General features: G+C 54.6%; 3 protein-coding genes and 2 non-coding genes across 11 annotated transcripts in view; 3 read left to right on the top strand and 2 right to left on the bottom strand.

Moving 5' to 3' along the window:
- The first annotated feature begins 27951 nt into the window (after window positions 1-27951).
- TRNAL-AAG (transfer RNA leucine (anticodon AAG)) lies at window positions 27952-28033 on the top strand. Its single transcript has one exon. It is a non-coding gene; the product is annotated as a tRNA-Leu (tRNA).
- Window positions 28034-68585: 40552 nt separating this feature from the next.
- TRNAL-AAG (transfer RNA leucine (anticodon AAG)) lies at window positions 68586-68667 on the top strand. The gene has a single exon. It is a non-coding gene; the product is annotated as a tRNA-Leu (tRNA).
- A 6851-nt stretch (window positions 68668-75518) lies between these two features.
- NDRG4 (NDRG family member 4) lies at window positions 75519-89957 on the bottom strand. Of its 5 annotated transcripts, none has more exons than XM_062586927.1 (17): window positions 89797-89957; window positions 87375-87466; window positions 86214-86258; window positions 82304-82409; window positions 81408-81528; window positions 81114-81176; window positions 80827-80887; window positions 80373-80459; window positions 80217-80273; window positions 79843-79946; window positions 79287-79343; window positions 79149-79200; window positions 78728-78775; window positions 78420-78455; window positions 78135-78186; window positions 77597-77635; window positions 75519-76988 (listed from the first exon to the last, which is right to left on the bottom strand). In XM_062586927.1, the coding sequence occupies exons 1-17, from the start codon at window positions 89831-89833 to the stop codon at window positions 76834-76836; spliced, it is 1212 nt and encodes a 403-aa protein (XP_062442911.1). In that variant the 5' UTR covers window positions 89834-89957; the 3' UTR covers window positions 75519-76833. The 5 variants fall into 5 exon arrangements, with proteins under 5 accessions (XP_062442911.1, XP_062442916.1, XP_062442912.1 ...); XM_062586932.1 differs by lacking the exon at window positions 89797-89957 and adding an exon at window positions 89107-89236; XM_062586928.1 differs by lacking the exon at window positions 77597-77635.
- A 20019-nt stretch (window positions 89958-109976) lies between these two features.
- Window positions 109977-115817, bottom strand: GINS3 (GINS complex subunit 3). The gene is made up of 3 exons (XM_062586760.1): window positions 115508-115817; window positions 114658-114891; window positions 109977-111965 (listed from the first exon to the last, which is right to left on the bottom strand). Exons 1-3 carry the CDS (start codon window positions 115685-115687, stop codon window positions 111735-111737), a joined length of 645 nt encoding a protein of 214 aa, XP_062442744.1. The 5' UTR covers window positions 115688-115817; the 3' UTR covers window positions 109977-111734.
- An 11928-nt stretch (window positions 115818-127745) lies between these two features.
- Window positions 127746-139632, top strand: part of LOC134146365 (diacylglycerol O-acyltransferase 1-like) — an 18113-nt gene continuing 6226 nt past the window's right edge. Inside the window, exons 1-7 of one of the 3 annotated variants that reach the window (XM_062586758.1) lie at window positions 127746-127861; window positions 129479-129559; window positions 131038-131141; window positions 132096-132134; window positions 133315-133356; window positions 133452-133496; window positions 137974-138086. In XM_062586758.1, coding sequence (XP_062442742.1) covers window positions 127753-127861; window positions 129479-129559; window positions 131038-131141; window positions 132096-132134; window positions 133315-133356; window positions 133452-133496; window positions 137974-138086 — 533 coding nt within the window. In that variant the 5' untranslated portion in view covers window positions 127746-127752. Of the gene's footprint in view, window positions 127862-129472; window positions 129560-131037; window positions 131142-132095; window positions 132135-133314; window positions 133357-133451; window positions 133497-137973; window positions 138087-139632 lie in introns of all 3 variants that reach the window. The other 2 variants (XM_062586757.1, XM_062586759.1) reach the window with 2 other exon arrangements.

Genomic DNA, 139632 nt, shown 5'->3' with positions numbered 1-139632 from the left:
AGGCTCTTCATGGTAACGTTGTCAAAAAATCTGTCTCAAAATAAAACCCGCGGGGGGTGGGGGTGGGGGGTCGCTCGAGGGTGTCCTTTAGTTGCACTTCGTGAGAGCGTGCGCAGTTACTGCAGCTGCGCTGTCTCCAGGCCTCTTGCTCAATCATCCAGCCATTGGTGACTCCAGACCACGATGATCCGGCGCCTTCCAGACCAAGATGACACCCCCCCCCCCCCACACACACACACCAGCCCCTCAGTTCCTCTTCAAGGACACAGCCATCGGTTTTGTACTGTCTGCTAACTTGCCTAGCTCCGAGCTCCTTTCCCTAACTGGCAGATTTTTTCTCGCAAAATACACTCTATCTCAACACTGTCAAGTATACAGAATGATCATAAAAAGGCAAAAATGGAATTTTCTCCAAGGCCTAGTGCATCAACTCCCCCCTTTTCTTGAGACTTCGGACTTAGAAATCCAAAGTTTCAAATTATTCTATACCTGACTTTTAAACACATTTGACTACAACAACTACAAAACTGAATCGTAATACAGGCTAAAATACAAACACAGACTGTAGTTACTACAATGACCGAAAGATTTCTTAACCAAGTCCAGTTGGGCAGCCATGAGCTAAGCTTTTTCCATATAGCACTGAATCCCCGGGAGGTGTCATCGTCTGCGACTTCATTTAAAACCTTAGTTTCTTCCCAAATTTTGTCTTTAAGTCTGTAGAAGTCCTTCTGCTTTGGGCCACATCTATGCAACAAGTTGTATTTATAACTGTGCAGACCCCTCCCTGCGAAGCTAATAGTAAGCGTAAGGCCATTTGCTTTTGTTAAACCACTTGTGATAGAGCAGATACTTTGGCCTGCAGGGCTGGCATTGCATCTGTGGTTTTGTTTTGAATACTCTCTATTGTTGCTGAGATGTTGACAGTTGTTTTTTCCAATTCACTTACTCCCAAGCATGGGAAGAACCATCTAACAAAACTATGGAATCCTGTGGGCTGTTCTGCAATGGCATTGGGAGCTCTTCCAGTCTTTTGAGGAGGGTCCTAAGCCATCCACTTTGTTGATGTAATCAGGCAAGTATGGTTATATTAGGGACCAAAACTCCTAGCACACGTGTCTCATCTTGGTGTAAGGGTAAGGCTTCCCAGGCCTTGTCACCACACAGCCAATGCCATCCTAAACCATGTGGAGTTAAAAGCCCTGTAACATTTCCAAGTTGACACATAACGGTCTCATTGAATTTTTCTACTATATGCGAATCATCATTACCATAGCCATAATCGGGGTCATAATAAGACCCAGCATTCACAGTTATACCTGCTCTATCATTCTCATCCCACAACAGCGGCAAAAGACTTAAATATGTGAGTGGACCGTAGGTGGGAGTCCAATTACTCTTATGAATCCACTCTGTTTCCTTTTTTTTCCATATGTGAGTCATTTAAAACTATTCCAATTAAGCTATTCCCTGTTGATTTCTGCTTTGGGGCATTTGGGTACATATCCAACAATCCTTGTGTAATATTTGAGTGATACCTTGAGATAGGATCAAATGTAAAGTTTGGTCCCAACGTAAGGTTTGCCAAACTTGAGTCACGGCAACCAATAGTAATGCAAGTAAACCCCAGAGGTCAGTCGTAGTTCCTTCTTATCTTAAATTTGAAAGGAGACTGTTCTGCTGCCCACAGGGAGAGAGCCTTCTTAACTCCAGAATAATGGACCCGTGGTCATTTGCCCCAAACCTTGGCAGTGGTGTAAGTTGTCAGGAGAGCTTGGAACGGTCCTTTCCACTTTTCGGTTGGTGGCTCTGAATGCCACGACTTAATACAGACCCAGTCCCCAGGCTGGAACGGATGTGTTGGTGCATCGAATTCCAGCGGTCTATCAGTTGCCACATATCTCCGAAGTTCCTGTAAGGTATTTCCCAGAGACATCAAAGAGCTGTTTGTATCCACTCCTCCTATAACATGGGGGTTTCCTGGTATACAACTCCTGTGGGCTCAAGTTGCCTCTTCTGCGAGGTTGGATCCTGATTCTTAATAATGCTAAAGGTAAGGCTTGTACCCAAGTCACTGCTGTTTCCTGGCAGGTCTTTCCAAGTTGTAGCTTAAGGGTATAATTCATTCATTCTACTTTCCCGCTTGACTGTGGTCTATAAGGGGTATGAAAATCCCGTGTTAGAGCTAATACCTTGCTTAATTGTCCCACAACCTTAGCAATAAAGTGAGACCCCTTATCTGACAGCATTCCCAGGGGAATACGGAACTGTGGAATAACTTCTTTTTGTAGTATCTTAATTACTTCTCTTGCTTTATTGCTACAACAGGGAAAAGCTTAAGCCACCCTGTAAATGTGTCAACTAGGACTACAGTATATCAGTATCCTTCTTGCCTGGGTAACTCAATATAAGTGTATTAGCCAATAATCTGGAGGAGAATTTCCCCCTTTGGTCACTCCAAAAATTCACTTGATATTCGGGCTCTTCTTACAAGAAGTCTCACATTTTTCTGCAGCTAATCTAATAGTTTCTGTCACTGCTCTACTCAGGATGGTTTTTTGTAGATGTTCCAATAAATTCTCCGCTCCCCATGTTATCTTCTCATGCTCTCTTTTAGCAATTTCTCTCATCAGTGAGGGTGAGATTACTACCTGTCCTATAGGTGTAGAAGCCCATCCGTTTACTCGTTCCGTAGCTTTCAAGGACTTTATTAACTGAAAATGTTTTCTATCATATTTTGGTGGGGTATCTGGTAAGATTATTTCTTTCTCGGGTTTTAGAGGTAGGATGCCTGTTTCTGCAGCCTCCTTTGCTGCTTTATCTGCTAATTGATTCCTTATTTCTGGAGTAGAGTTTCCAGTCTGATGTGCTTTGCAATGCATTATAGCTACCGCAGCCGTTTTCTGAATATTTTCAGGTAGCTGTTGAATTTGGGAGGCGTGTATAATCTCAGTCCCCTGGGCTGGTAGAAGCCCTCTTTCTTTCCAAATAGCCCCATGTGCTTGTACAGCTCTGAAAGCATATTTGGAATCCGTCCAGATGTTGACTCTTTTTTCCTTCACTCAAGTCCAGTGCCCACGTGAGGGCTATAAGCTCAGCTTTTTGAGCTGACACCCTTGAAGGTAATGCTCATGATTCCACAACCTCATAGATGGTTGTCACAGCAAACCCTGACATTCTTTTTCCACCTCGAACAAAGCTGCTACCGTCCGTATATAATTCCCAATCCAGGTTCTCCAGTGGGGTGTCTTTGAGGTCGGGGCGAGTAGAATAAATCACCTTGACTGTTTGTAAACAGTCATGCTCTGGAGCACTCTCCATGCGGTCAGTAGAGAGAAAAGTAGCGGCGTTAACGATTGAAGTCGTTTTGAGGTAAGTGTCTTCATGTTCTAACTGTACAGCTTGGTACTTCAGCATGCCACTGGGGGAGAGCCAATGCCCCCCTTTCGGTTCCAATACTGTAATTGCCATATGGGGTACATATGCAGCCATCTTCTGTCCTAGGGTTAACTTCCAGGCTTCTTGAATCAATAGTACAATAGCTGCTACAGCTCTAAGACAGCTCGGCCACCCTTGGCTTACGTTATCCAGTTGTTTGGAAAAATCTGGCACAGCCCGTCGCCCTTCCCCCCAAAGCTGTGCTGAGACGCCCAGAGCTATACCTTTGCTGTCGTAGGTGAAAAGCTCAAAGGGCTTTGTTAGATCTGGTAACCCAGGGGCTGGTGCCTTCATCAAGGCTTGTCTTAGTTGTTTAAAAGCAGCTCTACTGTTGCTGATCCAATCAATACCTCCTCTTTGGGAGTCCTTCAGGAATTCATGTAAAGGTATTACCAGTAGTCCGTGGTTTGCAACCCACAAGCGGCACCGTCCCACGATTCCTGGAAACGCCCGCAATTCTCTGGCTGTTTGGGGTTCAGGAAGGCAACAGATGGCTTCCTTCTGTTCAGTCCCTAGCTGTCTCTGTCCTTCCAGGATTCTGAACCCCAGCTAAGTGGGGGTTTCTTGGGCAATCTGTGCCTTTTCTTTGGCTACTGGATGTCCACTAACCGCCGCAAAGTTCAGAAGGCTTGTGGTCAAGGAGATGCATTGTTTTCCTGCAGTTTCTGTTGCAATTAAGATGTCATCCACGTACTGTAACATAAGTGCTTGTCCGTTTCCTCTCTTGCAGATCTCTTAACTCTTTTGCCAGCTGATGACCAAAACCAGTTGGACTGTTTTTTGAAGCCTTGGGGTAGGACAGTGCAAGCATGTTGTACCTTTCTTCTTGTTTCTGGGTTTTCCCATTTGAAAGCAAAAAGCTCTCTACTTTCAGCATGAAGGGGGCTGCGGGAAAAGGCGTCTTTCAGATCTAGAAGTGTAAAGCAACCTTGTTCCCCCGTAAGAGCAGTTAACAAGGTATATGGACTTGCCGCTACGGGGTGGATGCTCTGTCCTATGTGATTCGTTGCTCTAAGGTCTTGAGCTGGACGAAAGTCTTCCACCATTTGCTGCCTTAAGTGGTAAATTAGGAGTATTGTCTTTTGATTTGCATTCTATTAGGAAGTTGTATTTGAACAATTCTGGAGTTACAGGAACGAACCTTACGCTTGCTTCTAGTTTTAAAGGGTATTGCTTAATTCTTAGCGGCGATGATCCTGGTTTGAGATGGACTCTTCCTGGTTCTGCCCTTGGAGACCTTCCTGGGACCTCTGCAGCCCACCCAATAGGGATTACAGCATCCTCCACTTGTCGAGGAATTGTTTCTCCCATGGAACCTATCTCCTGCAACAAAAAGGCTGTTGGCTCAACGTAGTTAGGTTCTGGAACATGCATTTCAATCTCTCCTTGTCTAAATTTAATTTCTGCTTCCAGTTTTTCAAGTAAGTCTCTCCCTAGCAGGGGTTTTGGAGAATTCTGCAAGTACAAATCTTGGTGAGTGACCCATTGCTTCCCTAATCCTAATTTCAGGGCTGTGAAAACTGGCCGAGTCCCAGGAGACCCTGTTGCACCAATAACATAAATGTTTCTGTTATTTAATTCTCCCTCCAAAGTGTTCGACACAGAACAGGTATCCCCGTATCAACCAAAAACGCGCCTTCTCCATTTCCCAGCCCAGCTTTAACCAGAGGTTCCGCTGGGAGAGATTGCTCCGGTCTCCTTTGGTCCTCCCCGACTGAGAGTAAAGAATTTGGGAGAGTGTTTTGCTTTTGGAGGGGCCACTGAGCTTTTCAGTGTCCCACTCTGTTGCAAAGGGCGCATTGGTTTTCCCTCAAAGGAGGTCTGGAATTTTGCAACGGGGCAATTTTCCCCTGGCCCCCGACCCCTTGCTTGATACTGCCCTCTCCTTTGATTATCTGTAGCGCAAGTGTTCTCTTCTGATGCTGCTAGCAGCCCACTCTTTGTTGTTTCCTTCTGTCTCTGTACGTATATGCTGCCCAAGCCACACGGAGCAATTTGCCCAGATCCCTCGCATCACTTGTTGTAACCTCTGTAATTTCTGCCTTATATCATCCACGGATTGTCCTAAAGGTAACGGAGCCAACTGATTTCTGTCTTCTGTGGAATCAGGATCGATAGTTGTATATTTACGAGCAGTTAATTTGTTCATAAAATCCATAGGAGACTCCTTTTGATGCTGCTTTATTTTACACAATGCGGACGAGTCAGTTGCCTTAGCTACTGCATTTTGAACTCCAGACGAAACCCACTTTTGATGCTGGGTTAGGAGTTGTCTTGACCCATTGACATTCGGATCCCAGTTTGGAACTGCCGAAGGAAAATGGGTCTCTACCATCCCCTATAAAGCCCCTGAAGCGATGAAGCGATCTGCACTTCTACCTGTGTTCGAGCTGCCTTGCGAACCTTTTGTCTTTCGGTGGTGTCGCAAAGTCGCTTCAGTATCTTTCCAGTCTGGATCCTGGGTTTTAATCATCATCTCAAAAGCACCAGCCACCTGCTTTGGGTCATTCCTGTAACTTTGGGCTGCCGATTTCCAGTTATTAAGGTCAGTGATTGAAAAGGAGACCTTTACGGTTCCTGGTGCCTCGCGCCCCACTGCCTGGCATAGGGGAGCTTGTGTGATTTCTGCCTGTTCAGCTCTTGCTCGCCCTGCTCTTGGGCTAAAGCCTTCCGCCCGCAGCTCTTGTGCGTTGCCCTGGTGACTGTGCCCTCCGTCTTCCATTCCGGGCCCATCATGTCCCTGATCTTGGGGGCCCAGGCAGCGATTGGGAGCCACCGCTAAATCAGTATCATTCTCTTCCTCCCTCTGTTTGCAGGCTTTTGAGCACCTTTGTCCTGTACTACAAGTAGAACAACATCTTTCCAAAGTTTTGCTTTCCTCTTTTTCCAATGCTAGAACAAGGGGATCTCTAGGTGCCAAGTTGATACCACATTCCTGCCGTTGCCATAAAACAAGGCTCAAAATAACCCCCCCCCAAATGTAAAGCTTTAGAAAGCAGGCACGCTTTATTACAGTGCTGGACGCACAAGGGATCGTTCCTGCTGATGTGCGTCCAGCGCTGTAATAAAACAGGCCTGCTTCCTAAAACTTGAAATTAAGTTTCGGGCGGTTTTATTGTGAGCCTGGTTTTTACGGCAACAGAGGCAGATCCCAAAGCCCTTGTGTATCGTGTGCTATGGGAGGAGACACCGAAGGCACCGCAAGGGGGGGAGGTGGGAGCAGACGCAGGAGGGCAGCGAGAAGGGGCTGCGTGAGGAGCGGGGTTTGGAGGGGCGGTTTTGGAGAAACCAGACGGAAGTGGAGGTGACCCGTGCAAGGGCCCATGGTTGGGGCCCCGGCTGGAGACGCACTTTTGGGAAGAGGTGCTGCGTGGGCGAGGAGGCGTGCGTGCGCAGGGACCGTGTCCCCTGGGGCACCCGCATGGGGACAGGGACAGCAACAAGGGAAGGCAGCCAGTGCAGGACCCGTGGCGGCGCGGGCCGGGAGCTGGTGGCGAGCTGGAGCCCAGGAGGTGCGAGGAGAGGCTGAGGGTGCTGGTGCTGTCCAGGCAGGAGAGGAGAAGACGCCGGGGGACACAAAGCAACCGTGGGCCAAAAAGCTTCCCAAGCTTTTATTGGAAGCAGCAGCGGCTGTTGCCTGACGGGTGTCTGCGGGAGCAGGCCAGTGTGTGCGCCTCCGGTGCCAGGGTGGGCATCTGCGTCGCGCCCCGTGTTTGCGCTGTGTGTGCGCAGGATGAGCCCCGATCTCAGGGGCCCGGCGTGGCCCTTGCGTCCCTGCGCCATCCTTCTCGCTGTCCCGTGACACAGCTGCAGGAGAAGGCTCTGCGCAGAGCCCGAAGCGCTGTGCTGAGGAGCAAGGGCCATCGGCAGGGAGCCACAGGGCGCGGGCGAGCGGCGATGCCTGTGTGGGGAGGAGAGTGGTGGGCGAGGGCTTGTGCGGGTGCAGGGCGAGCAGCAGCCCCCGCCACTGCGGGCTTTGCCGAGAGGTCGGGCTCTGCGTGGCCAGCTCTCGTGGCCTTAGCCCTGCCGGCCTGAGGGCCGCTGGCTGGACGGGGCCAGGCCCGTCATGCCCAGACAGGCTGGGAACTGCGGTACGTACCTGGCTCAGCCTCCGCTGGGGCTCCGGAGGATGAGGATGAATTTGCATCGTCGTCTTGCTCAGATGCAACCTGCGTGGGGAGAGCAAACCGATCCCGCGAGGGCCATTAGCTCCGAGGCGACGAGTGCTGGTGGTGAATGGAGGCGGGGGACACGTGGCAGACGGAGGGCTGCCTGGCGGGGTGTGGGAGGTGGCTGCTGCTGGGGCCAGCACCTTCCCTCCTTGCTCTGCGTCCGCCCTCCCGACTCCCCGGCTTGAAGGCAGTGCAGGGCAGGGAGGGGGTGCCAGTCCGGGGGCCTGTGGCGGGCTGCACCGGAGAGCTCCGGGCATCTCCCCACCATGTACACGCCACACAGAGCTCCCACGTCCGGCTTCCTCGGAGGGTCAGTGCCGACCGTGGGCTCTTTGCTCACCTCATCCCAAGGGCCTCCAAGCACGGGCACGGCTGCAGGATCTTCTTCTTCAGGCCCTTGCGGGGCCTCCTCCCGAGGGGCTCCGGCCAAGGGCAGAGCTGCAGCCTCGGCTCCAGCAGGTGCTGCTAAGGGGAGAGGTGGGTGCAGCGCGTCGCCAGCTCCATCTATGCTGCCGGCTGAGCTGGACAGGTCCTCGAAGCTGGGTCTGACCCAGATGGTGCGGGTGGAGGCCTCCCGCTCGAGCTGTTGCTGTTCCAAATGTGTCTTTCAGCATCACCCTCCCCTTCTTCATCCTCACTGGAGCTCCCTTGAGCGTCCCACGGCGCTGGCAGGACTCTTGCGGCCACCTCCTGTTCTGCTGCTCGTCCCTTGTGCCCTGGCCCACTGGCAGCAACTGGGGAAGCTGGCACGCTGGCTGTTTTGGCAGCCCTCTTGCCCCCACGAGCGTGGACATCTGCTCCTTGCTGAGCTGCGAGGACAGCGCTTTTGGTGTGCTCCGACCTCGGCTGCCGCGCTGCCCTTGCTGGTGGTGGTGGGCTGATCGGGTGGGCCACCAGGTTCTGTGGGACAGCCACACTGATCTGCTCTGCATCTTCCTCCCCACCTGGATGCGCTGGCTGGTGGCTGGGGCTTGGTCTTGCATCATCTTCGTGGCTCCTGGTGGCAGCCATGAGCCCCTGCACCGCGTCCTCCTCAGCCGCGGCAGCTGATGGGGAGCCCGGCGGTGCTGTACCCTGGCTCTCGGGACTCCCTGCTGTTCCCACATTGCCGAGGTTGCTGGGCGCAGCGCTGTCCAGCTCAGGAGAGGAAGACGACACGGACAGCTCTGGCAGCGTTTCCCTCTCCTGTGTGGCCACGATGTCCTCTGTGAAGTCCGTGGGCAGCTCAGCGCAGGCAGGGCTGCGAGCTCGGCTCTCCCTGGTGGTGAGGGCAGCGTCCTCGGGAGAGCTTGTGGCCAGGGCAGCCGACTGCAGGGGAACGTCCGGGGCAGGAACTGCTCTTTCTGCCTGGGAAGCCTCTGCAGGGGGCACTTGCAGGCCCGGAAGCTGCCGGTCTTCCGTCTGGGACTCAGAGGAGTCCTGGCCGGGCACAAGCAGGTCCGAGGGGTGCACTTGGGTGCTGATGTCCCTCGTAGCAGGGAGCAGCCTGCTCGAGCGCTCCTGGGCTGCTCCCAGGACCTCTTCGCCAGCAGCAACCCCTGCGTGGAGCTGAGATGGCCTGGGCAGCATCAGTCAGGTTGGCCAAGGCTCGTCCCGCTCCCTGGACGCTGGCCTGCCTTGCACGGCCCCTTGGGCTCTGCTCGGGGCTCCCGGCTGACCAGAGGAATGCACAGAGAGCCGCGAGCTGATGGGGGGCAGAATGGTCCTGCTGCCGCGCTGCTGCGATGGCCCCGCTCATCCCGCCGCGGAGATGGCAGACGCCGGCCTGGTCGCAGGCACGGAGGACTTGCTGCAGTGGTCTGCAGAAAGAGGGCTCTCGCCCCAGCGACCGCGCGTGCTGCGCGCGTTGGCCAAGGCGCTTGCCCTGCCGCTGAGAGCGGATGTTGGCAGGGCAGGCAGGGTGATGTGGCTGGCACATGTGGGTGCTTTCCCTGCCCGTGCGCCCAGGGACACCTGCGCCTGCGTAGGTGCCTTCGTGGGCAGAGGGGGCAAGCATGGCCCATGCAGCGCATCCGCTGCTGCCATGCTGGTGCCGGGCAGAGGCTGCCCACGCTCCAGCCGGGCCGCCTGCAAGAGAAGCCCCCGAGAAAGGCCCAGTTACTGTGGTCCCTCCTCCGCGCCCCGTCCTGCCTGACACACCTGAGGGCTGTACTGCCATCCAGAGAAACCTGGCCAGGCTGGAGAGCTGGGCAGAGAGGAACCTGCTGAGGTTGAACAAGGGCAAGTGCAGAGTCCTGCACCTAGGGAGGAATTACACCATGCCCCAGTACAGGCTGGGGGCTGAGCTTGTGGAGAGCAGCTCTGCAGGGAAGGACCTGGGAGTTCTGGTGGATGACAAGGTTGACAATGAGGCTACCTCTCTCCTCAGCCCCGGGGAGGCCTCTTCTCGAGTACTGTGTCCGGTTCTGGGCTTCCCAGTCCAAGAGAGACATGGAGCTACTGGAGAGAGTCCAGCGCAGGGCTACGAGGATGATCAGAGGGCTGGAGCATCTGCCGTCTGAGGAACGTCTGCGAGAGCTGGGGCTGTTTAGCCTCAGGGAGAGAAGACTGAGGAGGCATCTTATCAATGTGTACAAGTACCTGAAGGGAGGGTGTCAAGGGGACGGGGACAAACTCTTTTCAGTTGTCCCACGCGAAAGGACTAAAGGCAACAGGCACAAACTGAACCACACGAACTTCTGCCTGAACGTGAGGAGGAATTTCCTCACTAAAGCAGGTGGCTGGTGCTTTTGAGATGATGATTAAAACCCAGGATCCAGACTGGAAAGATACTGAAGCGATTTTGCGACACCACCGAAAGACAAATGGTTCGCAAGGCAGCTCGAACACAGGTAGAAGTGCAGATCGCTTCATCGCTTCAGGGGCTTTATAGGGGATGGTAGAGACCCATTTTCCTTCGGCAGTTCCAAACTGGGATCCTAATGTCCATGGGTCAAGACAACTCCTAACCCAGCATCAAAAGTGGGTTTCGTCTGGAGTTCAAAATGCAGTAGCTAAGGCAACTGACTCGTCCGCATTGTGTAAAATAAAGCAGCATCAAAAGGAGTCTCCTACGGATTTTATGAACAAATTAACTGCTCGTAAATATACAACTATCGATCCTGATTCCACAGAAGACAGAAATCAGTTGGCTCCGTTACCTTTAGGACAATCCGTGGATGATATAAGGCAGAAATTACAGAGGTTACAACAAGTGATGCGAGGGATCTGGGCAAATTGCTCCGTGTGGCTTGGGCAGCATATACGTACAGAGACAGAAGGAAACAACAAAGAGTGGGCTGCTAGCAGCATCAGAAGAGAACACTTGCGCTACAGGTAATCAAAGGAGAGGGCAGTATCAAGCAAGGGGTCGGGGGCCAGGGGAAAATTGCCCCGTTGCAAAATTCCAGACCTCCTTTGAGGGAAAATTCCAGACCTCCTTTGTTTCCTACGTTGAGCCAACAGCCTTTTTGTTGCAGGAGATAGGTTCCATGGGAGAAAGAATTCCTCGACAAGTGGAGGATGCTGTAATCCCTATTGGGTGGGCTGCAGAGGTCCCAGGAAGGTCTCCAAGGGCAGAACCAGGAAGAGTCCATCTCAGACCAGGATCATCGCCGCTAAGAATTAAGCAATACCCTTTAAAACTAGAAGCAAGCGTAAGGTTCATTCCTGTAACTCCAGAATTGTTCAAATACAACTTCCTAATAGAATGCAAATCAAAAGACAATACTCCTAATTTACCACTTAAGGCAGCAAATGGTGGAAGACTTTCGTCCAGCTCAAGACCTTAGAGCAATGAATCACATAGGACAGGGCATCCACCCCGTAGCGGCAAGTCCATATACCTTGTTAACTGCTCTTACGGGGGAACAAGGTTGCTTTACACTTCTAGATCTGAAAGACGCCTTTTCCCGCAGCCCCCTTCATGCTGAAAGTAGAGAGCTTTTTGCTTTCAAATGGGAAAACCCAGAAACAAGAAGAAAGGTACAACATGCTTGCACTGTCCTACCCCAAGGCTTCAAAAAACAGTCCAACTGGTTTTGGTCATCAGCTGGCAAAAGAGTTAAGAGATCTGCAAGAGAGGAAACGGACAAGCACTTATGTTACAGTACGTGGATGACATCTTAATTGCAACAGAAACTGCAGGAAAACAATGCATCTCCTTGACCACAAGCCTTCTGAACTTTGCGGCGGTTAGTGGACATCCAGTAGCCAAAGAAAAGGCACAGATTGCCCAAGAAACCTCCACTTAGCTGGGGTTCAGAATCCTGGAAGGACAGAGACAGCTAGGGACTGAACGGAAGGAAGCCATCTGTTGCCTTGCTGAACCCCAAACAGCCAGAGAATTGCGGGCGTTTCTAGGAATCGTGGGATGGTGCCGCTTGTGGGTTGCAAACCACAGACTACTGGTAAAACCTTTACAAGAATTCCTGAAGGACTCCCAAAGAGGAGGTATTGATTGGATCAGCAACAGTAGAGCTGCTTTTAAACAACTAAGACAAGCCTTGATGAAGGCACCAGCCCCTGGGTTACCAGATCTAACAAAGCCCTTTGAGCTTTTCACCTACGACAGCAAAGGTATAGCTCTGGGCGTCTCAGCACAGCTTTGGGGGGAAGGGCGACGGGCTGTGCCAGATCTTTCCAAGCTGTCAACCTCTCAGCAAAAATAGAGAGCATTGAAAATAAAAACCATAGATGCAATGGCAGCCCTGCAGGCCAAAGTATCTGCTCTATCACAAGTGGTTTAACAAAAGCAAATGGCCTTACGCTTACTATTAGCTCCGCAAGGAGGGGTCTGCACAGTTATAAATACAACTTGTTGCACAGATGTGGCCCAAAGCAGAAGGATTTCTACAGACTTAAAATTTGGGAAGAAACTAAGGTTTTAAATGAAGTCGCAGATGATGACACCTCCCAGGGATTCAGTGCTATATGGAAAAAGCTTAGCTCATGGCTGCTCAGTTGGACTAGGGTAAGACTGTATTATGATTCAGTTTTCTAGTTATTGGAATGCAAAGCGTTTAAAGGTAGGTGTGAAATAATTTGAAACTTTGGATTTTTAAGTGTAAAGTCTCAAGAGAAGGGAGCGTTGATACATTAGGCTTTACAGAAGCTCCATTTTTGCCTTTCGCCATAGTTTTTGTGTACTCAACTCGACAGTGTATTTTGTGAAAGTTAGAAACAGGGAAGTTATCAGACAGCATCCAAACTGATGGCTGTGCCCTTGAAAACTGTATCTGAGGGGCAGATGGCGAAGCGGGGAGGCACCGCGGTCAGGAAGCACCAATGGCTGGATGATTGTGCAAGAGGCATGGACACAACAAAACCACAGTAACTACACATAGGCTCTTGCGAAAAGCAACTACAGGACACCCTCGAGCGACCCCCTGGTGAACCCAAAGACCACCGGAGACCCCCCCCCAGAAGATCCTGAAACACTCAAAGCGCATGCGCGATCACAATGTGAGTATTACAGTTAGTTCCACGAAATGGTTTGAATACGAAAAGCGATTCCGGGAAATCTAATGAACACGTTTAAGATGGAATTGTGAACGTTGTGCTTAGTGCAGCGTGCAGCACGCATGGTAGAAGGAACCATCCCCCGTCTATCCAGCACTCTAGTAAAAAATACCTTGCTGAACTTCAACTTTTAGAGTGTTTTGAGCCCATTTTGTAGCAGCATGGATCATCTCCACTTCCACCTGCTTTTCCCCAAGGCTGCCCCTCTGCACCCGTCTCCTCACGCAACCACTGCTGGCTGCCCTCCTGTGTCTGCCCCCCCCTCCACTTGGGGTGCCTTCGGGGTGTCCGATCGCATGGTACGCAAAGGCTTGGGGGCCTTCCGCCTCTTGCAGCTGCAGCACAGCCCTGGTGACAGGGCCAGCGCTTCCCACAGGACTTCAGCTGTCCTCCTGTCATTGCTCCCGCAATACTGCCTCAAAAGCTACCCATGTTCACGTTGCCACAGAAGCCACAGTCACATTTCCAAACTAACCCAATCCAAGGCCCGGGCCCCAAGCATGGAGTCACACAGGCTTTGCTCTGCCCTATCCATCTCAGGGGAACGAAGCACGAACAGGATGGCAATTGCTGAGCAGCAACTCAGATAGCACAGCAGCAGCACTCATTGACGAAGCACCCTCCGGGAGGCTGCGTGAGGCTGTTGAGCAGTTCTCCATCCACGCCACATTGGGTCAGAGCAGCAGCTCCACCCCACAACACCCTCCCTTATAACCCCACAGCTCAAACCTTCTCCCCCCTCCCCATGCCTTTTTTGGACTTCCTGGCAGGTTCCAGAAGCTTCTAACCAATCAGCGCTCAGGCTCGGGGCCCTTTCCTTTTATGGAAGGCTGCAGCCATTTCCCCCTTCCCGCCTCCAGGCCGGTTGGATCCGGTTTTCAGTGGCGGCCCTGGGCGAGGGAAGGAGCTGGAGGGGGAGGGACCAGTGCTGCCCGGCGCTGGGCGCAGCTGCCTTTGAGATCGCCACGTTTGAATAAGCCCTCGAGTGCATTCCGTTGGCTGCGTGTTTTCACAAACTGCCCCAAACCTTCAACTCCCATGAGGCTCTTCATGGTAACGTTGTCAAAAAATCTGTCTCAAAATAAAACCCGCGGGGGGTGGGGGTGGGGGGTCGCTCGAGGGTGTCCTTTAGTTGCACTTCGTGAGAGCGTGCGCAGTTACTGCAGCTGCGCTGTCTCCAGGCCTCTTGCTCAATCATCCAGCCATTGGTGACTCCAGACCACGATGATCCGGCGCCTTCCAGACCAAGATGACACCCCCCCCCCCCCCACACACACACCAGCCCCTCAGTTCCTCTTCAAGGACACAGCCATCGGTTTTGTACTGTCTGCTAACTTGCCTAGCTCCGAGCTCCTTTCCCTAACTGGCAGATTTTTTCTCGCAAAATACACTCTATCTCAACACTGTCAAGTATACAGAATGATCATAAAAAGGCAAAAATGGAATTTTCTCCAAGGCCTAGTGCATCAACTCCCCCCTTTTCTTGAGACTTCGGACTTAGAAATCCAAAGTTTCAAATTATTCTATACCTGACTTTTAAACACATTTGACTACAACAACTACAAAACTGAATCGTAATACAGGCTAAAATACAAACACAGACTGTAGTTACTACAATGACCGAAAGATTTCTTAACCAAGTCCAGTTGGGCAGCCATGAGCTAAGCTTTTTCCATATAGCACTGAATCCCCGGGAGGTGTCATCGTCTGCGACTTCATTTAAAACCTTAGTTTCTTCCCAAATTTTGTCTTTAAGTCTGTAGAAGTCCTTCTGCTTTGGGCCACATCTATGCAACAAGTTGTATTTATAACTGTGCAGACCCCTCCCTGCGAAGCTAATAGTAAGCGTAAGGCCATTTGCTTTTGTTAAACCACTTGTGATAGAGCAGATACTTTGGCCTGCAGGGCTGGCATTGCATCTGTGGTTTTGTTTTGAATACTCTCTATTGTTGCTGAGATGTTGACAGTTGTTTTTTCCAATTCACTTACTCCCAAGCATGGGAAGAACCATCTAACAAAACTATGGAATCCTGTGGGCTGTTCTGCAATGGCATTGGGAGCTCTTCCAGTCTTTTGAGGAGGGTCCTAAGCCATCCACTTTGTTGATGTAATCAGGCAAGTATGGTTATATTAGGGACCAAAACTCCTAGCACACGTGTCTCATCTTGGTGTAAGGGTAAGGCTTCCCAGGCCTTGTCACCACACAGCCAATGCCATCCTAAACCATGTGGAGTTAAAAGCCCTGTAACATTTCCAAGTTGACACATAACGGTCTCATTGAATTTTTCTACTATATGCGAATCATCATTACCATAGCCATAATCGGGGTCATAATAAGACCCAGCATTCACAGTTATACCTGCTCTATCATTCTCATCCCACAACAGCGGCAAAAGACTTAAATATGTGAGTGGACCGTAGGTGGGAGTCCAATTACTCTTATGAATCCACTCTGTTTCCTTTTTTTTCCATATGTGAGTCATTTAAAACTATTCCAATTAAGCTATTCCCTGTTGATTTCTGCTTTGGGGCATTTGGGTACATATCCAACAATCCTTGTGTAATATTTGAGTGATACCTTGAGATAGGATCAAATGTAAAGTTTGGTCCCAACGTAAGGTTTGCCAAACTTGAGTCACGGCAACCAATAGTAATGCAAGTAAACCCCAGAGGTCAGTCGTAGTTCCTTCTTATCTTAAATTTGAAAGGAGACTGTTCTGCTGCCCACAGGGAGAGAGCCTTCTTAACTCCAGAATAATGGACCCGTGGTCATTTGCCCCAAACCTTGGCAGTGGTGTAAGTTGTCAGGAGAGCTTGGAACGGTCCTTTCCACTTTTCGGTTGGTGGCTCTGAATGCCACGACTTAATACAGACCCAGTCCCCAGGCTGGAACGGATGTGTTGGTGCATCTAATTCCAGCGGTCTATCAGTTGCCGCATATCTCCGAAGTTCCTGTAAGGTATTTCCCAGAGACATCAAAGAGCTGTTTGTATCCACTCCTCCTATAACATGGGGGTTTCCTGGTATACAACTCCTGTGGGCTCAAGTTGCCTCTTCTGCGAGGTTGGATCCTGATTCTTAATAATGCTAAAGGTAAGGCTTGTACCCAAGTCACTGCTGTTTCCTGGCAGGTCTTTCCAAGTTGTAGCTTAAGGGTATAATTCATTCATTCTACTTTCCCGCTTGACTGTGGTCTATAAGGGGTATGAAAATCCCGTGTTAGAGCTAATACCTTGCTTAATTGTCCCACAACCTTAGCAATAAAGTGAGACCCCTTATCTGACAGCATTCCCAGGGGAATACGGAACTGTGGAATAACTTCTTTTTGTAGTATCTTAATTACTTCTCTTGCTTTATTGCTACAACAGGGAAAAGCTTAAGCCACCCTGTAAATGTGTCAACTAGGACTACAGTATATCAGTATCCTTCTTGCCTGGGTAACTCAATATAAGTGTATTAGCCAATAATCTGGAGGAGAATTTCCCCCTTTGGTCACTCCAAAAATTCACTTGATATTCGGGCTCTTCTTACAAGAAGTCTCACATTTTTCTGCAGCTAATCTAATAGTTTCTGTCACTGCTCTACTCAGGATGGTTTTTTGTAGATGTTCCAATAAATTCTCCGCTCCCCATGTTATCTTCTCATGCTCTCTTTTAGCAATTTCTCTCATCAGTGAGGGTGAGATTACTACCTGTCCTATAGGTGTAGAAGCCCATCCGTTTACTCGTTCCGTAGCTTTCAAGGACTTTATTAACTGAAAATGTTTTCTATCATATTTTGGTGGGGTATCTGGTAAGATTATTTCTTTCTCGGGTTTTAGAGGTAGGATGCCTGTTTCTGCAGCCTCCTTTGCTGCTTTATCTGCTAATTGATTCCTTATTTCTGGAGTAGAGTTTCCAGTCTGATGTGCTTTGCAATGCATTATAGCTACCGCAGCCGTTTTCTGAATATTTTCAGGTAGCTGTTGAATTTGGGAGGCGTGTATAATCTCAGTCCCCTGGGCTGGTAGAAGCCCTCTTTCTTTCCAAATAGCCCCATGTGCTTGTACAGCTCTGAAAGCATATTTGGAATCCGTCCAGATGTTGACTCTTTTTTCCTTCACTCAAGTCCAGTGCCCACGTGAGGGCTATAAGCTCAGCTTTTTGAGCTGACACCCTTGAAGGTAATGCTCATGATTCCACAACCTCATAGATGGTTGTCACAGCAAACCCTGACATTCTTTTTCCACCTCGAACAAAGCTGCTACCGTCCGTATATAATTCCCAATCCAGGTTCTCCAGTGGGGTGTCTTTGAGGTCGGGGCGAGTAGAATAAATCACCTTGACTGTTTGTAAACAGTCATGCTCTGGAGCACTCTCCATGCGGTCAGTAGAGAGAAAAGTAGCGGCGTTAACGATTGAAGTCGTTTTGAGGTAAGTGTCTTCATGTTCTAACTGTACAGCTTGGTACTTCAGCATGCCACTGGGGGAGAGCCAATGCCCCCCTTTCGGTTCCAATACTGTAATTGCCATATGGGGTACATATGCAGCCATCTTCTGTCCTAGGGTTAACTTCCAGGCTTCTTGAATCAATAGTACAATAGCTGCTACAGCTCTAAGACAGCTCGGCCACCCTTGGCTTACGTTATCCAGTTGTTTGGAAAAATCTGGCACAGCCCGTCGCCCTTCCCCCCAAAGCTGTGCTGAGACGCCCAGAGCTATACCTTTGCTGTCGTAGGTGAAAAGCTCAAAGGGCTTTGTTAGATCTGGTAACCCAGGGGCTGGTGCCTTCATCAAGGCTTGTCTTAGTTGTTTAAAAGCAGCTCTACTGTTGCTGATCCAATCAATACCTCCTCTTTGGGAGTCCTTCAGGAATTCTTGTAAAGGTTTTACGAGTAGTCTGTGGTTTGCAACCCACAAGCGGCACCGTCCCACCATTCCTAGAAACGCCCGCAATTCTCTGGCTGTTTGGGGTTCAGGAAGGTGACAGATGGCTTCCTTCCGTTCAGTCCCTAGCTGTCTCTGTCCTTCCAGGATTCTGAACCCCAGCTAAGTGGGGGTTTCTTGGGCAATCTGTGCCTTTTCTTTGGCTACTGGATGTCCACTAACCGCCGCAAAGTTCAGAAGGCTTGTGGTCAAGGAGATGCATTGTTTTCCTGCAGTTTCTGTTGCAATTAAGATGTCATCCACGTACTGTAACATAAGTGCTTGTCCGTTTCCTCTCTTGCAGATCTCTTAACTCTTTTGCCAGCTGATGACCAAAACCAGTTGGACTGTTTTTTGAAGCCTTGGGGTAGGACAGTGCAAAGCATGTTGTACCTTTCTTCTTGTTTCTGGGTTTTCCCATTTGAAAGCAAAAAGCTCTCTACTTTCAGCATGAAGGGGGCTGCGGGAAAAGGCGTCTTTCAGATCTAGAAGTGTAAAGCAACCTTGTTCCCCCGTAAGAGCAGTTAACAAGGTATATGGACTTGCCGCTACGGGGTGGATGCCCTGTCCTATGTGATTCATTGCTCTAAGGTCTTGAGCTGGACGAAAGTCTTCCACCATTTGCTGCCTTAAGTGGTAAATTAGGAGTATTGTCTTTTGATTTGCATTCTATTAGGAAGTTGTATTTGAACAATTCTGGAGTTACAGGAATGAACCTTACGCTTGCTTCTAGTTTTAAAGGGTATTGCTTAATTCTTAGCGGCGATGATCCTGGTTTGAGATGGACTCTTCCTGGTTCTGCCCTTGGAGACCTTCCTGGGACCTCTGCAGCCCACCCAATAGGGATTACAGCATTCTCCACTTGTCGAGGAATTGTTTCTCCCATGGAACCTATATCCTGCAACAAAAAGGCTGTTGGCTCAACGTAGTTAGGTTCTGGAACATGCATTTCAATCTCTCCTTGTCTAAATTTAATTTCTGCTTCCAGTTTTTCAAGTAAGTCTCTCCCTAGCAGGGGTTTTGGAGAATTCTGCAAGTACAAATCTTGGTGAGTGACCCATTGCTTCCCTAATCCTAATTGTAGGGCTGTGAAAACTGGCCGAGTCCCAGGAGACCCTGTTGCACCAATAACATAAATGTTTCTGTTATTTAATTCTCCCTCCAAAGTGTTCGACACAGAACAGGTATCCCCGTATCAACCAAAAATGCGCCTTCTCCATTTCCCAGCCCAGCTTTAACCAGAGGTTCCGCTGGGAGAGATTGCTCCGGTCTCCTTTGGTCCTCCCCGACTGAGAGTAAAGAATTTGGGAGAGTGTTTTGCTTTTGGAGGGGCCACTGAGCTTTTCAGTGTCCCACTCTGTTGCAAAGGGCGCATTGGTTTTCCCTCAAAGGAGGTCTGGAATTTTGCAACGGGGCAATTTTCCCCTGGCCCCCGACCCCTTGCTTGATACTGCCCTCTCCTTTGATTATCTGTAGCGCAAGTGTTCTCTTCTGATGCTGCTAGCAGCCCACTCTTTGTTGTTTCCTTCTGTCTCTATATGTATATGCTGCCCAAGCCACACGGAGCAATTTGCCCAGATCCCTCGCATCACTTGTTGTAACCTCTGTAATTTCTGCCTTATATCATCCACGGATTGTCCTAAAGGTAACGGAGCCAACTGATTTCTGTCTTCTGTGGAATCAGGATCGATAGTTGTATATTTACGAGCAGTTAATTTGTTCATAAAATCCGTAGGAGACTCCTTTTGATGCTGCTTTATTTTACACAATGCGGACGAGTCAGTTGCCTTAGCTACTGCATTTTGAACTCCAGACGAAACCCACTTTTGATGCTGGGTTAGGAGTTGTCTTGACCCATTGACATTCGGATCCCAGTTTGGAACTGCCGAAGGAAAATGGGTCTCTACCATCCCCTATAAAGCCCCTGAAGCGATGAAGCGATCTGCACTTCTACCTGTGTTCGAGCTGCCTTGCGATCCATTTGTCTTTCGGTGGTGTCGCAAAATCGCTTCAGTATCTTTCCAGTCTGGATCCTGGGTTTTAATCATCTCAAAAGCACCAGCCATCTGCTTTGGGTCATTCCTGTAACTTTGGGCTGCCGATTTCCAGTTATTAAGGTCAGTGATTGAAAAGGAGACCTTTACGGTTCCTGGTGCCTCGCTCCCCACTGCCTGGCATAGGGGAGCTTGTGTGATTTCTGCCTGTTCAGCTCTTGCTCGCCCTGCTCTTGGGCTAAAGCCTTCCGCCCGCAGCTCTTGTGCGTTGCCCTGGTGACTGTGCCCTCCGTCTTCCATTCCGGGCCCATCATGTCCCTGATCTTGGGGTCCCAGGCAGCGATTGGGAGCCACCGCTAAATCAGTATCATTCTCTTCCTCCCTCTGTTTGCAGGCTTTTGAGCACCTTTGTCCTGTACTACAAGTAGAACAACATCTTTCCAAAGTTTTGCTTTCCTCTTTTTCCAATGCTAGAACAAGGGGATCTCTAGGTGCCAAGTTGATACCACATTCCTGCCGTTGCCATAAAACAAGGCTCAAAATAACCCCCCCCCCCAAATGTAAAGCTTTAGAAAGCAGGCACGCTTCATTACAGCGCTGGACGCACAAGGGATCGTTCCTGCTGACGTGCGTCCAGCGCTGTAATAAAACAGGCCTGCTTCCTAAAACTTGAAATTAAGTTTCGGGCGGTTTTATTGTGAGCCTGGTTTTTACGGCAACAGAGGCAGATCCCAAAGCCCTTGTGTATCGTGTGCTATGGGAGGAGACACCAAAGGCACCGCAAGGGGGGGAGGTGGGAGCAGATGCAGGAGGGCAGCGAGAAGGGGCTGCGTGAGAAGCGGGGTTCGGAGGGGCGGTTTTGGAGAAACCAGACGGAAGTGGAGGTGACCCGTGCAAGGGCCCATGGTTGGGGCCCCGGCTGGAGACGCACTTTTGGGAAGAGGTGCTGCGTGGGCGAGGAGGCGTGCGTGCGCAGGGACCGTGTCCCCTGGGGCACCCGCATGGGGACAGGGACAGCAACAAGGGAGGGCAGCCAGAGCAGGACCCGTGGCGGCGCGGGCCGGGAGCTGGTGGCGAGCTGGAGCCCAGGAGGTGTGAGGAGAGGCTGAGGGTGCTGGTGCTGTCCAGGCAGGAGAGGAGAAGACGCCGAGGGACACAAAGCAACCGTGGGCCAAAAAGCTTCCCAAGCTTTTATTGGAAGCAGCAGCAGCTGTTGCCTGACGGGTGTCTGCGGGAGCAGGCCAGTGTGTGCGCCTCCGGTGCCAGGGTGGGCATCTGCGTCGCGCCCCGTGTTTGCGCTGTGTGTGCGCAGGATGAGCCCCGATCTCAGGGGCCCGGCGTGGCCCTTGCGTCCCTGCGCCATCCTTCTCGCTGTCCCGTGACACAGCTGCAGGAGAAGGCTCTGCGCAGAGCCCGAAGCGCTGTGCTGAGGAGCAAGGGCCATTGGCGGGGAGCCACAGGGCGCGGGCGAGCGGCGATGCCTGTGTGGGGAGGAGAGTGGTGGGCGAGGGCTTGTGCGGGTGCAGGACGAGCAGCAGCCCCCGCCACTGCGGGCTTTGCCGAGGGGTCGGGCTCTGCGTGGCCAGCTCTCGTGGCCTTAGCCCTGCCGGCCTGAGGGCCGCTGGCTGGACGGGGCCAGGCCCGTCATGCCCAGACAGGCTGGGGACTGCGGTACGTACCTGGCTCAGCCTCCGCTGGGGCTCCGGAGGATGAGGATGAATTTGCATCGTCGTCTTGCTCAGATGCAACCTGCGTGGGGAGAGCAAACCGATCCCGCGAGGGCCATCAGCTCCGAGGCTGCGAGTGCTGGTGGTGAATGGAGGTGGGGGGCACGTGGCAGACGGGGGGGCTGCCTGGCGGGGTGTGGGAGGTGGCTGCTGCTGGGGCCAGCACCTTCCCTCCTTGCTCTGCGTCCGCCCTCCCGACTCCCCGGCTTGAAGGCAGTGCAGGGCAGGGAGGGGGTGCCAGTCCGGGGGCCTGCGGCGGGCTGCACCGGAGAGCTCCGGGCATCTCCCCACCACGTACACGCCACACAGAGCTCCCACGTCCGGCTTCCTCGGAGGGTCAGTGCCGACCGTGGGCTCTTTGCTCACCTCATCCCAAGGGCCTCCAAGCACGGGCACGGCTGCAGGATCTTCTTCTTCAGGCCCTTGCGGGGCCTCCTCCCGAGGGGCTCCGGCCAAGGGCAGAGCTGCAGCCTCGGCTCCAGCAGGTGCTGCTAAGGGGAGAGGTGGGTGCAGCGCGTCGCCAGCTCCATCTATGCTGCCGGCTGAGCTGGACAGGTCCTCGAAGCTGGGTCTGACCCAGATGGTGCGGGTGGAGGCCTCCCGCTCGAGCTGTCGCTGTTCCAAGATGTGTCTTTCAGCATCACCCTCCCCTTCTTCATCCTCACTGGAGCTCCCTTGAGCGTCCCACGGCGCTGGCAGGACTCTTGCGGCCACCTCCTGTTCTGCTGCTCGTCCCTTGTGCCCTGGCCCACTGGCAGCAACTGGGGAAGCTGGCACGCTGGCCATTTTGGCAGCCCTCTTGCCCCCACGAGCGTGGACATCTGCTCCTTGCTGAGCTGCGAGGACAGCGCTTCTGGCGTGCTCTCTCCTCGGCTGCCGCGCTGCCCTTGCTGGTGGTGGTGGGCTGATCGGGTGGGCCACCAGGTTCTGTGGGACAGCCACACTGATCTGCTCTGCATCTTCCTCCCCACCTGGATGCGCTGGCTGGTGGCTGGGGCCTGGTCTTGCATCGTCTTCGTGGCTCCTGGTGGCAGCCATGAGCCCCTGCACCGCCTCCTCCTCAGCCGCGGCAGCTGATGGGGAGCCCGGCGGTGCTGTACCCTGGCTCTCGGGGCTCCCTGCTGTTCCCACATTGCCGAGGATGCTGGGCGCAGCGCTGTCCAGCTCAGGAGAGGAAGACGACACGGACAGCTCTGGCAGCGTTTCCCTCTCCTGTGTGGCCACGATGTCCTCTGTGAAGTCCGTGGGCAGCTCAGCGCAGGCAGGGCTGCGAGCTCGGCTCTCCCTGGTGGTGAGGTCAGCGTCCTCGGGAGAGCTTGTGGCCAGGGCAGCCGACTGCAGGGGAACGTCCGGGGCAGGAGCTGCTCTTTCTGCCTGGGACACCTCTGCAGGGGGCACTTGCAGGCCTGGAAGCTGCCGGTCTTCCGTCTGGGACTCCTGCAGCCTCTGCTGCCAGCCCTGATGGCAGCGCTCGCCCCGTGACACGGGGGCTTGGGCAGCCGCCCTGCTCGGTACCTCTGTGCCCCTGCTGTCGGTCTCCTGCGAGCTCGGTGGGCGGGGGAGCGGCGGCAGCCTGTCCCGTCGGCTGCTCTGAGCTGGGGACTGGCTGTGCTGCATTGCTGCGGGCTCCCGGTGGCCCAGCTGCGGGGAGAAGGAGGTGTGCGATGGGGCGGCTGCAATGGCACAAGCGGCCCCTGAAGCAGCCGCAAGCCCAGCGCGTTTCCCGGGGAAGCTGCTGGCTGAGGCCGGTTCTTGCAGGGCCCGGAGTAAATGCCCCAGGCGGCGGAGCTCAGGGCTGCCTGTCTCGGCCCAGCTCCCCGTCCCAGCCCCTCCCTGCTGGCCGTGCTGGTCCCATCCCCGCTGCTGCCTCTGCCTCCGGTCCCATCGCTCACCTCGCTGCGCTCCTGCGCCCCGGGGTGCCCGTCTGCGGGCTGGGAGCGGGCGTTTGCCCGCTGCTCTAATGGCATCTTAAAGATGCTGTGCCACCTGCAACGCTGGCACGCAGGAGAGCTGCTCGCTGCTGCTGCTGCAGCCGCTCGCTCTCCTGAGACCGAGGATCACGGGGCGTTGGGGCCTTTCACCACTGTGACGTACTGCTACAATGGCCTTGGTGGGATGATGCCACCGCCGTCACAGAGCCCTGGGTGTGACATAGGGAGCCCCCTGAGCACATCCTGTCCGTCCCCCATGAGGACCCCCATGACAGAGCCCTGGTGGTGGCCATGGGGACCACCTCGAGGATGTCGTGGCACTCACCCATGGGGCTGCTGATCACAGAGCCCTGGTGGTGGCCATGGGGACCGCCTCGAGCACATCGTGGCACTCACCCATGGGGTGCCCATCACAGAGCCCTGGTGGTGGCCTTGGGGACTGCCTCGAGCACGTCGTGGCACTCACCCATGGGGTGCCCATCACAGAGCCCTGGTGGTGGCCTTGGGGACCACCTCGAGCATGTTGTTGTGGGCACTCACCCAAACAAATGCTTCCATAGTGTAGGTCGTGCTACAAAAAAGATACCACACACAGCTCTGTTTCCCCAGGCGCTGAGCACATTCCCACTGTCCACAGCCACCCGTCACAGCCCTGCTCCCACCTCGCGCTGCAGCTCCAAAGCTGCTCGCATGGGCCCTGCCCTGCCAGCAGCAGGCCCGGGCACAGGCAGCCTTTGCCTTTGGTGGCACCAAGGTGGGGCCTGGCTGCGCTCCAGCCCTGGGTCTTCCTGCTGGCCCACTGCAGGCACAAGCACAGGTGCCCCCGAGGCAGCAGCCGCAGCTGCAGCAGCCCCTCCAGGGCCCATAACCTCAGCCACGGTCCCAACGGCATTTCACAGCCAGGCTCAGCTCAGCCCACAGCTCTTGTCGGCCTCTGAGCGCAGAGCTGCCTGGGGCCACGCAGGTTGTGGCACGTCCACTCTGTCAGCTCTACCCTACACTAAATCGAGGAATAAATCCCCCCTCAGCATCGCAGCTCAGCGGTTGCTCTTTCCCCACAACTCTCCGTCACCACCATCCTCACGCTCTCGCGGCAGGCCCCAGCTCCGCTGCCTGCCTCTGCCTCCACCCTCGCTGCTCTCCTAGCTGTGCTGCTGCGTGTCCGGTGCCATTCACGGGCTCCCTGCAGCCATTTACCTGCCACTGCTTGGGCATCGCCGGGACCCTGGGCCAGAGCCCTGCCGTGGGGGCCCCGAGGGGCGCTGCTCCCTCCTGCCGGCACCAGCCTGCTCTGGCCTTTCCTGGCCCGGCCCCACACACAGGCAACTCCTCCTCACCCCCTGCTTTCACTAACACAGCCAAATGGCTCCACGATGTCACCGCTGATGGCTGTAAACCGCCAAAGTGGAAATGAGGGGGCCTCAGAGGTGAGCGCCTCCGTCACGGCCAGAGGAAGGATGTCCTGCCTGGGCACGAGGCTCAGCGCACCCAGCGCCCAGCCGCTGTCTCCCCTCGCAGCACGGGATAACTGAGGAACCGAGAAGCACGCGTCCGCCCGAGCACGTTGTCTGTGAGCTGCGAAGTGCAGCACGTCCCTTGCACGGCCGCTGCACCGCGCCTGGGATGTCAGTCCGCCGGCAGGCGGCAACGGCCAGCCCCAGCCATGTCCCCCCCCCACGCACGAGCCGCACGCAGCTTCCAGCCCCGGCTCCGTGGCAATGTTAGCACCGACCACTCGCTCCTTGCTCACCTCATCCCCACGGACTCTGGCCAGGCGCAAGCCGCAGGGAAAGGGGCCGGGGGCCCTGGCCCACGCCACAAGGCACGCCAAGGCCCACGTGCCACGCTGGAAGGCACCTGGAGGTCCCTTCCCAGAGCTGCAGCAAGATGCACGCGGAAGCCCCTTGGCCTCCCCGAAAGCCATGGCCACGGGGAAAGACAGAGATCCTGAGCCCATGGCAGAAGCTACGGGCAGAGCCCTGATGCACCGAAAGGCACTCCTAGGCCCTGGCCTGCCCCACAAGGCACGCGGAGGCCCCATAGCCTTACCCAAAGGCATGGGGAGGCCCTAAGTGCACAGCGAACAGCACACGGAGGCACCGGGGGGGGGGTGGGGGGGGGGGCAAAAATGGCACGATGAGGCACCTGGCCTCGCACTGAGAGGCAGCCTGAGAGCTCTGGCCGCTACCAAAGGCACGACGAGCCACCAGGGCTGCCCTGAGGGACGCTGCAAGGGCTCCAGCCCCCGCCAAAAGGCACGCGCAGGCCCCGGCCGCACCAACGGCCCCCGGAGGCCCCAGGCCTGCACGGAGCAGCACGCAGACGCCCCCGGGCCCCAGCAGATGCACGTCCGGGCCCTGAGAGGCCTCGAAGGGCACACGCACTGTCGGCCCCCTCCATGGCGCTGCCTCACAGGCCCCCGCTGTGCTCCTCCAAAGGCCGAGCAGAGGCCCCAGCCCCACGCCCGAAGGTGCACGGGGCCCACGGACCCACCACAAGGGGCACACCGGGAATCCTGGGGCACCCGGAAAATCAGCCGGGGCTCTCTGACACCCCCTGGGATGGGAGCTCGCCGAGGACCCTCTCATGCGCCCAGCGGCACCCTGAACTGCCCGGAAAGAGCCGTGCAGGATCCCAGGGGGCAGCGGAAGGGACGCCGGGGCCAGGGGACACAAGCACGAGGGTGCCGCAGGAGTGGGGCTGCGGCAGAAGGCAGAGCATGGCAGGGGCCAGGGCGCCCCTCAAGGCCCATCCCCCCCAGCGGCTCGGCCGGCCCAGGCCCCCCGCGGCAGAGTGGCGGTGCTCTGCCCTCCCCAAGAGCTGCAATGGCAGCTCTCACGGCCTTGCCCCGGGAGCACCTCGACACCAGCACGCAGTGCACAGCCCAAGGATCGCCCAGGCAGGGACCAGCTCCTCCTGGAGACACGTTTCCTGCGGTGGCAGCAAACCAGCGGTGCCCCAGGGGCAGCGGCTCAGCACAGCCCTGCCGAGCACCCCGCCACCAGCACCAAGCGCAGCCCCTCCGCTTGGCAGCCCGTGCCCAGGCCAGCGGCAGAAACGTCACCCGGGCGGTGCTGCAGCTGCATGGGGCAGGAGACCCCACAGCCCACAGGTGACATGGGGGGACACGCCGAAGGCACCACAAGCGGGGAGGTGGGAGCAGACGCAGGAGGGCAGCGAGAAGGGGCTGCGTGAGGAGCGGGGTTCGGAGGGGCGGTTTTGGAGAAAAGCAGATGGAAGTGGAGGTGACCTGTGCAAGGGCCCGTGGTTGGGGCCCCGGCTGGAGACGCACTTTTGGGAAGAGGTGCTGCGTGGGCGAGGAGGCGTGCGTGTGCAGGGACCGTGTCCCCTGGGGCACCCGCATGGGGACAGGGACAGCAGCAAGGGAGAGTGGCCAGAGCAGGGCCCCACAGGAGCTGGGTTCACGCGTGGGGAGAGGCGCTGTCCCTGGGGGGGTTGCTCCTACCATGGGCAGCCGGCTTTCAAGGAGAGCATCCAGCCTTTGCCGTTGGGGTCGATGTTCATGAGGACCAGCCCTTCCGCCAGGTCGGGGAAGATGAGCTGCACCAAGCCAGGGCCGTGATGTGTGGTGGGATGGGGGGACGCGCCAGTGCAGTCCCCCCCCCGCCGCAGCGCTGTCCACCAGCAGCCGCACTAACAGAGCTGGAGGGGCCCCGGCTTTGCGGTGCTCTGGCACCCCCTGAGCCCCGGGGCTTTCGGCAGCGCCGCAGAGCACGTGCAGCCCTGTGCTGGCAGCGGCAGCGCGCGTGGCCCAGTTGCAGGGCACAGCACGGCCACGGCACCGCCGCCCCGGCGCTCCGGGTGCCTTCCCAGCAGCACAGCGTGCCAGTGGACGTCAGCTCCCGCTGCGTCCGCGGGTGGCTGCAGGCAACGGACAATTCCCGCCCCGTCCTCACACCGGACTCACTGCAAACTTGGCCAGCATTTAGGCTCCTGCCCCAATGCTGATGCTGATCACGTCCTTGAACCTGGAAGGCGGAGAGGCAAGTGCAGGGGGCCCGGCAGGCTCGGGCACCCTTCTGCCCACTGCGAGTCCTGCAGTGGAGCCCAAAAGGCAGGCAAGATACTAGCTTATGGGTACGATCCACCCCCCCACCCACATGCTCTCGCCTCCGGCCCCCCAGCTCCCTGGCCCGCAGCCTCGGCTGGCACCCAGGACCCAGGCAGTCGGCAGAGGCGGCAGCACTCTCCCAAAATGCTGCACCACGCTGGGCAGCATGGCAGCCAGCTGCTCCACGGATGAGTGCTGGAACACAAGACACCAAGGTAGTGTGGCCGAGCGGTCTAAGGCGCTGGATTAAGGCTCCAGTCTCTTCGGAGGCGTGGGTTCGAATCCCACCACTGCCATGTGCCTTTTCACTCTGGTATCTGCTGGAAGGACAACACAGCTAGGCACAAACAGCCCGGGAGGCTCCTGCAGTGCATTGATGGTAACTTATTGACGCAGGTGGTGGAGGAGCCTGTGAGGAAGGGTGTCCTGCTGGACCTTGTCCGAACCAACAAAGAACTGGTCAGAGATGGGAAGGCTGAGGGCAGCCTTGGCTGCAGTGACCACGAGATGGTGGAGTTCAGGATCCTGTGTGGAGAAAGCAAGGCAGGAAGTAGAACTGCAACCCTGGACCTCAGGAGAGCGGACTTTGGCCTCTTCGGAGACCTATTTGGAGGAATCTCATGGGTTAAGGCCCCAGAAGGAAAGGGGGTGCAGAGGAGCTGGCTAGTATTCATTCAAGCATCACTTCCTCCAAGCTCAAGAGCTGTGTATCCGAAGGAGAAGGAAGTCCAGCAAAGGGGGCCAAAGACCAGCACAGATGAACAAGGAGCTCCTGGCAAAACTCCAACAGAAGAGGAAAGTTCACAGAATGTGGAAGAGGGGCCAGGCTACTTGGGAGCATTATAAGAATGCTGCCAGAGTGTGGAGCGATGCGACGAGGAAGGCTAAGGGCCAGTTGGAATTGAGCCTGGCAAGGGATGTCAAGAACAACAAGAAGGGCTTCTTCAAGTACATGAGCAGCAAGAGGAAGACTGGGGAAAATGTGGGCCTGCTACTGAATGGGGCGGGGGCCCTGGTGGCGAAGGCTCCAGAGAAGGCAGAATTACGGAATGCCGCCTTTGCTTCCGTCTTCACTGCTAAGGGCAGCCCTCAAGAATCCCAGAGCATCCAGACAAGGGAGGGAGCGTGGCGAAAGGAAGCCTTTCCTTTGGTTGCTGAGGGTAGGATTAGAGAACTTCTGGGCAAACCTGACATCCACAAATCCATGGGCCCTGATGGGATGCACCCACGGGTGCTGAGGGAGCTGGCAGATGTTGTTGCCAGGCCGCTCTCCATCATCTTTGAAAGATCATGGAGAACTGGAGAGGTGCCTGAGGACTGGAAGAAAGCCAATGTCACTGCAGCCTTCCAAAAGGGCAAGAAGGAGGACCCAGGCAACTAGAGGCCGGTCAGCCTCCATCCCTGGAAAGGGGATGGAACAGCTCATTGTGGATGTCATCTCCAAGCATATGAGCATATGGAAGAAGAGAGGGTGATCAGGAGTATTCAGCATGGATTCACCAAGGGGAAATCCTGGTTAAGCCATCTGATAGCCTTCTCTGATGGAGTGACTGGCTGGGTAGATGAGGGGAGGGCAGTGGACATTGTGTCCCTTGACATGAGCAAGGCTTTCCACACTGTCTCCCGTAACATGCTCCTAGATGAGCTCAGGAAGTGTGGGTTAGATGAGTGGACAGTGGCTTGAGAGCTGGCTGAAAGGCAGAGCTCAGAGGGTTGTGCTTAGTGGCGTGGAGTCTAGGTGGAGGCCTGTGCCTAGTGGCGTCCCCCAGGGGTCAGTGCTGGGTCCCATCCTGTTCAGCTTCTTCATCAAGGACCTGGATGAGGGGACAGAGCGCCTCCTCAGCAAGTTTGCTGATGATCCCAAGCTGGGAGCAGTGGCTGACACACCTGAGGGCTGTGCTGCCATCCAGAGAGACCTGGCCAGGCTGGAGAGCTGGGCAGAGAGGACCCTCCTGATGTTGAGCAAGGGCAAGTGCAGAGTCCTGCACCTAGGGAGGAATTACACCATGCCCCAGTACAGGCTGGGGGCTGAGCTTGTGGAGAGCAGCTCTGCAGGGAAGGACCTGGGAGTGCTGGTGGATGACAAGCTGACCATGAGCCAGCAGTGTGCCTCTGTGACCAAGACGACCAATGGTCTCCTGGGGTGCATTAGGAAGAGAGTTGCCAGCAGGTAGAGGGAGGTGATCCTGCCCCTCTCCTCAGCCCTGGTGAGGCCTCTTCTCGAGTACTGTGTCCGGTTCTGGGCTCCCCAGGACAAGAGACATGGAGCTACTGGAGAGAGTCCAGCGCAGGGCTACGAGGATGATCAGAGGGCTGGAGCATCTGCCGTCTGAGGAACGTCTGCGAGAGCTGGGCCTGTTTAGCCTCGGGGAGAGAAGACTGAGGGCAGATTTAATCAATGTGTATAAGTACGTGAAGGGAGGGTGTCAAGGGGATGGGGACAAACTCTTTTCAGTTGTCCCATGCAAAAGGAGTAGAGGCAACGGGCACAAATTGAACCACAGGAAGTTCCACCTGAATATGAGGAGGAATTTCCTCACTGTGAGAGTGATGGAGCACTGGACCAGGTTGCCCAGCGAGGCTGTGGAGTCTCCTTCTCTGGAGATACTCAAAGCCTGTCTGAATGCAACCCTGTCTAAGATGCTCTAGGTGACCCTGCTTGAGCAGGAGGATTGGACTAGATCATCTCCAGAGGTCCTTTCTGATATTACCCATTCTGCGATGCTGTGATTCTGTGACACGGGGAGGCAGGAGACGGCAGTTACGGGGCCGGCGCAGGGCAGGACGCCCCCGGCAGCCGCACGCCGGCTGTATCGCCCCGGGCCGGGTTATGTTTGCAGCTCCTGCAATGTGCACAGAGCACGGGGGCCTCGGGAGCAAAGCGCAAACACAAAGCCAGAGCCCGGCAGGGACCCGTGGCACGTGGTCCAAGGCAACATCTCCGGCCCCTGCCCTCTGGGTCCTCCGTGCCCGCCTAACGCCGCATGCGGCCTCCACTGCCCTCTGCGCAGTGTGGCTGCGGGTCGTCTGGCTCTGCCCTCTCTCGTGGCCCCTGCTGCCTGGGGCAGCCGGGCGACCGTCGCCGGAATCCTCCTGCGCCCCCACCCCCAGGTGTCCCCGCTGTTGGGGGCTTCTTCTGCCCCCTCTAGGCAGCCCTGGGGAGGCCCCACCTGGAGTGCTCTGCCCAGGGCTGGGCTCCACAGCGCGGGGCAGACGTGGAGCTACTGGCAGAGGGGCAGCGAAGGGCTGCTGAGATAACGAAGGACCTGGAGCGTCTCTGCTGCGAGGAGAGGCTCGGCGAGCTGGGGCTGCTTCGGCCTGGAGGGGCCCAGCCGGCGGGGGCACCTTATCAACGTGTATAGACCCCTGAAGGGAAGGGGTCAAGAGCGTGGGGCCAGGCTCTTCTCAGTGGGGCCCAGCGACAGGACGAGAGGCAACGGGCACAAACTGAAACCGGGGAAGTTCTGCCTGAACGGAAGGGAAAACTGCCGTGCGGGGAGGGGCAGGGAGCAGTGGAGCAGGTTGCCCCGAGAGCTGTGGAGTCTCTGGGCTTGGAGCCGCTCAGAAGCCGCCTGCCCTCGGTCGTGGGCGACGTGTGCTGGGTGACCCTGCCTGAGCAGGGGCGTCGCGCTAGCTGATCTCCGGCGGTCCCTGCCGCCCTCAACCACCCTGCGGTTCTGGGCCCTTCCCCGCGGTCCCCGTGGCAGCCGGGTGCCCGGCGCCCGCTTCCCCTCGCCCCCCGCCCCGGGCGTCCCCGCTGCTGGGGCTTTCTGATGCGCTCAGAGATGTCACAGCACCGTGGCAGCGGTGACCTCGCCGGCCCAGCCCGGGACAGTGGTCACCGAGGGTTTGCGTGGGGAGGCCGGAGCAGCTCCCAAGGGCTGCGCCTGCTCCCGTGCCCTCGGCCCTGCCATGCTGCACGCCATGGGGCTGGCTCAGCACGGCTGGGTATCCTTAGTCCAGGGCTGCGGCCGCCTGCTCGGCCTCTGCCCCGGCGTCCTGCTGCTCCTGGTGCTCTGCACCGTCCTGCGCAGTGGCTCTGGCCAACGCCGCCAGGTAGGAGAGAGGCCCCGGGAGCAGCCCTTCTCCCGCCCGCAGCGGGGTCGGGGCTGGTGGGGACCCAGGAGCGCGGCGGGTGGGGGGCCGGGGCGCCGCGGGCTCGGCCCAGGCCACGCTCCCGGTGCCCCCCATGCTCTCGTGCCCGCAGGTCTCTCCCTGGAGCCGGCGCCGGGGGAGGCGCTGGGGCGCCCAGGACTCAGGTGAGACTGCGCTGCCCGGGCGCTGGCTCCCGCTGGGGACGGCGTGCCCGCCCTGCGGGGCTCACGGCCCCACGGGGCCCGTGGGAGCTGGGCTGACGCGTGGGGAGAGCCGCTGTCCCCGGGGGGTTGCTCTGGGACAAGCCTCGCCCCAGGGTGCTGGGCTATGGGGTGCCCCGTCCGCCTCTGCCCCACTGACCTGTGCGACCCTGCTGGGGGCTCCAAGCCCTGCCCAGTCGCGGGCTGTCCTGGATCCCCAGGGCCCCTGCTGCGTCCCTGATCCTCTGCCATGGGGCCGGCTGGCAGGAGGGTGTGGGAGGGGTTGTCCGTGGGGCCGGGCAGTTCCCGGCACGGGGCTCTGCTCTGCGCTCCCTGGCTCCCGGCCCCGGGAAGGGGAGGGCTGCCCTGCTCCTGCTCCCTCTCCCACACCAGGCCCCAGCCCAGCTCTGCTCTGCAGCGCCGAGCGCTGCCTCCGGCCCCGTGCCCAGCAAGGTCCTGTGCCCAGCCGGGAGGCGGCCGTGGGGCTGCGCGTGGGGCAGCACCCGCGGCCCTGCTCAGGGTGCCTCGGCCCCCCGCTGTGTTGTATTGCAGGCGATGAGCAGTGGGCGTCCGGCTGCAAGGGCCCGGGCGCCTTCCTGTGCTACGACCTCAGCTGCAGACCCTGCAGCGATGCCGCGCGGCGGCGGCAGTGGCGGCTGCGGGCAGCGGCGTGGCAGAGCCCCGGGGCCTCCAGCCGGCCGCCGTCGCCCTCCTCGGCGGGCTGCAGCCTCCGGAGGGGACACAGCCCCCGGGCCGGCTCGCCCGCCGTCCCGGGCGCGTGCCCGGCTCACGGGGCTGGCAGCCTGCTCGGGGGCGCCGATCCTCGCCCCGCGTCCGGGCTGCGGCTGGAAGAGCCTTTCAGGAGGAGGCTGCAGATGCACGTGACGAAGAAGTGCCTGGAGATCCGCCTGGGAAGCTTCCCCGCCGCGGCGCAGCGATCCCGCGAGGTGTCCGTCCGCAGCGCGGAGCCCCCCGCAGCCCCCCCGCCGCCGCGCTCCGCCGCGGCCCCCAAGTACTTCCACACCGCGGAGGCCCTGTTCCTGCCGGAGGAGGCCCGTGAGGCCCTGGAGCTCCACGTCCGGGCGAAGCGGCTGCAGCGCCAGTGGGGCTCGGCCGGGGAGGCGCTGGGAGCGCACGCGCCCCGGGCACCGCTCTCGGCCCCTGAACGGCCCCGTGCGGAGACCCGCGCTCGGCTCCCCGCTCTGCGTCCGCCCTGCCCTCCCCGGGCCACCCAGCCGCACGCAGAGCCGCGGCCCAAGCCGTCCCCTCCGGAGAAGGACGACGACAGCGGGCCGGAAGAAAAGCAGCAGCGAGGGTGGGACACGCGCGGCAGGCTGTGGCGCCTGAGCGATGCCAGGGGAGCGGTCATCTACATGGGCCAGCGGCTCTCCCCGAGCGTCGGCGCCGTGCGGCAGGCCATCCTGAAGGTCCTGGGGCTGCATTGCCTGAGCAAAGGCTCCTTCGATTAAACACAGAGCCCCCAGCAGCATCGGGGGAGCGAGGACGGGCGGGAGAAACCGCAGGGCCGAAGCTGGGGGAAGGAGCACGCGGAACCGGCCACTGCAGCAGAGACATTCGGCCGCCGGCCCCGAGGCGGGAGCCAGCAGGGCGGGTCGAGGACGGAAACTGCGCTCGCCCGAAGCGCTCTGGAAGTTGTCGGCAGCCCCCACCGAGATCAGCTCTGTCAGCAGGAAAATAAAATTTGTGCGGTTTTTCACCCTGCAGAGGCCTGCGTGCACAGGGTGTGCCAGGGCCGGCCGGGGGCGGGGGGGGGGGCAGGCGGAGGTGGCGAGGGCCCTGCGGCCACCCCCGCTTTGTGCCAGGAGGCCGAAACAGAGCCTCCGCGGCAGCCTGGGAGGCAGCTCGGACTTCCCTGCTGGCCCTAGGGCTGAGGGGACTCCGGGCGCGAGAACTGCCGCCACCGGCACCCCGGGCTCGGCGCTGTGGGGGCAGCTGTGGAGAGGGGCAGGCTGCCCGGCTGCCGCGCACGCCGCTGCCAAGGGCCAGGGCACCGAGAGCGGCGGGGTTCTGGCCTCGGCCCAGCTCTGCTCCGACGGGCAAGGCAGCAGCAGCGCGTCCCTGCGAGCAGCAGCTCTGCCTTCGCCCGGCCTGGCCCCTTGGCCATCCCCGCTACCCCTGCAGCGGCCGCAGTCCTGGGGCCCGGCAGAGGAGAGATGCTCGGCGCAGATTGCTCTAGGACCGCTCACCGCAGCCCCCTCCTTGCCCGATGAGGCTCACCAAGGCTGTGGGCACCCCAGAGAAGAGAGGGACCCCCAAAGGACCCCCCTCTGAGGCCAGAGGAGGGAGAACCCAGTGCTGAAAGGAGAAGGAGAGAAGGGGCAGGAGGGAGACCCCCCCCCCGCAAGTCGGAGAAAGGGGGGCAGCAACAGAGAAACCTAAAGGCGGAGGAAGGAGAGGGACCCAGAGAAGACCCCAAGGCAGGGGGACAAGCAGAATGCCCTCCCCTGCAAACCCACCAGCAGAGACTCCCGAGCTTCCTGTCCACGGCTCGGCCCAGCTCCGGGGGGGACACATGCCCCCTGCATGGGGACCTGGCCCTAAATGCAGGCAGGTGGCCAGGGCAAAGAGAACCCAGCTGTCTGCCGCCTTCCTCTTCCACATGTTCCCGAGAGCTCCCCCCAGTTGCCCTCCATGCACACCCTGGGGTGCCGTTTCCCCTCCCTGGGCACCCTCTGTCCCTTGGCTCCCTGCTCCGTCCCCTTCGTGCTCCTTGCTTCCAATCCATGTGCATCCCAGACCCAACTCCCAGCCAGGTTCCTGCAGGCTGGGCTGCTAAAGTCACGGACCTGCTCATGCCACCGGCAGCCAGCTTTCAAGGAGAGCCCAGCACGTTCTTACTGGCTTTATTAGCTTTTGCTTTGTTTTTTTTTTCTTGGTATTTTTTCTTTTCCAACACAGTAAATCCTCTCTACAGCAACGAGTTAGGTAAATCCGGTTTACAATTTGCCGTCTCGTGCGAGTACCACGGTGTGCTCAGACTGGAGGAAGAGGACGGGGGGAAAGAAAAACATTAAATTCCACCACGACCAGGAAATAAAAAAAACAAAAACAACCTTCAAAAAAAAAAAAAAAATGAACCACCAAGGAAAACTAAACTGACCCAACAAAACCTGGGAGAGAACCAAAGGCAAGCACGGCCAGAGCACCTCCGAGGGGAAACCACACGATACCGCTTGTACAAGAGCGCAAGGGAGAACGAACTCAGAAGGGCAGGGACTGGAAAACCATATATATATATATATATATATATATGTATATTATGTATAGGTATTTATATATATAATCTGGAAGGACACGCCGAGAAAACAAGAGATCACAGCGGCTTTCTACAGTAAAAAGGAGCTACTTAGCTTTCAGAGTCACACCGAGAAGGAAGCACACGGCAGAACGAAGAAGGGGGCAAATGGGGACAGTGGCCTTTTGGGGTGGCCAGTCGATGGCGGGGTGCGAGTGTGTGTGGGTGTACATGTGTGTGTCCTGTGTGTGTGTACAGCAGGTGACACCTGCTGTCCCTGCGGCCAGATGCTTTGCAGCTGCTTGGGTTTTGGGCCGGTTCTGCTCGACCCCCGTGGCAGCACCCGCAAGGACGTGGCTCCCCCCCGCGCACCCCGAGCGGGGGGCTCCTTGGCGGCAGGCGTGGGAGGAGCTGCGCTCGGTGGCCCGCGGGGCGGGCTGGGGCCGGTGGCAAAGGCCAGGCGGCCCGTGGAGGCGTTATGGGATGACACGGCTCTCCGTGCCGAGCGGGAGGCATCCGGAGCCGGTGGCTGGCTGCGGGGCCTGGGGCTCGGGGGAGCTGAGCCCTTGAGAGATGCCCCGCTCGGTGCGTGGGCGAGATGCTGGGGGCAGGGGGGAGCTGGGGGACACGGCGGGGAGCTGGCCCATGCCATGGCCACCTGCGGGCAAAGCCAGGCACTGTGGGGTCTCCACGCCCGCAGAACACCCGTGGGAGGCCTCCGGTGCCGGCAAGGAGGGGGAAAAGGCCGAGGGTGGCCGAGACGACGAATCCGCCCCGAGGGCACGACGGGCCCGGGTGGAGGGCGGCCGAGCCGGGGCAGGCGGGGGCTGGCGGGATGCTGACGGACGGGAGATGGCTCCGGAGGAGACGTGGGCGGCGGGCACGGGCCTCAGCACGACACCTCCATGGTGTGGTTGATCTGCCCCATGGCCTCAGTGCTCTCCGAGTGGGTGCAGGCACGCGGGCGGGCGCCGTCCACGGAGCTGGCGCTGGTGAGGGAGGCCGTGCGGGAGCGCGCCAGGCGGGTCATGCTGGCCGAGGGCACTGCGAGAGATGGCACCGGGGCGCTCAGCTCCCTCTGGAAAGCCAGAAGGACCCGAGCCGCTGCTGCCCCGCGCGAGCAAAGCCACTGCTGCCACCGCCAGGCCCCCGGACACAAGCTTGCAGCATGCGGTGCCACGAGCGGACGAGCAGCTCGAGGCCGGCGGCGAGCAGGCACGGGGTGCCCCGGGGCCGGCTGCGCCCCCGGCACAGCTCGGAAATCTCCTGGGCACCCGGCAGCAGGGACTCCCCCGGCCATGGTGCCCCAGGGCGAGCGGGGCTGGGGGCCCTGCTGGCCCTGCAGGGCGGGCACCTCCCTCCTCCTGCCGGGAGGCGGGAGGAGGGAGTGTATATTACACTACATTGTGTAAAATAAAGCAGCATCAAAAGGAGTCTCCTACGGATTTTATGAACAAATTAACTGCTCGTAAATATACAACTATCGATCCTGATTCCACAGAAGGCAGAAATCAGTTGGCTCCGTTATCTTTAGGACAATCCGTGGATGATATAAGGCAGAAATTACAGAGGTTACAACAAGTGATGCGAGGGATCTGGGCAAATTGCTCCGTGTGGCTTGGGCAGCATATACGTACAGAGACAGAAGGAAACAACAAAGAGTGGGCTGCTAGCAGCATCAGAAGAGAACACTTGCGCTACAGCTAATCAAAGGAGAGGGCAGTATCAAGCAAGGGGTCGGGGGCCAGGGGAAAATTGCCCCGTTGCAAAATTCCAGACCTCCTTTGAGGGAAAACCAATGCGCCCTTTGCAACAGAGTGGGACACTGGAAAGCTCAGTGGCCCCTCCAAAAGCAAAACACTCTCCCAAATTCTTTACTCTCAGTTGGGGAGGACCAAAGGAGACCAGAGCAATCTCTCCCAGCGGAACCTCTGGTTAAAGCTGGGCTGGGAAATGGAGAAGGCGCATTTTTGGTTGATACGGGGATACCTGTTCTGTGTCGAACACTTTGGAGGGAGAATTAAATAACAGAAACATTTATGTTATTGGTGCAACAGGGTCTCCTGGGACTCGGCCAGTTTTCACAGCCCTACAATTAGGATTAGGGAAGCAATGGGTCACTCACCAAGATTTGTACTTGCAGAATTCTCCAAAACCCCTGCTAGGGAGAGACTTACTTGAAAAACTGGAAGCAGAAATTAAATTTAGACAAGGAGAGATTGAAATGCATGTTCCAGAACCTAACTACGTTGAGCCAACAGCCTTTTTGTTGCAGGATATAGGTTCCATGGGAGAAACAATTCCTCGACAAGTGGAGGATGCTGTAATCCCTATTGGGTGGGCTGCAGAGGTCCCAGGAAGGTCTCCAAGGGCAGAACCAGGAAGAGTCCATCTCAAACCAGGATCATCGCCGCTAAGAATTAAGCAATACCCTTTAAAACTAGAAGCAAGCGTAAGGTTCATTCCTGTAACTCCAGAATTGTTCAAATACAACTTCCTAATAGAATGCAAATCAAAAGACAATACTCCTAATTTACCACTTAAGGCAGCAAATGGTGGAAGACTTTCGTCCAGCTCAAGACCTTAGAGCAATGAATCACATAGGACAGGGCATCCACCCCGTAGCGGCAAGTCCATATACCTTGTTAACTGCTCTTACGGGGGAACAAGGTTGCTTTACACTTCTAGATCTGAAAGACGCCTTTTCCCGCAGCCCCCTTCATGCTGAAAGTAGAGAGCTTTTTGCTTTCAAATGGGAAAACCCAGAAACAAGAAGAAAGGTACAACATGCTTTGCACTGTCCTACCCCAAGGCTTCAAAAAACAGTCCAACTGGTTTTGGTCATCAGCTGGCAAAAGAGTTAAGAGATCTGCAAGAGAGGAAACGGACAAGCACTTATGTTACAGTACGTGGATGACATCTTAATTGCAACAGAAACTGCAGGAAAACAATGCATCTCCTTGACCACAAGCCTTCTGAACTTTGCGGCGGTTAGTGGACATCCAGTAGCCAAAGAAAAGGCACAGATTGCCCAAGAAACCCCCACTTAGCTGGGGTTCAGAATCCTGGAAGGACAGAGACAGCTAAGGACTGAACGGAAGGAAGCCATCTGTCGCCTTCCTGAACCCCAAACAGCCAGAGAACTGCGGGCGTTTCTAGGAATGGTGGGACGGTGCCGCTTGTGGGTTGCAAACCACAGACTACTCGTAAAACCTTTACAAGAATTCCTGAAGGACTCCCAAAGAGGAGGTATTGATTGGATCAGCAACAGTAGAGCTGCTTTTAAACAACTAAGACAAGCCTTGATGAAGGCACCAGCCCCTGGGTTACCAGATCTAACAAAGCCCTTTGAGCTTTTCACCTACGACAGCAAAGGTATAGCTCTGGGCGTCTCAGTACAGCTTTGGGGGGAAGGGCGACAGGCTGTGCCAGATCTTTCCAAGCTGTCAACCTCTCAGCAAAAATAGAGAGCACTGAAAATAAAAACCATAGATGCAATGGCAGCCCTGCAGGCCAAAGTATCTGCTCTATCACAAGTGGTTTAACAAAAGCAAATGGCCTTACGCTTACTATTAGCTTCGCAAGGAGGGGTCTGCACAGTTATAAATACAACTTGTTGCACAGATGTGGCCCAAAGCAGAAGGATTTCTACAGACTTAAAATTTGGGAAGAAACTAAGGTTTTAAATGAAGTCGCAGACGATGACACCTCCCAGGGATTCAGTGCTGTATGGAAAAAGCTTACCTCATGGCTGCTCAGTTGGACTAGGGTAAGACTGTATTATGATTCAGTTTTCTAGTTATTGGAATGCAAAGCGTTTAAAGGTAGGTGTGAAATAATTTGAAACTTTGGATTTTTAAGTGTAAAGACTCAAAAGAAGGGAGCATTCATACATTAGGCTTTACAGAAGCTCCATTTTTGCCTTTCGCCATCGTTTTTGTGTACTCGACAGTGTATTTTGTGTAAGTTAGAAACAGGGAAGTTATCAGACAGCATCCAAACTGATGGCTGTGCCCTTGAAAACTGTATCTGAGGGGCAGATGGCGAAGCGGGGAGGCACCGCGGTCAGGAAGCACCAATGGCTGGATGATTGTGCAAGAGGCATGGACACAACAAAACCACAGTAACTACACATAGGCTCTTGCGAAAAGCAACTACAGGACACCCTCGAGCGACCCCCTGGTGAACCCAAAGACCACCGGAGACCCCCCCCCAGAAGATCCTGAAACACTCAAAGCGCATGTGTGATCACAATGTGAGTATTACAGTTATTTCCACGAAATGTTTTGAATACGAAAAGCGATTCCGGGAAATCTAATGAACACGTTTAAGATGGAATTGTGAACGTTGTGCTTAGTGCAGCGTGCAGCACGCATGGTAGAAGGAACCATCCCCCGTCTATCCAGCACTCTAGTAAAAAATACCTTGCTGAACTTCAACTTTTAGAGTGTTTTGAGCCCATTTTGTAGCAGCATGGATCATCTCCACTTCCACCTGCTTTTCCCCAAGGCTGCCCCTCTGCACCCGTCTCCTCACGCAACCACTGCTGGCTGCCCTCCTGTGTCTGCCCCCCCCTCCACTTGGGGTGCCTTCGGGGTGTCCGATCGCATGGTACGCAAAGGCTTGGGGGCCTTCCGCCTCTTGCAGCTGCAGCACAGCCCTGGTGACAGGGCCAGCGCTTCCCACAGGACTTCAGCTGTCCTCCTGTCATTGCTCCCGCAATACTGCCTCAAAAGCTACCCATGTTCACGTTGCCACAGAAGCCACAGTCGCATTTCCAAACTAACCCAATCCAAGGCCCGGGCCCCAAGCATGGAGTCACACAGGCTTTGCTCTGCCCTATCCATCTCAGGGGAACGAAGCACGAACAGGATGGCAATTGCTGAGCAGCAACTCAGATAGCACAGCAGCAGCACTCATTGACGAAGCACCCTCCGGGAGGCTGCGTGAGGCTGTTGAGCAGTTCTCCATCCACGCCACATTGGGTCAGAGCAGCAGCTCCACCCCACAACACCCTCCCTTATAACCCCACAGCTCAAACCTTCTCCCCCCTCCCCATGCCTTTTTTGGACTTCCTGGCAGGTTCCAGAAGCTTCTAACCAATCAGCGCTCAGGCTCGGGGCCCTTTCCTTTTATGGAAGGCTGCAGCCATTTCCCCCTTCCCGCCTCCAGGCCGGTTGGATCCGGTTTTCAGTGGCGGCCCTGGGCGAGGGAAGGAGCTGGAGGGGGAGGGACCAGTGCTGCCCGGCGCTGGGCGCAGCTGCCTTTGAGATCGCCACGTTTGAATAAGCCCTCGAGTGCATTCCGTCGGCTGCGTGTTTTCACAAACTGCCCCAAACCTTCAACTCCCATGAGGCTCTTCATGGTAACGTTGTCAAAAAATCTGTCTCAAAATAAAACCCGCGGGGGGTGGGGGTGGGGGGTCGCTCGAGGGTGTCCTTTAGTTGCACTTCGTGAGAGCGTGCGCAGTTACTGCAGCTGCGCTGTCTCCAGGCCTCTTGCTCAATCATCCAGCCATTGGTGACTCCAGACCACGATGATCCGGCGCCTTCCAGACCAAGATGACACCCCCCCCCCCACACACACACACCAGCCCCTCAGTTCCTCTTCAAGGACACAGCCATCGGTTTTGTACTGTCTGCTAACTTGCCTAGCTCCGAGCTCCTTTCCCTAACTGGCAGATTTTTTCTCGCAAAATACACTCTATCTCAACACTGTCAAGTATACAGAATGATCATAAAAAGGCAAAAATGGAATTTTCTCCAAGGCCTAGTGCATCAACTCCCCCCTTTTCTTGAGACTTCGGACTTAGAAATCCAAAGTTTCAAATTATTCTATACCTGACTTTTAAACACATTTGACTACAACAACTACAAAACTGAATCGTAATACAGGCTAAAATACAAACACAGACTGTAGTTACTACAATGACCGAAAGATTTCTTAACCAAGTCCAGTTGGGCAGCCATGAGCTAAGCTTTTTCCATATAGCACTGAATCCCCGGGAGGTGTCATCGTCTGCGACTTCATTTAAAACCTTAGTTTCTTCCCAAATTTTGTCTTTAAGTCTGTAGAAGTCCTTCTGCTTTGGGCCACATCTATGCAACAAGTTGTATTTATAACTGTGCAGACCCCTCCTTGCGGAGCTAATAGTAAGCGTAAGGCCATTTGCTTTTGTTAAACCACTTGTGATAGAGCAGATACTTTGGCCTGCAGGGCTGGCATTGCATCTGTGGTTTTGTTTTGAATACTCTCTATTGTTGCTGAGATGTTGACAGTTGTTTTTTCCAATTCACTTACTCCCAAGCATGGGAAGAACCATCTAACAAAACTATGGAATCCTGTGGGCTGTTCTGCAATGGCATTGGGAGCTCTTCCAGTCTTTTGAGGAGGGTCCTAAGCCATCCACTTTGTTGATGTAATCAGGCAAGTATGGTTATATTAGGGACCAAAACTCCTAGCACACGTGTCTCATCTTGGTGTAAGGGTAAGGCTTCCCAGGCCTTGTCACCACACAGCCAATGCCATCCTAAACCATGTGGAGTTAAAAGCCCTGTAACATTTCCAAGTTGACACATAACGGTCTCATTGAATTTTTCTACTATATGCGAATCATCATTACCATAGCCATAATCGGGGTCATAATAAGACCCAGCATTCACAGTTATACCTGCTCTATCATTCTCATCCCACAACAGCGGCAAAAGACTTAAATATGTGAGTGGACCGTAGGTGGGAGTCCAATTACTCTTATGAATCCACTCTGTTTCCTTTTTTTTCCATATGTGAGTCATTTAAAACTATTCCAATTAAGCTATTCCCTGTTGATTTCTGCTTTGGGGCATTTGGGTACATATCCAACAATCCTTGTGTAATATTTGAGTGATACCTTGAGATAGGATCAAATGTAAAGTTTGGTCCCAACGTAAGGTTTGCCAAACTTGAGTCACGGCAACCAATAGTAATGCAAGTAAACCCCAGAGGTCAGTCGTAGTTCCTTCTTATCTTAAGTTTGAAAGGAGACTGTTCTGCTGCCCACAGGGAGAGAGCCTTCTTAACTCCAGAATAATGGACCCGTGGTCATTTGCCCCAAACCTTGGCAGTGGTGTAAGTTGTCAGGAGAGCTTGGAACGGTCCTTTCCACTTTTCGGTTGGTGGCTCTGAATGCCACGACTTAATACAGACCCAGTCCCCAGGCTGGAACGGATGTGTTGGTGCGTCTAATTCCAGCGGTCTATCAGTTGCCGCATATCTCCGAAGTTCCTGTAAGGTATTTCCCAGAGACATCAAAGAGCTGTTTGTATCCACTCCTCCTATAACACGGGGGTTACCTGGTATACAACTCCTGTGGGCTCAAGTTGCCTCTTCTGTGAGGTTGGATCCTGATTCTTAATAATGCTAAAGGTAAGGCTTGTACCCAAGTCACTGCTGTTTCCTGGCAGGTCTTTCCAAGTTGTAGCTTAAGGGTATAATTCATTCATTCTACTTTCCCGCTTGACTGTGGTCTATAAGGGGTATGAAAATCCCGTGTTAGAGCTAATACCTTGCTTAATTGTCCCACAACTTTAGCAATAAAGTGAGACCCCTTATCTGACAGCATTCCCAGGGGAATACGGAACTGTGGAATAACTTCTTTTTGTAGTATCTTAATTACTTCTCTTGCTTTATTGCTACAACAGGGAAAAGCTTAAGCCACCCTGTAAATGTGTCAACTAGGACTACAGTATATCAGTATCCTTCTTGCCTGGGTAACTCAATATAAGTGTATTAGCCAATAATCTGGAGGAGAATTTCCCCCTTTGGTCACTCCAAAAATTCACTTGATATTCGGGCTCTTCTTACAAGAAGTCTCACATTTTTCTGCAGCTAATCTAATAGTTTCTGTCACTGCTCTACTCAGGATGGTTTTTTGTAGATGTTCCAATAAATTCTCCGCTCCCCATGTTATCTTCTCATGCTCTCTTTTAGCAATTTCTCTCATCAGTGAGGGTGAGATTACTACCTGTCCTATAGGTGTAGAAGCCCATCCGTTTACTCGTTCCGTAGCTTTCAAGGACTTTATTAACTGAAAATGTTTTCTATCATATTTTGGTGGGGTATCTGGTAAGATTATTTCTTTCTCGGGTTTTAGAGGTAGGATGCCTGTTTCTGCAGCCTCCTTTGCTGCTTTATCTGCTAATTGATTCCTTATTTCTGGAGTAGAGTTTCCAGTCTGATGTGCTTTGCAATGCATTATAGCTACCGCAGCCGTTTTCTGAATATTTTCAGGTAGCTGTTGAATTTGGGAGGCGTGTATAATCTCAGTCCCCTGGGCTGGCAGAAGCCCTCTTTCTTTCCAAATAGCCCCATGTGCTTGTACAGCTCTGAAAGCATATCTGGAATCCGTCCAGATGACTCTTTTTTCCTTCACTCAATTCCAGTGCCCACGTGAGGGCTATAAGCTCAGCTTTTTGAGCTGACACCCTTGAAGGTAATGCTCATGATTCCACAACCTCATAGATGGTTGTCACAGCAAACCCTGACATTCTTTTTCCACCTCGAACAAAGCTGCTACCGTCCGTATATAATTCCCAATCCAGGTTCTCCAGTGGGGTGTCTTTGAGGTCGGGGCGAGTAGAATAAATCACCTTGACTGTTTGTAAACAGTCATGCTCTGGAGCACTCTCCATGCGGTCAGTAGAGAGAAAAGTAGCGGCGTTAACGATTGAAGTCGTTTTGAGGTAAGTGTCTTCATGTTCTAACTGTACAGCTTGGTACTTCAGCATGCCACTGGGGGAGAGCCAATGCCCCCCTTTCGGTTCCAATACTGTAATTGCCATATGGGGTACATATGCAGCCATCTTCTGTCCTAGGGTTAACTTCCAGGCTTCTTGAATCAATAGTACAATAGCTGCTACAGCTCTAAGACAGCTCGGCCACCCTTGGCTTACGTTATCCAGTTGTTTGGAAAAATCTGGCACAGCCCGTCGCCCTTCCCCCCAAAGCTGTGCTGAGACGCCCAGAGCTATACCTTTGCTGTCGTAGGTGAAAAGCTCAAAGGGCTTTGTTAGATCTGGTAACCCAGGGGCTGGTGCCTTCATCAAGGCTTGTCTTAGTTGTTTAAAAGCAGCTCTACTGTTGCTGATCCAATCAATACCTCCTCTTTGGGAGTCCTTCAGGAATTCATGTAAAGGTATTACCAGTAGTCCGTGGTTTGCAACCCACAAGCGGCACCGTCCCACGATTCCTGGAAACGCCCGCAATTCTCTGGCTGTTTGGGGTTCAGGAAGGCGACAGATGGCTTCCTTCCGTTCAGTCCCTAGCTGTCTCTGTCCTTCCAGGATTCTGAACCCCAGCTAAGTGGGGGTTTCTTGGGCAATCTGTGCCTTTTCTTTGGCTACTGGATGTCCACTAACCGCCGCAAAGTTCAGAAGGCTTGTGGTCAAGGAGATGCATTGTTTTCCTGCAGTTTCTGTTGCAATTAAGATGTCATCCACGTACTGTAACATAAGTGCTTGTCCGTTTCCTCTCTTGCAGATCTCTTAACTCTTTTGCCAGCTGATGACCAAAACCAGTTGGACTGTTTTTTGAAGCCTTGGGGTAGGACAGTGCAAGCATGTTGTACCTTTCTTCTTGTTTCTGGGTTTTCCCATTTGAAAGCAAAAAGCTCTCTACTTTCAGCATGAAGGGGGCTGCGGGAAAAGGCGTCTTTCAGATCTAGAAGTGTAAAGCAACCTTGTTCCCCCGTAAGAGCAGTTAACAAGGTATATGGACTTGCCGCTACGGGGTGGATGCTCTGTCCTATGTGATTCGTTGCTCTAAGGTCTTGAGCTGGACGAAAGTCTTCCACCATTTGCTGCCTTAAGTGGTAAATTAGGAGTATTGTCTTTTGATTTGCATTCTATTAGGAAGTTGTATTTGAACAATTCTGGAGTTACAGGAACGAACCTTACGCTTGCTTCTAGTTTTAAAGGGTATTGCTTAATTCTTAGCGGCGATGATCCTGGTTTGAGATGGACTCTTCCTGGTTCTGCCCTTGGAGACCTTCCTGGGACCTCTGCAGCCCACCCAATAGGGATTACAGCATCCTCCACTTGTCGAGGAATTGTTTCTCCCATGGAACCTATATCCTGCAACAAAAAGGCTGTTGGCTCAACGTAGTTAGGTTCTGGAACATGCATTTCAATCTCTCCTTGTCTAAATTTAATTTCTGCTTCCAGTTTTTCAAGTAAGTCTCTCCCTAGCAGGGGTTTTGGAGAATTCTGCAAGTACAAATCTTGGTGAGTGACCCATTGCTTCCCTAATCCTAATTTCAGGGCTGTGAAAACTGGCCGAGTCCCAGGAGACCCTGTTGCACCAATAACATAAATGTTTCTGTTATTTAATTCTCCCTCCAAAGTGTTCGACACAGAACAGGTATCCCCGTATCAACCAAAAACGCGCCTTCTCCATTTCCCAGCCCAGCTTTAACCAGAGGTTCCGCTGGGAGAGATTGCTCTGGTCTCCTTTGGTCCTCCCCGACTGAGAGTAAAGAATTTGGGAGAGTGTTTTGCTTTTGGAGGGGCCACTGAGCTTTTCAGTGTCCCACTCTGTTGCAAAGGGCGCATTGGTTTTCCCTCAAAGGAGGTCTGGAATTTTGCAACGGGGCAATTTTCCCCTGGCCCCCGACCCCTTGCTTGATACTGCCCTCTCCTTTGATTAGCTGTAGCGCAAGTGTTCTCTTCTGATGCTGCTAGCAGCCCACTCTTTGTTGTTTCCTTCTGTCTCTGTACGTATATGCTGCCCAAGCCACACGGAGCAATTTGCCCAGATCCCTCGCATCACTTGTTGTAACCTCTGTAATTTCTGCCTTATATCATCCACGGATTGTCCTAAAGGTAACGGAGCCAACTGATTTCTGTCTTCTGTGGAATCAGGATCGATAGTTGTATATTTACGAGCAGTTAATTTGTTCATAAAATCCGTAGGAGACTCCTTTTGATGCTGCTTTATTTTACACAATGCGGACGAGTCAGTTGCCTTAGCTACTGCATTTTGAACTCCAGACGAAACCCACTTTTGATGCTGGGTTAGGAGTTGTCTTGACCCATTGACATTCGGATCCCAGTTTGGAACTGCCGAAGGAAAATGGGTCTCTACCATCCCCTATAAAGCCCCTGAAGCGATGAAGCGATCTGCACTTCTACCTGTGTTCGAGCTGCCTTGCGATCCATTTGTCTTTCGGTGGTGTCGCAAAATCGCTTCAGTATCTTTCCAGTCTGGATCCTGGGTTTTAATCATCATCTCAAAAGCACCAGCCACCTGCTTTGGGTCATTCCTGTAACTTTGGGCTGCCGATTTCCAGTTATTAAGGTCAGTGATTGAAAAGGAGACCTTTACGGTTCCTGGTGCCTCGCGCCCCACTGCCTGGCATAGGGGAGCTTGTGTGATTTCTGCCTGTTCAGCTCTTGCTCGCCCTGCTCTTGGGCTAAAGCCTTCCGCCCGCAGCTCTTGTGCGTTGCCCTGGTGACTGTGCCCTCCGTCTTCCATTCCGGGCCCGTCATGTCCCTGATCTTGGGGTCCCAGGCAGCGATTGGGAGCCACCGCTAAATCAGTATCATTCTCTTCCTCCCTCTGTTCGCAGGCTTTTGAGCACCTTTGTCCTGTACTACAAGTAGAACAACATCTTTCCAAAGTTTTGCTTTCCTCTTTTTCCAATGCTAGAACAAGGGGATCTCTAGGTGCCAAGTTGATACAACATTCCTGCCGTTGCCATAAAACAAGGCTCAAAATAACCCCCCCCCCCCAAATGTAAAGCTTTAGAAAGCAGGCACGCTTCATTACAGCGCTGGACGCACAAGGGATCGTTCCTGCTGACGTGCGTCCAGCGCTGTAATAAAACAGGCCTGCTTCCTAAAACTTGAAATTAAGTTTCGGGCGGTTTTATTGTGAGCCTGGTTTTTACGGCAACAGAGGCAGATCCAAAAGCCCTTGTGTATCGTGTGCTATGGGAGGAGACACCAAAGGCACCGCAAGGGGGGGAGGTGGGAGCAGATGCAGGAGGGCAGCGAGAAGGGGCTGCGTGAGAAGCGGGGTTCGGAGGGGCGGTTTTGGAGAAACCAGACGGAAGTGGAGGTGACCCGTGCAAGGGCCCATGGTTGGGGCCCCGGCTGGAGACGCACTTTTGGGAAGAGGTGCTGCGTGGGCGAGGAGGCGTGCGTGCGCAGGGACCGTGTCCCCTGGGGCACCCGCATGGGGACAGGGACAGCAACAAGGGAGGGCAGCCAGAGCAGGACCCGTGGCGGCGCGGGCCGGGAGCTGGTGGCGAGCTGGAGCCCAGGAGGTGTGAGGAGAGGCTGAGGGTGCTGGTGCTGTCCAGGCAGGAGAGGAGAAGACGCCGAGGGACACAAAGCAACCGTGGGCCAAAAAGCTTCCCAAGCTTTTATTGCAAGCAGCAGCAGCTGTTGCCTGACAGGTGTCTGCGGGAGCAGGCCAGTGTGTGCGCCTCCGGTGCCAGGGTGGGCATCTGCGTCGCGCCCCGTGTTTGCGCTGTGTGTGCGCAGGATGAGCCCCGATCTCAGGGGCCCGGCGTGGCCCTTGCGTCCCTGCGCCGTCCTTCTCGCTGCCCCGTGACACAGCTGCAGGAGAAGGCTCTGCGCAGAGCCCGAAGCGCTGTGCTGAGGAGCAAGGGCCAGTGGCGGGGAGCCACAGGGCGCGGGCGAGCGGCGATGCCTGTGTGGGGAGGAGAGTGGTGGGCGAGGGCTTGTGCGGGTGCAGGGCGAGCAGCAGCCCCCGCCACTGCGGGCTTTGCCGAGGGGTCGGGCTCTGCATGGCCAGCTCTCGTGGCCTTAGCCCTGCCGGCCTGAGGGCCGCTGGCTGGACGGGGCCAGGCCCGTCATGCCCAGACAGGCTGGGGACTGCGGTACGTACCTGGCTCAGCCTCCGCTGGGGCTCCGGAGGATGAGGATGAATTTGCATCGTCGTCTTGCTCAGATGCAACCTGCGTGGGGAGAGCAAACCGATCCCGCGAGGGCCATTAGCTCCGAGGCGACGAGTGCTGGTGGTGAATGGAGGCGGGGGACACGTGGCAGACGGGGGGGCTGCCTGGCGGGGTGTGGGAGGTGGCTGCTGCAGGGGCCAGCATCTTCCCTCCTTGCTCTGCGTCTGCCCTCCCGACTCCCCGGCTTGAAGGCAGTGCAGGGCAGGGAGGGGGTGCCAGTCCGGGGGCCTGCGGCGGGCTGCACCGGAGAGCTCCGGGCATCTCCCCACCACGTACACGCCACACAGAGCTCCCACGTCCGGCTTCCTCGGAGGGTCAGTGCCGACCGTGGGCTCTTTGCTCACCTCATCCCAAGGGCCTCCAAGCACGGGCACGGCTGCAGGATCTTCTTCTTCAGGCCCTTGCGGGGCCTCCTCCCGAGGGGCTCCGGCCAAGGGCAGAGCTGCAGCCTCGGCTCCAGCAGGTGCTGCTAAGGGGAGAGGTGGGTGCAGCGCGTCGCCAGCTCCATCTATGCTGCCGGCTGAGCTGGACAGGTCCTCGAAGCTGGGTCTGACCCAGATGGTGCGGGTGGAGGCCTCCCGCTCGAGCTGTCGCTGTTCCAAGATGTGTCTTTCAGCATCACCCTCCCCTTCTTCATCCTCACTGGAGCTCCCTTGAGCGTCCCACGGCGCTGGCAGGACTCTTGCGGCCACCTCCTGTTCTGCTGCTCGTCCCTTGTGCCCTGGCCCACTGGCAACAACTGGGGAAGCTGGCACGCTGGCTGTTTTGGCAGCCCTCTTGCCCCCACGAGCGTGGACATCTGCTCCTTGCTGAGCTGCGAGGACAGCGCTTCTGGCGTGCTCTCTCCTCGGCTGCCGCGCTGCCCTTGCTGGTGGTGGTGGGCTGATCGGGTGGGCCACCAGGTTCTGTGGGACAGCCACACTGATCTGCTCTGCATCTTCCTCCCCACCTGGATGCGCTGGCTGGTGGCTGGGGCTTGGTCTTGCATCATCTTCGTGGCTCCTGGTGGCAGCCATGAGCCCCTGCACCGCCTCCTCCTCAGCCGCGGCAGGTGATGGGGAGCCCGGCGGTGCTGTACCCTGGCTCTCGGGACTCCCTGCTGTTCCCACATTGCCGAGGATGCTGGGCGCAGCGCTGTCCAGCTCAGGAGAGGAAGACGACACGGACAGCTCTGGCAGCGTTTCCCTCTCCTGTGTGGCCACGATGTCCTCTGTGAAGTCCGTGGGCAGCTCAGCGCAGGCAGGGCTGCGAGCTCGGCTCTCCCTGGTGGTGAGGGCAGCGTCCTCGGGAGAGCTTGTGGCCAGGGCAGCCGACTGCAGGGGAACGTCCGGGGCAGGAACTGCTCTTTCTGCCTGGGAAGCCTCTGCAGGGGGCACTTGCAGGCCCGGAAGCTGCCGGTCTTCCGTCTGGGACTCAGAGGAGTCCTGGCCGGGCACAAGCAGGTCCGAGGGGTGCACTTGGGTGCTGATGTCCCTCGTAGCAGGGAGCAGCCTGCTCGAGCGCTCCTGGGCTGCTCCCAGGACCTCTTCGCCAGCAGCAACCCCTGCGTGGAGCTGAGATGGCCTGGGCAGCCTCAGTCAGGTTGGCCAAGGCTCGTCCCGCTCCCTGGACGCTGGCCTGCCTTGCACGGCCCCTTGGGCTCTGCTCGGGGCTCCCGGCTGACCAGAGGAATGCGCAGAGAGCCGCGAGCTGATGGGGGGCAGAATGGTCCTGCTGCCGCGCTGCTGCGATGGCCCCGCTGATCCCGCCGCGGAGATGGCAGACGCCGGCCTGGTCGCAGGCACGGAGGACTTGCTGCAGTGGTCTGCAGAAAGAGGGCTCTCGCCCCAGCGACCGCGCGTGCTGCGCGCGTTGGCCAAGGCGCTTGCCCTGCCGCTGAGAGCGGATGTTGGCAGGGCAGGCAGGGTGATGTGGCTGGCACATGTGGGTGCTTTCCCTGCCCGTGCGCCCAGGGACACCTGCGCCTGCGTAGGTGCCTTCGTGGGCAGAGGGGGCAAGCATGGCCCATGCAGCGCATCCGCTGCTGCCATGCTGGTGCCGGGCAGAGGCTGCCCACGCTCCAGCCGGGCCGCCTGCAAGAGAAGCCCCCGAGAAAGGCCCAGTTACTGTGGTCCCTCCTCCGCGCCCCGTCCTGCCTGACACACCTGAGGGCTGTACTGCCATCCAGAGAAACCTGGCCAGGCTGGAGAGCTGGGCAGAGAGGAACCTGCTGAGGTTGAAGAAGGGCAAGTGCAGAGTCCTGCACCTAGGGAGGAATTACACCATGCCCCAGTACAGGCTGGGGGCTGAGCTTGTGGAGAGCAGCTCTGCAGGGAAGGACCTGGGAGTTCTGGTGGATGACAAGGTTGACAATGAGGCTACCTCTCTCCTCAGCCCCGGGGAGGCCTCGAGTACTGTGTCCGGTTCTGGGCTTCCCAGTCCAAGAGAGACATGGAGCTACTGGAGAGAGTCCAGCGCAGGGCTACGAGGATGATCAGAGGGCTGGAGCATCTGCCGTCTGAGGAACGTCTGCGAGAGCTGGGGCTGTTTAGCCTCAGGGAGAGAAGACTGAGGAGGCATCTTATCAATGTGTACAAGTACCTGAAGGGAGGGTGTCAAGGGGACGGGGACAAACTCTTTTCAGTTGTCCCACGCGAAAGGACTAAAGGCAACAGGCACAAACTGAACCACACGAACTTCTGCCTGAACGTGAGGAGGAATTTCCTCACTAAAGCAGGTGGCTGGTGCTTTTGAGATGATTAAAACCCAGGATCCAGACTGGAAAGATACTGAAGCGATTTTGCGACACCACCGAAAGACAAATGGATCGCAAGGCAGCTCGAACACAGGTAGAAGTGCAGATCGCTTCATCGCTTCAGGGGCTTTATAGGGGATGGTAGAGACCCATTTTCCTTCGGCAGATCCAAACTGGGATCCTAATGTCCATGGGTCAAGACAACTCCTAACCCAGCATCAAAAGTGGGTTTCGTCTGGAGTTCAAAATGCAGTAGCTAAGGCAACTGACTCGTCCGCATTGTGTAAAATAAAGCAGCATCAAAAGGAGTCTCCTACGGATTTTATGAACAAATTAACTGCTCGTAAATATACAACTATCGATCCTGATTCCACAGAAGACAGAAATCAGTTGGCTCCGTTACCTTTAGGACAATCCGTGGATGATATAAGGCAGAAATTACAGAGGTTACAACAAGTGATGCGAGGGATCTGGGCAAATTGCTCCGTGTGGCTTGGGCAGCATATACGTACAGAGACAGAAGGAAACAACAAAGAGTGGGCTGCTAGCAGCATCAGAAGAGAACACTTGCGCTACAGCTAATCAAAGGAGAGGGCAGTATCAAGCAAGGGGTCGGGGGCCAGGGGAAAATTGCCCCGTTGCAAAATTCCAGACCTCCTTTGAGGGAAAATTCCAGACCTCCTTTGTTTGCTACGTTGAGCCAACAGCCTTTTTGTTGCAGGATATAGGTTCCATGGGAGAAACAATTCCTCGACAAGTGGAGAATGCTGTAATCCCTATTGGGTGGGCTGCAGAGGTCCCAGGAAGGTCTCCAAGGGCAGAACCAGGAAGAGTCCATCTCAAACCAGGATCATCGCCGCTAAGAATTAAGCAATACCCTTTAAAACTAGAAGCAAGCGTAAGGTTCATTCCTGTAACTCCAGAATTGTTCAAATACAACTTCCTAATAGAATGCAAATCAAAAGACAATACTCCTAATTTACCACTTAAGGCAGCAAATGGTGGAAGACTTTCGTCCAGCTCAAGACCTTAGAGCAATGAATCACATAGGACAGGGCATCCACCCCGTAGCGGCAAGTCCATATACCTTGTTAACTGCTCTTACGGGGGAACAAGGTTGCTTTACACTTCTAGATCTGAAAGACGCCTTTTCCCGCAGCCCCCTTCATGCTGAAAGTAGAGAGCTTTTTGCTTTCAAATGGGAAAACCCAGAAACAAGAAGAAAGGTACAACATGCTTGCACTGTCCTACCCCAAGGCTTCAAAAAACAGTCCAACTGGTTTTGGTCATCAGCTGGCAAAAGAGTTAAGAGATCTGCAAGAGAGGAAACGGACAAGCACTTATGTTACAGTACGTGGATGACATCTTAATTGCAACAGAAACTGCAGGAAAACAATGCATCTCCTTGACCACAAGCCTTCTGAACTTTGCGGCGGTTAGTGGACATCCAGTAGCCAAAGAAAGGCACAGATTGCCCAAGAAACCTCCACTTAGCTGGGGTTCAGAATCCTGGAAGGACAGAGACAGCTAGGGACTGAACGGAAGGAAGCCATCTGTTGCCTTCCTGAACCCCAAACAGCCAGAGAATTGCGGGCGTTTCCAGGAATCGTGGGACGGTGCCGCTTGTGGGTTGCAAACCACAGACTACTCGTAAAACCTTTACAAGAATTCCTGAAGGACTCCCAAAGAGGAGGTATTGATTGGATCAGCAACAGTAGAGCTGCTTTTAAACAACTAAGACAAGCCTTGATGAAGGCACCAGCCCCTGGGTTACCAGATCTAACAAAGCCCTTTGAGCTTTTCACCTACGACAGCAAAGGTATAGCTCTGGGCGTCTCAGCACAGCTTTGGGGGGAAGGGCGACAGGCTGTGCCAGATCTTTCCAAGCTGTCAACCTCTCAGCAAAAATAGAGAGCATTGAAAATAAAAACCATAGATGCAATGGCAGCCCTGCAGGCCAAAGTATCTGCTCTATCACAAGTGGTTTAACAAAAGCAAATGGCCTTACGCTTACTATTAGCTCCGCAAGGAGGGGTCTGCACAGTTATAAATACAACTTGTTGCACAGATGTGGCCCAAAGCAGAAGGATTTCTACAGACTTAAAATTTGGGAAGAAACTAAGGTTTTAAATGAAGTCGCAGACGATGACACCTCCCGGGGATTCAGTGCTATATGGAAAAAGCTTACCTCATGGCTGCTCAGTTGGACTAGGGTAAGACTGTATTATGATTCAGTTTTCTAGTTATTGGAATGCAAAGCGTTTAAAGGTAGGTGTGAAATAATTTGAAACTTTGGATTTTTAAGTGTAAAGTCTCAAGAGAAGGGAGCGTTGATACATTAGGCTTTACAGAAGCTCCATTTTTGCCTTTCGCCATAGTTTTTGTGTACTCAACTCGACAGTGTATTTTGTGAAAGTTAGAAACAGGGAAGTTATCAGACAGCATCCAAACTGATGGCTGTGCCCTTGAAAACTGTATCTGAGGGGCAGATGGCGAAGCGGGGAGGCACCACGGTCAGGAAGCACCAATGGCTGGATGATTGTGCAAGAGGCATGGACACAACAAAACCACAGTAACTACACATAGGCTCTTGCGAAAAGCAACTACAGGACACCCTCGAGCGACCCCCTGGTGAACCCAAAGACCACCGGAGACCCCCCCCCAGAAGATCCTGAAACACTCAAAGCGCATGTGTGATCACAATGTGAGTATTACAGTTAGTTCCACGAAATGTTTTGAATACGAAAAGCGATTCCGGGAAATCTAATGAACACGTTTAAGATGGAATTGTGAACGTTGTGCTTAGTGCAGCGTGCAGCACGCATGGTAGAAGGAACCATCCCCCGTCTATCCAGCACTCTAGTAAAAAATACCTTGCTGAACTTCAACTTTTAGAGTGTTTTGAGCCCATTTTGTAGCAGCATGGATCATCTCCACTTCCACCTGCTTTTCCCCAAGGCTGCCCCTCTGCACCCGTCTCCTCACGCAACCACTGCTGGCTGCCCTCCTGTGTCTGCCCCCCCCTCCACTTGGGGTGCCTTCGGGGTGTCCGATCGCATGGTACGCAAAGGCTTGGGGGCCTTCCGCCTCTTGCAGCTGCAGCACAGCCCTGGTGACAGGGCCAGCGCTTCCCACAGGACTTCAGCTGTCCTCCTGTCATTGCTCCCGCAATACTGCCTCAAAAGCTACCCATGTTCACGTTGCCACAGAAGCCACAGTCGCATTTCCAAACTAACCCAATCCAAGGCCCGGGCCCCAAGCATGGAGTCACACAGGCTTTGCTCTGCCCTATCCATCTCAGGGGAACGAAGCACGAACAGGATGGCAATTGCTGAGCAGCAACTCAGATAGCACAGCAGCAGCACTCATTGACGAAGCACCCTCCGGGAGGCTGCGTGAGGCTGTTGAGCAGTTCTCCATCCACGCCACATTGGGTCAGAGCAGCAGCTCCACCCCACAACACCCTCCCTTATAACCCCACAGCTCAAACCTTCTCCCCCCTCCCCATGCCTTTTTTGGACTTCCTGGCAGGTTCCAGAAGCTTCTAACCAATCAGCGCTCAGGCTCGGGGCCCTTTCCTTTTATGGAAGGCTGCAGCCATTTCCCCCTTCCCGCCTCCAGGCCGGTTGGATCCGGTTTTCAGTGGCGGCCCTGGGCGAGGGAAGGAGCTGGAGGGGGAGGGACCAGTGCTGCCCGGCGCTGGGCGCAGCTGCCTTTGAGATCGCCACGTTTGAATAAGCCCTCGAGTGCATTCCGTCGGCTGCGTGTTTTCACAAACTGCCCCAAACCTTCAACTCCCATGAGGCTCTTCATGGTAACGTTGTCAAAAAATCTGTCTCAAAATAAAACCCGCGGGGGGTGGGGGTGGGGGGTCGCTCGAGGGTGTCCTTTAGTTGCACTTCGTGAGAGCGTGCGCAGTTACTGCAGCTGCGCTGTCTCCAGGCCTCTTGCTCAATCATCCAGCCATTGGTGACTCCAGACCACGATGATCCGGCGCCTTCCAGACCAAGATGACACCCCCCCCCCCCACACACACACACCAGCCCCTCAGTTCCTCTTCAAGGACACAGCCATCGGTTTTGTACTGTCTGCTAACTTGCCTAGCTCCGAGCTCCTTTCCCTAACTGGCAGATTTTTTCTCGCAAAATACACTCTATCTCAACACTGTCAAGTATACAGAATGATCATAAAAAGGCAAAAATGGAATTTTCTCCAAGGCCTAGTGCATCAACTCCCCCCTTTTCTTGAGACTTCGGACTTAGAAATCCAAAGTTTCAAATTATTCTATACCTGACTTTTAAACACATTTGACTACAACAACTACAAAACTGAATCGTAATACAGGCTAAAATACAAACACAGACTGTAGTTACTACAATGACCGAAAGATTTCTTAACCAAGTCCAGTTGGGCAGCCATGAGCTAAGCTTTTTCCATATAGCACTGAATCCCCGGGAGGTGTCATCGTCTGCGACTTCATTTAAAACCTTAGTTTCTTCCCAAATTTTGTCTTTAAGTCTGTAGAAGTCCTTCTGCTTTGGGCCACATCTATGCAACAAGTTGTATTTATAACTGTGCAGACCCCTCCTTGCGGAGCTAATAGTAAGCGTAAGGCCATTTGCTTTTGTTAAACCACTTGTGATAGAGCAGATACTTTGGCCTGCAGGGCTGGCATTGCATCTGTGGTTTTGTTTTGAATACTCTCTATTGTTGCTGAGATGTTGACAGTTGTTTTTTCCAATTCACTTACTCCCAAGCATGGGAAGAACCATCTAACAAAACTATGGAATCCTGTGGGCTGTTCTGCAATGGCATTGGGAGCTCTTCCAGTCTTTTGAGGAGGGTCCTAAGCCATCCACTTTGTTGATGTAATCAGGCAAGTATGGTTATATTAGGGACCAAAACTCCTAGCACACGTGTCTCATCTTGGTGTAAGGGTAAGGCTTCCCAGGCCTTGTCACCACACAGCCAATGCCATCCTAAACCATGTGGAGTTAAAAGCCCTGTAACATTTCCAAGTTGACACATAACGGTCTCATTGAATTTTTCTACTATATGCGAATCATCATTACCATAGCCATAATCGGGGTCATAATAAGACCCAGCATTCACAGTTATACCTGCTCTATCATTCTCATCCCACAACAGCGGCAAAAGACTTAAATATGTGAGTGGACCGTAGGTGGGAGTCCAATTACTCTTATGAATCCACTCTGTTTCCTTTTTTTTCCATATGTGAGTCATTTAAAACTATTCCAATTAAGCTATTCCCTGTTGATTTCTGCTTTGGGGCATTTGGGTACATATCCAACAATCCTTGTGTAATATTTGAGTGATACCTTGAGATAGGATCAAATGTAAAGTTTGGTCCCAACGTAAGGTTTGCCAAACTTGAGTCACGGCAACCAATAGTAATGCAAGTAAACCCCAGAGGTCAGTCGTAGTTCCTTCTTATCTTAAATTTGAAAGGAGACTGTTCTGCTGCCCACAGGGAGAGAGCCTTCTTAACTCCAGAATAATGGACCCGTGGTCATTTGCCCCAAACCTTGGCAGTGGTGTAAGTTGTCAGGAGAGCTTGGAACGGTCCTTTCCACTTTTCGGTTGGTGGCTCTGAATGCCACGACTTAATACAGACCCAGTCCCCAGGCTGGAACGGATGTGTTGGTGCATCTAATTCCAGCGGTCTATCAGTTGCCGCATATCTCCGAAGTTCCTGTAAGGTATTTCCCAGAGACATCAAAGAGCTGTTTGTATCCACTCCTCCTATAACATGGGGGTTTCCTGGTATACAACTCCTGTGGGCTCAAGTTGCCTCTTCTGCGAGGTTGGATCCTGATTCTTAATAATGCTAAAGGTAAGGCTTGTACCCAAGTCACTGCTGTTTCCTGGCAGGTCTTTCCAAGTTGTAGCTTAAGGGTATAATTCATTCATTCTACTTTCCCGCTTGACTGTGGTCTATAAGGGGTATGAAAATCCCGTGTTAGAGCTAATACCTTGCTTAATTGTCCCACAACCTTAGCAATAAAGTGAGACCCCTTATCTGACAGCATTCCCAGGGGAATACGGAACTGTGGAATAACTTCTTTTTGTAGTATCTTAATTACTTCTCTTGCTTTATTGCTACAACAGGGAAAAGCTTAAGCCACCCTGTAAATGTGTCAACTAGGACTACAGTATATCAGTATCCTTCTTGCCTGGGTAACTCAATATAAGTGTATTAGCCAATAATCTGGAGGAGAATTTCCCCCTTTGGTCACTCCAAAAATTCACTTGATATTCGGGCTCTTCTTACAAGAAGTCTCACATTTTTCTGCAGCTAATCTAATAGTTTCTGTCACTGCTCTACTCAGGATGGTTTTTTGTAGATGTTCCAATAAATTCTCCGCTCCCCATGTTATCTTCTCATGCTCTCTTTTAGCAATTTCTCTCATCAGTGAGGGTGAGATTACTACCTGTCCTATAGGTGTAGAAGCCCATCCGTTTACTCGTTCCGTAGCTTTCAAGGACTTTATTAACTGAAAATGTTTTCTATCATATTTTGGTGGGGTATCTGGTAAGATTATTTCTTTCTCGGGTTTTAGAGGTAGGATGCCTGTTTCTGCAGCCTCCTTTGCTGCTTTATCTGCTAATTGATTCCTTATTTCTGGAGTAGAGTTTCCAGTCTGATGTGCTTTGCAATGCATTATAGCTACCGCAGCCGTTTTCTGAATATTTTCAGGTAGCTGTTGAATTTGGGAGGCGTGTATAATCTCAGTCCCCTGGGCTGGTAGAAGCCCTCTTTCTTTCCAAATAGCCCCATGTGCTTGTACAGCTCTGAAAGCATATTTGGAATCCGTCCAGATGTTGACTCTTTTTTCCTTCACTCAAGTCCAGTGCCCACGTGAGGGCTATAAGCTCAGCTTTTTGAGCTGACACCCTTGAAGGTAATGCTCATGATTCCACAACCTCATAGATGGTTGTCACAGCAAACCCTGACATTCTTTTTCCACCTCGAACAAAGCTGCTACCGTCCGTATATAATTCCCAATCCAGGTTCTCCAGTGGGGTGTCTTTGAGGTCGGGGCGAGTAGAATAAATCACCTTGACTGTTTGTAAACAGTCATGCTCTGGAGCACTCTCCATGCGGTCAGTAGAGAGAAAAGTAGCGGCGTTAACGATTGAAGTCGTTTTGAGGTAAGTGTCTTCATGTTCTAACTGTACAGCTTGGTACTTCAGCATGCCACTGGGGGAGAGCCAATGCCCCCCTTTCGGTTCCAATACTGTAATTGCCATATGGGGTACATATGCAGCCATCTTCTGTCCTAGGGTTAACTTCCAGGCTTCTTGAATCAATAGTACAATAGCTGCTACAGCTCTAAGACAGCTCGGCCACCCTTGGCTTACGTTATCCAGTTGTTTGGAAAAATCTGGCACAGCCCGTCGCCCTTCCCCCCAAAGCTGTGCTGAGACGCCCAGAGCTATACCTTTGCTGTCGTAGGTGAAAAGCTCAAAGGGCTTTGTTAGATCTGGTAACCCAGGGGCTGGTGCCTTCATCAAGGCTTGTCTTAGTTGTTTAAAAGCAGCTCTACTGTTGCTGATCCAATCAATACCTCCTCTTTGGGAGTCCTTCAGGAATTCTTGTAAAGGTTTTACGAGTAGTCTGTGGTTTGCAACCCACAAGCGGCACCGTCCCACCATTCCTAGAAACGCCCGCAATTCTCTGGCTGTTTGGGGTTCAGGAAGGTGACAGATGGCTTCCTTCCGTTCAGTCCCTAGCTGTCTCTGTCCTTCCAGGATTCTGAACCCCAGCTAAGTGGGGGTTTCTTGGGCAATCTGTGCCTTTTCTTTGGCTACTGGATGTCCACTAACCGCCGCAAAGTTCAGAAGGCTTGTGGTCAAGGAGATGCATTGTTTTCCTGCAGTTTCTGTTGCAATTAAGATGTCATCCACGTACTGTAACATAAGTGCTTGTCCGTTTCCTCTCTTGCAGATCTCTTAACTCTTTTGCCAGCTGATGACCAAAACCAGTTGGACTGTTTTTTGAAGCCTTGGGGTAGGACAGTGCAAAGCATGTTGTACCTTTCTTCTTGTTTCTGGGTTTTCCCATTTGAAAGCAAAAAGCTCTCTACTTTCAGCATGAAGGGGGCTGCGGGAAAAGGCGTCTTTCAGATCTAGAAGTGTAAAGCAACCTTGTTCCCCCGTAAGAGCAGTTAACAAGGTATATGGACTTGCCGCTACGGGGTGGATGCCCTGTCCTATGTGATTCATTGCTCTAAGGTCTTGAGCTGGACGAAAGTCTTCCACCATTTGCTGCCTTAAGTGGTAAATTAGGAGTATTGTCTTTTGATTTGCATTCTATTAGGAAGTTGTATTTGAACAATTCTGGAGTTACAGGAATGAACCTTACGCTTGCTTCTAGTTTTAAAGGGTATTGCTTAATTCTTAGCGGCGATGATCCTGGTTTGAGATGGACTCTTCCTGGTTCTGCCCTTGGAGACCTTCCTGGGACCTCTGCAGCCCACCCAATAGGGATTACAGCATTCTCCACTTGTCGAGGAATTGTTTCTCCCATGGAACCTATATCCTGCAACAAAAAGGCTGTTGGCTCAACGTAGTTAGGTTCTGGAACATGCATTTCAATCTCTCCTTGTCTAAATTTAATTTCTGCTTCCAGTTTTTCAAGTAAGTCTCTCCCTAGCAGGGGTTTTGGAGAATTCTGCAAGTACAAATCTTGGTGAGTGACCCATTGCTTCCCTAATCCTAATTGTAGGGCTGTGAAAACTGGCCGAGTCCCAGGAGACCCTGTTGCACCAATAACATAAATGTTTCTGTTATTTAATTCTCCCTCCAAAGTGTTCGACACAGAACAGGTATCCCCGTATCAACCAAAAACGCGCCTTCTCCATTTCCCAGCCCAGCTTTAACCAGAGGTTCCGCTGGGAGAGATTGCTCCGGTCTCCTTTGGTCCTCCCCGACTGAGAGTAAAGAATTTGGGAGAGTGTTTTGCTTTTGGAGGGGCCACTGAGCTTTTCAGTGTCCCACTCTGTTGCAAAGGGCGCATTGGTTTTCCCTCAAAGGAGGTCTGGAATTTTGCAACGGGGCAATTTTCCCCTGGCCCCCGACCCCTTGCTTGATACTGCCCTCTCCTTTGATTATCTGTAGCGCAAGTGTTCTCTTCTGATGCTGCTAGCAGCCCACTCTTTGTTGTTTCCTTCTGTCTCTATATGTATATGCTGCCCAAGCCACACGGAGCAATTTGCCCAGATCCCTCGCATCACTTGTTGTAACCTCTGTAATTTCTGCCTTATATCATCCACGGATTGTCCTAAAGGTAACGGAGCCAACTGATTTCTGTCTTCTGTGGAATCAGGATCGATAGTTGTATATTTACGAGCAGTTAATTTGTTCATAAAATCCGTAGGAGACTCCTTTTGATGCTGCTTTATTTTACACAATGCGGACGAGTCAGTTGCCTTAGCTACTGCATTTTGAACTCCAGACGAAACCCACTTTTGATGCTGGGTTAGGAGTTGTCTTGACCCATTGACATTCGGATCCCAGTTTGGAACTGCCGAAGGAAAATGGGTCTCTACCATCCCCTATAAAGCCCCTGAAGCGATGAAGCGATCTGCACTTCTACCTGTGTTCGAGCTGCCTTGCGATCCATTTGTCTTTCGGTGGTGTCGCAAAATCGCTTCAGTATCTTTCCAGTCTGGATCCTGGGTTTTAATCATCTCAAAAGCACCAGCCATCTGCTTTGGGTCATTCCTGTAACTTTGGGCTGCCGATTTCCAGTTATTAAGGTCAGTGATTGAAAAGGAGACCTTTACGGTTCCTGGTGCCTCGCTCCCCACTGCCTGGCATAGGGGAGCTTGTGTGATTTCTGCCTGTTCAGCTCTTGCTCGCCCTGCTCTTGGGCTAAAGCCTTCCGCCCGCAGCTCTTGTGCGTTGCCCTGGTGACTGTGCCCTCCGTCTTCCATTCCGGGCCCATCATGTCCCTGATCTTGGGGTCCCAGGCAGCGATTGGGAGCCACCGCTAAATCAGTATCATTCTCTTCCTCCCTCTGTTTGCAGGCTTTTGAGCACCTTTGTCCTGTACTACAAGTAGAACAACATCTTTCCAAAGTTTTGCTTTCCTCTTTTTCCAATGCTAGAACAAGGGGATCTCTAGGTGCCAAGTTGATACAACATTCCTGCCGTTGCCATAAAACAAGGCTCAAAATAACCCCCCCCCCCAAATGTAAAGCTTTAGAAAGCAGGCACGCTTCATTACAGCGCTGGACGCACAAGGGATCGTTCCTGCTGACGTGCGTCCAGCGCTGTAATAAAACAGGCCTGCTTCCTAAAACTTGAAATTAAGTTTCGGGCGGTTTTATTGTGAGCCTGGTTTTTACGGCAACAGAGGCAGATCCCAAAGCCCTTGTGTATCGTGTGCTATGGGAGGAGACACCAAAGGCACCGCAAGGGGGGGAGGTGGGAGCAGATGCAGGAGGGCAGCGAGAAGGGGCTGCGTGAGAAGCGGGGTTCGGAGGGGCGGTTTTGGAGAAACCAGACGGAAGTGGAGGTGACCCGTGCAAGGGCCCATGGTTGGGGCCCCGGCTGGAGACGCACTTTTGGGAAGAGGTGCTGCGTGGGCGAGGAGGCGTGCGTGCGCAGGGACCGTGTCCCCTGGGGCACCCGCATGGGGACAGGGACAGCAACAAGGGAGGGCAGCCAGAGCAGGACCCGTGGCGGCGCGGGCCGGGAGCTGGTGGCGAGCTGGAGCCCAGGAGGTGTGAGGAGAGGCTGAGGGTGCTGGTGCTGTCCAGGCAGGAGAGGAGAAGACGCCGAGGGACACAAAGCAACCGTGGGCCAAAAAGCTTCCCAAGCTTTTATTGGAAGCAGCAGCAGCTGTTGCCTGACGGGTGTCCGTGGGAGCAGGCCAGTGTGTGCGCCTCCGGTGCCAGGGTGGGCATCTGCGTCGCGCCCCGTGTTTGCGCTGTGTGTGCGCAGGATGAGCCCCGATCTCAGGGGCCCGGCGTGGCCCTTGCGTCCCTGCGCCGTCCTTCTCGCTGCCCCGTGACACAGCTGCAGGAGAAGGCTCTGCGCAGAGCCCGAAGCGCTGTGCTGAGGAGCAAGGGCCATCGGCGGGGAGCCACAGGGCGCGGGCGAGCGGCGATGCCTGTGTGGGGAGGAGAGTGGTGGGCGAGGGCTTGCACGGGCGCAGGGCGAGCAGCAGCCCCCGCCACTGCGGGCTTTGCCGAGGGGTCGGGCTCTGCGTGGCCAGCTCTCGTGGCCTTAGCCCTGCCGGCCTGAGGGCCGCTGGCTGGACGGGGCCAGGCCCGTCATGCCCAGACAGGCTGGGGACTGCGGTACGTACCTGGCTCAGCCTCCGCTGGGGCTCCGGAGGATGAGGATGAATTTGCATCGTCGTCTTGCTCAGATGCAACCTGCGTGGGGAGAGCAAACCGATCCCGCGAGGGCCATCAGCTCCGAGGCTGCGAGTGCTGGTGGTGAATGGAGGTGGGGGGCACGTGGCAGACGGGGGGGCTGCCTGGCGGGGTGTGGGAGGTGGCTGCTGCTGGGGCCAGCACCTTCCCTCCTTGCTCTGCGTCCGCCCTCCCGACTCCCCGGCTTGAAGGCAGTGCAGGGCAGGGAGGGGGTGCCAGTCCGGGGGCCTGCGGTGGGCTGCACCGGAGAGCTCCGGGCATCTCCCCACCACGTACACGCCACACAGAGCTCCCACGTCCGGCTTCCTCGGAGGGTCAGTGCCGACCGTGGGCTCTTTGCTCACCTCATCCCAAGGGCCTCCAAGCACGGGCACGGCTGCAGGATCTTCTTCTTCAGGCCCTTGCGGGGCCTCCTCCCGAGGGGCTCCGGCCAAGGGCAGAGCTGCAGCCTCGGCTCCAGCAGGTGCTGCTAAGGGGAGAGGTGGGTGCAGCGCGTCGCCAGCTCCATCTATGCTGCCGGCTGAGCTGGACAGGTCCTCGAAGCTGGGTCTGACCCAGATGGTGCGGGTGGAGGCCTCCCGCTCGAGCTGTCGCTGTTCCAAGATGTGTCTTTCAGCATCACCCTCCCCTTCTTCATCCTCACTGGAGCTCCCTTGAGCGTCCCACGGCGCTGGCAGGACTCTTGCGGCCACCTCCTGTTCTGCTGCTCGTCCCTTGTGCCCTGGCCCACTGGCAGCAACTGGGGAAGCTGGCACGCTGGCCATTTTGGCAGCCCTCTTGCCCCCACGAGCGTGGACATCTGCTCCTTGCTGAGCTGCGAGGACAGCGCTTCTGGCGTGCTCTCTCCTCGGCTGCCGCGCTGCCCTTGCTGGTGGTGGTGGGCTGATCGGGTGGGCCACCAGGTTCTGTGGGACAGCCACACTGATCTGCTCTGCATCTTCCTCCCCACCTGGATGCGCTGGCTGGTGGCTGGGGCCTGGTCTTGCATCGTCTTCGTGGCTCCTGGTGGCAGCCATGAGCCCCTGCACCGCGTCCTCCTCAGCCGCGGCAGGTGATGGGGAGCCCGGCGGTGCTGTACCCTGGCTCTCGGGGCTCCCTGCTGTTCCCACATTGCCGAGGATGCTGGGCGCAGCGCTGTCCAGCTCAGGAGAGGAAGACGACACGGACAGCTCTGGCAGCGTTTCCCTCTCCTGTGTGGCCACGATGTCCTCTGTGAAGTCCGTGGGCAGCTCAGCGCAGGCAGGGCTGCGAGCTCGGCTCTCCCTGGTGGTGAGGTCAGCGTCCTCGGGAGAGCTTGTGGCCAGGGCAGCCGACTGCAGGGGAACGTCCGGGGCAGGAGCTGCTCTTTCTGCCTGGGACGCCTCTGCAGGGGGCACTTGCAGGCCTGGAAGCTGCCGGTCTTCCGTCTGGGACTCCTGCGGCCTCTGCTGCCAGCCCTGATGGCAGCGCTCGCCCCGTGACACGGGGGCTTGGGCAGCCGCCCTGCTCGGTACCTCTGTGCCCCTGCTGTCGGTCTCCTGCGAGCTCGGTGGGCGGGGGAGCGGCGGCAGCCTGTCCCGTCGGCTGCTCTGAGCTGGGGACTGGCTGTGCTGCATTGCTGCGGGCTCCCGGTGGCCCAGCTGCGGGGAGAAGGAGGTGTGCGATGGGGCGGCTGCAATGGCACAAGCGGCCCCTGAAGCAGCCGCAAGCCCAGCGCGTTTCCCGGGGAAGCTGCTGGCTGAGGCCGGTTCTTGCAGGGCCCGGAGTAAATGCCCCAGGCGGCGGAGCTCAGGGCTGCCTGTCTCGGCCCAGCTCCCCGTCCCAGCCCCTCCCTGCTGGCCGTGCTGGTCCCATCCCCGCTGCTGCCTCTGCCTCCGGTCCCATCGCTCACCTCGCTGCGCTCCTGCGCCCCGGGGTGCCCGTCTGCGGGCTGGGAGCGGGCGTTTGCCCGCTGCTCTAATGGCATCTTAAAGATGCTGTGCCACCTGCAACGCTGGCACGCAGGAGAGCTGCTCGCTGCTGCTGCTGCAGCCGCTCGCTCTCCTGAGACCGAGGATCACGGGGCGTTGGGGCCTTTCACCACTGTGACGTACTGCCACAATGGCCTTGGTGGGATGATGCCACCGCCGTCACAGAGCCCTGGGTGTGACATAGGGAGCCCCCTGAGCACATCCTGTCCGTCCCCCATGAGGACCCCCATGACAGAGCCCTGGTGGTGGCCATGGGGACCACCTCGAGGATGTCGTGGCACTCACCCATGGGGCTGCTGATCACAGAGCCCTGGTGGTGGCCATGGGGACCGCCTCGAGCACATCGTGGCACTCACCCATGGGGTGCCCATCACAGAGCCCTGGTGGTGGCCTTGGGGACCGCCTCGAGCACGTCGTGGCACTCACCCATGGGGTGCCCATCACAGAGCCCTGGTGGTGGCCTTGGGGACCACCTCGAGCATGTTGTTGTGGGCACTCACCCAAACAAATGCTTCCATAGTGTAGGTCGTGCTACAAAAAAGATACCACACACAGCTCTGTTTCCCCAGGCGCTGAGCACATTCCCACTGTCCACAGCCACCCGTCACAGCCCTGCTCCCACCTCGCGCTGCAGCTCCAAAGCTGCTCGCATGGGCCCTGCCCTGCCAGCAGCAGGCCCGGGCACAGGCAGCCTTTGCCTTTGGTGGCACCAAGGTGGGGCCTGGCTGCGCTCCAGCCCTGGGTCTTCCTGCTGGCCCACTGCAGGCACAAGCACAGGTGCCCCCGAGGCAGCAGCCGCAGCTGCAGCAGCCCCTCCAGGGCCCATAACCTCAGCCACGGTCCCAACGGCATTTCACAGCCAGGCTCAGCTCAGCCCACAGCTCTTGTCGGCCTCTGAGCGCAGAGCTGCCTGGGGCCACGCAGGTTGTGGCACGTCCACTCTGTCAGCTCTACCCTACACTAAATCGAGGAATAAATCCCCCCCTCAGCATCGCAGCTCAGCGGTTGCTCTTTCCCCACAACTCTCCGTCACCACCATCCTCACGCTCTCGCGGCAGGCCCCAGCTCCGCTGCCTGCCTCTGCCTCCACCCTCGCTGCTCTCCTAGCTGTGCTGCTGCGTGTCCGGTGCCATTCACGGGCTCCCTGCAGCCATTTACCTGCCACTGCTTGGGCATCGCCGGGACCCTGGGCCAGAGCCCTGCCGTGGGGGCCCCGAGGGGCGCTGCTCCCTCCTGCCGGCACCAGCCTGCTCTGGCCTTTCCTGGCCCGGCCCCACACACAGGCAACTCCTCCTCACCCCCTGCTTTCACTAACACAGCCAAATGGCTCCACGATGTCACCGCTGATGGCTGTAAACCGCCAAAGTGGAAATGAGGGGGCCTCAGAGGTGAGCGCCTCCGTCACGGCCAGAGGAAGGATGTCCTGCCTGGGCACGAGGCTCAGTGCACCCAGCGCCCAGCCGCTGTCTCCCCTCGCAGCACGGGATAACTGAGGAACCGAGAAGCACGCGTCCGCCCGAGCACGTTGTCTGTGAGCTGCGAAGTGCAGCACGTCCCTTGCACGGCCGCTGCACCGCGCCTGGGATGTCAGTCCGCCGGCAGGCGGCAACGGCCAGCCCCAGCCATGTCCCCCCCCCACGCACGAGCCGCACGCAGCTCCCAGCCCCGGCTCCGCGGCAATGTTAGCGCCGACCACTCGCTCCTTGCTCACCTCATCCCCACGGACTCTGGCCAGGCGCAAGCCGCAGGGAAAGGGGCCGGGGGCCCTGGCCCACGCCACAAGGCACGCCAAGGCCCACGTGCCACGCTGGAAGGCACCTGGAGGTCCCTTCCCAGAGCTGCAGCAAGATGCACGCGGAAGCCCCTTGGCCTCCCCGAAAGCCATGGCCACGGGGAAAGACAGAGATCCTGAGCCCATGGCAGAAGCTACGGGCAGAGCCCTGATGCACCGAAAGGCACTCCTAGGCCCTGGCCTGCCCCACAAGGCACGCGGAGGCCCCATAGCCTTACCCAAAGGCATGGGGAGGCCCTAAGTGCACAGCGAACAGCACACGGAGGCACCGGGGGGGGGTGGGGTGGGGGGCAAAAATGGCACGATGAGGCACCTGGCCTCGCACTGAGAGGCAGCCTGAGAGCTCTGGCCGCTACCAAAGGCACGACGAGCCACCAGGGCTGCCCTGAGGGACGCTGCAAGGGCTCCAGCCCCCGCCAAAAGGCACGCGCAGGCCCCGGCCGCACCAACGGCCCCCGGAGGCCCCAGGCCTGCACGGAGCAGCACGCAGACGCCCCCGGGCCCCAGCAGATGCACGTCCAGGCCCCGAGAGGCCTCGAAGGGCACACGCACTGTCGGCCCCCTCCATGGCGCTGCCTCACAGGCCCCCGCTGTGCTCCTCCAAAGGCCGAGCAGAGGCCCCAGCCCCACGCCCGAAGGTGCACGGGGCCCACGGACCCACCACAAGGGGCACACCGGGAATCCTGGGGCACCCGGAAAATCAGCCGGGGCTCTCTGACACCCCCTGGGATGGGAGCTCGCCGAGGACCCTCTCATGCGCCCAGCGGCACCCTGAACTGCCCGGAAAGAGCCGTGCAGGATCCCGGGGGGCAGCGGAAGGGACGCCGGGGCCAGGGGACACAAGCACGAGGGTGCCGCAGGAGTGGGGCTGCGGCAGAAGGCAGAGCATGGCAGGGGCCAGGGCGCCCCTCAAGGCCCATCCCCCCCAGCGGCTCGGCCGGCCCAGGCCCCCCGCGGCAGAGTGGCGGTGCTCTGCCCTCCCCAAGAGCTGCAATGGCAGCTCTCACGGCCTTGCCCCGGGAGCACCTCGACACCAGCACGCAGTGCACAGCCCAAGGATCGCCCAGGCAGGGACCAGCTCCTCCTGGAGACACGTTTCCTGCGGTGGCAGCAAACCAGCGGTGCCCCAGGGGCAGCGGCTCAGCACAGCCCTGCCGAGCACCCCGCCACCAGCACCAAGCGCAGCCCCTCCGCTCGGCAGCCCGTGCCCAGGCCAGCGGCAGAAACGTCACCAGGGCGGTGCTGCAGCTGCATGGGGCAGGAGACCCCACAGCCCACAGGTGACATGGGGGGACACGCCGAAGGCACCACAAGCGGGGAGGTGGGAGCAGACGCAGGAGGGCAGCGAGAAGGGGCTGTGTGAGGAGCGGGGTTCGGAGGGGCGGTTTTGGAGAAAAGCAGATGGAAGTGGAGGTGACCCATGCAAGGGCCCATGGTTGGGGCCCCGGCTGGAGACGCACTTTTGGGAAGAGGTGCTGCGTGGGCGAGGAGGCGTGCGTGCGCAGGGACCGTGTCCCCTGGGGCACCCGCATGGGGACAGGGACAGCAGCAAGGGAGAGTGGCCAGAGAGGGGCCCCACAGGAGCTGGGTTCACGCGTGGGGAGAGGCGCAGTCCCTGGGGGGGTTGCTCCTACCATGGGCAGCCGGCTTTCAAGGAGAGCATCCAGCCTTTGCCGTTGGGGTCGATGTTCATGAGGACCAGCCCTTCCGCCAGGTCGGGGAAGATGAGCTGCACCAAGCCAGGGCCGTGATGTGTGGTGGGACGGGGGGACGCGCCAGTGCAGTCCCCCCCCCCCGCCGCAGCACTGTCCACCAGCAGCCGCACTAACAGAGCTGGGGGGGCCCCGGCTTTGCGGTGCTCTGGCACCCCCTGAGCCCTGGGGCTTTCGGCAGCGCCGCAGAGCACGTGCAGCCCTGTGCTGGCAGCGGCAGCGCGCGTGGCCCAGTTGCAGGGCACAGCACGGCCACGGCACCGCCGCCCCGGCGCTCCGGGTGCCTTCCCAGCAGCACAGCGTGCCAGTGGACGTCAGCTCCCGCTGCGTCCGCGGGTGGCTGCAGGCAACGGACAATTCCCGCCCCGTCCTCACACCGGACTCACTGCAAACTTGGCCAGCATTTAGGCTCCTGCCCCAACGCTGATGCTGATCACGTCCTTGAACCTGGAAGGCGGAGAGGCAAGTGCAGGGGGCCCGGCAGGCTCGGGCACCCTTCTGCCCACTGCGAGTCCTGCAGTGGAGCCCAAAAGGCAGGCAAGATACTAGCTTATGGGTACGATCCACCCCCCCACCCACATGCTCTCGCCTCCGGCCCCCCAGCTCCCTGGCCCGCAGCCTCGGCTGGCACCCAGGACCCAGGCAGTCGGCAGAGGCGGCAGCACTCTCCCAAAATGCTGCACCACGCTGGGCAGCATGGCAGCCAGCTGCTCCACGGATGAGTGCTGGAACACAAGACACCAAGGTAGTGTGGCCGAGCGGTCTAAGGCGCTGGATTAAGGCTCCAGTCTCTTCGGAGGCGTGGGTTCGAATCCCACCACTGCCATGTGCCTTTTCACTCTGGTATCTGCTGGAAGGACAACACAGCTAGGCACAAACAGCCCGGGAGGCTCCTGCAGTGCATTGATGGTAACTTATTGACGCAGGTGGTGGAGGAGCCTGTGAGGAAGGGTGTCCTGCTGGACCTTGTCCGAACCAACAAAGAACTGGTCAGAGATGGGAAGGCTGAGGGCAGCCTTGGCTGCAGTGACCACGAGATGGTGGAGTTCAGGATCCTGTGTGGAGAAAGCAAGGCAGGAAGTAGAACCCTGGACCTCAGGAGAGCGGACTTTGGCCTCTTCAGAGACCTATTTGGAGGAATCTCATGGGTTAAGGCCCCAGAAGGAAAGGGGGTGCAGAGGAGCTGGCTAGTATTCATTCAAGCATCACTTCCTCCAAGCTCAAGAGCTGTGTATCCGAAGGAGAAGGAAGTCCAGCAAAGGGGGCCAGAGACCAGCACAGATGAACAAGGAGCTCCTGGCAAAACTCCAACAGAAGAGGAAAGTTCACAGAACGTGGAAGAGGGGCCAGGCTACTTGGGAGCATTATAAGAATGCTGCCAGAGTGTGGAGCGATGCGACGAGGAAGGCTAAGGGCCAGTTGGAATTGAGTCTGGCAAGGGATGTCAAGAACAACAAGAAGGGCTTCTTCAAGTACATGAGCAGCAAGAGGAAGACTGGGGAAAATGTGGGCCTGCCACTGAATGGGGAGGGGGCCCTGGTGGCGAAGGCTCCAGAGAAGGCAGAATTACGGAATGCCGCCTTTGCTTCCGTCTTCACTGCTAAGGGCAGCCCTCAAGAATCCCAGAGCATCCAGACAAGGGAGGGAGCGTGGCGAAAGGAAGCCTTTCCTTTGGTTGCTGAGGGTAGGATTAGAGAACTTCTGGGCAAACCTGACATCCACAAATCCATGGGCCCTGATGGGATGCACCCACGGGTGCTGAGGGAGCTGGCAGATGTTGTTGCCAGGCCGCTCTCCATCATCTTTGAAAGATCATGGAGAACTGGAGAGGTGCCTGAGGACTGGAAGAAAGCCAATGTCACTGCAGCCTTCCAAAAGGGCAAGAAGGAGGACCCAGGCAACTAGAGGCCGGTCAGCCTCACCTCCATCCCTGGAAAGGGGATGGAACAGCTCATTGTGGATGTCATCTCCAAGCATATGAGCATATGGAAGAAGAGAGGGTGATCAGGAGTATTCAGCATGGATTCACCAAGGGGAAATCCTGGTTAAGCCATCTGATAGCCTTCTCTGATGGAGTGACTGGCTGGGTAGATGAGGGGAGGGCAGTGGACATTGTGTCCCTTGACATGAGCAAGGCTTTCCACACTGTCTCCCGTAACATGCTCCTAGATGAGCTCAGGAAGTGTGGGTTAGATGAGTGGACAGTGGCTTGAGAGCTGGCTGAAAGGCAGAGCTCAGAGGGTTGTGCTTAGTGGCGTGGAGTCTAGGTGGAGGCCTGTGCCTAGTGGCGTCCCCCAGGGGTCAGTGCTGGGTCCCATCCTGTTCAGCTTCTTCATCAAGGACCTGGATGAGGGGACAGAGCGCCTCCTCAGCAAGTTTGCTGATGATCCCAAGCTGGGAGCAGTGGCTGACACACCTGAGGGCTGTGCTGCCATCCAGAGAGACCTGGCCAGGCTGGAGAGCTGGGCAGAGAGGACCCTCCTGAGGCTGAGCAAGGGCAAGTGCAGAGTCCTGCACCTAGGGAGAATTACACCATGCCCCAGTACAGGCTGGGGGCTGAGCTTGTGGAGAGCAGCTCTGCAGGGAAGGACCTGGGAGTGCTGGTGGATGACAAGCTGACCATGAGCCAGCAGTGTGCCTCTGTGACCAAGACGACCAATGGTCTCCTGGGGTGCATTAGGAAGAGAGTTGCCAGCAGGTAGAGGGAGGTGATCCTGCCCCTCTCCTCAGCCCTGGTGAGGCCTCTTCTCGAGTACTGTGTCCGGTTCTGGGCTCCCCAGGACAAGAGACATGGAGCTACTGGAGAGAGTCCAGCGCAGGGCTACGAGGATGATCAGAGGGCTGGAGCATCTGCCGTCTGAGGAACGTCTGCGAGAGCTGGGCCTGTTTAGCCTCGGGGAGAGAAGACTGAGGGCAGATTTAATCAATGTGTATAAGTACGTGAAGGGAGGGTGTCAAGGGGATGGGGACAAACTCTTTTCAGTTGTCCCATGCAAAAGGAGTAGAGGCAACGGGCACAAATTGAACCACAGGAAGTTCCACCTGAATATGAGGAGGAATTTCCTCACTGTGAGAGTGATGGAGCACTGGACCAGGTTGCCCAGCGAGGCTGTGGAGTCTCCTTCTCTGGAGATACTCAAAGCCTGTCTGAATGCAACCCTGTCTAAGATGCTCTAGGTGACCCTGCTTGAGCAGGAGGATTGGACTAGATCATCTCCAGAGGTCCCTTCTGATATTACCCATTCTGCGATGCTGTGATTCTGTGACACGGGGAGGCAGGAGACGGCAGTTACGGGGCCGGCGCAGGGCAGGACGCCCTCGGCAGCCGCACGCCGGCTGTATCGCCCCGGGCCGGGTTATGTTTGCAGCTCCTGCAATGTGCACAGAGCACGGGGGCCTCGGGAGCAAAGCGCAAACACAAAGCCAGAGCCCGGCAGGGACCCGTGGCACGTGGTCCAAGGCAACATCTCCGGCCCCTGCCCTCTGGGTCCTCCGTGCCCGCCTAACGCCGCATGCGGCCTCCACTGCCCTCTGCGCAGTGTGGCTGCGGGTCGTCTGGCTCTGCCCTCTCTCGTGGCCCCTGCTGCCTGGGGCAGCCGGGCGACCGTCGCCGGAATCCTCCTGCGCCCCCACCCCCAGGTGTCCCCGCTGTTGGGGGCTTCTTCTGCCCCCTCTAGGCAGCCCTGGGGAGGCCCCACCGGGAGTGCTCTGCCCAGGGCTGGGCTCCACAGCGCGGGGCAGACGTGGAGCTACTGGCAGAGGGGCAGCGAAGGGCTGCTGAGATAACGAAGGACCTGGAGCGTCTCTGCTGCGAGGAGAGGCTCGGCGAGCTGGGGCTGCTTCGGCCTGGAGGGGCCCAGCCGGCGGGGGCACCTTATCAACGTGTATAGACCCCTGAAGGGAAGGGGTCAAGAGCGTGGGGCCAGGCTCTTCTCAGTGGGGCCCAGCGACAGGACGAGAGGCAACGGGCACAAACTGAAACCGGGGAAGTTCTGCCTGAACGGAAGGGAAAACTGCCGTGCGGGGAGGGGCAGGGAGCAGTGGAGCAGGTTGCCCCGAGAGCTGTGGAGTCTCTGGGCTTGGAGCCGCTCAGAAGCCGCCTGCCCTCGGTCGTGGGCGACGTGCGCTGGGTGACCCTGCCTGAGCAGGGGCGTCGCGCTAGCTGATCTCCGGCGGTCCCTGCCGCCCTCAACCACCCTGCGGTTCTGGGCCCTTCCCCGCGGTCCCCGTGGCAGCCGGGTGCCCGGCGCCCGCTTCCCCTCGCCCCCCGCCCCGGGCGTCCCCGCTGCTGGGGCTTTCTGATGCGCTCAGAGATGTCACAGCACCGCGGCAGCGGTGACCTCGCCGGCCCGGCCCGGGACAGTGGTCACCGAGGGTTTGCGTGGGGAGGCCGGAGCAGCTCCCAAGGGCTGCGCCTGCTCCCGTGCCCTCGGCCCTGCCATGCTGCACGCCGTGGGGCTGGCTCAGCACGGCTGGATCTCCTTAGTCCAGGGCTGCGGCCGCCTCCTCGGCCTCTGCCCCGGCGTCCTGCTGCTCCTGGTGCTCTGGACCGTCCTGAGCGGTGGCTCTGGCCAACGCCGCCAGGTAGGAGAGAGGCCCCGGGAGCAGCCCTTCTCCCGCCCGCAGCGGGATCGGGGCTGGTGGGGACCCAGGAGCGCGGCGGGTGGGGGGCCGGGGCGCCGCGGGCTCGGCCCAGGCCACGCTCCCGGTGCCCCCCCATGCTCTCGTGCCCGCAGGTCTCTCCCTGGAGCCGGCGCCGGGGGAGGCGCTGGGGCGCCCAGGACTCAGGTGAGGCTGCGCTGCCCGGGCGCTGGCTCCCGCTGGGGACGGCGTGCCCGCCCTGCGGGGCTCACGGCCCCATGGGGCCCGCGGGAGCTGGGCTGACGCGTGGGGAGAGCCGCTGTCCCCGGGGGGTTGCTCTGGGACAAGCCTCGCCCCAGGGTGCTGGGCTATGGGGTGCCCCGTCCGCCTCTGCCCCACTGACCTGTGCGACCCTGCTGGGGGCTCCAAGCCCTGCCCAGTCGCGGGCTGTCCTGGATCCCCAGGGCCCCTGCTGCGTCCCTGATCCTCTGCCATGGGGCCGGCTGGCAGGAGGGTGTGGGAGGGGTTGTCCGTGGGGCCGGGCAGTTCCCGGCACGGGGCTCTGCTCTGCGCTCCCTGGCTCCCGGCCCCGGGAAGGGGAGGGCTGCCCTGCTCCTGCTCCCGCTCCCGCACCCGGCCCCAGCCCAGCTCTGCTCTGCAGCGCCGAGCGCTGCCTCCGGCCCCGTGCCCAGCAAGGTCCTGTGCCCAGCCGGGAGGCGGCCGTGGGGCTGCGCGTGGGGCAGCACCCGCGGCCCTGCTCAGAGTGCCCCAGCCCCCCGCTGTGTTGTATTGCAGGCGATGAGCAGTGGGCGTCCGGCTGCAAGGGCCCGGGCGCCTTCCTGTGCTACGACCTCAGCTGCAGACCCTGCAGCGAGGCCGCGTGGCGGCGGCAGTGGCGGCTGCGGGCAGCGGCGTGGCAGAGCCCCGGGGCCTCCAGCCGGCCGCCGTCGCCCTCCTCGGCGGGCTGCAGCCTCCGGAGGGGACACAGCCCCCGGGCCGGCTCGCCCGCCGTCCCGGGCGCGTGCCCGGCTCACGGGGCTGGCAGCCTGCTCGGGGGCGCCGATCCTCGCCCCGCGTCCGGGCTGCGGCTGGAAGAGCCTTTCAGGAGGAGGCTGCAGATGCACGTGACGAAGAAGTGCCTGGAGATCCGCCTGGGAAGCTTCCCCGCCGCGGCGCAGCGATCCCGCGAGGTGTCCGTCCGCAGCGCGGAGCCCCCCGCAGCCCCCCCGCCGCCGCGCTCCGCCGCGGCCCCCAAGTACTTCCACACCGCGGAGGCCCTGTTCCTGCCGGAGGAGGCCCGCGAGGCCCTGGAGCTCCACGTCCGGGCGAAGCGGCTGCAGCGCCAGTGGGGCTCGGCCGGGGAGGCGCTGGGAGCGCACGCGCCCCGGGCACCGCTCTCGGCCCCCGAACGGCCCCGCGCGGAGACCCGCGCTCGGCTCCCCGCTCTTCGTCCGCCCTGCCCTCCCCGGGCCACCCAGCCGCACGCAGAGCCGCGGCCCGAGCCGTCCCCTCCGGAGAAGGACGACGACAGCGGGCCGGAAGAAAAGCAGCAGCGAGGGTGGGACACGCGCGGCAGGCTGTGGCGCCTGAGCGATGCCAGGGGAGCGGTCATCTACATGGGCCAGCGGCTCTCCCCGAGCGTCGGCGCCGTGCGGCAGGCCATCCTGAAGGTCCTGGGGCTGCATTGCCTGAGCAAAGGCTCCTTCGATTAAACACAGAGCCCCCAGCAGCATCGGGGGAGCGAGGACGGGCAGGAGAAACCGCAGGGCCGAAGCTGGGGGAAGGAGCACGCGGAACCGGCCACTGCAGCAGAGACATTCGGCCGCCGGCCCCGAGGCGGGAGCCAGCAGGGCGGGTCGAGGACGGAAACTGCGCTCGCCCGAAGCGCTCTGGAAGTTGTCGGCAGCCCCCACCGAGATCAGCTCTGTCAGCGGGAAAATAAAATTTGTGCGGTTTTTCACCCTGCAGAGGCCTGCGTGCACAGGGTGTGCCAGGGCCGGCCGGGGGCGGGGGGGGGGGGGGCAGGCGGAGGTGGCGAGGGCCCTGCGGCCGCCCCCGCTTTGCGCCAGGAGGCCGAAACAGAGCCTCCGGGGCAGCCTGGGAGGCAGCTCGGACTTCCCTGCTGGCCCTAGGGCTGAGGGGGCTCCGGGCGCGAGAACTGCCGCCACCGGCACCCCGGGCTCGGCGCTGTGGGGGCAGCTGTGGAGAGGGGCAGGCTGCCCGGCTGCCGCGCACGTCGCTGCCAAGGGCCAGGGCACCGAGAGCGGCGGGGTTCTGGCCTCGGCCCAGCTCTGCTCCGACGGGCAAGGCAGCAGCAGCGCGTCCCTGCGAGCAGCAGCTCTGCCTTCGCCCGGCCTGGCCCCTTGGCCATCCCCGCTGCCCCTGCAGCGGCCGCAGTCCTGGGGCCCGGCAGAGGAGAGACGCTCGGCGCAGATTGCCCTAGGACCGCTCACCGCAGCCCCCTCTTTGCCCGATGAGGCTCACCAAGGCTGTGGGCACCCCAGAGAAGAGAGGGGCCCCCAAAGGACCCCCCCTCTGAGGCCAGAGGAGGGAGAACCCAGTGCTGAAAGGAGAAGGAGAGAAGGGGCAGGAGGGAGACCCCCCCCCCCGCAAGTCGGAGAGAGGGGGGCAGCAACAGAGAAACCTAAAGGCGGAGGAAGGAGAGGGACCCAGAGAAGACCCCAAGGCAGGGGGACAAGCAGAATGCCCTCCCCTGCAAACCCACCAGCAGAGACTCCCGAGCTTCCTGTCCACGGCTCGGCCCAGCTCCGGGGGGGACACATGCCCCCTGCATGGGGACCTGGCCCTAAATGCAGGCAGGTGGCCAGGGCAAAGAGAACCCAGCTGTCTGCCGCCTTCCTCTTCCACATGTTCCCGAGAGCTCCCCCCAGTTGCCCTCCATGCACACCCTGGGGTGCCGTTTCCCCTCCCTGGGCACCCTCTGTCCCTTGGCTCCCTGCTCCGTCCCCTTCGTGCTCCTTGCTTCCAATCCATGTGCATCCCAGACCCAACTCCCAGCCAGGTTCCTGCAGGCTGGGCTGCTAAAGTCACGGACCTGCTCATGCCACCGGCAGCCAGCTTTCAAGGAGAGCCCAGCACGTTCTTACTGGCTTTATTAGCTTTTGCTTTGTTTTTTTTTCTTGGTATTTTTTCTTTTCCAACACAGTAAATCCTCTCTACAGCAACGAGTTAGGTAAATCCGGTTTACAATTTGCCGTCTCGTGCGAGTACCACGGCCTCAATGCCGCCGTGAGAAAACCACGGTGTGCTCAGACTGGAGGAAGAGGACGGGGGGAAAGAAAAACATTAAATTCCACCACGACCAGGAAATAAAAAAAACAAAAACAACCTTCAAAAAAAAAAAAAAATTAATCACCAAGGAAAACCAAACTGACCCAACAAAACCTGGGAGAGAACTAAAGGCAAGCACGGCCAGAGCACCTCCGAGGGGAAACCACACGTTACCGCTTGTACAAGAGCGCAAGGGAGAACGAACTCAAAAGGGCAGGGACTGGAAAACCATATATATATATATATATGTATATTATGTATAGGTATTTATATATATAATCTGGAAGGACACGCCGAGAAAACAAGAGATCGCAGCGGCTTTCTACAGTAAAAAGGAGCTACTTAGCTTTCAGAGTCACACCGAGAAGGAAGCACACGGCAGAACGAAGAAGGGGGCAAATGGGGACAGTGGCCTTTTGGGGTGGCCAGTCGATGGCGGGGTGCGAGTGTGTGTGGGTGTACATGTGTGTGTCCTGTGTGTGTGTACAGCAGGTGACACCTGCTGTCCCTGCGGCCAGATGCTTTGCAGCTGCTTGGGTTTTGGGCCGGTTCTGCTCGACCCCCGTGGCAGCACCCGCAAGGACGTGGCTCCCCCCCGCGCACCCCGAGCGGGGGGCTCCTTGGCGGCAGGCGTGGGAGGAGCTGCGCTCGGTGGCCCGCGGGGCGGGCTGGGGCCGGTGGCAAAGGCCAGGCGGCCCGTGGAGGCATTATGGGATGACACGGCTCTCCGTGCCGAGCGGGAGGCATCCGGAGCCGGTGGCTGGCTGCGGGGCCTGGGGCTCGGGGGAGCTGAGCCCTTGAGAGATGCCCCGCTCGGTGCGTGGGCGAGATGCTGGGGGCAGGGGGGAGCTGGGGGACACGGCGGGGAGCTGGCCCATGCCATGGCCACCTGCGGGCAAAGCCAGGCACTGTGGGGTCCCCACGCCCGCAGAACACCCGTGGGAGGCCTCCGGTGCCGGCGAGGAGGGGGAAAAGGCCGAGGGTGGCCGAGACGACGAATCCGCCCCGAGGGCACGACGGGCCCGGGCGGAGGGCGGCCGAGCCGGGGCAGGCGGGGGCTGGCGGGATGCTGACGGACGGGAGATGGCTCCGGAGGAGACGTGGGCGGCGGGCACGGGCCTCAGCACGACACCTCCATGGTGTGGTTGATCTGCCCCATGGCCTCAGTGCTCTCCGAGTGGGTGCAGGCACGCGGGCGGGCGCCGTCCACGGAGCTGGCGCTGGTGAGGGAGGCCGTGCGGGAGCGCGCCAGGCGGGTCATGCTGGCCGAGGGCACTGCGAGAGATGGCACCGGGGTGCTCAGCTCCCTCTGGAAAGCCAGAAGGACCCGAGCCGCTGCTGCCCCGCGCGAGCAAAGCCACTGCTGCCACCGCCAGGCCCCCGGACACAAGCTTGCAGCATGCGGTGCCACGAGCGGACGAGCAGCTCGAGGCCGGCGGCGAGCAGGCACGGGGCGCCCCGGGGCCGGCTGCGCCCCCGGCACAGCTCGGAAATCTCCTGGGCACCCGGCAGCAGGGACTCCCCTGGCCATGGTGCCCCAGGGCGAGCGGGGCCGGGGGCCCTGCTGGCCCTGCAGGGCGGGCACCTCCCTCCTCCTGCCGGGGTGCCGGCAGCCACAGTCCCCGGCCAGCTAGCGGAGGGCCGGGGGGACCCCGCCAGCGTAGGCGGCAGTGGGGCACCCCCCTACCCGGTCAAAGCAGAGCAAGGCAGAGGGCACCTAGCTGGGAAGGGCGGCCCAGGGTCCGGCTGCTCCCAAAGGTGCCCGGGCAGCGGGCGGGGGTCCCCGGGCCCCGCGAGCGTGGGGCTGCAGGTGGGCTGGCGGGCCCAGGGCCAGGCGGGCACCATGCAGCGATGGGCACGGGCCGAGCAGCCCCGAGCGGTACCTGAGCCTCCACTCAGCCTCCGATCCTTCAGGTGGGCGACTGGCCGGGACGGAGAGGGAGAAGGGTGGCGAGGGCAGAGAGAGAGCGTCAGCCGCGGCGGGCGCTGCGCGGGGCCGGGAGCTGCGGCCCGGCCCCACTCGCCTGTGCACGTGGGCCTGCGCGCACACGCAGGGCTGCGTGCCAACCTGGGCACGCGCGTGCGCCTGTGCGCTCAGAGCTGCGGCCAGACCCGCACACGCGCACACGGGCTCCACACGCCTGTGCGCATGTGCACACACACAGCGCCTCTATGCACACCTCCCTGCACACGCGCGTGAGCGTGCACACGAACCCAGGCCCTGTATGGCCACGCAGCGCTCCTACACCCACATCTGCCCGCTGAGCCTGTACACGCGCACCCACGCTCCTCCGCTGTGCAGGAGGCCGTGCACATCTTGCACACCGGCGCACGGGGCTCGTCTCCCGCGGCGGCACCTGCACACACACCCGCCCGCGCGCCCGCGGGCGCCTGCCCGGCCCCCGCGGCCCCGACACTCACTGTAGCCCATGCCCTGCAGGAAGTACTTGAAGGCTTCGGTCAGCTTGCCGGGCTGGAGGGGTGAGAGAGCAGGCTGAGCTGGGGCCGTGCTGGGGCCGAGACCCCCATTGCCCCACCCCCACCCCAGTCCCCCCCTGGCCAGGTGAGGAGCTGGGGGTGTCCCCCGCACGGGGACCCCACACCCAACCACACCCCAGCGCCTGCTAACAAGGGGCAGCTCCAGGGCATGCACCAGCACCCAGTCTACCCAGTTGCTGGGGGGAACTGGGTGGGGGGAGGGCTCACCTGGGTGACCTGGGGCAGCCCACCGGAGTCAGCCATCTGCAGAGAGAAGGGCCTGGTTAGTAGGGGGGACCCTCTGCCCCCACCCTGACCCCTGGCACCCGCTAGCAGGAGGCCATCACAGGGTCCCCTTCGGCACTGCCAGGGCCACCCTGCTCCCCCACTGCCTCCAGCCTGCACGGACCTGGGCTGGGAGCACCCTGGCACTCCCCATTGCCCACCAAGAGGTGCAGGGCAAAGGGGCACTGTCTGGGCAGTGGGGGCCACCTTGCCACCCCCCCCCCACACACCCCTCCACACCACCTGCTTACCTTCAGGAAGGTGGTGTTGGTGGGATCCAGCTTGGAGTTGCACTCCACCTGTGGGTGAGAGGGACCTTAGTAGCAGCCCGGGGTGGCCTGAGCCTGGGAGAAGGAGCCCATGGGTGCCGCCACCAGTTGTTTGTGCACACGTGGCCAAGCAGGGAGTGCGCATGGGCACAAACACATCCGAGGGTGCACGTGTAAGTATGCCTGCGCATGCATGGCACTCGCTGGGTGTGTGCAAACATGGCTGAGTGTGCAAATGCACGTGCATGTGGGCAGGTTCACACATGGGCATGCACGTGTGCACCTGCATGCAGGCGTTTGCACACGTCTGAGCATGCAGCAAATGTGAGCGTGAGCGTGCCCCTGCGTGGTGCCCGCACACGTGCTACCCCGGCAGGCGGCACGGCGTTACCCCGCTACTCACCACCCCCTCTTCGGCGGGCGCGTTGTCTCCCACCACCAGCATCACGGGGCAGCTGGAAATGGGAGGAGGAAGGAGCGCAGTCAGGGCCTGGCATGGGGGCCGCCTGCCCCAGGGCCCCCGCACTGGCATGGCTCTTACCGCAGCGTCTTGGCATTGGGCACAGTCCCGGGCCGGTTGATGTCCAGGTCCCTGCGGCTGGCGGAGGTGAAAGGGGGCCGGCATGAGCCCCGTGGGCAGGTGCTGCCACCGACACCGTACTGCATAGCCAGGGCATTGCCAGCACTGGGGGAGTAGCTCTCCGCCCCATCGACCCACCACCCCACAGATGGAGAGCCCCACAGTGATCCTCCATCGCTGCACCTGCGCCGTGGGACACAGCACCCAGCCAAGCTGGGAAAGCCCCCACCGACCCGCATGCATGGGCCACCGTGCCAGGACCCAGCGCAGAGGGAGACGGGGGCACATGCACCTGTGGCCATGGGCTCTGGGCCATGGCAAGGGCTCTGGCATGGGAACCACCATCCCCATACCACCTCCATCCCCGGGGCAGCACCAGGCACCTGCCTCGCTCTGCTAAAAGGCCTGCGAGGGTGACAGCAGCACCCAGCTGGGACCGAGGTCTCTTTGGAGCCCTTGGGGCCACCCATGGGTGCCTCACCCCACTCAGCCCGGCGGGGAGCCCCTGGGTGCCCACCTGTTGTACATGTTGAGGAAGAGCTGGAGGTTGAATTGGTTCACCACGCTGCTGATCTGCTGCCGGTAGCTCTGCACCAGCTCCGTGTTGTTCACCAGCTCCTCCTGCGCCGGCAGGGACGGAGCTCAGCCTTGCCCAGGCAGGGCACCCGCTGCCGGGCACCGAAGGGACCATCCCGCTCTCCCGCAGCCTGCCCATGTGGTCCCCACCAGCAGGCCGGAGGGGCACCATGTTGGCGCCCCACGGCTCGGCACAGTCGTGCTGCCGGCATCGCGCCTGGGCAGGACGCGGGCACAAGCCACACACAGACACAGTCGGGGCTGAGCCCCACAGTGGGCAGCGGGTGGGCAGAGGGCAGCACGGGCGGCCCTTACCTGGCTGAAGAGGTGGGACAGGACCGTGTCCGGCAGCGTGCTGGTGAGGCCCGAGAGCTGCGGCCGGAGCACAGGCACTCAGTTACGGCCGCCGGCTGCCCCGGCCCCGCGGGACGGCGTGGGACGGGGACGCCGCGCCGCCGGGGCTGAGCTCACCTTGGAAGCCGCCCAGTCGATCCAGCCTTTGCCGTTGGGGTCGATGTTCATGAGGACCAGCCCTTCCACCAGGTCGGGGAAGATGAGCTGCACCAAGCCAGGGCCGTGATGTGCGGTGGGAAGGGGGGATGCGCCGGCGCAGTCCCCCCCCCGCCGCAGCGCTGTCCACCAGCAGCCGCACTAACAGAGCTGGGGGGGCCCCGGCTTTGCGGTGCTCTGGCACCCCCTGAGCCCCGGGGCTTTCGGCAGCGCCGCAGAGCACGTGCAGCCCTGTGCTGGCAGCGGCAGCGCGCGTGGCCCAGTTGCAGGGCACAGCACGGCCACGGCACCGCCGCCCCGGCGCTCCGGGTGCCTTCCCAGCAGCACAGCATGCCAGTGGACGTCAGCTCCCGCTGCGTCCGCGGGTGGCTGCAGGCAACGGACAATTCCCGCCCTGTCCTCAAGCCGGACTCACCGCAAACTTGGCCAGCACGTAGGCTCCTGCCCCAACGCCGATGCCGATCACATACTTGAACCTGGAAGGCAGAGAGGTGAGTGCGGGGGGGCCGGCAGGCTCGGGCACCCTTCTGCCCACTGCGAGTCCTGCGGTGGAGCCCAAAAGACAGGCAAGGTCCTAGCTTATGGGTACGATCCACCCCCCACCCACATGCCCTTGCCTCCGGCCCCCCAGCTCTGTGGCCTGCATCCTCGGCTGGCACCCGGGACCCAGGCGGTCGGGGAGGCAGAGGCGGCAGGACTCACCCGAAATGCTGCACCACGCTGGGCAGCATGGCAGCCAGCTGCTCCATGGACGGGTACTGGTACCTGCGACACGGCGAGGCAGAAGACGGCGGTTACGGGGCCAGCGAGGGGCAGAAGTGGAGATGCCACCCAGGCGCTCACCCACAGGGCACCCCGTAGCGTGCTCCGGGGCAGCGGGCGGTGGGGATGCCAAGGCCGGCAGCAACCTGCAGGCAGGGCACAGCTACCCCACGGGGCAGCGACATCCCCGTGGGCGGTGAGGGGACCTGGCTGGGCAGGGCCAGGGGCACCTACCCCTGGGGGAACTGCGAGGCTCCTGCCTGCTGGCCCGGCGCGTCCACGTGGCACACCACAAAGTGCTTCGTGATCTCCTGCATGTCCTCGTAGTTGAAGAAAGTGTTGAAGCAGAGCTTGTCTGTCGAGGGCGGGCAGAGATCAGGGACCGGACGCCCCGGCGTCCCCGCTGCCCCTCGGCTGGGAGCCGACGCGCCACCAAAGCCCTCCCCATGCCTTTCTGAAGGGCAGGGGGGCAGGTAAAAGAAGAGAGGTGGCAACGCTGCTCGCAGACTAATTACTCCCCAGCTCATTAGCCCCCGGGCACGGGGATGTCCCCCCACAGGCCAGCGAAACGCAGGGTTGCTCTGGGCCAGGCGCTGCTGCCCGCTGCCCCTCGGCCGCCGGCAGGATTAGCGACCCAAAATCCCCTGCAAGGACTCAGGCAAACAGGAGATTTGAGCCACGGCTGCAAATCTCCTTGCTTGGAAACCGCGCCGACGTTGCCGCGTACGGGGCCCGGTGGTCACGTCCTGCTGCGACCGCCGCGGGGGTTGTTGTAGCCGGGGGCTGCTTTTGGAGCCCTGCTCACGCCCAGCGTGACGCGTGCCCGGCTGCACCGGCGCTGCCTCGATCGGGAGGCAGCTCACGTGCAGGCTCCGGGCCGGCGACCCAGGCACCAGCGGGGAGGGAGACGCCTTCCCCCACTGCCACGGGGCCCCGGCGTCCCGGCTGGGGCTCGCAGGGAGCCGGGCAGCGGGGTGCGCGGCACCCACCCTGCGGCGCCTTCCTTCCCTGCCTCTCCAGCGGCCGCTAATCCCGGCCTCTGCTAAGCCCCGCTGCAAGCCGGGGCGGGGGGGGGGAGCCGTGCTCTGAATACCAAGGGGATCAGCTGGGAGGGAGGGGGCAACGCTTACGGTTGAGGCCGACGTCGTGGTAGGTCAGGATGGCCGGGCGGTTGCCCTTGGGGGAGCCCCGGATGACCACGTGCAGCAGCCCGTAGGGCGTCTCGATGTCATGTTCCTGGGGGGGGGGGAAGGAGGAATGGGGTGACACTCCCCCTCCCTGGAAGCCCCCCTCCTGCCCCAGCGTGCAGCTCCCGCTGCCTCCCCAGGGCTGCGAGCCGAGAGGAAGGGGAAGGCGAGCGACACGGAGCCCCCGGCACCGTGCAGCCGGGGCTCTCCGGTGCTTCCCGAGCACCCGAACCCTCTTCCCCATGGGGATGGGGCGCAAGCAAGTGCCTCCCCGCCAGCCCCTATAGCTGCCCCTACAGGAAAGGTTGGGATCCCCCCAGCCACGGCAGCAAGGCCAGCCTGCCGATAGTGCACAGAGGAAAACGGGAGCAGCCGTCCCGGGAAAACCCCGAGCTCCGGGCAGCTCCGCATCCCAGCCAGCGGCAGAAGGCAGAACGAGTCACGTATATACTGTCCTCCCCGAGTACGCTCCCAGTCCCCACCGACTTGTGGCATGGGGATGTCCCAGGCTGGACCTGCCTTCTGCATAGTTAATAGCACCCTGTGGACTCCATAGACTCGGACACCCTCTCCCAGATTCCTTCAACAGGGAAACCGAGGCACAGGAGGCCACCCAGGAGCAGCAACTGGGAAATGTGCCCTCATGCCCCAGGAAAGGGTCCAAGGAAGAGGAGGCACCTGGGATGGCTCAGGAGGCCCGAGAGATGGGATGGGATGGGATGGGATGGGATGGGATGGGATGGGATGGGATGGGATGGGATGCGATGGGATGCGATGAGATGGGGGATTTTGAAGAGGATGGGAGGACATGAAATGGGATGCAGGTTTTGGGACAAGAGGATTTGAGACAGGAGGATCATGAGATGAGATGACCATGGCAGGGGACATATGAACCAGAGGATAGGACAGTATGGGAGAATTTGGGATAGGATAGGAGGATTTAGGAGGATCATGGGATGGGATCATGGGATGGGGTAGGGTGTTGAGGCAGGAGGGAAGGGATGAGAGGACTTGGGATGGGCTGGGGAGCCTGAGGGAGGGCAGATCGTGGGATGGGACATGAGGACCATGGGATGGGATGGGATGGGAGGACTTGGCACAGGAGCACACGAGACCAGGGCAGTTTTGGGGACAGGATGGCGGATCACAGAGCAGGCCAGCTGGCCTGGATTTGCTGCATCTGGGGCAAATATATCGAGGTTGAATCCTGAACACCTCGCTTGGAAACGCTGCATCCTGCCCCCTAATGACAGCTAAAAATGACTTAAAAAGCCCTTGGTCTGAAGGGGCTGTGACACCCTGCAGAGAGCAGGACTGCCCCCTGCCTCGGTTTCCCTGGCTGGGAGGGTGGGTACCCGCTGCTTGGGAGGGAGATGGGGGGGGCACTACAGCGGGGGGATTCGAGCGGGCTGGGGCCGGCTCCTTCCCGGCCACACTCTCCCACCTCCCATCCCTGCTGCAGCCCGGGAGAGGAGGAGACACCCGGGAGGACCCAGGCGCCGGAGAGGGCGGAGGTGTCGGGGGGACCACTGACCTCCAGCCCCCCACGTGCTGCACCCAGTGATTCTCGTAGCCGGGGGCTGGCACCCACCAAGGCACCCACTCAGGGCAGGACGGGGCGAGGGACCAGCGGTCCCCTCCAAACCCCCGCGTCCGCTGCCTGGCGGTCACCTCGAAGCCCCGGGGGACGCTGGCGGTGGCGGCGATGCTCCCGGCGCCGCAGGTGCCACCCTGGCTGGGGATGCATGCAGACGCGGTGCCCAAGCCGGTGCGGTCCCCGCTGCGGGCACGGTGGGTGGGATGGCACGGGGGGGGGGGGGAGCCCCCAGCCCGGCAGCCCACGCGGCGCTCCCGAGGGCCGCGCGCCGCCAAGGACTCTGAAGGGCACGGCTCCGCAAACCGGCCGGAGAACGGGGTCTCCCCGCGGCGGTGCCCGTCCTCGCCGGGGTCTGCCCATCCTCAGCGGGCGCGCGGTGCCTGCGGGCAGCTCAAGGGCTTCCCGGAGCTGGCACCAAGCCCCACATCGCCCCCTTCCCCAGCGCCTCCCTGCCCGTGCCGCAGCCTCTGCCGCATCGCCGGGTCCCGCGGCGCTGCCCTTCGCCGCAGGGCCACCGGCTCGAGCAAGCGCGAGGTTATCGGGCGCTGCAGCGCTCCCACCCACCCGCCTGCCTCTTCCCCCCCCCACCCCACCCAAGCCGCCCCCCTCCTCGCGCTGCCACCCCCGGTGCCACCCTCCCTCCCCGCAGTGCCACCCTCCCCGCTGGCCTGCTGCCACCGGGCGCCGCGGCCACTGCCGAGCCCGGCAGGCAGCCGAGGGCTTGCTCCAGCGCCGCCAAGTCAAGCCCCTCTCGCCGGCCCCCAGCCCCACAGGGTGCCCCGGCCCCCAGTCCCGCAGGGTGCCCCGGCCCCCAGCCCCCCGGCAGCCCGCGGCGGTGCTTGCCGGCCCTCGGCCACCTGCTGCATCGCCGCGCTCGGGGAGGACGCGCTCAAGGACGATGCGGCCCCGATGCCCGCAGTGCATCAGGGATGGAGCGCCGGCGCCGGCCGGGGCGGGCGGGGGCGAAAGGGGGCTCCCCGGCGGCAGATCCCCCCCGCGCCGATGTCCCCCCAGCCCCAGCCAAGCCCCGGCTGGTGTGACGGTGCAGCCTGGCGCAGCGGAGTGGGGGGGGGGGGGTGACGCAAAGCCCAATTTGGAGGGCGGCGGTGGTTCAGGGGTGGGTGGGTGGGTGTGTTGGTGGGGGGGGGGGGAACACAGTGGTACCTACCCCATCCCAGCACTCGGGCATTGCGAGGAGGTGGGCGGGCAAGGATGCGCGGGCAGAGCGGGCCGAGCGCGGGTCCCGGCAGCGGCGGCGGCGGTGGTGGGGGCCAAGCGGAGCTCTGCACTGGCTCGGCCCCTCGCCTCGATTTATATCGGAGCCCCAGCCCTGCGCTAATCCCTCCCTCGCCCTCCCCCCTCGCCGCGCAGCCCCGGCAGGTTCGGCCTCCGTTGCGGGCGAGCGCTGCGCTGGAGCCGGCACCCGGCTATTGGCTGCTGCTGGAATTATTCATGCTCCAATTGGCCCTAAATACCCTTGTTTACGAAGAAAAACGCCCGGCGCCGAGCGGTACCCGCTCCATCTTCCTTCCTTCGCCAGCCCGAGCCTGGCACGGGTAGCCTGGAGGGGGCTGCGCTCGCGCCCACCGCAGCACCCGGCACCCCTCGCCCGGCTGCCAAACCGCGCTGAGTCCTGCCGGAGCCCGCGGCCGCCCCCGGGGGACCTCGGCGTCCCCGCCAGAAGGCACGACGCCCCTCGAGTGGTGGGGGGCCCCGCGCCGCCCGTCCCCAAAGCGGGACGCCGGGGGACGCGGCGAGCAGGGCGAGGGCCCGAGCGCCCAGCCGGGCAGGTGACGGAGGGGCCCGTGCTCTCCGGGCAAGGTGGGCAGGCCGGAGGGTGACGCCACCCCTCTCCAAAAGAAGAAAAAAATACAAAAAAAAAAAAAAAAAAAAAAAAAAAACCCAAAAGGGGCTTTCAAACATCCTTACATAAGTGGGGAGCTGGCATCGCCCGGGGAAGCATTGCCATGGCAATGGCAGAGGGGCCGCAAAAGCAGCTCGCTTGTTACGGGAAGCAATAGCCCGGTTTTAAAAAGGTTTTTGTCCCCGGCTCATCGCCAAGTCCCCGGCGGCCACATCCGACCACCGGCGCCGAGCGGAGCATCGCCCCCACCACCACCCCGCTCCGCCGCCCACGGGCCCGGGGAGCACCCAGCGCCCTGCGCCAGCCCAGGCGGCGCGGTGGGGCTGAGCCCCGCCGGGCTCGGGCGTCCTCCCCGCCCCAGGGCGTGCGGGCGGCGCCCGGCCCCGTCCTACCTTCCAGTCCGTGTCCACGGTGGACAGGAACACGTCCGAGTTCTCCTGGAGGGGGAGAAGAGGGAAGCGCTGGGGTCCGGATGATCGAGCTGCAGCGCCTCTCGCGCGTGTCGCCCTCCTCCCGGCTCGCGCGGCTGCACGCGTTGCACCCGCACCCGCGTGCACGCGCACGGATGTCAGCACCACGCTCGCACGCACCCGTGTGCGATACCTGCACGCGGCTGCACGCACACACCCAGGCGTGCAATACCAGAACACGTGGGCAAAATGCCCCCCCATCACACGACACCCACAGGCTTGCACACCCGCACACGCTTGCACCCAAAACCTGCACACAGGTGCGCATGCATAAACCCAACCTGAGCGCACCTGTGCGCCTGATACCAGCACTTGTGTGCACACATACTCACCCAGTATCTGCACACGTGTGCACACACATAAGTGCAAGCAATACAGCACCCATGCGCTCACACACGTGTGCACCCAGTATCAGCACACGTCTGCATATTCATACACGTGCATCCAATACCAGCACATATGTGCACCCAACACCAGCACATGTGTACACACGTGCACCCAGTCCCAGTGCATACATGTGAACACACTTATGCACTCATCACTAGCACATGCACACACACCTGTGTGCACCTGATATCAGCATACATGTGCATAAGTGCACATGTGCACCCAGTACCAGCACCCAAGTGGACACACGCACATTTGCAACCAATGTCAGCACATGCATGCACACGCGTGCAAACACCAGCACATGTGCACACATGCGTGTGCACCCAATACCAAAGCACGTGCGCATACACAGACATGTGCCCCACCACGGGCACACATGCACAGCATGTGCGCACACACACACACGCATCCTGAGCCCCTGTTTGAGCAGAGCCTGCACACCTGGCACTGGCACGCACGTGCACACATGCACAGCCACACACACGCGTCCAATACATGCCGGTCACCCACAGCACAGGCACCCATCCGGGCACGGCTGCCGAGCACACGGAAGGGGCAGCAGGACCCCGCAGCCGGTGCACCCCCACCCTCCCCCCCCTGGCCCCGCCACGCCGCGCGCGGGGGACGTGGCGGGAAGGTCACGTTAACACCCGTGGGCCCCGCACCGGGGCCCGGAGCCGCCGGCGAACTCACCAGCTCAGCATCCTGGCCTCGCAACAGCGGCTTCTCCTCGGTGAAGCGCAGCTCGTGCAGCCCCGCCATGGTCATCTCCTGCAGCAGCAGCCCTGCCCGCGGGAGGGAGGCGTCAGCACCCCACCAGCACCCGGCCTCAGCCCCGGGGGGCACCTCGAGGCGACGCTGCCCCTCGCAAGGTGGGACCCGTCTCCCCAAGCCCCTGGGAAAGGGCATCGTGCAGGAGAGCAGGAGCCTGGGGGGTGGTTTCCCGGGACAAACCCGTGCCTCAGTTTCCCTCTCCCCCACGCAGCGGTGACTGAGTCCTCCGCGGGGTCCCCGCAGGGCTCCGAGACCCTCTCCCAGCATTGGCCGCCGAGAGAAACCGCAACTTTTTGGCTCGCGGACAGACAGAGGTTGTCCCGGGCAGCCGGAACGAGGAGCAATGCGGTGGGAACCAAAGGCGCCCCTTTGCCCTCCTCCAAAAACGCCCTGCGCGCACTCCGTCGCCAGCTTGGCAGGAGCAAAACCACGTGGGCCGGGGGCCGGGGTCCCTCGCCACGTCCGCTCCCCGCCGAACCCTTTGCAGTCGCCCCAGAAATGCCAGCGGGGCAACTGAAGGGGACGAGGCCGGGCGGCCGCCCGGGCAGACGTGGGGCAAAGGGGCGTTCGCCCCGCGCCGCGGCCTCCCGGGACCGCGAGAGCCGGGCGCCAGGCCGCCAGCGGCCGCTCCGCTCCGGCCGGGTTTCCTGTCGGAAGCGCAGGCAGCCTGTGCCAGCTGGCTGCTCCCTGCAGAAAGGGCGCTTCGCCCGGGCGGCGGCCGCCGGCGTGAAGCCTCCGCGGCGTCGCGGGCCTCGGCGCGCCACCGAGAGATGCCAGCCCGGCACGGCGGCACACGGGGCGCGCTGCAACGCGGCCCCCGCGGCGCCGCCTTCCCGGGCCGAGCGGGACCCCGCCGCGGCCGCCGACGCGCGCGCGGGCCCGGACCCGCCGGGCTCCCCGAGCGGTGCAGGGCGGCGAAGCCGGAGGAGGCGCGCGAGCCGGCCCCGTGCCAGGCGGCGAAGCGAAGGCGCCTGGCGGAGAGCGGAGGAAAGGAGCTCGCCGGGTGCTGTCGGCGAGAGCTCAGGGCAGTTTACGGAGAGGCCGATGCAGCGGGCAGCCCGAGGGTTGCGCCGGCGGAGACGCGACGCCCCGCCGGGCTGGGAGACGCGGCGGTTTCGGAGCTCCGCGCGGAGGCGCTGGGCGTCTCGGCAGCGGCTGTTGCCAAGAGCAAGCTCTGCCGCTCCGGGAAGGGAGCGAGCCGGCAGCTAGGCACCCCGGGGAGGCTCCAAGGGATGCCCAGCAGCCCCACGCGCTCCCCCCTACACTCCCCCAAACATGCCCCGCTGCCTGCCTGGCGGAAAGACCCCCAGCCCCCAGGGGCCCGGGCACCAGCAGGCTGGCGGCACGGTCCCAGCCCGGTGCCTGCGCTTCTCTGCCTTGCTGTCATCCTCCTCACCAGCCCTCGCCTCCCCGTACCCCCAAAACCTTCTCCCTCCAAACCACCCTCCCTTGGAGCGAGCTGGGGGGGGGGGGGGCCTGCAGCCCCAGCTCGCCAGCAGGGACTAGGGGGTTCTTTGCACCCTGTGCATGGCGAAGCCCCATCTCACCAACGCGGGGGTTAATCCCCCCCCCCCAAGGCCCTCCTTGGCGTGAGGGGCGAAGCCCGGCACCCCGCAGCCCCGTCCCCCCCCCCCAGCTCCCGCAGCAGCACCTGGGTGCCGTGTCGTGCTATCCGCAGGAGCAGGCCGCCGCGCGTCCGTCCGGTCTGGCACAGCGGGCGCGCAGGGTCCCCGCGGGACGCGGCGCTCCGGAGCCCCCCGGGCCGGCAGGGCGGAGGAGGAGGAGGAGGAGGAGGAGGAGGAGGCGGTGGTGTAAGCAACCTGCGTCACGTCACGCAGGGCACATCTGCGGCCACTCGCCCCCCGTGGCCCCCCGGCGTCACGCGGGCCCCCGAGGCGAGCGGTGGTGGCGCGGGCGGGGGAGGAGGGGGCTGAGGGGTTTCGGGGGGGGGGGGGGGACACCCACTCGGGGGTGGCAAAGCCACCGGCCGCGGTCCGGCGAGGGGAACACGGCGGACGCGGCGAGGCGAGGGGGGGCCGGCGGCGGCGGCAGCCACAGGGCGACCCCCGAAACGGCACAGAGTGAAGCAAAAGCAGCGCCCCCCCCCAAAAAAAAATAAAAAAAGGAAAGAAAGGCAGAAAGCGAAGCAGCCGCTCCCCGCGGAGCCGCCCCGGGCTCCAGCCGCCCCCGGGAGCCGCCGCCGCCGCCGCCGCCCCGGGGCTGAGCCCCCGCGGAGCCGAGCGGAGCCGGAGCCCGAGCGCAGCCGAGCGGAGCCGGAGCCGGAGCCGGAGCCGGAGCGGAGCCGAGAGGAGCCGGAGCCGGAGCCGGAGCCGCGCCGTACCTGTCAGCAGCTCTATCTTGTGCCGGAGCACCTTCATCCCGGGGAGGCCGGGGGGGCGGCCGGGGGGGCGCGGAGGGCCCCGGCGCGGGGAGCGAGCGGAGCCGGAACCGGAGCCGGAGCCGGTGCCGGTGCCGGAGCCGGTGCCAGAGCCGGAGCCAGGCGCGCGGGGCGGCGCAGGGGCGAGGCCGGGCACGGCCCCCGCGCCGGGCCGGTTCCTCCCCTCGCCGGACCCGGAGGGAGGGGACGGGGCCGGGCCGGGCCCGGGGGCCGCGGGGGGAGCGGCGCTGCCCGGGGGCCCAGCTGCCTGCAGGGCCCCGAGGGAGCAGGGGGCTCCCGAGGCGCAAGGACAGCGATGGCCCTGGGGTCCTTGGGAGCACAGCGCAGCGTCGGTCAGTGCACCTGGAGGGGACAAGGGGTCCCCAGAGGCTGGAAGTCAGCGGGGTGGCAGCTGGTTGGGGTGCAGCAGGAGGCTGTGGGGTAACTATGTGGGTCAGGCAAAGCCAGGAGCTGGGAACACCACCAGGAGCCTGGAGAGCACTGGAAAAGGACAGGCCCAGAGTGGCAAAGATGCAGGACGCCCTCCTTCTGTATAGGGCATGGAGGCCATAGGTCCCCCATTCTGGGCTCATTGGTTCGACCATGATCCTACCAAGCCAGACCTGCCTTTTTTTCCCTCCTATATACCTATTTGATGAGATTTTAATTTGCTTTTCCACAATTAAGAATGTAACAGCCCCCAGCCCCAGGTTGCCTGAGTTTACTGTACAGGACACCCCACTGAAACCCCTAAACTGGTCCTCTACAAAACACTCCCCCCCCCCAACACACACAAAAAATGCTGAGGACCCTTAAACCTCCCTTTGATGGTCTTGGTTCCCCATCAAACCCAGCCCCATGCTGAGCACACACAGGAGGATTCGGGAGTCCTGCTTCAGATCGCTCCCTGGGGCCAGAACCTCGGACTGACCTCGTGTCCATGGTATCGCCCACTCCCATCCCCTACTATATGTTTTTTCTAGGAGTTTCCAGGTGAAACATTTCATATCTCCATCACAAACCCTGTGTGCATGAGCCAGGGAATGACCCTGATTTATCCTGGATTTGAGTGTTATTTACTTGTCAGCACAGGAAAGTCAAGGTTTCCTGGAGGATGAGTGAGGCCCAGGTTCCCAGGAACCAGAAGAGGTCCATGCAAGATACTGCAGGAGTGTTGAGATTTTGGTTCTGGGACCTCAGAGAAAACCTCTGCCCTGGGGGACCAGTCCTGGACACAAGCCTTGGAAACGTGCTCTAGGTGACTCTACTTGAGCAGGGGGGCTGGACTAGATGATCTCCAGAGGTCCCTACCTCAACCATGCTGTGATTCTGTGACCAGCAGGTAGTGGGATCAGGCTGACACCTGGAAAGGCATTTTTTGGTTACCACCAGGTAAGGCCTTGGGAGCGGCGCTGGCATCTTCAAGGGGCCAGTTCAGGGGATCATTTCTAGCCTTGTCAGCACGACCCTCAATTGGAGATCTCAGTTTGCTCCCCAACCCTAAATTCCCAGGATGCAGCAGATGCCCATAGGCTGCTTTGGCAACTACACCAAGTCTGGTGTGCTAGGTATCAGTCTCGTATATCCCGACGGCTGACCACGGTGGCCAATGTATCTGTTTACTTCATGACACCCTTCAGTTACGGGCACGTCTCCTGGCCACAGGCGATGCACAGCTCATCCCACAGACTCCTGCTAAGGGGCTGGAAAGATACACGCTGCTGATACGGACATTAATTTCTGTGCCTGGTACATCTGTTTTAACAGCTTGTCCTTGGCTTTTTGGATGGCAACCAGTTTCCAGCTGATTTCAGCCTCTCCCATTGAGTCACCAACAGCTTTGCATCCTGGGCTGCATTCGCCTTCTCACCTATGAGGCAGAAAAAAACAGGAGGGAACGTAGGGACCATTTAACCCCTCGACTGGGAGCCAGTCAAATACACTGCTCTTGTGGAGGTCAGCTTTTCCCTGTCTTCAGAGCTGTGTTTCCTCCCCGTCTCTGGGTCCAGCGGCCAAAGGGTTCCTCTGAACGAGGCAGGCTCGGGTTCGGATCATCCAGTGCAAATCTAAACTTCCTCCTCCGATTGCCAGGGCTTTGTACCAGAATAAATGGTTTTCACACCGGGGATTTATCCTGTCTGCATCAAATCCAACATTATCAAATAATGGCTTTTAGATGGCTACCTTGTCAAAGGAGCCAGCCGTGTGGCTGAAATAATTGCACCATTAATTAGGCCTGGGAAGAGCACAAGCTCTCCATGCATTGAGCTGCAGACAGCGGAGCATAACCCCATGCGAGGGTTTAGAAACCACCCGCTGATGCGGAGTCGCTTGCACCCTGAATTGTGTGTTTAAAGGGAAGCGAGGGAGTTTTACAGCATGGATTTTTCCACATTGTTTCTCATTGTGCTTTTGATACAGGTCAACGTGGCGTTTTCCACATGGCTTTGCACGGTGCTTTTAGCTCAGCCATGCGACACTAAACTGGGCGCATAAAGGTCTGGCTCCAGAGGCAGCCTCAGGGAGGTCACAGCCCTGAACGGGGGCTCCCCAAAGCTGGCGGGGGGTTAGGGGGTGCCACTTGGAGACCTCTCCGACGTTCACACCCCCTGCCTTGCCACTTGTTGCCAGACACTACTTTGGCACCCATGCTTCCCAGCTGGTCTGGCAAGGCCCCAAGAAGCCCTTTGCCCAGAGCCGTTGCTGCCAGCCCAGATGTTGAAGTTGGGCTGCAGCTGTTTGAGCAGCATCCTGCAAACTCTGGACACACCTTGGGCCCCTGAAGCAGCAGGAGCTTGTGCAGCTGGTGGTCCAAGGAGAGAAGCCCAGCTTCTGAAGGACTCTAGGTGGCATGTCCAGATACCTCCCTCAGCAAACCGCACGGGCAGATGTCCCTGCAGCCCCGAGCACCGTTAGCAGTGCTTGGGGACACGCGAGGCCACGCTCCCTGCAGCAAACCATCCCCGCCACACTGCTCTGCCATGGGGTCCCCACGTGTGTCGGTAGCCGGTCATCAGCCTCTCCAGCATAGGGTCAACGGCACCTGCAAAGTCCAAGCAACCCGGGGGAGGGGCACCTTGGACGTGCAGCATGTTGGGCTTCTGCTTCGGCCCCAGCAGGATGGGAGGCAGGAAGGTGGGAGGAAGGAGCCAGATGCTGCGAGGTGAGTCAAGCCTTGGTCATAAGACCGGCCGTGCTCCCTCTGCTCATCAGCGTAGCAAAGGCTGCGAGAAACGCGGCGGCGCCCGCCGGATCTGAGCCTCTGCCCTGCCTCTCCAGGCTGCTGGGTCGGAGCGGAGGGTGCAGCCAGCAGGCGAAGGCAGGGCCATTAACTTTTTCACGCCGCGGGAGCCGCCATCCTGCCCCGGCAGCGAGCGGAGGGGGCCGAGCCAGGCGGCACGCTGCGGGAGATGCTATTTTAAGCCCCTTCGGTTGCGATCCAGATCCCTCTGCCCCGGCAGTCTGGTGCGTTTTCCAAGGACGCACCCTGGCCAACGTCATTTTGCAGCCCCCCCTCCTTCCCCGGGGCACGGGTTTACTACACCGCGGGCAGAGCTGGGTAATTTTCCACGGCACCGCCAATGCCAGCGATGGGAAGGGCTCTCTTCGCTGATGCCAAAGCAGCAGCTCCCGTCTGTCCCGCGGCCCGTGCGGCACGGCCAGCGATGGTCCGAGTGTGCGGGCCCAGGCCAGGCCCGCTGTGAGCCGCTCGGACCCTGCGCTGGCGATGGGGGCTGCAGCTTTCCCCTGAAGCCCAAGGGGTTAAGTGCAGGAGTGGGGATGGGGGTTTCGCACCGGCTACCTGTATCCTCAGACTGAGCATCGCTGCAAGCGGAAAACATCCCTGGGGCCGCCTAAGGATTTCGGAGCGCTCTGCGCTGCCCATCCTCTCGCAGGGTCTCTGGGCAGGGAAACTGAGGCACGGAGTGCCTTGGCCCAGGAGAGGGTTGCCAGGCTCACAGCCTCCTCCGCAGACCCCCTTGCAGCTGCTCCACTTTTGGCGCGGCATGGCAGAGACGGCGCCGACCAGGGAGAATTTACTGAAGGGTTTTGAAGCAAGATGCGCAGCTCCAGGCTGCGACGTGCCCTGAGCTACCGGCTAATTTGGGGGCAGCAAGAGAAGCAGCTCGGGGCGGTTTCGACGGCTCCCTGTGGTCTGAGGCCGGGTGCCCTCTGCTCGACCAGCGCCGGCAGGCGGCAGAGCTGGCCCCAGCACCATGGGTGCCAGTGGCCAGGGGGGACGGGGATGCGGGGAGATGCTCAGCCTCGTCTTGCCCCGGCCGCCGGGATGATGGGGCGGCTCCTTCCTGATGCCCTTTGGACCAGCCGGAGCCCCGGCAGCGGGTTTGGGCTGTGTAACACCCCTGGGGCTGTTAGAGGCAGCGATAAGAGCAGCCTGGACACTTGTACCCGGGTTATCTCTAGCCCAGCAGGACAGTGCAAACGGTGCCGTACCCCGCAGAGGAAAGCGTGCAAACGGGTGCGCTCCCGCAGCGGCGGTTCCCCAAAAAATAAAGCCCGGAGGTTGGGCTTTTCAAGGTGCCGGACGGGGGTCCGCGCCTTCGATCCACCTGTATTGAAGGGTTTAACGGGGTTACGTAACACCCCGAGGCGCGGGCCGTCCGGCTACGACGCACAGAGCAGCCAGAGGGCTAAATTTAGCCTGGGTTGCGCGCGAGCGTGCTGTTTTTATTGCTGACCTTAACTAAAGACATTGTTTGCGGGGTGCAGCTCCTGGCCCTGCCTTGCTCCGTCTTGGACCACAGACACCCAGCACCTCCACGGCCGCGGTCACCGCCAGACGGGGACCAGGCCGGCTCGGGCACCAGACAGCGGTGCTGGAAAACTGGCTGTTGGTGACAGGCACCGGCCCACGTCCCATCCTCTTCCAACCCCGGGGCAGGAGTGATCTGCCCCAGCTTTGCAATCCTGAATGCCATACCCAGCGCCCAAACCACTGGCACTGTTGGGGAGCTCCAGGCACGTGCTTGGCCCCGGGATGGCTTCGGTCCCCCCAGGACCGCCGGGTTTTGTGCAGAGCAAAGGGAGGCTGCAGCGTGGCGCAGTCGGTACGTGAGACCACAGCTTGGTAGCAACGGGCAGAAGCCAGCCGTGCCACCTCCAGCCAGCCGGGAAGGTGCAACCCTGCAGGCAGCTCGGCATCCTTTTCAGCAGAGCAAAAATCTTGGGCCGTGGCCTCCACGACCCGGCGCGGGGCATCTCGTTGGAGCTGAGATTCGCCCGGCCCCGGGTGCTGCCCGACCTCGGTGCAAGGCATGTGCTTGGGCTGGCAGGCCGCCAGCCTCGCCGGCCGCCTCCTTCCCTCGCAGCGCAGGGCCAGCAGTAATTTTCCATCCTGGCTGCGAGCTCTGCCCCGGCTCCGAGGCCCTAACGAGAGACTCTTCCGCTAAGTCCCGCTAATAGGGTTGGGCCCCCGTTCAAGTTCATTAAGACCCCGAGCGTCTCCCTTCGCCGCTTGAGTCGCTGGCCCAGTTCTGCGGGGACGGCTGCTCCTCCCGGCCCCCGCTCCTCCCTGCACTCGCAGCCCCTCCGTCTCGGGGAAACGGGAGGATTTTAATGATATTAAAAAAAAAAAAAATACAGAGAACACCCCACCGCCGAACAAGCCTGCCAGGAAAAATTCCCATGGGTCCGCTGCATTCTTGGGGTAAAAGCTTTGGGGCGACGCCAAGAACGAGGCAGCCCAGGGGACGTTGCTATCAGCTCCTTTCCAAGCCTGGCACATCTGCCTCGAATTCAAGGCCTGGATCCACCAGCCGCGTAAATCAGCCAAGTGCATTTTTGGCTATGGCAGAACAAGGTTGATTTATACAGGGAGGGATCTGGCCCCGGAGCTCAGTACGTCAGCAGTGTGCGCGCCTTCAAACAGAGTGAGCTCACGAGCACTTGTGCTAATTAGGTTTGATTTCTGCTCGTGGATCCAGCCTCCTCCCCCGTCTTTGCCTGAGCGGCACGGAGCTGCCTTGAACTCCCTTCTCTTTGGGATGAAGCTTTTCAAAGCCGATCGCAATCTAGGCATTGCGTTTTGCAGGTTTGAAAAGCCAGAGTAGCGGGGCGGAGCGAGCAAAGCACGCCCCAAAGCGAGCAAAAGCTGGGGAGACATTGCCTCCTCCTTGTCCTCCCAGCCCCCAACCCGGGAGGCCGTCGGCATCCGATATCCCCCCAGTGCCTGCGGTCGCGGCTGGGCGGGAGATGCAAGGGTCCCGCGGGAGCCTGGGCCTGCTGGAGCCGAGATGTTCCCGCACTCTTAACCCCATAGAGATGGTGTGCATGGCTTTTCCAGAGCAGGGGCGATCATATTCCTCCCCCCCCCCCACCACCCTGGCCTCAAAGATGAAGATGAAGATGATGCTGGCACTGAGTGCAAACACAAATATATCCTTGACTGCCCAGGGAACAGCACGTCTCCAGGAGCAGCAGCAGAGAGGAGGTAAAAAGCACGCGTGCAGGCAGACGTCAAAGAGGACCGGAGGGCGGGCTGCGCGGGCCAGTCACCCTGCCGAGGGGACCCCTCCACCGCTTTGCATGCCTGTGAGCTGGCTGCAGCCAGCGAGGAGCTCAACATCCAACAGGCTCCATCTCAAGGCCTTGAAACACCTCCAGGAACATCAGAGCCTGGACCGAAACACATGGAAACCACAGGGTTCACTCATCTCCCTTGGGTTTTACATGCACCAAGGTGGCCGTAACCCCGTCCTCACTACAGTCTGCATCTGTCTGTTTGGAGCTCCACTGGGGACAAACAGGAAGAGGCTCTCAAAGTAAAGATAGAAAATGAAAGATGTTTAATGTGATGTCAAGGTGTCCTAGCCCCAGGAACCACGTTGCTTTGGACAAGTTTCTTCAAGACATGCAGAGAGGCATCAGGAGAGGCCGGAGGAATGGGCTTGGCACACCAAGAGCTCTCCCATGGCCGGTGACCACCGCGATGTACCTCTTCTGGAGCAGCTATTTGCCAGGGCTCAGCCTGCAGAGAGCCCCCGCGTGGCACTTGCTGAGCCACCAAGGCCTTAGAGCCCAAATACCAGCAGCGTGGGTGAACGCACGCTCCTCCTGGCCGTCTGTCCTCCCGAGCAGCCCCCTCCGTCCCTCCCTGCCTCCTCCCTGCTGCCTGAGTGAGCAGCACCGACGCAGGGCCCCGCGGTGACGTTTTTGTGACAGTCCCTTTTCAGAGCCAAGCCAGGCTTTAAATAAATACCTGTCAGCAGAGCAGAGCAGAGCCGTTCAGAGAGCGATTGCGTGTGTGCAGATGTGTTTAACAAGCTGATAGGAGTGAGACAGAGCAGAGACGGCAGGGTCTCTCTCCCAGGAGCCCAGAGACTGGCACATTCTCAAAGGCAGCGTTTAATAAGCATTTTCAATTACACGGCGTTCATCGCGCTGCAGGAACGATGCCCACTCTTACCTTCTCCTGGTGAGCAGGATAATGCCGTTTTCCAGGCACGGCTCCTCTGGCTCTGAGCTGCCGTTCTCATTTCAGGGGAGGGTGATAGAGTGGGAAGACGTGATTGTTCTCAAAGTTTCCATAGCTCCTCAAACCCTGCTGGCGGCATTCGAGGACTCACAGGTCAGGCCTGGCTAGGCAGAATCTCTTGCCCCACTGGTTCTTGGCAGCCAGGAGCTCAGCCAGGAGAAGGGAGAGGGTCCCCGTTCTGCAGTACGATGCCTTGCTCCTCCAGGGACCAGGGAACATCACTGGTGCATTGCCTTGTGGCAAGAACAGGATGCATTGAAGCAATATGCTGGCAGCTAAGGGGGATTGAGTCCTTCAAGCTGCCCTGAAACACACACAGGTTCCCCAGGGGCACAGAGGCCTTCGGGTTGGCAGTGCTTGTGTTTCTGAAGACCCCAGGAGCTCCCTCATGGATGGGCCAGTTGGGAGCGAGGAGGGGGCTGATCTCCATCCTCATATGGTTTGGATCCACTTGGTGAGCAGAGTTCAGAGCTCTCTCCAGACTGCAGCAAGCTTCATAAAATGCAAGACCCTAAGTGGGCAGCTCCATCCTAGCAAGCCCTGGTTCTCAGGAGGTTAGTCCTCCCCTTTTCATCTCCCAGCTGCATGGGAACACTGCTCCAACACAACAAGGTTGCTGTATCCATGAAGTCTACAGGGGAATTTGGCAACTTTTTAAACAGATTGTATTTAGTTTTGAATGTGGGAAAGACAAGAAGCAAACTTAGGTGAGCCCAGCAATGCTCCCTTACCGCTGGCAAGACGGTGCTGACCACTTCAGCAGGGCTGGCTCTCATTTTGCTGCTCTCCATCCAGGCTGCAGGGGAGCCTCCCTGTGACACCCAGCAACTTTCCCAGGAAGGTGGCAGATACCCATCAATGGCAGCAGACAAGTCAACAGGCTGGCTGTGAAAATGAGCTGCTCTAGCCCAAATCTAAGCCTGGCCTGGTACAGTTGTCCCCAAGGGAGGCTCTTTGGGAGTCGCCCTGGGTGGCCACAGCAGCCTGCACAGCTTTGAAGTTCCTTATATTTATGCAGTCAAAAACTGATCCAGCCAGATCTGCTCCATTTCTGTTGCCCAGATTCCTGGGACCTTGCCAGTATTTCCAAGGCAAAACCAGATTGGGCCTTGGGCTCATGCTCCAGGGTGGACGGCAGAGCCGAGGAGGGGCTGCGCCTCACCATTGCTAGCAGGAAGGACAGCAAGGCCCTGAGAGAAATCACCCATGAATTCCCCATGCTTGGAGGGAACCAGCACCTCTGCTGGAGCAGAGGTGGCTCTGCCTTGAGGTCAGGTGGCTCTGTAGGGTCATGGTCATGAAAAGAAAGAAGCTTGGAACAGAGTGGACAAGTTGGAGATTTCACAGGCAACAGCTTTGCTGCTTGGGGCTCTGGGCAAGGAGGAGGGGGCAATGGGGCAGAGCAGCACAAGCAGGAACGGCCATCAACCCAGCCAGTCCTTGCCCGGGCATGAGCAGGCATCCCTGAGGCTCTGCCCCTGACCTTCTCCTTGACCAGCAGCCGATCAATCCCTCTAGCTCTGGGGAGATCCATCATTCCTAACGATTTGATCCTGTTCCTCGCTAATGCACTCTCTTGTCACTCTGCATTTAGGCTGTGGTCCTGGCAGGTCCCAGGGAGGGAAGCAGAGGGCTGGCCAACGGCACCATCACATGGCTGCTCCAGGACCAGGGGTTAACGCTCAGCTCCATCACTTTGCAACTCTGAGCAAGCCCTCCCTACTGCAGAGGCAGGCCTCCAGCCATTCCCCTCCTCGGCTTGAGACTAGGTAGGAGACTATAAGCCTTCCTTTCCTAGCTCTCAAGCTCTTTGGGAAATTATACTCAGTAGGATTGAGGGCCTGAGCCAGGATTTTGGAGCTTTTAATCACGGCCCACCAGCGTGTCTTCCTGATCCCCACTGCCAGGCTGCAAATCCAGCCCCTCCAGGCACTGCGGCTGCCGCAGGACTCCAAGTGGGGGCAATTCTGTCCTGGCAACCTCTGACATGCCTGCACTTGGTGGATTTTTCAGCAGCTTCTGGTCAGGAGCACCGGCCAAGCCTGCCCCCTCTCTCCTATCCCCCTGAGCTTCCATCCTGCTGAACGCTGGTCTCCAGTGCCACTATCTCCAACAGCCAGACACTCCGTGGGGCTGAGCCTCTGTCCCTGAAGCAGGGAAACCTCTTTTACTCTGGACTTCGACAATGCCTGGAGGTTTCCTGAGCCTTAAATCCACAGCTATGTGAAAGCTCTGGAAAGATCTGGTTTCGCCCATGGGTACCAAAGGCCTCATTGAACCTGCTTCTCCTCTGATTTCCACATCTTCCTGCAGCGGGGTATCGCACAGTGTGAATAAAACCATCTTGACATTGTTGCTCCCCAGCAGCATGACTGCAGAGCCTCTTCTTCTGGCAGACACGTCGAATGAGGCCCAGGGACAGGCCAGCGCTGGCCTGGGCTCAGCAGATGCTCAGCCTGCTTAGGCAGAGGGCTGTGCATAAGGCACAGGGGGGACCTGAGAGCAAAGCCATCCCTGAATAGCAAAAAACACCAAACCCGTTCATCCGGTCTCTCTGCACAGCCTGCTTACAGCCCATCTGCAGCAGACCAGCAGCTGCAGGAGCTCGGCTCCATGTCCTGGGACGGACAGAAAGGCAGGCTCCGGCCCAGCCTGGTGCTGACCTTCGCTGTGAATCCAGTCACACGCACCCCATCAATAACTAAATGCAAGATAACAAAATGAGCTGTCGCAGCCAATTAACATGCTGGGCTTAATCAGCTTGTGGGCTTTCAGGGTGGAGACAAGGGGCCAGCTCCAGGCCAGAGAGACTGGGGAGAGGCAGGGTGAGGGATCCAGTGCATCGCAGCCATCCCCATCCACTGGGCTCCTGCGCCAAGGTCAAACCCAGCTGGGAGCCAAGGGCTGTGAGAGGGCAAGGATGAATTTGGCAGGGAAACAGGAGGCCAACGCTGATCCTTCAGCATCTCCCATACTCTGTAGCAGAGGGCAGGCCACTTTTGGAGGCTGCCATTCCCAGCTGTCCTACTTAGGACCAGTTCTGGTTTTGCATTTACATGCTGGAGAAACCCCTAAATGCTCCCTAGTGCCCATACAGCAGTGGATGCCAGTGCAGACCCACATGTCTTCCCCATCCCCATCACACTGCCTCCCCATACACATTAAACTGCGTGCAGAGACTGATACCATTCCTGGCTGCACACTGGCATCCCTAGGTTCTGGCAGGCACCACAGTGCAGTGAGACACCAGGATTACCTTTCTCTGCCCTGCTCTGGCAGGCAGGAAATGCCGGGAAGCTGCCCAGCGTGCTGGGGTCAGCTGTGTTATCACACTATCTGCAAGAGCTGGTTGTGGTGTGAGCTGTACCCAGGTCCTGCTACCTCTTCCTGCAAAGACAGAACTGCTGTCCTCCGAGTGGAAAGGATCAAACTGGCCCGTCCTCATGGCTCCCCTCTTCCTGGCCCTCTCCTCAAAACATGGGGCCCCCAGCAATCAGCTAGCCAGCTTGCTCCTCAGGCCAACAGACAGTAGGACCATCTCACTTATGTCAAGACATCCGAAGTCCAGCCAGAGTCAGCAGAGAGGGATCAGCAATTCTGGCCCCAGCTTAGACACCTGGTGCCGGGCTTCAACCTGAGGCAGACCCGTTCATTAGTAGAGTGGCCAGCTACTCCAGTCAAACCTGAAAGGGCTCCACTCAAAGCCAGGAGGGATCTAAGCATCCATAGTTGAGTGCCTCTCAATTAATTAGCATCCTGCTGATTCTATGACTGAGGCGATTGCTAAGGAGATTAAATCGGTCTCTGCCACAAAGCGGATGCCATTCCCAAGGACTGACTTAAAGTGATTTCTTTTTCCCTGTACCATCCTGTGTCTTGCTGACTCAGGCAAAGCCCTTGGTTGCTGGGAGCAGCCTTGCCAGCTGGGATTTATGGCAGGCTTTGGAGATGAGAGCGGGATCGCTTCACAGAGATGCTCAGGTGTGAAATGTCACTGCGTGCTCAGGGCTGCAAAGGCAATGCCACAGCCCCCATCCTGAGGATGCTGGTGTAAATCGGGAGCAGCGCCAGTCACCGGAGCAGCGTAGCCGAGACCCGTCCAGGGAGGTGATAATCCATTAACGCCGTTCTGCCTGTGTCAGCAGAGGACAGACTCCCACCCAGGCAGCTAGGGCAGTATTTGTGCACATGAAAGCCCAAAATCACAGCTCAGACTCCAGGTAGTGCTTGGTAAATCCACAGCAACTGCAATAAACCCAGCTGGTTTGGTGCAAAGCTGGAGCAACTCCACTGGTTTCACTGGGGTAAAGCCACACAAGTGACTGCAGTCTTGCTCAGAAAAACATGCGTTCGGTTTGGGTTTGCTCTGCTCCACCAGGGCTCCCCAGATCTCTACAAGCAAAAAAGAGCTTTGCTCGCATCCAGCAGGGACTTTTCTTTGAAAGCCTTCGCAAAGGATGTGATAAGGATGCACGAATGGCTGCGGTTCCTCCTCTGATTTGTAGCCTGGCCCGGCTTCAAAGCCAAAGCAGTCACTAAAAACTGCATTATGCAGCCCTGAGAAGGAAGGCGTCGGGCAGGCACTCCGTTAATGACGACCAGGGCCGGGGCACAGCTACTCCACCACAAACGAGTCTCTGTTTCCTGACCTAGCTGTGGAGCTGTCCCACCCCCCCCGCCCCCCCGCCCAGCGAATGGGGCTGTTGAGCATCCTGTAGGCAAGGAGAACACCAGGGAAAAGAAACGAAGCCTGCGTCCTGGCAGCAAGACGTCTGCCATCACAAGGGCACCTACGGACTGCAGCAGGAATCGGGACCGTGCGGCAGCGCTCAGTCAGGACCCTGCCTCTGGCTGATCTGTGGTCTGAGCCAGTCAGTTCATCTCCCAGCTCTCTGCTTCCCAGGGGGCTGCTTACAGCCACCCTTTCGTTTGAACCAATATTAACATCTCACCAGAGGAGCAGAGGAACACAGGGAAGCTGCAGTCTTTTTGCGGACTTGAAACAACCATCTGGGGATCGGTTTGACGGTGGGGTTACGTCTTTCTCTGCCTTGCTGTTTCCTCCAGCACGCTGCCAAGTTCAAGTGCTATGGGCCTGATCTGAAGCCCTCGGTAAGCCCCAGGGCAGCCTTTCAGTTGGCACCAGCGGATTTTGACCTGCCGAGAACTGAGATGAAGTCACTGGAAAGGGGAGGGCAAGTGTGACATGGAACCAGCCATGTCATGGGCAGTGAGAGGGAGCACAGTAACGCTTGAGGCAGTCTTTGAGGTGTCAGGAGCAGAAACAGAGGAAGGTCAGAAAGAAGTGGGCGAGACTCCATGCTGCAGTGGGCCCCGCATCACTCTGTAAGCACTTCGCATCATGCATCGCCCAGGCCTGACGGCCAGGCCTTCCTGCTGAATCAACACTTGTGACTATCGTAATGCATGAAACAGCTATCACAGACAGACAGGTCTTGTTTTTCATGGTCCCTGCAGCTACAGCCACACTAGAAGATGTCCAGGTGCTCACCTCCACTGCTGGAGGTTAAGGACCCTACAAGCAGCAAAACGTCAATGATGCAAAAAAGCTATGCTGATTTCTGTCATCACAGGGCTACGGTGTTATGTGCTCCTCTCCTCACTCCTCTCCTGCTCTAACCCCTGAGCAAAGAAGCCACACTGCAGTCTTAAGCATTTGGTAATTTCTTGGTCTGAAGTCAGGGAAAAGCCTTATTTGTCCAGCTGAGACCTGTTTGTGAGAGTTATTTGGTAAGCCATTTTTGTCACACTTTTCCACGTGCTTCTGTTTTACCAGGGGAACATCCCAGAGCTCTTGAGCGACCAACAGAACAGCTGGAGACAAGCCTCACCTTATAAGCCACACAAGCTGGGAGCACAAGTTGGACCTTTACAACTTCCATTTGCTTTTTTGCCACTGTTTTTTTTTTTTTTTTAATCACAGTATCAGGACAGAGATGAAACAGCACCATCTCAACTCTCAGGAGACACTTCCTTACCACTGCCTGTTTCTGGGTGCAGAGAAATCTGGAGGAGGTAAGGTGGGGGGTGATTACCTTTAGGGCTGCAGTTTCTCAAGCTCATCTTCAGGCAAATTGGGATTTCTTATGCTGAACCTATCTTTCTCTGATCTTACAGGATCCCACTGAGAACAGCAGACACTTTCCAAGCTTTAAGGCAGTCTTTACCCTTGGGAGTTCCCCTCTCCCCTTCTTGTTTGGGTAGGGTAATTCAAAGTGAAGTGCTTTTAATACACTGCTGTCAGTGCGAACCTGAGCCTGAGACAGGGGAGCAAGGACAGTCTGCAGTATATCAGACTCCCATGACTCAAATATAGCTCAGATACTGCAATATCAAGTAAAGAAACGCTTGGGAGAGAACACCAGTACTAGATGGGTTTGGCCCTGGGATGCTGCTGTGCTCCTTCATCTTCCAGCTGGCGCTGGGGAGAATCAGGCCCAACTGCTTGCATTTTCAAGGGGGCTGAGTTGATGCTGCGAGCAGGGGAAATTCACCTTCCCCCAGGGAATGCCAGCTGCTGCTTGGCCCTCTTTCTTTGCAGCCCCAGCCATACCTTTTCCTGACCCAGCAGGCTGCAGTGCTGCAGCTGTGGCCCTGCGCAGGAACATGCACCGAGGCAGCCGCGTTCCTCGTCTCCTCCATCAGCACGACATGCTGCTTCTTCTGAGAAGCTGAACCTGCAGTCGGGCATCTAGACATATGTACAACTAGAGAGCAGTCTGAGGTGGCAAGGTGCACTGTACTCTGCAAATCATATCTGTGGAAGGGATATGCTTCTCCCACCCCAAATCCTGCTCAGTTTAGGTGAAGCCCAGGCCTTGCTTGAGGCCCAGCATGTAGAAGAAAGGCAATTTCTGTCCTAGAACACGTGAGATTTCTGCTTTGTCACTGAGTAGCTAGAAAACCTGATGGAAATATGTTTCCCTTGAGGGGTGGGGGAGCATCTGGGAAGAGCTGGAGCTATGTGGTTTCACGGAGACTAATAAAAGGCAAAAGACCACAGTGTGTCCAGATAGAAAGATTGCTAAAGCTGCTGGCACTGCCTGGAAGCTTGCCATTAGAAATAACTCTTCAAAAATAGAAGCGCGCTAATCTCAGGAACCTGCTGGTATTGTCAATGACATTAATGAAGTGTTTCAAAAACCAGAACAAATGCCTTGGCTTTGGGGGGTTGTGCCGCCCCTTGTAATTTTCCATAGCAACTGAAGAGGGGTCTGGTGGCCACAGCACTTGCTGCTCTTTGTGCCACTCTTCTTTCAAGGAGCTCACTCAAAACCAGCAACACAGGGCTGGCTTGGCTGGGCTCCAGGCGAGTTCAGCACCTCTGCAGAAAGTGGGCATAGAGCCTGGCAAGCCCTCACCACCCAGGAAAGAATCAGACTCCCAGGAGCAATTTCCTCTACGAAGCAAAACCAGTTTACTAATGAAAAGAGCACCTGGGGAAGGTGGAAGTTCACTGTCTTCAACCCATCATGTCTCAAGCTCCTCTGTGCTCTTTTCTGCTCCTCGATATGCCTCTCCAGTTCCTACCTCTTCTTCCTCTCCTTTACCTTCCTATACTTCTCCAGGTCTCTTCACATCAGTCTTTGTTTCAGACACACCATGCAATGATGCAAAGGCCAGAAGTAGCCTTGCAGTTTGACTATGCAGATGTTATAGTCAGATGTGATGGTAAAGGGAGGACACTTCAAGACTCCTTCAAATGAGTGCATGCTGACCTACCCCTTCTGAGGGCCTCTAGATATCCTCCCTCTCCTTGGTTGTTGGGCTTCCCATGATCTCCTCCCTACTCATCTCCTTCACTGAGCAATCCCAAGGAGACTGCTGTGGCTGCCATCATCTGCCTCACTCCTGTGTGGCCAGCTGCCTTCCTAAGCATGCTGCTCCCATGGCCAAGTGCTTCCAAGCACTGCTGTGGGTAGCAGCCTCTTCAAAGCTGCTTTTCTTGATGCTTAGCAGCTAGGAGAGCTCCCTGCAGCAACAGATGAGGAGAAGAGCACAGACGCAACTTTAGATGTTCTCCCTGTCTCTGCTTGTTCCTACAAATCCCAAAGGATAGCCATGAGGATAAACTGCAGAAAGGGGAAGAGCCACACACAGAACCCAGCTCCTTCCACAAGGATCAGGGCTGAGAGGGCAGTAGAACTTACACCCACTGGCAGACAATGTTTCCAATTTCTGGATGGCAAGTGTTGAGGCTGGTGGGGAGGATGGGACAGAGAGAGAACAGACGTGCCACCAGCCTGCTGCTCTTTGCCCTTGCTGATCTCTGCGATTCACAGCCTTTAAACACACGCACTCAGCCCACCTCCATTGCTCAGGCCTTGAAACTGCGGGCTAAGCAAATAGCACCGTGTGAAGGAGAAGGCAGTAGAATTCAGGGCTCCGACGTTCTGCATCCCACTCCTGCCTGAACTGCCACAGGACCCCTTAGGACACACTCACTTGAGCAATGATGAGGTGAGTCTCACACTCACTCAGGTAGTAGTCAGCATACTGAGTCCTGAGCATACTCAAATCCACTCAAGTGGCACAGCAAAGTGTCCGTCCATCTTCTCCTTTGCCTGCAACACTTTCTTGGCAGTACCACTTGCCTCTGTAGGTACCAAACAATAATACCTCTTTCTCAGCATCTACGCCAAGCACGACACCCACACTTGTTCACTCAAATCTAGGACAATGTAGCACAATCCAAGCTCTGTTTTGGGTCTCCCTTGACTTGCGTTTCCTCCTTTCGTATGCAATAGCAAGTCACCTAGACATCAAGTTTGATCTCAAAGGCAGAAAAGCACCACCAGGGATCTCTCTACGTACAACGTAGGTAGCTAACAGTAGGACTCGGACAAAAACGACGTCTTAAGCTCAGCGCCCCCTCTCCTGGCTGTTAACATGCAGTGCACACATGGACCCTCCCCGGCCATGGCCTTCTTGGGGTCGTGGTTTCAAAATCCCCCAGGAAACACCGAGGAAATCCAACATGTGCATTTCAACCAGCAACAGAGGCTACTGCAGAATGGCACAGAAGGAGCAACTCAGTGTCTCTGAAACTGGGTAATACCAGAAGTGCACAAATTTCCAGCCTGACCGGTTTGTCCAACTCCGGCTGAGATGACGATGCTGTTCGGGCAGAGAATGCAAGCAGTGTGAAGCTTTCTGCTTTCAGTTTCATTGACCCTGATTCATTGCAGATTTCTCTTAGCACTGAAGAGATTGGATATATTTGTGCAAATTGAGTCAGAGAGCACAACAAACTAGGTAAAAACTCAATACAATAATTAATACATTATGTTCAACTCCAGCACAACCTCAGTAGGCTGCCTTTCTCTCCATAGCAGTGTGCACATGATGTTAATCGGTTTACACAATCTTCAAGGTCCTGCTGACACTAGATTAGGTTTAATTTCAGAACAAAGAATTGTTTCTCATTCTGAAACAATCTACCCCACTGAGGCAGAAGATACATCCTAAGGCAAGTCCTCAAAACGCCGTCAGCCAGGAGACACTTTCAAGGGAAGCCCAAACCTGCATAGCTTCTTTCAGAAGCAGATTCTGCTTGTCACGGACTTAAATCAAATTGCCTAGTCAATGTAAAACACAAGAAAACACTCTTACTACGGATCAGTTTCCAAAGGTAGTCTTGCAAAACAGAAACATCAGACACAAGTTGCAAGCGCAGGTGGGCCTCCCCCATTACTCACTTGTGATAAAACCACCACATCTGTTACCGTTCCATCAATTTTGTGCAAAATCCCACTGAAGACACTGCTCAGCATTTAGTGCTCAGGCTGTTCTCAACTCCAGGGAAAGCACTTCTGATCAGGTAACATCAGGAAAAGAGAGCAGAAATGCAGGCTCAGTTCTGCATGCCTGGCCACTCTCCTGCAGGGCTGACAGATTACTCAGGTAGGATAGCCTGGGAAAAGTGCTTATACTTAACATTATCAGATATGAGGCATCTCAAAATCAGCTTGGCAGTGAGGCTTTAACAGGAATGATTAAGGAAACTGCAGTGATTTCTGAAAAGGGGAATTTTTAGATGCTGTGTTAAGTACTTATCAAGTAAGGATCTGAGCCTCAGCAGATGCAGCTGAGCTGTGAAAATCTGGCTAGCAGATTTGCTGTAACAAGATCAGACACTGCCTATCACCCAGAGGACAAAATACACTCTCATAAGGTACTGTTATCTTCATTTGTCTGAAAAGGAAACTGAGGCAAGGAACAGTTGTGTGACTTGCCTTCTGCCAAGCAGGGAGACAGAGCTAGAACTAAAATGAAGCCACGATCTCCTGAGCCATGGGCACCAGACAACGTGTTTTATAAAAAGCACATGTCTGGGGATAGGAGAAGCTCTATGTAAAGAATGCATTCACCACTTTCTTTTCGATTATGTCAGATCTCTGCCGTGCAACTGGCTCAATTAAAATTTTGAAGGTAGGTCTTGTAACAGCTAGTCACCAGAAAACAGCTGGAAAATCCCTGATGGAGATCAGAGGCTGGTGGTCCTAACTTAGGTGCCAGTTTCCCTGATAAAAATAGTATGCAGTGTTAAGCACGTCAGTTCTCAAAACATTTCTTGCTGTTTCTTCTCCTGGTTGCTGTTTCTTCATCCAATTCGATACTTACACATCTCTGATACAGAAATCAGAATGACACTTATGGCTTTCAGTCTGGCAGAAGCAATCAGTAGTTTCTTTCTGCCAACCAAAAATCAATCAAGGCCAGAGGACAAACCAAGACATTGTTTAGGGCAAAAGAAGAAACATAAATGTTTTATAAAAGGGTAATTTAGATAGGTGAGAAAGTTTGTGCACACTCCTTGCAGAGCTATTGGTATTTAAGTGGGGATCATACCTCCATGACTACCTCATTTACATGACAAAAATACAGAGAAGGGATAAACGAGAGCGCTAGGAGTTTTAAGAGAAGCTAATCTGAAACACAGGAGAGGAAGTTTTCCGGTTTCACAAATCACTCTGACGGGGATTCTCTGCTAGAAAGAGCGACCCTGCTTTCTCCTGTTTCACTAAATAGTAGCTCCAGTAAATAGTAACTCCAACTTTGTTCATCAGACATTCTGGTCAGGTATGGGAAGCGACCATCCGGGCAGGCTGGGGGTTCTCCAGTGAAGGAGGTTTCTAAAAGCCTGGTTAGACAAACATCACTCTGGGACAAGTTAGGCAGAGCCAATAACCCTTGCTTCAGGGAAAGGACTGGGCTATAGGTCAGCCCATAGCTGATCATTCAAACTCAAACATTGTCATGTAAACGTATAACTACTCAGCGCCGCAAACTTTGCCAAATTTTTATTTGATTGTAATGAAAACCACTGTGGCAATACTGTAATAATAATAAAAAAAGCCACAGAATGTTTCTTTCATAAATGTCAACAGTCCTTCAATTTAAAAGTTGGGGGTCATTGGGAGCGATGATTTTCTTAAAAGTCCCTTTCAGACCTCTTTTGTACAGTTCTGCAATGAGGATTTATTGTGCTATTTTGAAAATACGCAAGCCCGAACACCTCTAACTTGTAGCTTGCTGTTGTGCAACCATGAAGGACAGTTTGTGTTCCTAAGAATTACAGAGCAGGCTTTTGTTAGTTATTTTAAAAGGCTTCTCAGCAGCAGTGGGTGTCTGGAGCAACAACGAAGCATTTTTGGATAAAGCATTTCACCCAGCTACAGGGAAAAAAAATCTAACCAAATTCTGTAATTTTAAAACATAGGATCAAATTTTTAAGGGTCCTACTGGTGTTTATTACTAAACACTCAGGTTTACTAAAAGTGATAGCGACTACTTACAAAAAGCCAGTCCTGAAGTGACATTGAGGACTACTATTATGGAAGAAGGATTATTTTTCCTCACTCTGAAACTGGCTGTAAAAAACGCTGGCAAATCTGCATTGCCTGCTTGGATTTTGCTCGCAGCAGCAGCAGCAAAGAAAAATATTCTTATAAATGCATGAAAATGAGCTTGGATCCAAAAATCAGTCAGGAAACTGAAGAACTAGTGATTTTGGTTTTTATAAACCAATTAGATTTCGAAGCCACTTTCTCATTAAAATAATCCTTCTGTTGTAGATAACTGTTTTCGGTGACTCTTCCACATCCAAAATGCTTTTCATCGAAGATGGACTTAAGCTTACTTTCCTCACAGCTCAAGCAGTGAGCACAGCTTTGACTTGCGACTTAAAAGAGACTATGCTGCAGCACTTGAAGCAGCAAAGCACAAACACGGGTCAATTCCTGGCCACTACCCATTGCTATGCCATAAACTAGCCTAAAATTCCAAAGTCAGGATCACATGGAATCACCTCCATCCATCTCCCGTGTCAAAGATGCATATTTATAAGATCAATAGCTTATGTCAGCTTGGCATGTTGGATGTTATCTCCCACGACTTCAGCAAACTGCTATTACCCACACGGGGTAAGTCAGACAGGAACTACTTCTATGCTCACATGACTGCATGCACTTAGCTCCCAAATGTGTTACCTAAAAAGAGAAGAGGAATTATAGAAACAAGCCCAGATTATCCTTCCTGGCCTCAGTTCTGTAAAGGCCTGCACTCTCCTCTCCACGACAATTTTTCTGCTGCAGGGAGATTACCAACAGCAATTTACACGAAGAACTTCCCCTTATAAAATATTTATTCACAAAGAAATCCAGAAATGGAAAAATACACAAACACTTCATGAAAATGCATAGGCTATTATGTGCCATTAAGTCATTAAGCGCAGCAGCATTTGATCTTGCACATACTGGAAAAGCTTCGTCAGGCACAACTTCCAATGAGCCTCCTGTGGCAGGACAGCTGGCCCTGTGCTCCTCAGGCAGAAACGCCAAGGTGCTTTGGGATCCAACACCTGGGTCTCTCCCATAGCCTTCAGAGAGGGAAATTTCGCTCCTCTTTTCCAAGGAACACCCAGGCATGCTTTGTACTCGAGGTCCTTTACCCTGTTTGACATACCTGCTATCCAAATACATCTCCAGTTACAGTAACAGCTCCTAAAGATTTGGATATGAAATCCTGAATGTTTTGTTTCAGGTCCACTCCGCCCTTGCAGTGATTCCCAAAGAGGGAGCGCTCAGAACCACTGAGCCCCAGCCCCTCTTCTAAGTTATTCCTCCAGGGCCACCTTCTACAGATATTTGAAAACACCCCTAAAATGTTTAATATTTACTTTCAAAGAATGACCATTCTGTTGACCTCAGGAATTGCTTCCTGTCTCCCATTTATCCATTAAGATTTGCACAAAATCTAGACTTAAGGACAGCTACATCTATATAGGAAAATAACTACTGTGCTGTTTAGCAAGTTCCAATTCCAGTCGCATCCTTTGGCAGAAATGACACTTAGGGTGTTTTACTGATGGATCAGAAGGAAGGAAACAATTCATTTGCTCTGTCTCTTCATTATTAGCCCAAATTTCACAATCAGAATTTTGCAAGGGAAAACAGATGGCTCAGACTAATAACGGGGGACAGTTTCCATCAAAGTTGCTGCTTTTGATTCAGCCCAGACTGACACATTGTTACTTCCTGATGCTCCTCTGTAAAATGAGCTGAGGAGTTCAACACAGGCCCCACTGTAGAGTTGTCTCCATCACAAAAGCTGCCCACATCACATGAAAACACTCTCCCCTCCGGCGCAGAATCAAGGCACCCTGATGGGGCAGGCAAAAGGGAGGGAGAGAACAAGGCAGTATTTGAGACCTGCAAGGCAACTTCAATTGTTGCATGGATAAACAGAGGTTATTCTCTGCACTAATACTGCATGCAAAAACTGCCGAAACACAACAAACAGAATCCCTGAAGTCCAATGAAGAGTAGCTGCTACACCTCTATGTATAACTTTATGAGGAAAAATATATATATATATATATAGATATATATATCAGGGCAGTTTATACCACACTTTTTTTTTTCACATCACTGGGGTTCCCCAAAGAATGGGGAAAATTGAATAGCACTTCCCAGGAGGTTGGAATGCAAATGGCAAGATGAAATATAAGGAATTACACTTCTTTTTTCCCCATACAGATTTGGTACTGTAAGTATGAATTTGGAAGACTAATAAGTATTTATTACCCTTTCAGAAAAGCCTCGCATATTCTTTCAGCCACAGGGGAAACACTAGAACTGCAAATCCTCAGGAGTGATACAAGTAAGCTGTAAAGATATCCTGTGATGAAATCTATTACTTTTTTAATACACTTGCCATCTGCCTTTAAAAGTTTGCACTTGTCTAATCCAAAGATGATATACAGAAAAATTCCCATTAATGGGCAAGGAGTCTGGCCTTTCCCAAAGGCAACTCATCTTTCTTTTCTGTGCCAGAGTGTAGATCTCTCAGTGTCCCCCAGTGCAGCTTCATGTTCCTCAGGCTTTCAACCATCCATATCTGTGAACTTTCTCTTCCCATAGTTCTGAACCAGACTGGAAGCTGTGATTTGAGAAGCCTGTCCCTTCTCCCAGCACTGAAAGTCATTCAACCCTTTCTGGCCAGCTCGAAATAAGGCTCGCTCCAATTCATCCAGTCGAGCCACCAGTGCTGACGTGTCTTCGTTGTAGGCATTCTGAGAGGAGTCCATAATACGACGAAAACGGCTAATAAATGTCTAAAGAAGATAAGCAGAATTACTGACAGATAATACAAAGACTTCTCCAGTTCAGCTGCTAGAGACCTGAGCTTTTGAGACCAAAAAGACAAAGATGTAGGCCTTGACCCATCTGTTCACAACTAGGCAAAGACCTGTCAATGGCCAGCAAGGCTATTTGCTCATAGCACCTATAAACCCTGGACACAAAAAGCAGACCATTTCCTGCTTGAGTTACAATCTACTCCATCTCACTTCACAAGCAATCATTGGCTTTAGAAAAAAAGTTGCAAGAATCTCATGCCACACTGACTGCTGTACGAACACACAAGCTGCAACTTATGAACTGCCTGGAGGTTAAGCCAAAATTGTCACTGTAAAGAACGCAGAATGCTGATAAAATCTTAACCAGGAATCAAATTTTAAAAACTAAATCTACAACTATTTAATATCTTAAAAAGCTAAGCATTGAGACTCATATTTAAAGATTTTATTCCCAAAAGCAAAGATGAGGAAGACAAACAAGAGTTAACATTCCCTGGAGAATTTTGCTTCATTATTTCAGAAAAAGTTCAGAAACACCAGAATTGTAATAGTCTAGAGCCTTTACTTATTAGTTATAGCATATATATTCTACCACTCTCATTTTGCTTTTTGAGTACTTCACAAGCACTAAATAGTTATGCTTCATTCATGTCTTTTAATTCTAGTTCCTAAATATTTGTGTGGGGGAGGGTAATATTTTTTTCTTTTTTTGTCTTAGTAAAGCAAAAGCAGACCCTCACACATTTTGTTTTCTTTTTTTTCCTGACAACGTGTGACCTGTGCTAAAGTAGCTCTTTTCCCGAGGCATATATTAGCAGAAAGCCAAGGAAAGCTGTGGTCATCTTCTCCATACAGAAAGCAAGCTTTCAATGGAAAACGCCAAGAAAACATCAGTGCTTTAAAGCCTCTTTGCATTAGCCTTAAAAAAAAAAAAAAAAAAAGCCAGCAGCAATAGTCCTAGACTACTTAGAAAGCTGGCTAAAGAAATCTCAGAGCTGTTAGTGGTTATCTTTAAAAGCTCAAGGAGGACAGAAGAGGTCATAGAAGTCCAAAACGAGACAAAGATGTTATTTATCTTTTACAAGAGAAATGGGAGAGAGGGAGGGAGGAAGGAAGAGCCAGGGAATTATACATCCATCAACTTAGTATCAGTTCCTGGAAACATATTGGAACAATTAAACTATACATAAAATTCTGGAAGAAAATAAAGAGAACAACAACAGCCAACACAAATTTGTCAAGATTGAACTTCTACAGACCAACCTAATTTCTCATTATGGCACGATATTGAACCTTAAAAAGAGAAGAAAAGCAGCAAGTAGAAAGACGTCTGTCATGAGGCACATGCATAAGATATAGCTAAACCACTCTTTAGCTGAAAATATAGGGTGGGTAGAGACATTTATTGGTAACTTTTATCTGGAAGGGAAAAATATATTGAGTGGGGTTCTACATGGGTCTAACTGAAACCAAATACTATCTGGTATTTTTATTAATGAGCTTAATAACAGGATAGAGATTATGCTTATTAAGTTTGCCAACAACGTCAGAGAGGAGGAGGAAGAGGAAGAATGACTGCAAGCAAGCTTTAGGGGAGAACTATAATTCAGAATTATCCTGACAAGTTAAGAGATATGGTCTGAAAATAACAGGATGCAATTCCTCTGGGACTAGTGCAAGGTTTTATATTAAGGCAGAAATAACAAACTGTGCAAATACAGGATGAAGAATGATGGTCTGGGTATGCAATCTGTACTGTTTTACTGTGGGCCACAAGCTGAATGTGCATCAATGTCATGCTATTATGAAAAACCAGAATGCTACACTAGAACAAAGAAAGTGCAGCATGGCCGAGCAAATTCACAAAGTAACCTTTTTTGTTTTCATCAGTACAAGGCAAGGCTGAAGCAGGAGAATAAACGCTGTTCAGAGCACTGTACTTCAAAGTAGATGCTGGAAAGCAGATCAACTGGAAAGACTCCAGGAATGCACAATAAGGACAAGCAGCATCTAGAAAGCATGACCCACAATGAGATACTGAATGAATTGGGACCATTTATTCCAGCACAGAGAAAAACCAGGATTGGAAACACAGTGTTCAAATACATAAAAGCCTACTGCAGGAAGGAAGGGAATAATTTGTTCACTGTGTTTACTCTGGATGGAACAAATAGAACAGAGCTTATATTGGGGCAAAGGAGATTTAGTTTAGACAATAGGGGAAATCTTCTAAGACTAGAATAGTGAAGCACTGAAACAAGATTGCCTAGGGAGGTTGTGAAGTCTCTCATCATTAGAGAGCTTTAAAAACAGGTTAGATAAATAGAAGTAATACAGGGTGAATTCACTCTACTTTGTAGCCATGGCACAGACTAAATAATCTCACATCTTCTCTAGTCCTCTTTTGTTGTATGAAATACTGTATTTACAATAGAAAATTTCAAGCTAAAACTCCACTCCTGGATGCATGCTTGGGGCTCCCATCGACTGCACCAGGCTCTGTATATGACAAAAAGGATCATATAGCTTGATCTGGAAATCCTCACTCAAGCCAAAAGTCACCTGGATTAAAACAGGGTATTTTTCCTGGGTATTGCAGAGCAGTTGGGAACAAGAACAAGAGGGAAAAGCATCAAATGAAATTCCAAGACTTCATTTAGTTACTTGCCTGCAAGATAGTCTGAGCTATCTCAGGATTCTCTGGGTTCTCAAAGTTCAGGAGCTGGGAGCCAAATCCGTAGTAGTATGGCCCCATTTTATGCAGATCAACCACGTTGGCATCAGCACTGAACACTGTCCTCCAGGCTTCCTTATAAATCTTTGGCAGTTCCATGGAAATTATTCTTCTCTTGCTGTCATGTAAGCCTTTAGCAAGCCAGAGAGGTATTTCCAGCTTTGATCCCTGCGTAAATATGACAAACAGAAGTAGTCCTCCCCAGGAAAACATGTATAAAGCAACCCCTGAGCTTTACTTTAATAATGAAGAATCCAGTATTACGGAAAGCTTGCAAACCGGGCGTACGGGCCAGGCAACGATTCCACCAGAGTCCAAAGCAAGAATGCTGGGGGGGAATCAATACCTCCTAGGGTTCTCGCCTCTTTCTAACACTTCAGGGAAGTAAAACTCCAAGATGTTTAAGACGCGAAGAGAAACTCTAGCCACGTCAATGGGCTCCGAGGCCCGCTCCGTGCAGACACAGGACGTGCCAGACGGGCGCTTTCTTCCTTTACAGCGTCTCCTCCGATTTCACCAAGCACCTCAAGGGCCCCATGCTGCGACCAGAGCAGGGCACAGGCTTCTGTACCAAAACCACACGCAGCCCGGGGCACCGGACTGCAAAGCCAGCGCGGCCGATTCCCGGTCTAACGAGGGGCAGAGGGGGAACCCGCCGCAGCCCGGGGGGGCGGCGCCTACAGCTCCCAGCGTGCCCCGCGCCGCCGCACAGGCGCCCGCCCCGCCCGCGCCCCGCGGTGGCTGCTGGGAGCTGTAGTTCCCGCTGCCCTCGCCCGATGGTTACCTCCAGGATGGAGTCGCCCGAGCCGGCGCCGGCCGCTTGGCCCAGCGCGAAGGCCAGGCGGGGCAAGTTGCTCTCGGCGCGGCCCGGCAGCTTCTCCTGCGACATGAGGATGTCGTCCAGCGACAGGAAGTTCTCCTCGGGGCCCAGCCCGGGGCCCACGGGGAAATACGCCTCAGACATGACGGGACGAGCGAGCGCCGAAACGGCTCGAGCCGCGGCGCAGCACTCGCCGCGCGGCTCCCGGGCTCGCCGACAGGGCCTATCAGCTGCGGCCAGACAGCGCGCCCCGGCGCATGCGTGCTGGGGACTCCCGCCCATGGCCCTCAGGAGACAGGAGCAATCGATTGACGACCGCAGGATGGACACCGATAGCCGCCGCCGAGCCGGCTCCAGGGGAGGGGTCGCGGCGGTGCGGCCCGTGCCCGTGCCCGACCCCGCACCGGGAGAGCTCAGAGCACGGTGCTCCCCGCCCCGCCCCGCGCTGTCGCGCGCCCCTCGCGCCGGGGCGCCTGCGGGGGCCGGGGGAAGGGCGGGCTCCGAACGCGGGCGGCGGGGCGGGGCGGCCGGTAACCGCCGGCGGGACGTTGGGCAACGGCAGGCGGAGCATGTCAGGGCGGGGGCGCCCGGTGAGTAACGGGGTGGGGGGACAGACGAGCCCGCCGGCGCTCCGCCCCCCCCCCGCCTGCTCCGTCCCAGGCCCCGCCCCACGCTAGGTGGCCCCGCCCCCTTCCCCTCCGCCACGGGCACAGTCCGCCCCCCTGAGGCGAGGCCCCGCCCCCCGGCGGCCATAGCTGTGCCCCTCACGGACGCGGCCCCGCCCCCTTCCCCTCCGCCACGGGCACAGTCCGCCCCCCTGAGGCGAGGCCCCGCCCCCCGGCGGCCATAGCTGTGCCCCTCACGGGCGCGGCCCCCCGCGGCTCCCTGTCCTCCCCGGCCCCCTGGGGTCCTACCTAGCTGTGGAAGAGCAGCGCAGGGGGGTGGGGTTTTTTTTTGCTGGGGGGGGGCAGCCCCTTCGTCCTCCCTGGCGTCTCAGGACGCGGCTCGCCCCGGGGAGGGCGCGGTGCCCCCCAGGCTCACGGCCGGGCCTTGCTAAGCGGGCAGAAGTAGGCGTTGATGAGCTGTGTGTGTCACGGATCTCGTTACTCAGCCGCTCTCCAAGAGAGGCTGAATATTAGGCCTGCATCCAAAAATAATTTATATTGAGTGATAGGAAGAAAGTAACGAAGTCACGCTGCCATGGTGGAGTCAAATACTCTGGGCTGAACTCTGATCTTGCCTGCGTAAGCATAAAGCCGGTGTTACCCGCTGGTTTCATCTGAATTTTACTTCCAATATGTACTGAAGTAGCAGACCCAAATCTGACCTCGTGCTTTCTTTTTGATCATTTTTTAACTGTTCAAAAAGTTCATCGTGTTAAAATTGTCTTGCTATGCCCTGAGTCGTGCATGCTGAAAATGCAACATGCACGATGATTACAAAGTCACGGCATTTAAATCACCTGGCAAATACTTCAGTTTTTGCCTCAGATTGTGTTTAGCATGCTTGGCACAGGAAGAAAAGCAAGCAATTGGGCAGGATTGAGACTCCGAGACCTGACAATGTCCCTGAAAAATAATGACAGAGTTATTTATAGAGGTTTTGATGATTTGTTTAAAGACATTTTCAGTACATGACTAAGGCATAAGACGATGTCTCTTCGGTTATCTTTTAATTCTTGTGACCTCACAGCCTTCTCCGTGCTGTTGTTTGCTTAAGCTGGATCCATTGTAATTTGATTTTTTTTCTGTCTTCATTAATTAGCACACTGGTACTTTAATATCTCGCTCAAAGTCATAGCCATGCAAAAACAATCAAATTTGCACCAGTTTATTGAATCTCGCACTATTTTATTTTGTACAAAGAGAATAGCCTTGCAAGAAAAACAAAGCACAAGCTGTGGCAGCTGAGACTTTAGGATGGTGTACTTGCATCATTTACACATCTCTTAGGTATCATGGCAATATATGCTATAAAAATGTAGGCAGCTAGCAATGAAACAGCAGGTTTTTGTGAACTGCAGCATGCTGGATTTGTGAAAATCTATGTGCTGCTGATTTGTGAGACAAATAGCAAGAGATAGGGACCAAGGAGCAGAAGAAATCTATGCACATGTATATGTAAATGTGACACCCACACATTGCCAATTTTGCAGTGTCCCCTTTTCCTGTTAATAACGAACCTGAAATCTTGACAACTGCTGTAAGACAGCTGTGTGCTCCTGAAAAGAGAGTTTGTGTAAAAGGTCATTTGTAGTAAGACACTGAATTTTCATGTATGGTACTAAAAACAGATGTTATATTGCAGGTAGCGGTTTTAACTATTGCCCTGTTTTTTTTTTTCAATGAGAGAAGAAATCTTTCTTTTCAGAAAAGAAATATTTCTGTCCTTGCACATTTTCCAAATCAATTACAGAACAATTTCCAAAAGCTTTTTCTAAAGGACAGTTCTGATAAAATTATAATTTGCTGATTTGAAATAACAAAGATATTCCCTGATTCCTTTGGTTGAAGGAGCAAAACTGTGCTAAATATGAAAGCTTGTACTGTGAGTGAGAAGAAAGAGCTATACAACTGGAATAAGCTCTTTTTCTAGGATGCAGAAGTAAGATGTCTACAAGAAGACGAAAGAAAGCTACTCTTTTTCTATGTCCTGAGATGCCTCAGCCTGTAGCGTGTGATACTGAAGTAAGGCATGAAGACCCAGAGAGACTAAGGTATTGGGCAAACTTGAAGGAGGATCTCAAAGGGGAAGATCTTTGCGCTCATTTTAAAATCAGTTGATGAGTTGTCCCATGTGAATTTTAAAGAACGATGGGTTTGGCAGGCAAATGTCTCCCCTTTTTGCACTGTAAGTTTGCCTTCCCATCCTGAGAAAGGTATAGGCAAGTTCTTATCCTTGAACACTTGTGAGTGAATTTTAATTTTAAAATATGCATAATCAATCCAACATCCCAAACCATTTTATGTTTTAATAAATCTGATTTCAAGATCTCTCTGAAAGAAAGGGAATGGCTTCTTTCCTAACGGACCCTGCTTGTACTTTGCATATTTATATGCTGGAGGCCTCATTCTCCTCCTGCATTTGTAGCTTTGAAGAGACCAGAATCATTCAATAAGCAGACTAGAGAAAGGGGCAAAATGTGCTTCTTAGCACCTTGAAGAAAGTGAAAAGGATGTTGAGGGAAGGTGGTGGAGGAGGGAGGGAGGTGGTGAGGGAAGGTAGATGCCAAAAACTGAGGATAACAGCGGAAAACACTACTGAAGTGGTGGCTATGATAGGTAGAACCCAAATCACTTCCAGATATGGCAGATAAATTGAGGGGAGGGAAAAGTGCAGGAAAGAAAAAAACCTAGAAAGCAAAGGACTGCAGCTGTGTCCCAGCTATGGACTTCTTAAATCTCAAATATCAGGAAATTCAGCCTATTTAATGTCTCAGATAAGCTCAGGGAAGCAAAACTGTACTACCTGCTGCTTCTGGAGACTTGCGTTTGATCAGAGCAGGCTGATGTGTATGATACGGATGTCGCAGTTGCTGCGATGCGATGTGACAGCATGTGTATGTGGTGTTATGACAGTGTCAGCTGGTGCTGCTGTCTTGGGTAATTTAAGTGACATTAAATACATGAAGTGACACAACTGAGGAAGCTGCAGGATATTGATGGCAGTGCTGGGGCAGGCGTTAGAGCAGGAGGTGCCTCTTCCTGCCATCTCTCCTCACCTTACTTTTTAAAATCAAAGAGAGGAAATGTCAATCTCAGCAGCGCAAAGTCGGAAACTGAGCCTGCTTTTCTTCTCATTTAGAGTCTCAAGTCCCACATAGGATTATAGCACGACTCGCTTTTATTATTTGTGTTTGTTATCAAGCAGTTAGAAACAATGTCAGGGGTCCTGGCTGTCTTCATGTCTTTAAATGAGACCACTGACTTCAGTGGAGCCAGGATCCTGGCCGAAAGCTTCCCGAGTCCGCAAGGACCACTCAGGCATGTTTCACAGTGTGGGGCTAAGGGAAGGCAACATATTGCACCATGTATCCTTCGCCTGCGTTTCTGGCTTCTCTGAGATGGCTTGGATCCTTCCTTTTCCTCCTTGGAATTTCAACTCATAAGAACAAATTTGCATTTCCTAATCAGTTAACTTGCCTGGCAGTGGGATTTCTTCTTTGTAAGTAATGCCATACTGTGTTTTCGATAAAAGCTTTTGCAACCCCTTTGTTGTGCAAATATGGACCTATAACTCTAATAAACCTATTGGCTCTGCTAGGATTACCTATAAGAGCGTTAAGTGCTACGTCATATGAATAAACACTGCTGTCTAGCAGACAGATTCTGCAGTCTAGTAGCAATTTTTTTTTTGAAGGAAAAGGCGAAGCAGCACAAGTCACCGGATAAGCCGAGGAATAATCACCTTCCCATTCATTTTATCTGCAAATGGGAGAGGTTTGGCAATGTTATTAATGATCTACCGTGGTCAGATGTCCATCTCAAAGTATCATGTCTTTCCATGTGGAGGAAGGGAGGAGAATCACATCACGTTTTGCAGATAAGAGAACAGCCACCAAGAAGGGGAAGGGGTTTAGGGTTACCAAGCACCCTGTGGGAAGGCAAAAGTAGAACTTAGTTTCCCAGTTTCTAGTTAGCGTTTCTTGGACAGAAGGTAGCAACCTCAGCAGTGTCTCTGGCTGGCCTGTAAAATTAATTTCAAACTCTTTAAAGTACCTACTGAAAAGGAACATTAAAGTGATAAGCTAAACCAGATGTTATAGTTCATATTGCAAACAGCATTTTTAATAACCAAAGTGAAAATAAAATCATTTCTAGAACTCTTCAATATTTTTTCCCAGCTGTCATTCACTGTGTGAATCTCTGTTATCATGTGGGAGTGGATTCAACAATTTCCAAGGCATTTTTAACTGGTCTGTAGTTCTGCTGGTAAGTGGAAAGTCACAACTAGGTCAGTAGCAGGCATCTGATGAAGGTTTCTTATTTAAGAAGTGGTGCCATGCAGCTAAAACCTTTTATGATTTAAATGGGAATACTGGCAAATTTTTTTGGTGCATCTCACATAAGCTCTTGCATTTGGAGTTCCCAGGGTGCCAGTTTACTATTCTTTTGGTTTAGAAATGGGGAGAAGTGGTAATTTTAATAATTGTCTTCAGTAAGTAATTAAGGGAATTGCTGATAAGCTCACAGGATTGTATTTCTGCGGTAGATTCCAAAAGGGTAAGATTTCTCAAGCTTTTCGTGTCCTGGGATGACTGTAGTGATATGAGTAGGAAACTGCCATGATCGGATGAAAGAAAAAGATCTACTGTATTTGGTTTTGAGAGGGAGACCTTGTCCTACCTGTAAAGTAGTTCTGCTCAAGCAATCAAGGAAAGCATAGGGGCCTTTCCATAATGTAAAACATTAAACATCAGCAGTTTCCGTATTGTAATGCCTTTTTATTATCCTTTTTGCCTTTTTGTTACATTTTTTGTTATGTCAAAATATCGTAGGGAGCTGTTGGAAATTATGCTTTTCCTACTAAGTTGCTTGGTCTCCAACTCCATCCAGCACAGTTATACCTGATGCTCAAAGCTGAGACACTAAATCCATAGGATCTAATGAATCAGTTCTCATTTTTGCAGAGAAGAAAGCAACTGTTTTTAAGAAATTACATAAAAATTAGAGGCTGATGATCTGTTTTAAAGAGAGGATAGGAAGGGGGTTTTGCTATATGAGCTTCACGTTCTAAATGAAATAATATATATTACTTTTTTCTGAACTACCCAGGGTATGTCTAGTAAAAGCAAACTGGGGTGGTAAAATTTGCAGAGACCTTTTAACCTGTTTTTAAAAAGTTTTTGTTTTTGCAGACTAGAATAAGCAATTATGATAGAGATTTTAAATGTATTCTGTATATATCATGGTAATCTGTTTCTTCGTTCTAGGTCCTCACTCATATTCACATGAGTCTGGAGAATTTTATCAAGTAAGTGAATTACTGAAAAAAGCATTTTTACTTATTTCTTGGAATCTAGAATAAGAGCTTGAATTCTGAGTTGCAGGGAGAGTAGGTTTATATCAACTCATTCTGTGTTTAACCAGTAATAACAAAAAAAAAAAAAAATTAGTTACCAGGTTTTTCACTAGTTGCATTCATTATTTCTTGCGTCTGTATTTTTTTTTCTTTTTCTCCTCATTATGCTCCATGTTGTCTAAACCAATGACTCAGGATCACTAGCTGGAGAAAATGGCACAGCGGTCTGAACCTCATGCTTCCAGTTGCTTGTGCTTTTTCACCCGTGGTAGTCATGGGCATGGTTCCAGCCCTTCATCCATCAGCAGTAACTAAGCAGAATCTGCCGTTTCTCAGAGTCCTTAGAAAGGGAGGCTGGCTTCGCTTTGCCAGAGCATCAATGCTCCCATGGCGCCTGACTGTAGGTCTGGCTTGCTGCCTTTGGCCAGCAGAATTTCTGAGTACCTAATGTCCAAATGCCTCCTCGCTGCTGCAATCTGCATTTCTGGGCTGTGAATGTCTGCTCAGGCTGTCCCACATTTTTCAGGCGCACTGGAATGGAAAAAGATCCAAGCAATTCCTTCTCTGACCATGTATGGGAAGTGCTGTCTAACAGCACCTGCTGGAGCACACTGCATCATGTCAAAAAAGTACAGAATCTTCTCCAGAGCCAGTAAAGAATTTTTTGGCTCCCTCAGTATAGAAAATGCTATAGAAATGCTGGTCTTAACTGCGTTATAGAAATGTAGATCTTCTTGCTGGTACTACTCAAACCTAATTAGTGGATTAACACCAATACCTACCGAGAATTTGGCCCATAAAATGTGATTATAGTCAGAATTTGCTCACCAGAAATTCTGTGCACCAGTGGCAAAGATTGTTAGTACAGTAACAGGAGAGCACACAAAGCAAGCCGCCTCTGAGCCTAGGAGGAGCGGAGCAGAACGGTTTCTTGCTTTCATTCCTGGTGTCTTTGGGGAGCAGGGAGGCAGCTAGTGGGAATGAGAGAAAACCAGACCACCGAAGAGATGGGCTGATAGCAGCGTCTTCCGAGCTGCTGAAAGGATGTTCAGGGAGTCCTGTGGAATCCACAATTTCTAGCCACTATCTCTTGCCGAAGCGAGGAGGCAGTGGGAGCTTGAGAAGAGTGTAAAGAGGATTTTGATATTAACCCTTTGAGTCTAAAGCTTAAGGGGATACTGCTCTTCATTCTGAACTTCCCAGCTAGGAGAAGTTCTGTGATTCAAGGTGTAGGGGAATGAGAGGAGGAGACAAGACAGGCATCTGCTGACAGTCTGATTAGTTGAATGGCTCTGTAGTTCTGAGAACATCTCATTGTAGTTTATCTTCAAATCTGACTGCCTTTCTCTTTCAGATATGGACTGCTCTTCGATCCTATAAAGATCATTTCCGTTTTTGTGAAAGACCCCTACAAGTGGCCAGCAATATATCTCATTGCCGGTAAGCTGACAATGTAAAAGTGTCAGCAGCCAAATATGCAAGAGTATTACATTTAAAGTTGACAAAACCTTGTGAGTTATTTTAAAAGCAATTTCTTTTTCCTCTGGACTTTCTGGCTTGTACTCAGTGCCAGGTTTTATCACACAAACCCAGATGTGGATTTTTAGGTTTTTAATCTCTGCTAGGAAAGACTGTATACCTTTTGATTTTCTCATTTTCTTATAATCCTATATTTACAAGCAGAGCTAGTAAAACAGCAAAAAAGCACATTCAGTAAGGAAGGTTTGGCAAACCCAAAGTAATCTCATTGAGATGAGTGATATTTTTAGACCCTTATTTTCATAATACAAACTTCAAAAATCTATCTCCTTCTCACAGTCTCTCAGGATCAAATATCTCAATGGCATAAATAGATGTAAATCCACTGAAAAAAGTGCAGTTGCATCCATTCACCAATGGTGATTTTTTGTTGATAGTGTCTTTTAATATCACAATTAGCAGTCCTTAAAGAAAATGAAACCTCCTTTGATCAGTGCTTCAATGCAAATGCTTTTATTCTGTTTTCTTCCAAACTTCCATCTCCATCATAGATTATCTGAGTGCTTTTCATGAGTGCATTAAGTAATGTGTTGTGTACACTCCAGCCTTTCTCTTATGTCCTCTCCAAGAAGAGACTTGTATGCAGTACAGGGAGTTGTTTTTCTAAGGCTTCATTTTTGAATGTCCACACTTCTACAGTTCTCTAGCAGAGATGGCAGACTGGAGGAGAATAATTTTTACTTCATTTGGGGTTTGTAATGGCCTGTGGTTTTCTTAGAGAGCTCAGTCCACAGACTGAGGGTCAGATTCACAGCAGTTTTCAGGTGCCCAAGTCTATCAGGAGGTAATATCAATGGGAAGTGATGTGCCAAAGAGGGACTTTGCAGCTCTGTCTCTATGGCTAGCTGGTTTCCTGTATGGATGAGCTTTGTTTATGTGATAGAAAAATCCAGTTTATTCCAGACAGAATCATGTTTTTGATTCCAAACTGAGTCAAGATGATGAGAATCTTAGCCAGGTGAGACCTATTGGGTTGTCTCTGAAGAAGCAGATGTTAGAATGACTGTTGAATTGGGATTTTTCTGGGAACTTCTTGCTACACATAGCAGTTTGCTGCCCCTTTTCCATCAAGTGTGGAAACACAGAGTTGGTTAGCACATCTGAAATGTTGATGATTTGAAATGTGTGGGTTAAACCCTAAAGATAAAGATACAATACAACTACCTAAAATTGCAGCAGGTTGTTTATAACATCCTTGCACTCAAGTCTGTTTTAGCTTTGAACGTTAGAAATAATTTTATTATAGAACACCAGAAAATAGACACTTAGCTAGTGCTCTTAATAAATATTATTCATCTGGTTTCCTTGAATGAGGTTATGTTTTTACTGCTGCAGGTTCTTCCACTTTTAAATGTTCACTTGCATTCAATTTCCTTTCTTATAATTAGCCGAGGAGGTAGGGGCATGATCACTGTTTGCTCTGACTGCCCAGACCAAAACATCTAGCTATTTCTGCAAAGCTAATTAGAACCAATGCATTTAAATTATCACTAGACTTCAGAGTTAATCTCTCATGGAGATGAATGAGAACAGATTGTATCCCTTTTAGTGCTGAAATACACCTACAAGCCCTCACAGGCTCTTCAGAAGCCACAGATATGGTGTTGATCGCTTCCATAATTCAACAGGATGGTGCAGAAGAGTTTGAAGGGTCACTCCAGGGCTCTACAGACAACTCTGCGGAAGCAGTTTAAAACTGTAGATTCATACATATTCACTGTCCAGCTTTTTTATCTGATGCTGCTGCATGCTACCTCACCCACACAAGGACCTTTCGGAGAGACCCCGTCCTCCCCAGTAGGATGGCTTAGCAGCTGGCCTTGAATGCACTTCGTCCTACTTGCAGTCTCGTCACTTCAGTGAGTCAGTTTGAGGCAGCCTCTCCATGGTTCATGGTCTCGGAAACTTCAGCTCTATAAATGCAAGTCCCATTTTGTAGAGGTTTGGTGATCCCCAAAAAAGCGTTAGCTTACCGTTGCTGCTAGCAAGTTCGGTCCAGCACAGCCTCTGAGCATACATACCAGTGGTGTCTTTAATAGAGGTATTTCTTAATGTTTTATTATTTCTTTTTCTTGCAGCTTCTGTTTTACTTGCACTTCCTGCAGTTTTTATAGAAAGGTATTTAAAAAAAGTAAGTGAACTGATTCTTTTGTGATTATTCTCGCTCTTTGTATTGATGGATCTTTCTAGCAAAATCCATCCTTTTAATCTGACTCCTTGCTACATATACACTAGGGGAAATGAGATGCCTGCAAGCCATAATATTGTAAAGAACATAAATATTGCAGTGAGAAAGATCAGCTTCTTACATTCATTTGGAAATTAGGATCTAAATTTAGATTTATACTCAGTGAAAAGGGTTTTGTGGCCTCAGTTTTGATAGTTGTTTCAATCTAAAACTACCGTAGGGGCTACTGCAATGAGCAGCTTTTGATTTGGAGCCATGGACTGAATGATGTGTTAGAAGCTAGACCTAGTAGAAACGCATGGCAGAAAATCTCTGCATGCCTGACTTTGTTCTCTGTCCAGCCCTTCAGTGAGCTCTCCATTTTACCAGATCCCTCCTGATCTAGAGCATGTTATTCGTAAGGCCAAACTGCCCCTGGACAATGTAATAACACACCATTCGTGTCCTTTGTAGGTTCGTGGCTCTGGATGCATAGGTTTGGCGTTGCAGACTCTTAACTTGCTTTCACTGGTAGCATTCCCTGCTGTGATGGTTTATAGAATGAAAGCCATAACTCCAGGTGAGAGATTTATCTGGGGTTACAAGCGTTACCTTGGCTTACCCTCAGCCCAGCAGTAAATGGCAATATGTCCCACAACTGATGTGACTGTCAGTATTGAAGAAGGGCTGCCCAGTATAAAATACTATGTTTAGCACTTGTAATTAAAAAAAACATTTAAAAGTATATAGGGCAGACTTGTTAACCAGTCCTATGTTGCTTATGAGCAGGTCTTATGCAGCTTGCAGAGCATAAGCGGTCAATTTTAGAGGGCATTCTGTGCTAAGTGCAATATTCTCTGGCCCCTTTGTATATGCGTGTAGCTAGCATCGGGGAAAATGGTAATGAGTTTGCATACCAAGGAGATATTAAATCCCAATTCCCCTTCAGTAATGTATAATGTCAACAGAAGCCTTTGATGAATATCGCCTCCTCTTAATTAGATGCTTGAGCAGGAGATTATTAATCCATTTGTCTCAGATTCTAATTGTACCATGAATTGCTTGCTGTTTTATGCGTCAGTTTATGATCATAATTATCTTCCTGGAACCTTTAAAGAGCCATATTCATAAATGAAAATATTTTTGGAAGCGTGATTCATTGTGTTCTTATTTGTATTCCTTTCCTCAATATGCATGTTTGTAAATATTCTGAAAGCCTTGCTCTATCAGCCAAGGGTATCCTACAACAAAATTCAGGAATTGCAGCTATATGTCATTTCCACAGTAGTGACATCTGACATTTAAAAACATGTTTTGGCACTGCTGAGGGGAACTGGCTGATTATCATGGCCAAAGCTGCTCTTTATATACCAGAGTTAGAGAGTGGGCATGATTTGGGGACCTGCCAGCTTTCAAATGCATCTTAAACTATAAGCTTAGCTTGTGACACTAATGAGCCTATAGATCTGGAAATTAGTCCTAGGAGATTCAGAGCAAGCCAATAAATTTGCTAAAAGAGCGTGTAGTTGCCTAGATGACATATATTTGCCTGGATACAGCTGAGGATTCTTTTGACAAATATCCACATCGCCAGCAAATACTTTTTTTCCTTTGATCGCACTAAATTGGCCTAGTTGGCTGTTCATGGTGAATACTGCAATAGCTCCATCTACTGAAACAACTCATAAATCACCGGCGACTTCATAAAAATGCAGCAAATTATATTCCTCCTCCTCTCTTCTAAGCTATTAGTGCCCCACTGTGTTTCTATCTTTAGGATGGTCTATTTAAGAATAGACTAAGCAGGCCATATTAAAGTCTCTCTGGGTGTATGTGTGCCCACACAAAGAGAGGGAGGGGGACCAGCAGACATGTGGGTGCCATTCAGTGAAGTGAAATAATGAATGACAGTAAAGGAAGTCATCTTCTCAGAATGGCCTTGTTTTTGTATAGCCTGCTGTACAGGGTCTGCTGCATGCAAGCGAAGATGTCATGGTTCCTCTCTCTCACAGCTGAAAGGTTTCGGGTTGGGAGGCTCTGCTCCCATCCTTTACGTTCTAGGAGGACCCTCTATGGCAGGCACTGTCTATCTGTGTCCACAGGCAGCTGGGCTGAGACACGGCGTGGGAAGCACGGGCTGCCCACTCAGAAGGTGCACTGACCCCAAAGGGCTCTCAAGGCGGTCTCTCTGGCCAAGATGCTCTGCCAGCATCTCTGCTGGTGGCATTAGTTCCAAGTATGCATAAAATAAAATGATACCTGGGCAGCTGAATGCCACTTCGTCTCAGGTTAGCCAAGGAAATAATTTGTAGATGTCTATTTTGTATGCATCTGGCAGGCTGTATAGACAGAGGTGTCTGTTACCTGGTTAGCAGAGAGGTTTCTTGTACTGTCTGCTCTTGGGAAGCTAAGATAACTTGGTGTGTCCGCTCTTGCTTCACTGTATTTTCTCTCCTTTCTCTTAGTTGGAGGGCTGCTGACCATGTTTGTGTATCTCGTCATTACCATGAAACTGTTCTCCTACTACCAGGTGAATCGCTGGCATAGGGAGGGGAACCTCAGATCTGTCAGAGGAAGTGCCAGGATGCAAGGTCAGAAAATGCGGCACCCTTCCATCAATGTGAGCTGCAGCAGACATTGAAAAGGATGATCTACTTATGTGTGGACTGAGCTCAGAACTGGGATTCCTGTACCCTGCCCCCAATTCCATTATGGATGTAGTTTGTGACTTGGAGCAAGCCATCCTCTCCATTTTTCTGTTTCCCTATCAGTAGAGAGTCTTTGGGCCATCTAGAAACCTTTTGCTTCACCATGCCATTGGAAGAACTCATTAACATGTGCATTTCAAGGCATAAATTGCTGTATAAGGCTAGACCTTGCTTTAACGCATCAAAGGAAGGTTTTACAGTTGGCTTGGAGAGGAACAGAACTGTAGTCTAAGTGCTTACAAACAGACACACTACAAAACAGGGAAAGTTAATGCTTAAATTCCTCCCTTTCTCTCCCCCAAACCTCTCTGTTTGCTCCTCTTACTAACCCAGTAACATTCCTGCTTATTCTCCAGGCTCAGTTATCTCCTGAACTTTGCTTGTTCCTGCCATTCTTTCTTGCAGAGCTCTTCCGCCTTAAAAAGGCACTTTGATTCTTTCTGTATTCTTGACTTGGAGCTGATGGGACTCATCCAGTCTGGTGAGTCAGAATAAGTTCCTCAGCATCTCTGCCTTGTGGACTGAGTGAAGCAGAGGCTCTGTGATCATGTAATTAAAGATTGTCCAAAGTGTATGCGCAATGCGACTGATTCAAGCTGAATGACTATTTCACTATAAAAAAAGCCTTTTTTGCCATGAAGGCCTATCCTTCATGAAGAGAAATGGCCAAAATAATTTCAAGACTTCTCTGCCATTGACAATGTTGAAAGCAATGTTAGGCTGATGCTGAGCTTTTTTTGAATACCACACTGCACACTTCTATTTAGTCAGTCTTATTTATGCTGCTTTTTAACCTCCTTCCTCTCTTCTTAGAGCATATGAACCTTCTTTTTATGCAGTACATGGTCGTGCAACAAAATCCTGTTTCCTGGTTATCCTACTAGTATTTTGTGGAGCACATAATCTCAAAGGAGAGGAGAAATGTTCATGACCGGATCTCCTTTTAAATTAGCCTAGTAATGACAATGTCACATCCAGGTTCCCCACGCTCTATCCATATGACACTAAACAAGTCATTTATGCCAAAAGCCTAAGAGTTATCTAAGTGCCTAACTCACAGCTGAAACCCTAGAAACAAGAGGATGTGATGGAAAGGAAGAGCTCGGAGTGAAAATACCTTTGAGGATTTGTGGAACAGCCCAGCTTTGAGGATTTAGGCTGTTCCTCTGTGTCCCATTTGTAAGAGAGTGACAACAGTATTGTCCTAATTCACAGGTGGGTGAATAAAATCCACCGATCAGAGACTGTAGGTGCTCAGAGCCTTGAGCTTTTACTGCTCATTTGAATCCCAGAAAAGAACAGGAAGGGATCCCTGCCCCAGCTTGCGGAGGTCTAAACAAAACCAGAAGGGGATAAAACGTTCATACTGATACCATCACCTGGACTTCATGCAAAGCTGACTGGTGTAGTATCAGCAATTTTTTGTTATGTAAAGTCATTTGGGGGCTTTAGATTCACCTAAAACCAACTCATCGCTTTTATGCTTTGTGTTAGCAGCAGAATGTTCCAGCCATCACTCTAGAAGGAATGAAAGAGGACAGTCAAAGCAGATTGTGTACCCAATGAACCTGAAAGTAAAAGGTAAAATTTTCACCTTTTCCAGCAGGTACCCCTTTTCTGTCAGCAGAGTAGGGTTATTATAATATATGCTACACAGAGTTGCAGAGGATGGCTAGCAGGTAGGTAGCTTCTGCTTCAAACAAAGAAACAAAAATTGCCTTTGCAATCCCTCTTAGTTGTGCATTATTCCTTCGAAATTAAACTTCTATTGGAAAATACTGTTATTTTTGCAAGTGACCTAAGACTCCTGTTTTCAAGTTTAGTGTTGTGCATTTGATAGCACTTCAGGTGTAAGAAGTATTGCCATTTCACCCTGTATAGCCTGCTTTTGTGCACGCATCTTTCACTAGGCAACAGAGGCACAGAAAAAAGTTTTCAAATGAAAATCATATTTGTAAAATTGCAGAAGCTGCTGGTTAGTGAGTATTCTAGGGCACATGGAGTTCCTGCAAATGTTTTCAAACACATTTTTCTACTGTGTCATTTTTGGTGGCTGATAAAATGAACTTGTATCTTTGAAAAATCCCTCCAGTTGGTCTCCCTGTGAGTTGTGGAGCTTTTGGTGTTTTGAAAGTCAAGGCATTGGTTTAGGTTCCTAAACAATCATTTAACTTGAGATATCTATTCAGTAAAATTCGCTAAACTCTTCATCATGAGTTTCATGTGTGATGCGTGTTGCACAGTGCTGCAATTCAGCAAGCAAGCTAGTCCTTTTTTTAGAGAAGTAGTAGTAGTATCTGCACGCTGAACAGCTGTGCAAGAGTGCTATTTGATCTACAGTTGCAGCGATAAGACCTTCCTAAGAGGATGTGTTTGGCTTAGAAGCTCTCTTCGCTGCATTGCCAGTTTTCCTCTCATTTATGTGAGTTGAGTTTTTTGCCTGCTGAATTCCAAACAAACACTGCATCAGCTAGCTAACATGAGCTTTGGGGGGCATTGCACCCTTAAATATTGAAAAACATTTTGTACTGAATAGTGACAATGAAGCAGTCAGTCAGGCTGATTTAGAAGTGCACTTAGTTTTATCTGCTATGCAGTGCAATTTGGGCTTAAGAGGCTCTTTCGACTTTGTCTTCATGTCAAGGTTATTAATATGATGAGTGCATGGGTCTAGACCTTGAAGATGCAAAGATAAAGGACAAACTCTTCACTACTCCACCCATTAATGTCAAGAACATTCTCATCGACTTCAATAAGCCAGCAATCACCCTGGATCAATACAGTGTAGACATTGTATCTTCTGTATTCAGATGATTCAGTGGCATCCCATGAATGCTGCTTCCCTTAGTGTCCACTTCACCGCAGTCTGTTACTGCCACTTTGCAGTGCTGAGAGGAAGCTTAAAGCCCATGTCCCTCTTTTTACATGAAGTTGCACTGATACAGCTCCCAAAACTCCACAGAGCAAGCTGGACTCTGAATGCGGTTTTGTTTCTGTTTTTTTTTTAAACCAGACTTAACACAAGAAAATGATATAGTGTTTCTCTTTTTTCTCCTAAGACTTGTATTACTTTCTGCTGGCTCCAACCCTTTGCTACCAGCTGAATTTTCCACGGCTAAAACACTGCAGACATGGCTATATCATTAAAAGGCTGTTTGAAATGGTAAGAAAATGGCAATGCATTTAAACCTGTCAGCTTCTGAGACCCTCTTTGAATAGTAGCAGTTGTTGTATTGAAGGATGAGATTCACGGTACTGTTGGCCTATGTTCCCTTGGATGCTGATGTTACAACTGTGTGTCAAACATTGCCTTATCCCACAGGCATGTTTTCCCTGATGTTTGACAAAAAAAAAAGGGGGGGGGGGAGCTATTTCTGATATTTTAAAATGCTTTTCTTGGGTCTACGGGGTCCTGGAGGAGTAAACAAACATCCTACAGACTATATGGGCACTTTGCTAAAAATACAGCAGTCACCATTGCTGTCTGCAGCTGCTTTCAGTTTCTCTAAACCCAACAGTGATACAATTGTGCTGTTAAATCATGCATATTTCAGAACTCATACAGTGATATTTTACTAACCATGGGGATTTCACACAGTCCTTTTTAATCTTGCTCCCATTTTTTAAGCTACTGGAATGGAAGTCGGGATTTGGTCATCACAGATCAACCTTTAAAGGGGCTCTTATAGGAACTGACACAGAGGTGGTGTGAAGTTTATGGGACTCTCTTACCTCCTGCCAATGAACAATACCAAATTAAGCCCCATAGTCTAGCCACTTATTGCAGAGCTCTTGGCCCAGCGAGGCAAGGCTGAGCGTGATCCATTTTCAGTGCAGGCAGCGGGCGCAGTGGATTCCCTGAAACACTAACGATGAGCAGGGCCCTTGCATTAAGATGGTGACATCTTGTATTAGAGTGAGTAATGTGCTGGGACATGTACCAGCCTCTGAGACCTTCAAAGGAGGGCTGCAGCGTAAGCAATTTCAGTGTCAGATAATTGTGCTTGAAGACACTGTGTGGTGATTGTGGTAGCTAAATGCAAAATAGATGGAGATATGGAGTGATGCCTGAGGGATCAGTGAAGGACATTGAAGCCTTGTCTTATTTTACTTGCAGGTATTTCTCTTTCATCTCATGCTGGGGCTAATTCAGCAGGTATTGTCTTTTGTTTAATGTTAAAACCCAAAGATTTGGTTGTCCCATATAACAAGGACTGCTGGGATGCAGTTATTACCATTTAACACTATAGGCCAGTTCTGACTGACCTGCACCACTTTATTCTCTTAATTGTGTAAAATGCCTCTGCATCTACCTTAATGCTTATGCACTGCAGAAACGGTTCACTTTATCATGTCCATACTTATCCCTATCTACTTAGACATATGTATCCCTATCTACTTATCCATATCTACTTAAATATTAATTCAGAATTCCAGTACCTACTTAGTATAAAGAAGGAAAGAGAAGGCATTGGAATGAGGAGATGGGGAATTTTCATCTTTGCTGCGCATCCACTGCCTTTCTTGTTTTATTTAATGGCCTGCTAGATGACCATTTGCATCTCTGGTTCTGAGTTCCCTCTACTGTGTAAAAGGCTGTAAGTTTTTAAGGTACTGTGGGCTCTGCGGAAGAAAAGCTTTGTAGCTGTGTTGATACAAATAATTCTTCCTGGTGCTCCCCTTGACACCTGCTCAGTCTCCCGGCAGCTGTCGCTTGGCTTGTTCAGGATGCCCTGCAGGATTTCTCCAGAATCCTTTGTGCTTGCAGTGGTGGCAATTGAGAACAGTTAAGGGAGATTTATTCAAAGAAGATTTTGGAGGGTATTAAATAATTTTTTTGTTCCAGTATAAGTATGGCATAGTCCTCATAAAGCCTTCACTATAATAAGGTACTTAAAATAGTTATCTCTGCAAGCTGTTCACCTAAGCTGGCAGCCTTTTGCATACAATAAGATATACTGTGGGGGCTCCTCTCTGTTGATGATAACTCTCCCAACAGAGTTATTTTTGTGCCTTTGTCTCCCAGCTGGAGAAGGCTGGAGGACTTTGACCGGCTACCGTTGGCCTGTCCCACTCACACAGAGGGGTTTCAAGCTTAGCTGCCTGTCTGAAGGACGGTGAAGGCATTACAGCCGTCCTCAGTGCTAAGGGAAGGAGCGGCCCGTCACTCGTCTGCTGCTGGAGCACACCTGTTTGCTGGTGCCAGTCTGTACGGGTTCATATGCCACAGCTGTGTTGTTTAACTGTAGCAGACACAAAATAATAAGCCACTTTACAGGGCCTTCCAATCAGAACTCTGTGTACCTTCATTGCTCTGTATTTGTTTTTTCTTTCAGTGGATTGTACCAAATATACATAAATCAATGAAGCCCATAACTGTAAGCAAATAATACCAGTTTATTTTCTTTGACCATATTCCACTTTACATCATTGCTAGAGATAACGTTTTAATCTGTTTTATTTATCTCTGCAGGAAATAGAGTCTACCTTGCTTACAGAATACATCCTGAAATTAGCGGTAAGGTCAATCTACACATTTGTTGTTCAACAGATAGTCTGGTGCATTAGAGAGTTTACCTTGTAATATATAAAAAAAGGAGGTTGGGGAATGAAAGCATGTTAGCTCTATTCCCTTCTAAGTCTGTCTAATACCATTGCCCTTCATGGTGGCATTACCGAAATGCCTTCATGCAAAATATGAGTATCAAAGCCAATGGATTTCGTGGAGTCTCTGCTTAGTGTCCTTTTTGAGGATCATAACTTTGCTTTGGGTAAGGTGTCTTATCAGTTTTGACAGGGGACTGGATAAAAAGGACTTGAAGAGGTATCAGTATTTTGTACGTCATACTAGAAGACTTTTTAGAGAAGAATATCTTCCAGCATTTCTTAAAGTCTGGCTCTGCAGTCATTCAGTCTGCCATAGAAGTTAATTCCCCAGCTTGACAGTAGTTCATCTCCAGCTCTTCCCAGGCTTCTTTTTCAGCTTTTCACTTGTCTCCTGAAAATGTAGCTGTTTGATATTTTGGGGGTCAAAATGCAGTATCGGATGCAGCAGCACTGTAAGCACTATGTTGATCCAAGGAATGAGGCTGTAAACTGCCTTACATAAACTGGGCAGCAGCAGCCTGTGCCAGCTGAGCCTACGCCCCATATTCATAGTCATCTTCATATGCTGAATTATGGTGGCGCAGCCAGGAAGAGAGTAATGAGTAGACTCAAGGCTGAGAAGAAAGGACAGCGTTCCTTAGGGAGAAAATTGTAGCACTGATTTAGCAGCCGTGTCACTTCTCCAAATACTTGTGCAGGAATCATAGAATCACAGAATCAGTAAGGTTGGAAGGGACATCTGGAGATCATCTAGTCCAACCCCCCTGCTCAATAGGGTCACCGAGAGCATATTACACAGGGTTGCATCCAGGCGGGTCTTGAATATCTCCAGAGAAGGAGATTCCACAACCTCGCTGGGCAACCTGTGCCAGGGCTCCGTCACTCTCACAGGGAAGAAATTCCCCCTCACATTCAGGCGGAACTTCCTGTGCTTCAATTTCTACCCATTGCTTCTTGTCCTGTCACATGGGACAACTGAAAAGAGTTTGTCCCCGTCCCCTTGACACCCTCCCATCAGATACATTGGTAAGATCCCTCCTCAGTCTTCTCTCCCCGAGGCTAAACAGGCCCAGCTCTCGCAGACGTTCCTCAGACGGCAGATGCTCCAGCCCTCTGATCATCCTCGTAGCCCTGCGCTGGACTATCTTTGGTACCTCCATGTCTCTCTTGTCCTGGGGAGCCCAGAACTGGACACAGTACTCGAGATGAGGCCTCACCAGGTCTGAGGAGAGGGGCAGGATCACCTCCCTCCACCTGCTGGCAACCCTCTTCCTAATGCACCCCAGGAGACGATTGGCCTTCCTGGCCACAAGGGCACATTGCTGGCTCATGGTCACCTTGTCATCCACCAGCACTCCCAGGTCCTTCTCTGCAGAGCTGCTCTCCAGCAGCTCAGCCACCAGCCTGTACTGGGGCATGGTGTAATTCCTCCCTAGGTGCAGGACTCTGCACTTGCCCTTGCTCAACCTCAGGAGGTTCCTCTCTGCCCAGCTCTCCAGCCTGGCCAGGTCTCTCTGGATGGCAGCACAGCCCTCAGGTGTGTCAGTCACTGCTCCCAGCTTGGGATCATCAGCAAACTTGCTGAGGAGGCACTCTGTCCCCTCATCCAGGTCCTTGATGAAGAAGTTGAACAGGATGGGACCCAGCACTGACCCCTGGGGGACACCACTAGCCACAGGCCTCCACCTAGACTCCGCGCCACTAAGCACAACCCTTTGAGCTCTGCCTTTCAGCCAGTTCTCGAGCCACCTCACTGTCCACTCGTCTAACCCACACTTCCTGAGCTCATCTAGGAGCATGTTATGGGAGACAGTGTCAAAAGCCTTGCTCATGTCAAGGGAAATAACATCCACTGCCCTCCCCTCATCTACCCAGCCAGGCATTCCATCAGAGAAGGCTATCACGTTGGTTAACCAGGATTTCCCCTTGGTGAATCCATGCTGAATACTCCTGATCACCCTCTTTTCTTCCATATGCTTGGAGATGACATCCACAATGAGCTGATCCATCCCCTTTCCAGGGATGGAGGTGAGGCTGACCGGCCTCTAGTTGCCTGCATCCTCTTTCTTGCCCTTTTTGAAGACTGGAGAGACATTGCCCATCCCATCCTGGAGAGAAGCTTATAGTTCTTTTTCTCTTCCCTGTATTAGTCTGCCCACTCCTTTTCCACTTGCAAACCCTCTCAGCAGTCCCCTTGCTGCTGGCCCCAGTCTCCTTGGGTCTGCAACTGTCATATGCTAATGTATGAACAAAGTTGTTGCTCAGGAGGAATAAGGGATCTTCTGCTGCTGCACCTCTAAGCAGTAGTGACCTTTGTGGCTGTTGATTGCCCTCCCCATCATTTGTATTATTCTAAGTGGACTTGGGCCCAGACTCAACAACCAATTTGATCTCCAAACTTCCTACTATAATTAATGAACTGCAACATTATTGTTGACTGTGGTGGGATATATCTCTCGTGATTTATTCATTTTCTGGATCTAAATCTTTTCCATACTATCAAATCTGTATGGGAATTGAACTTGGCTCTGGTTTCCCTGCTTGTTACATGCAGCTTTTTGCACACCGGCTGGATTGTTGACATTTGTAAAAGAATATGAACAGCTCGTGTTCTGCTCAGAGCCTAGCGTTGAAGGCATCCAGGCCTGCACTCAGACTGCCTGCTACGCGGGGCTGCCGGACCCTGGCCTCTGAGAGGACTCACTTGCACATCTTTTAGATGGCCTGGATAGCGCCGTTACATGTCTCCCTGGGTTCTTGGGAGTTTCCAGTTTTTGTGTCCGTATATATGAAGGTAGAGGTAACGGGCAGTGGAGGTTTACAGTTGGCCTTTGAGACTGTAAATCTTCGATGAATGAGCCTTGTTAACCTTGCGCGCGCAGGTGCCACTGTTGGTCTGTACTTTTTCTTCCCTGCTATCTTGCACGCCGCTATCAAGACTTGTGAGTGGATTTGCTTTGGTGCGTAGACAGGAATCAAAGGTGCTGAGATTACGCTCATTACACTCGTTTTTTCACAACTGATTTTCATCTGATTTCCTTTGCTGTGCTGGCCTGCCTCTCAGGCTGTGCTCGTATGGTGACTCATAACACCAACAAAATCCAGGCCTTTCATCATCTGAGTGTTGAGCCACGTGCTGTGGAATCCATTAACAGGTTTCCTGACAGCACAATCAGCCGTGATATCAGGCAGGAGAAGCAAGAAGACCCTTGTCTGACATCTCAGTGTTATCCCCCTGTGTGTTTAGCTATTTTTGTTGCCCCAACACAATAGTTCAGGATGCTCCAGAGTAAATCCTGATGGGTACTATCTAATGCAGTTCTTTCTTTCTTTTTTCTTTCCTTTTTTTTTTTTTTTTTTTTTCTGAGAGCTCTGGGAAGTGGCTTTTGCCTTTTGATGCTTTCTCCAACTATTATTCTTAGAGCGAGGATCTGGCAGACCTGTTTCCTGTCGGAAGTTTCCCTGGCTTTTTCCTTAGCAGTAGCTCAGGCACCTTCTTTAATCTGCTTGAGACGTAAAGCAGAGGACCCTGCCCAGCTCTGAGGAGGGTAACAGCCTTCTCATCGTTGCAGTTAACACTTTGATTTTAATGGCATTTTCTCCTTGTCTGAAGGATTTGCTTGCTCCCATGTTTCCGCTGAAAACCTGCCTGGTGTTTTATCAGTTTAATCTCTTTTCCTGTATCACCAATACTGGTATACGAGCATCTTTAGTCTTGTATAGCTGTGTTCATACTAGGAGAGTTGTGACCTTATGATACTGCTGTATTCTAAAATGTTATAACTTTTGTATGCAGGCAAGGACCAGGCAGGTAATATTCGCTGAAGGTGATGCAGTGATTAATGCACGAACATTTCTATACTGGAGCTCCTGGGTAGATGTATTTGCCTTTATCTAGTCCACTTAATGAGGACATTTTTACTTAAAATAATAAATGCATGCACATGTGCTGTCTCTGCAGGGCATCCCCCCTTGTTCGTACCTGGAATAGAGAACTGAGGAGCACGAGCAGAGACCGAAAAAGCTGTGTTTCCTTACGGGCTCTCTGTTTCTCATTCTCTCAATTCCAGCACCATCTCATTACACATCACAGACCCACATAGCTTTGCAATTTGCTCCTAGTACCTTGCTCTCTATTGGTCTGTGAGCTTATTTATATCCAAATCATTTATTTGTCACCTTTTATATTAACATCATACTTAAAAGCTGCTCTCAGTGCTTGAGTTGCCAATGGATAATTTAAATCAAGCTGTGGTAAATCTCTCTTTAAGAACAGTTGTGTCAGATCGTAGTCAAACTGTGTTTATCAGATTATATTCAAACTGCGCTGAAGGAGAGGAATTGAAATGAGAGGGAAAGGTTTATTTTATTGTCTGTCTCTCCTATAGGTGCCAAATCATTTCATCTGGCTGATATTTTTTTATTGGTACTTTCACTCCTGCCTCAATTGCCTTGCAGAATTGCTGCGATTTGGAGACCGGCAATTTTACCTAGACTGGTGGTAAGGTGTCTTTCAGCTCCTGCAAAAAGAGCGTGCTGCTGCTTAGTGTAGCCTGATTTAGGTATATTAAGAACTGTGAAATAGTTTGCAAAGCAGAACACTGAGTAGCTGGTACCCATCTAATCTGACAAGTCTCGAGCATGACTGAATGCTATCTTAGAATTTAGGCAGTCAGGTTCATTGGGTAATATGTGCTTGGTAAAAGCAAGATAAGGCTTTTTCCTTATGCACTCTCACACTCTCTGCCTACCTCCCATTCACGACTGTCATTTTCACCATTGTGGAGAGGACAGTGAACATCACCGCCAGAGTGACACTGATTTTATACCTATTTTGGTATAAATGGCTGTGACTGAAATACTTTGTTCACATTAGGAGTAAACATTAACTTTTGCTTTCACCACTGTTTCTTTAGAAGCAGACACTTGATTTACTCAAGTAAGGTATGGACAAGATCAAAAAATCAGATCGTTACCTATTTTGGCTTGACATATAAACCTGTATCTAAAATTATTTTAGCTTCTGTTTCTTGTTTCCATTCCTGCCCCCACACAAGGAAATGGATCTGTGAAAACAGGTACCAGAAGACTCTAAATTACAGTTATGTTTCTAACCTTTGCTGAATTTTCTGTAATCTAAGCTCCTTTTCCAGTGTAGTTGGCTAAGAAAAGCTAGACATCTTGGTATCAGTAACAAATGACAAGGGGTCAGCAGCTAGCAAAAATGAATGTGCATCCAACTATTGATTGCCTGGCTAGAACAGAAGCCTGATGAACTTCACATTGAGAAAAAAACACTTTTAATAAAAAGGAAGAGGCAAACCTTAAAACAACACTTTTAAAAAATATTCTCTAGAGGTAGCTGAATTCCTTATATATTTTTTTTTTTAGCCAGTAAAACTATGTGCCCTTATACATGTTAATAGTATGTATACATATATATACATATTGTGTATTTATGCACTATTTATGTACATACTTACATTTATAAATCATCAAATTATTCTGTTGATAAAAATACATAAAAAAGTTAGGTGTTGATGGCACAGAAGTTACAATCTGGGTTTCCACAGAGAACAGGAACATGCATATTTGAACCTAAAAGTGAAACAAGATTTGCAATGGGTTGAAAGATTCTTTTTTTGTCCTGAAATATATATATATATGGATATTTATGGAAGACAGGATGTTGAGAAAGGTGATTTTAACCTCTCAAGTTACTGCCCCTTTGAATATCTGACTGTCGGTTTGAAATGCTCATGTCTGGAGGAGTCAGGACTTGGGTGACTGACACTGGTTCGCCTGTTGCAGTTCTCATAGACACCTCGGAGTAGGGTGCGCCTTGCTGGAACAGATTCTGAGCAGAGGCAGATAAGATCGTGTTAGTCAAAAATTCAGCCCTTTACTTTTTAACTTTGTTACAAAATCGTAAAGCACATTCCAACGTGTCAATCTTTAATGCTAATATTTTAGTATTACTTCATCTGAAATATAAAAATCAGCTACAGATTCAGTACAGGGTGCAGGTCAGACTGCCCACCCTGACC

Source organism: Rhea pennata, chromosome 13 (genome assembly GCF_028389875.1).
Source record: "Rhea pennata isolate bPtePen1 chromosome 13, bPtePen1.pri, whole genome shotgun sequence".
Lineage (NCBI taxonomy): Eukaryota > Metazoa > Chordata > Aves > Rheiformes > Rheidae > Rhea > Rhea pennata.
Note: the sequence above shows the minus strand (reverse complement) of the source record. Positions and strands in the feature narration are given on the sequence as shown.

What these genes read in the sequence shown, in the direction of transcription:
- NDRG4 (XM_062586927.1), bottom strand. Translation starts at nt 89,833, where the DNA reads ATGAAGGTGCTCCGGCACAAGATAGAGCTGCTGACAG. An exon ending in CAAGATAGAGCTGCTGACAG is followed by an intron (nt 87,467 to 89,796) that starts GTACGGCGCGGC and finishes TCCCGCGGGCAG; the next exon opens with GGCTGCTGCTGCAGGAGATG. An exon ending in CCACGACGTCGGCCTCAACC is followed by an intron (nt 81,529 to 82,303) that starts GTAAGCGTTGCC and finishes CGCCCTCGACAG; the next exon opens with ACAAGCTCTGCTTCAACACT.
- GINS3 (XM_062586760.1), bottom strand. Translation starts at nt 115,687, where the DNA reads ATGTCTGAGGCGTATTTCCCCGTGGGCCCCGGGCTGGGCCCCGAGGAG. An exon ending in CGGGCGACTCCATCCTGGAG is followed by an intron (nt 114,892 to 115,507) that starts GTAACCATCGGG and finishes ATATTTACGCAG; the next exon opens with GGATCAAAGCTGGAAATACC. An exon ending in TAGCTCAGACTATCTTGCAG is followed by an intron (nt 111,966 to 114,657) that starts GCAAGTAACTAA and finishes TATCTTCTTTAG; the next exon opens with ACATTTATTAGCCGTTTTCG.